The sequence below is a fragment of the Nomascus leucogenys genome, chromosome 15 (assembly GCF_006542625.1).
Source record: "Nomascus leucogenys isolate Asia chromosome 15, Asia_NLE_v1, whole genome shotgun sequence".
Taxonomy (NCBI): Eukaryota; Metazoa; Chordata; class Mammalia; order Primates; family Hylobatidae; genus Nomascus; species Nomascus leucogenys.
Genome location: NC_044395.1, coordinates 15,338,119 through 15,478,165, shown reverse-complemented (window position 1 = coordinate 15,478,165; position 140,047 = coordinate 15,338,119). Strand labels below are relative to the sequence as shown.

General features: G+C 48.7%; 5 protein-coding genes and 1 pseudogene across 8 annotated transcripts; 2 read left to right on the top strand and 4 right to left on the bottom strand.

Annotated features, from left to right (window-relative positions):
• Nucleotides 1–10,803: 10,803 nt before the first annotated feature.
• On the top strand, nt 10,804–13,603 carry RNF26 (ring finger protein 26). Its single transcript, XM_030828781.1, has one exon. It carries the CDS (start codon nt 11,404–11,406, stop codon nt 12,703–12,705), a length of 1,302 nt encoding a protein of 433 aa, XP_030684641.1. The 5' UTR covers nt 10,804–11,403; the 3' UTR covers nt 12,706–13,603.
• Nucleotides 13,604–15,228: 1,625 nt separating this feature from the next.
• C1QTNF5 (C1q and TNF related 5) lies at nt 15,229–17,784 on the bottom strand. 2 transcript variants are annotated; one of them, XM_030828780.1, is made up of 3 exons: nt 16,979–17,784; nt 16,468–16,724; nt 15,229–16,132 (listed from the first exon to the last, which is right to left on the bottom strand). In XM_030828780.1, the coding sequence occupies exons 2-3, from the start codon at nt 16,679–16,681 to the stop codon at nt 15,615–15,617; spliced, it is 732 nt and encodes a 243-aa protein (XP_030684640.1). In that variant the 5' UTR covers nt 16,682–16,724; nt 16,979–17,784; the 3' UTR covers nt 15,229–15,614. The 2 variants fall into 2 exon arrangements, with proteins under 2 accessions (XP_030684640.1, XP_030684639.1); XM_030828779.1 differs by lacking the exon at nt 16,979–17,784 and having other exon boundaries at nt 16,468–16,895.
• A 2-nt stretch (nt 17,785–17,786) lies between these two features.
• On the bottom strand, nt 17,787–22,992 carry MFRP (membrane frizzled-related protein). Its single transcript, XM_003253274.3, has 13 exons — nt 22,776–22,992; nt 22,590–22,692; nt 22,364–22,477; nt 22,091–22,246; nt 21,737–21,950; nt 21,191–21,321; nt 20,938–21,063; nt 20,619–20,695; nt 20,120–20,268; nt 19,179–19,309; nt 18,902–19,033; nt 18,163–18,290; nt 17,787–18,077 (listed from the first exon to the last, which is right to left on the bottom strand). The coding sequence occupies exons 1-13, from the start codon at nt 22,827–22,829 to the stop codon at nt 17,853–17,855; spliced, it is 1,740 nt and encodes a 579-aa protein (XP_003253322.1). The 5' UTR covers nt 22,830–22,992; the 3' UTR covers nt 17,787–17,852.
• Nucleotides 22,993–31,613: 8,621 nt separating this feature from the next.
• USP2 (ubiquitin specific peptidase 2) lies at nt 31,614–58,212 on the bottom strand. 2 transcript variants are annotated; one of them, XM_030828777.1, is made up of 13 exons: nt 57,989–58,212; nt 49,205–50,019; nt 36,619–36,669; nt 35,986–36,109; nt 35,684–35,795; nt 35,477–35,587; nt 35,226–35,290; nt 34,602–34,705; nt 34,434–34,514; nt 34,209–34,287; nt 33,935–34,042; nt 33,639–33,759; nt 31,614–33,330 (listed from the first exon to the last, which is right to left on the bottom strand). In XM_030828777.1, the coding sequence occupies exons 2-13, from the start codon at nt 49,976–49,978 to the stop codon at nt 33,243–33,245; spliced, it is 1,818 nt and encodes a 605-aa protein (XP_030684637.1). In that variant the 5' UTR covers nt 49,979–50,019; nt 57,989–58,212; the 3' UTR covers nt 31,614–33,242. The 2 variants fall into 2 exon arrangements, with proteins under 2 accessions (XP_030684637.1, XP_030684638.1); XM_030828778.1 differs by lacking the exons at nt 49,205–50,019; nt 57,989–58,212 and adding an exon at nt 40,299–40,718.
• Nucleotides 51,183–79,666, top strand: LOC115838647 (annotated as a pseudogene).
• A 14,263-nt stretch (nt 79,667–93,929) lies between these two features.
• On the bottom strand, nt 93,930–99,901 carry THY1 (Thy-1 cell surface antigen). 2 transcript variants are annotated; one of them, XM_030828675.1, is made up of 5 exons: nt 98,878–99,297; nt 96,945–97,039; nt 96,637–96,697; nt 95,819–96,154; nt 93,930–95,276 (listed from the first exon to the last, which is right to left on the bottom strand). In XM_030828675.1, exons 3-5 carry the CDS (start codon nt 96,671–96,673, stop codon nt 95,164–95,166), a joined length of 486 nt encoding a protein of 161 aa, XP_030684535.1. In that variant the 5' UTR covers nt 96,674–96,697; nt 96,945–97,039; nt 98,878–99,297; the 3' UTR covers nt 93,930–95,163. The 2 variants fall into 2 exon arrangements, with proteins under 2 accessions (XP_030684535.1, XP_003253323.1); XM_003253275.4 differs by lacking the exon at nt 96,945–97,039 and having other exon boundaries at nt 98,878–99,901.
• Nucleotides 99,902–140,047: the final 40,146 nt, after the last annotated feature.

Below are 140,047 nucleotides of genomic sequence, written 5' to 3'. Positions count from 1 at the left end.
TGCTGTCTGAAGTGTGACGGAGCTCGCTATGTGAAGGGGGCTGCTAGGAGTTGGTTAATATTCTGCAAGGGAAGGCTGAGGTTAGTGAAGGATGAGGCCAGATTACAAAGGATATGTAAGCCATGGTCAATTACTCAGAGCAACAGGCTGTGTATAAATGGTGTTAAGCAGGGGAGCAACCACGAGTGACTTTAAATCCATTAGAGCTCAGGCCCCAGAGGGACAGAACAAAAGGCCCCTCTTATTAAGTTTCCATTTCCCTTCTCAGATCCCTCTTTTCCCTTGGGTGATGAGGTTGAAAACAGCCAATCCCTTCTGGGGAGCCTGCCTCCTGCACACAGAGTGTGGCCTTATTTTACCTCCAACAAGCCAGTTCATTTTATCATAATAGTCTCATAGTAGAATGAGAGATAAGTGTGGGGAGAAGGGCTCTTCCCTTATGTCATCCACATGTGACTGAGATCCCCTTGGCAACCTCTTGGAGGTGGGATACAGCACTTCACCGAGTCCACTAAAAACAATCCTTGCACCAACTCCACACAGTGGAGTACTATGTAGCTGTTAAAAGAATGAGGACATAGGGACATGGATGAAACTGGAAACCATCATTCTCAGTAAACTATCGCAAGGACAAAAAACCAAACACCGCATGTTCTCACTCAGAGGTGGGAATTGAACAGTGAGAACTCATGGACACAGGAAGGGGAACATCACACTCCGGGGACTGTTGTGGGGTGGGGGAAGGGGGGAGGGACAGCATTAGGAGATATACCCAATGCTAAATGACGAGTTAATGGGTGCAGCAAACCAACATGGCACATGGATACATATGTAACAAACCTGCACATTGTGCACATGTACCCTAAAACCTGAAGTATAATTAAAAAAAAAAAAAAAAGAGAAAAGAATGAGGACAGGCCGGGCGCGGTGGCTCACGCCCAACACTTTGGGAGGCCGAGGTGGGCCCATCACTTGAGGCCAGGAGTTCGAGACTGGCCTAGCCAACATGGTGAAACCCCCTCTCTACTAAAAATACAAAAATTAGCCAGGCATGATGGTGCACGCCTGTGGTCCCAGCTACTCCGGAGACTGAGGCACAAGAATTGCTTGAACCTGGGAGGCAGAGGTTGCAGTGAGCCAAGATTGTGCCACTGCACTCTAGCCTGGGCAACAGAGCAAGACTGTGTCTCAAAAAAACAAAAACAGAAACAAAACCAAAACAAAAAACAAAGAGGACAATCTCTATATACCGGTGTGGACTGTAATGGAATAAAACCCATTGAATTTGAATAAAATAGGAATCCATGACTCCAAACTGATAATAAAAAGATATCCATAAACAAATAGATGAGAAGGGAAGGCTATTCTTTACAGTCTTTACCGAACATGATTTTAAATTAAAAAGGTAGGTATATGGCTGGGCAAGATGGCTCATACCTGTAATCCCAGCACTGTGGGAGGCCAAGGCAGGTGGATGGCTTGAGCCCAGGAGTTTGAGACCAGCCTGGGCAACATGACGAAATCCCATCTCTACCAAAAACAAAACAAAAAAAATCCAAAAATTAGCTGGGTGTGGTGGTGCATGCCTGCAATCCCAGCTATTCAGGAGGCCAAGGTGGGAGGATTGCTGGAGCCTGGGAAGTCAAGGCTGCAGTGAGACAAGATGGTTCCACTTTACTCTAGCTTGGATGACAGAGCAAGACCTGTCTCAAAAAATAAAAATAAAAAATAGAAAACATAAAAATAGCTACCTAAAGAGGGAATAAGAAGGAACAGCCCTCCACCCTCATAATATCTGTGGAGATAGGGCAGGGTATAAATGAAGGCTGACATATCATATGTCTAAATATTTGAAAGCTAACTAGCTGTTCGGTATGCTCTATCCTCCTACCTTGACAAATATGCCTTCTAATGACAAAATTTAAAAACATGTAAAGCTGGCCGGGTGCGGTGGTTCACACCTGTAATCCCAGCACTTTGGGAGGCCAAGGCAGGCAGATCACTTGAAATCAGGAGGACAAGACAAGCCTGACCAACATCAGGAGGACAAGACAAGCCTGTCTCTACTAAAAGTACAAAAATTAGCCAGGCGTGGTGGCGCCTGCCTGTAATCCCAGCTACTCGGGAGGCTGAGGCAGGAGAATCACTTGAAACTGGGAGGCAGGGGTTGCAGTGAGCTGAGATTGTGTCATTGCACTCCAGCCTGGGCGACAGAGAGATACTTTGTCTCAAAAAAAACAAAAAACAGAACAAAAAAGTAAAGGTATGGTTTTTGTATGATCCAAAGTCAACAAAATATCCAAGATAAGTTAACTTAGCTATTATTGCATATATTATTACATATATTATTGCCTGGGTATGCTTGTGATGGACTAGCAATATCTACATGTGTAATAAAGTGATACACAATTCATGATTATATATTTATTCCATAAATTAATTTTCCTTACCTTCACTTCAGGAAATTCCTTAATTATGTTGTTATAATAAAACATTTCTCATAATTCATGTTCTATTGCCAGTAATGCCAAATTAATTGGCCTTTCTTGAGTCATAGTTGTTCCGAGGTCTTCAAAAAAATAATTTTTTTTTGGAGACAGTCTCGCTCTGTTGCCCAGGCTGGACTGCAGTGGCGTGATCTCAGCTCACCGCACCCTCTGCCTCCCAGGTTCAAGTGATTCTCCTGCTTCAGCCTCCCAAGTAGCTGGGTTTACAGGCATGAGTCATCATGCCCAGCTAATTTTTTGTATTGTTAGTAAAGACAAGGTTTCACCATGTTGGCCAGGCTGGTCTCCAACTCCTGACCTCAAGTGATACACCTGCCTTGGCCTCCTAAACTGCTGGGATTACAGGCATGAGCCACCGCACCCTGGCCAATTTTTTTTTTTTTTTTTGAGACAGTGTCTCACTCTGTCACCCAGGCTGGAGTGCGGTGGTGCCATCTCAGCTCACTGCAACATCTGCACTGCAGTGCAACCTCTGCAACATGGGCTCAAGTGAGCCTCCCACCTCAGCCTCCCAAGTAGCTGGGATCACAGGCACGTGCCACCACGCTCGACTAATTTTTGTTTTTGTTTTTTTGGTACTGATGGGGTTTTGCCATGTTGCCCAGGCTGGTCACAAACTCCTGGGCTTAAGGGATTTGCCCACCTCTGCCTCCCAAAATGCTGGGATTACATGCGTGAGCCACCATGCCTGGCCTTAAAAAATTAATTATTTTTTTTTTTTTTTGGGACGGAGTCTCGCTCTGTCACCCAGGATAGAGGGCAATGGCGCTATCTCGGCTCACTGCAACCTCTGCCTCCTGGGTTCAAGCGATTCTCCCACCTCAGCCTCCTGAGTAGCTGGAATTACAGGTACCCACCATCATGCCCGGCTAATTTTTGTATTTTTGTAGAGACAGGGCTTCACCATGTTGGCCAGGCTGGTTTTGAACTCCTGACCTCAGGTGATCCACCCGCCTCGGCCTCCCAAAGTTCTGGGATTACAGGCGTGAGCCACCACGCCCGGCCAACAAATTAATTTTAATATGGAGAAACTGCTCTGCTGAGGACTTAGCAAATGAAATTATTACTAATATGCTCAAGCAAGACTTAGATTCAGAAAAGAATCATAAATTTTGTATGTTATGTTCAAATATTTTAAAGGGGTTACATATAACAAATATTTGATCCCAGAAAATATTTAAAATATATTTTTTTTCTTCTTCTTCTTATTTCTTTTGAAACAGAGTCTGGCTCTGTCACCCATGCTGGAGTGTAGTAGTGCAGTCTTAGCTCACTGCAGCCTTGAACTTCCAGGCTCAAAGTGTTCCTCCCACCTCAGCCTCCCAAGTAGCTGGGACTTACAGGCATGCATCATCACACTTGGCTAATTTATTTATTTATTTTTATAACATTTATAACAAAACTGCACATGTGTTTTATTTATGTATGTATGTATTTATTTAGTAGAGACACCATGTTGCCCAGTCTGGCCTTGAACTCCTGGCCTCAAGTAATGCACCCACCTCGGCCTCCCAAAGTTCTGGGATTACAAGTGTGAGCCACTGGGGTCTACAGTTAGCTTGTACCCCTCCCCTTTTTGTGTGGCTACATTATTCTATATGAAACACAGCTGGGTTTATTTTTTTCTATTTGCATTTTGGTTTTTTCTCATTTCTATTGATTTAATTTATTTTAATTTTCGAATATAAAGAACATTAGCATTCTTCTAAAAGTCAAAATTAGGCCAGATGTGGTGGTTCATGCCTGTAATCCCAGCACTTTGGGAGGCCGACACAGGTGGATCACAAGGTCAAGGAGTTCAAGACCAGCCTGGCCAAGATGGTGAAACCCTGTCTCTACTAAAACTACAAAAATTAGCCAGGTGCAGTGGCAGGTGCCTGTAATCCCAGCTACTCGGGAGGCTGAGGCAGGAGAATCACTTGAACCCGGGCGGCAGAGGTTGCAGTGGGCCAAGATCATGCCACTGCACTCCAGCCTGGGTGACAGAGTGAGACTCTGTCTCAAAAAAAAAAAAAAAAAGTCAATATTATACCAAAACGGTATACTTAAAGGAGTGTCACTTCCTCCTCATCCCTTCCATTCCATTCCTCCACCCCCCACCCCTTGTAGTAATTAATGTTATTTCTGGTTTAACCTTCCTGTGTTTTTATTTTTTCAAAATTAAGCAGCTATCAAGAGAATAAGAAGAGAAGCCACATACTGGGAGAAAATATTTGCAATAGACACATCTGATAAAGGACTGTTATCCAAAATATACAAAGGACTCTTTTTTTTTCGTTTCTTTTTAATACAGGTTCTCACTATGTTGCCCAGGCTGGAGTGCAGTGGCTATTCACAGGTACGAGCCACTACTGATCAGCACAGGATTTTTGATCTGCTCTATTTCTTTTTTCTTTTCTTTTCACTTTTTTTTTTTTTAATTTTTTTGAGGCAGAGTCTCATTCTGTCGCCAGGCTGGGGTGCAGTGGCATGATCTCGGTTCACTGCAACCTCCGCCTCCCAGGTTCAAGCGATTCTCCTGCCTCAGCCTCCTGAGTAGCTGGGACTACAAGCATGTGCCACCATGCCCAGCTAATTTTTGTATTTTTTTAGAGACGGAGTTTCACCATGTTGGCCAGGATGGTCTCTATCTCTTGACCTCGTGATCCGCCCACCTTGGCCTCCAAAAGTGCTGGGATTACAGGCATGAGACACCGCTCCCGGCCGATCGGCTCTATTTCTGACCTGGGCTGATTCACCCCTTCCTTAGGCAACCTGGTGGTCACCCACTCCTGGGAGGTTACCACATTGATGCCGAACTTAGTGCAGACACCTGAGTGGCATAGTGCACTGCAGCCCAGAACTCCTGGGCTGAAGTGGTCCTCCTGCCTTAGCCTTGTGAGTAGCTGGGACTGTAGGTCTGGCATAAAAGAAACTCTTAAAACTTAAAAATAAGAAAACAACCCAATCTAAAAGTGGGCCCAAAAACTTGACACCTTATTAAAGAAGATATACAGATAGAAAATAAGCATATGAAATGATGCTCCACACTATACACTGTCAGGGAAATGTAAACTAAAACAGCAGTGAGATACCATTACATACTCATTAGAATGGCCAAAATCCAAAACTGACACCACAAAATACTGAGGAGGATGTGCAGCAATAGGAATTATCATTCATTGCTGGTGGGAATGCAAGATGGTACAGCCACTTTAGAAGACAGTTTGGTGATTTCTTGCAAAACTAAAAATACTCATCCCATATTTATGATCCAGCAATTGTGTTCCTTGGTATTTACCCAAATGAGTTGAAGACTTATGTCCACCCGAATGCACATGAATGTTTATAGCAGACCTTATTCCTCATTCCCAAACCTGGAAGCAACCATGAGGTCATTCAATTGATGAATGGATAAATTAGCTAGTACATCCAAACAATGGAATACTGTTTAGTGCTAAAAAGAAATGGGCTATGAAAAGATATGGAGGAAACTTAAATCCATATTGCTAAGAGAAAGAAGCCAATCTGAAAAGGCTACATGCTGTACGATTTCAACTATATGACGTTCTACAACAGGTAAAACTATGGAAACAGTAAAAAGATCAGTGGTTGCCAGGAGTCTGGGGGGAAGGAGGGATGAATAGGCACAGCACAGAGAATTTTTAAGGCAATGAAACTATTCTCTATAACACTGTATGATGGATAAATGTCATTAAATATTTGTCAAAACCCATAGAATGTACAACACCAAGAGTGAACCCTAATGTAAACTATGGACTTCAGTTCATAATAAAGTATCAATAATGGTTCATCACTTGTTTAAAAAATATCCAAATGAGCAGTATTTTGGTTACACTTTTATCAATATTATTCATATTAAACAACCATCTCAAATATCTGTGGGTAGTGCACATGCAAGTGTAATTTGATTTTCCATTTGAGACCATAATTTGCTCTTTGTGAATCTTCTTAATTCTGCTCAGTCTTCTAGTTTCCCTTTCCTTCCTTCTTTCCTTCCTTCCTTCCCTCCTTCCCTCCCTTCCTTCCTTCTTTCTTTCCCTTCCTCCCCCTCCTCTCTCTTTCTCTTTCTGTCTCTTCCTCCCCCTCCTCTCTCTTTCTCTTTCTGTCTCTTCCTCCCCCTCCTCTCTCTTTCTCTTTCTGTCTCTTCTTTCTTTCTTTCTTTCTTTCTTTCTTTCTTTCTTTCTTTCTTTCTTTCTCTCTCTCTCTCTCTCTCTCTCTCTCTCCCCTTTTTCCTTCCTTCCTTCCTTTCTTCCTTCCTTTCTCTCCCCTTTTTCCTTCCTTCCTTCCTTCCTTCCTTCCTTCCTTCCTTCCTTCCCCTCTCTCTCTTTCTCTCTCTCTCCCTCCCTCCCTCTCTCTCTCTCTTTCTTTCTTTCCAGGGTATCAACCCTGTTGCCCAGGCTGGAGTAAAGTGCTGCAATCACAGCTCACTGCAGCCTTGACTTCCCAAATTCAGGTGATTCTCCCACCTCAGCTTCTGGAGTAGCTGAGATTATAGGCACATGCCACCACGCCCAGCTAATATTTTGTATTTTTAGTAGAGACAGGGTTTCGCCATGTTGCCCAGATTGGAATTGCACTCCTGGGCTCAAGCGATCCTCCCACCTTGGCCTCCCCAAGTGCTGGAATTTCAGGTGTGAGCCATAGTGCCCACCCCTTCTAGTTTCTTGTCTAAATTAAACGGACTTGTTTTAACAGCATTTAGCCAGCATTCCCATCATGTATCCAAGAGTAGTTGTAAGGTCAATTGTGATATAGTTTTTTCCAGGATATTTCATCTTTGGGCACATCCAGAATATTGCATATAATCTTTGTATTTTTCCAAAAATGCCATTATTATCAGCACAATTAGGTGTGTCTTCTAATAACAAGTTCAACTATGCCATATAGGGGACATGTCACCAAAAAATGCTTCTAGATTTTTGGCCAAAATCCTGGCTTGTTCATCTTTTTTATCTTTACTAACCACGTCATTGCTGTTATCATAGACTTGCCCTTGACAGTCTTTCAAATCAAAGACTAAAATTGCGAGTAGGTTTTTTCCTTAGTGCAAAACTAGAATATAACTAGTTAAATACACATGCATGTTTTCTCCATATTTACATATATGTAAATTTAAAGAGAAATAGGAATTAATATTGAAAAATGTTCCTCAGCCACATTGCACAAACCATGTTAATTTCTTTCCCTTCCTTCCTTCCTTCCTTCCTTCCTTCCTTCCTTCCTTCCTTCCTTCCTTCCTTCTTTCTTTCTTTCTTTTTTTTGTAAGATGTATAGGACAGAGCCGGCACGGTGGAGGCCTGTAATCCCAGCACTTTGAGAGGCTGAGGCGGGCACATCACTTGAGGCCAGGAGTTCAAGACCGGCCTGGCAAACATGGCGAAACCCCGTCTCTACTAAAAATACAAAAGTTAGCTGGGCGTGGTGGTGCACGCCTGTAGTCCCAGCTACTGAGGGAGACTGAGTCACAAGAAGCACTTGAGCCTGGGAGGTGGAGGTTGCAGTGAGCTGAGCTCATGCCACTGCACTCCAGCCTGGGTGACAGAGCGAGACTCTGTCTCAAAAAAAAAAAAAAAAAAAAAAAAAAAAGATATGCAGAAGAGCTGAAGAGCTTCTTTGGGCCTGAACCGTGTTGTTTGCAGAGCTGACGTTTGGGGTTATAGGCTTTTCCGTACCAGTAACGAGCACTGGATCCTGACTGATAGAGGACCCCAGGTGCTCCTTTATGGAGACATTTTTTGGCTATGTTTGTAATACTTGGGGTCCTCTCAAGCTTGGGTGGCACTGGGAGGGAACAAGGTGGAGGGTACAAGGATGAAAGCAAACCTTCTGTGACTGTACCTTTTTATAAAGTTTTGACTTTGGGACCGTGTAAATGATTTGCATTATTAAAAAACAAAATAAAAAAAGCCAACCTAAAACCATGGCAATAATATAGATTTTACTGAATGCTTGATGAGGAGACGATGGGGAGGGCCATAATACACACAATAGCACAAAACAAAACCCCTGAATTAGACATTCTTTTCTGGTTTTTCCAATCTCTTAATCCTTCATAGTCTCTAAAAATCCCTTCTATTGTCCCAGCTAGAATCTTACGCTGAGCAAAACAAAACAAAACAAAACAAAACAAAAAAACCCCTGAAGTTAGCACAACAGCAGAAACCAACTGCCACCAGAGCAGGCCTCCAGAGGGCTTTACACTACATCTTCCATTAGAAAATACTGCAAGGATAGGGCTTCTAGGTGTTCAGCTTTCTCAATATCTGGCTTATTTTCTTCTCAATCCCTGGGACTAACATTGTCAAACAATTTGAACTGCCTCCCCAAAGCCAGCTGGAGTCTTTGTTCCTGCCCAAAGCAGGATTACCTGCTAGGTTTCCTGGGAGTGAAGGGTTGTGGCTCATTAAAGAGGGCTTTGGATTAGTGAGTCTCAAATCACTCAAAGGGGAGGTCTTGGTCCTAAACGAATGGGAATACTCTCTTAGAGGATCCTGCCAACTCTGAGAAGGCCTTTACATGCTTCTCGGTGTGGAAAACTGGCCAGTTAACTGCACACAGTGCAGGCACAGCACGTTTGCCAAGTTTGACTTTGGACATATTGAATAGAAAGCACCAGTGGGATACCCATGAACTGTTCACGTCCAGGAAGCAGCTGGAGCCTGAACTTTGCAGGACAGGTTCAGGCTGAAGACACAAATTTAGAAATCATTGTGTATACAGGAGAGGAGGCTATGATGGAAACAGAAAGAATATAGGAAAGGGTAATGCTTCTGAGGCCAAGGGTGGAGGAAGTGGTCAGTGGCGTCAAGTGCTGCAGGAAGATTGATTAATAGCAACATAGTGTTCACTGGACAAGTAAGATCCCTGAAGAGGAGATGGTACGGGTGATGGGATCAAGTGTCTTGAAAGGGAGGTGGGCACATTCTCCAAGATTTGACACTGGTGGGAGGATGCAAGTAGGAAAATAAAAACATCAGCAACCCATCACAACACAACAAATCATAACCTGGGCAGGGCGTGAGAGCAGGGAAGAGAGAAAGGGTAGGAAGAAGCCAGAGGCGTTTCAGCGACTGCAGTCCTTCCTCTGCACTATAGCATAGCCCCTACCACGACCCCCAGGCCTCAGTAAAGGTTTGCTGCACACCTCAGCTTCTTATCAGTGATGCTTTGGAGAATGAAGGACTCCAAGGCAGTGTTCAGGGCAGAGTGAAGGGGGACGGACACTTTCAGGAGCCCAGGAGTGGAGATGGAGAATTCACCTCAAGTAGGAAATTCAGCAGAGGTGACCGGGGAAAGGTAAGTCCACTAGGAGTCCGCTAAGCATCCTTGGAGTTAGTAGAAAACACCAGGATTCCCAATATATTTGGGATGGGGTTTCAAATATATTTTGACTATTGTTTGAGTATTAAAGAAAAGGGCAGGGCTGGGCTTGGTGGCTCACGCCTGTAATCTCAGCACTTTGGGAGGCCGAGGCGGGTGGATCACGAGGTTCAGGAGTTCGAGGCCAACCTGGCCAACATGGTGAAACCTCGTCTCTACTAAAAATACAAAAATTAGCCGGGTGAGGTGGTGGGCGCCTGTACTACCCGGGAGGCTGAGTCAGGAGAATCGCTTGAAACCGGGAGGCAGAGGTTGCAGTGAGCCGAGATCGCGCCACTGCACTCTAGAGTAGGAAGGCCCAGGGCAGGAAGCTGAGCGGTTTCTAAATCTGTAGCCCCTTTTTCTCAATGACAATGAAGTAATCTTCCGAGATGTTGAAAAACCTGGTGAGGAAAGTTTGGAGTAGCAGTTTGGGAATCCCCTGTAATAATCTGCTTTCCCTTGTGAACCGCAGGCACTGTCTTAAAATTTTTTTGTATCCTCAATGCACTGTAGGAGCTCAATAAATGATATAATAGATGAATAAATAGAAGAGAATGAGGAGACGGATCTGAGCAGTCTGCGAAGGCGGTGCTATTTCAAAGCCCAGCCCAGATGCAGTGACCTCCGACCCAAGCCAAAAAAAAAAAAAAAGCTCGCGTTCAGAGGCCGGGAGAAAGAACAGCACCCAAATTGAGGGGAGTCTAAGGCCCTGCTCTTATAGAGGGCGGGGCTAGGAGAGCGTATTCCGTCGCTGCCCGTCAACGAACCAATCCCCGCCTCAAGGGGAAGGGGATTTAATCTGTCGCCGCTCCTTCCCTTTGGAAAGTAAATACGTTCGGGCGCCATTCAAACGGACCAATGAGTGATCGACGTTGTTGTGGATGGCCCTCACCGATTGGCTGAAGTTTGTCGTCCCTCCCTTCACGTCACGCCTCTGGCTCCACCCCTTTGCACACAAGATGGCGGCGCCCAGGGGAGTAGGGGCTGCGCTTGGGGTTTGCTGAAGCTGGCTGCCTCTCCCACTCCCTTTTTGGGTGCAAAGCGCCGCTAGCGGGAGGACGGGGGCCGGGCGGGGACAGGGGCACCTGCGTAGCTGGACTGCGAGCCCGCGCCCAGCTTGCGTCGACCCCACCCGGCCCCGGCCCGACCCGACGCGACCCGATCCTATCCGATCCCATTCCATCCGTTCCCCGTCTCCTCCCGGCCGTGGTTTGCCACACCAGGCATCCAAAGCTGAGGTCGCTCCTACGGCCTGGACTCGCCTTCGCTTTAGAGATGTTTGGCCTCTTCCCTCCCAAACAGCCCATCTTCAAAACCTGGACTCTTGGACTGGCACCTGGCCCCCTTTCCCTCTACCAAGACTCCACTTCCCTCTTACCCACTTCTTCCTCAGATTCTGGGTACCCCCTGGGTTGGAGACTGCTCATTTTCCTTCCAAATTAATCCCAGACCCCCTAAAATATTGACAACCTTGACAACCCCCCAACGGAGGAGCCAGACTTTGTTTTGGACTAACCTCCACAGCCCTATCATGGAGGCAGTGTACCTGGTAGTGAATGGGGTGGGCCTGGTGCTGGACGTGCTGACCTTGGTGTTGGACCTCAACTTCCTGCTGGTGTCCTCCCTCCTGGCTTCCCTGGCCTGGCTCCTGGCCTTCGTCTACAACCTGCCGCACACGGTACTGACTAGTCTTCTGCACCTGGGCCGCGGAGTCTTGCTTTCATTGCTGGCCTTGATCGAAGCCGTGATCCGATTCACGTGTGGGGGCTTGCAGGCCTTGTGTACCCTGCTCTATAGCTGCTGCTCTGGCCTAGAGAGCCTAAAGCTCCTGGGGCACTTGGCCTCTCATGGAGCACTGCGGAGCAGGGAGATACTGCACCGGGGCATCCTCAATGTGGTCTCCAATGGCCATGCTTTGCTGCGCCAGGCCTGTGACATCTGTGCCATTGCCATGAGCCTGGTGGCTTATGTGATCAACAGCCTGGTCAACATCTGCCTCATCGGCACTCAGAACCTCTTTTCCCTGGTGCTGGCCCTGTGGGATGCCGTGACCGGGCCTCTGTGGAGGATGACGGACGTAGTGGCTGCCTTCCTAGCCCACATTTCCAGCAGTGCTGTGGCCATGGCCATCCTCCTTTGGACACCCTGCCAACTAGCCCTGGAGCTGCTGGCCTCAGCTGCCCGCCTCCTGGCCAGCTTTGTGCTTGTCAATCTCACTGGCCTGGTGTTGCTAGCTTTCGTGCTGGCAGTGACGGTGACTGTGTTGCATCCGGACTTCACCCTGAGGCTGGCTACCCAGGCACTCAGCCAGCTCCATGCCCGGCCATCCTACCACCGTCTTCGAGAGGATGTCATGCGGCTCTCTCGCCTAGCACTGGGCTCGGAGGCCTGGCGCCGAGTCTGGAGCCGCAGCCTGCAGCTGGCAAGTTGGCCAAACCGGGGAGGGGCACCTGGAGCCCCCCAGGGTGACCCTATGAGGGTGTTCTCAGTTAGGACCCGGAGACAGGACATTCTTCTTGAAGCGGGGCGCAGATCAGAGGCAGAAGAGGAGGAGGCCAGGACCATCAGAGCGACACCTGCCAGGGGCCGAGAGAGGCTCAACGAGGAGGAGCCTCCAGGTGGGCAAGACCCATGGAAGTTGCTGAAGGAGCAGGAGGAGCGGAAGAAGTGTGTCATCTGCCAGGACCAGAGCAAGACGGTATTGCTCCTGCCTTGCCGACATCTGTGCCTGTGCCAGGCCTGCACTGAAATCCTGATGCGCCACCCCGTCTACCACCGCAACTGTCCGCTCTGCCGCAGGGGCATCCTGCAGACCCTCAATGTCTACCTCTGAAGACTCCTTCCCTGCCTGCCCACCCCTCCATGCTCCACGCAGGCATTCACGCTAGGACAGCATTAACACCTCATCTCCGGGTCCTGATCTGAATTCCCTCCTACCCCTGTGGCCATTCCGCCAAGCCTCCAAGCCATACATCCAGGACATTGAGATGGAAGACTATGATCTGGGTGGGGGCAGGATAACATAGCTTCTTCTTACCCAGTGGGTCCCTTCGATGCTGAGGGTGGTGAGTATGTCACTATGCAAGGGCCCTGAGACTGCTGTGGGCTCTCCTCCAGCCTGCCCAGGGCCCACCCAGATGCCTCTGGGGTTACCCCTGTCTGCTTCTGGTTTTTCTGTTGGAGATCTGTAAGTCCTTTTCCTGCCTCCTTCACATTTCCTCCCCAGCTTTTGTGGCCACAACACATCAGTGTCATTTGGGTGTTTTGGCAACTCAGGGGCCTTTGGATGATCTTGAACCTTTGTGTTCAGCCAGAGCCCCTGTGCCCTGGTAGGCTTTGGGGTTAGTATCTCTCGGGTGCCCTCAGAGCCACCTCTGCCTGTCATTGTCTGATGAGGCTCCCTCCCAACCTGATGCAAAAGCCAGGCTCAGGAGTTTACCCCTGGGATGGGGGATGCATCTGCACCTGACTTTGGGGCCACGTGCCCTCTGGCACACCAGCTCACTGGGAGTCTCAGGAGGGATAACCGGATTTCTGCTCATTCCCCTTTCACTCCCACATCACACAGAAAAATGGCATTCCTCTCTGTCTCTCCCTGGCATTGGAGAGGGCAGACTGTGCACATTTCACTAGGGTCCAAATACAGAAGGGGCCAGGGCCCAGGGGCTTGCAGCTTCCTGAGGGGTCTCTGGCCCAGTTTCCAATGAATAAAGTTCTCTTGACAGCTCTGACAGTCTCTGTGTGCATCCCTGCAAGGGAGCAGTTGGTCAAGGCAACAGACCCTGCATCAGGGTCCTTCAGCCCTGCCAGAGTCAGAAGTGTGGGCTGTGGGAGTACCTGGGCTTTAGAGCGGGGGGCAGGGAAGGAGCCAAGATAGGCTGGGAAGACTATGTCATGGGGAGAGTGCATGCCAGGCATGGCTCTGTGAGCTCATCCCTTCTGATTTGTCCCCTCTTGCACACATGGCTTTCGGAAAGCCTTCTGTATTTTTTCTATTTTTTCCCAAATTAAGCCCTTGTAGAGAGGAATGTGAACCATCTCACCCCTTGAGTCAACCTTCCCAGCTCCTCCTTCGGGCCAGTCTTCCTGGGAGGGAGCATGGGGTTCCTGCTGCCTGGAGTCCAGTCTATCCTCGGATCCCAGGAGGAGCTGGTGTGTGTCTCTGTGTGTCTTGGCATGGGGGTCTGGTGCAGGGCTGGGCTGGAGTGTGGCTGCGGGACCTCCTGGTGGAGGCTGCCTAAGGCCTGTCTCTAGCTCGCATTTGGGGCTCAGTCCCCATTGGCCGTATCTGCCCTCACATGACCAGCAGAAGAACAGGGGCACTCCCCCATAATTGTATGTTCTGTCTGGGACCACAGTGCCTGGGACTGCCTTCAGGAAGGGGGTGCCGGTAGCTCAGAAAGAAACTCTGAGGAGAGGCCCCCCGCTTCTTTGGGTTGAGGCTGTGCAGATGGGGCTGGGCAGTCCTGGTTTGTTAGTCATTGGGTTGGGGGTGGGCCCCAGGAGTAGGGGGAGCCTTGAGGGGCTTTGTGGCTAGCCTCAGACACAGTGGCTCGGCCCACCCAGGCTATGCCCAGCACCGTAGGGGAGGGCTCCTCATCTCCACCTCAGAACTGAGAGGGCTTGGCACTTGCTCTTTCCTTCCCTCAATCTGGGACAGGCAGCTGAGCAAGGGGAGGCCTGGCTCCTTCCAGTCTCTGTTTAATGTGGAGATAAACATTTTATGATAGAAGATAAACTTCCTGAGTTGGGAGTAAAGGACCCCCCCTTTTCTTCCATCCGCATCTGGAATTCCTTTGGCCGACCTCAATACCCCTCCTCCCCCTCACCCCCCATAGTCAGGAGCTCAAGCTACCCAGGATCCTTGCGGCATTCTGGGGCCAGGGCACCTCCTTGTGGTCATCTCAGAAACTACTTATCTCTAGACGCCCGGGGACGCCACTCACTCGAGTTACAGAGCAATAGCTTTCCAGTCATCTGGGACAGGCAAGCAGCCAGAGCAGCCATGGACGAAAGTCCTCGGCTCTTTTTTGTTGGATCAGGGCAGGGGTATGTGTGGCGCAGGCAGCCCCTACGTGGTTCAGTTGGCATCTTTGAATTAGAAAAAGGTGCCCCCTTTCCCAAGGGTGGCTGGAGCCCCACATCAGGAGGGCATCCCGCTGTCAGACACTCCCATTCACAACCTGGGTGGCGGCTCTGTGGAGCAGCCTCTCATTCCCCTGGGCCGGCTTCCTGTATATCTGCCCCATATCTGTTTCATCCAAGAACCCTCCCTTCTGCCTGAGCACCCCCTCCACACCATGATCCCAGAAACAGGGAACCCCCACCACTAAAGAAGAAAGGCTGGAGCCTGTAGGAGGGTTCTTAGATTTATTGAGTGATCTCTGAGAAAAGGGCCGGCCCCAGGAGCAGGAGGGGGTGAGGAGGATCCAGAGAAGCAGAGGACCAGGAACAGAGCACCCCACCGTGGGATGCTGGACCAGAGCAACTGGGGGACTCACACTTGCCAGCACAGCACACTCCTCTGGTCTTGGGCAGAAATCCAGCCACTGCCCCATGCTGCCAGACCTGATCGCAGACAGCCACTGTCCCCATTCCTTGGCAGCAGCAGGACGGAGAGGCCCCTACCCCACCTCCCTAGTCATTCACAATATTCCAGGGGGGCCAGCCCTCCTGGATGACCTGGTTGGCAGCGTCACACCCTCCTAGGAGTGAGAGCATGAGCTCACTTTGCAGTGGGCACTAAGCGAAGACTGGGGAGCTGTGCCAGTCAGAGTACACCAGAAATCCGGAGAAGGTGCTGTCTGTCTTGATGCTGGCATAGATGCCAATGTAGTCACCCACACCCACCTGCACCCACACTTGGTCCTCAGGCTCCAGCCTCACCATGGCGCCCCCCGAGAGCGAGGCTGGCTTGGGCCACCCCCCAAAAAACTGGAAGAAAGAGGCAATGGATTCGCCATTCTTCACCAGATCAAACTGCAGGCTGGCCCGGTAGACGGTGGCATGGACGGCGAAGTAGTAGACCCCAGGTACCTGGCAGGTGAACTTGCCGGTGACGGCGTCGTAATGTCCCTGCTCGTTCACCAGCACGCGGTCGAAGGGCAAGGGTGCGTCAGACGGCGGAGGCACCCGGCTCTCGGAGCGCTTGGCGCTGAAGGCGGATCGCGGAGGCACCGAGCACTCCCCGGCAGGCCCGGTGGGCCCCACGGGTCCCGCCTCTCCTCGCGGCCCGGGCTCCCCTCGAGGTCCCGGCAGTCCTGCGGGGTAAGAGGGGCGGCAGGGTGAGAGTAGCCGCGGCTCAGCCCGCAGCGGGGCGGCGACTCTAAGGTCACCGTACCCCTCCCCGCCCCTGCCTGAGCTTCGGCCAGCGCCTCCTCCCGCACGGGTACCTCCTCCACCCCTTCCCGCAGGGCAGATCTGGGGGGCTGGCCAAGGGGGCTCCCGCCGCCTGGGCCCCTCCCCCGCTCAGGGCTGCAAAGCGCGGGGAGTGGCGCCCCCTGGCGGGAGCCCGGAGTCCCGGGCACCGGGAGCTGGAGCTGCGGCCCCGCCTGCTCGGACATCGCCACCGACAGCCGCGGCGGTGCCTTCTTACCCGGCCTCCCGCCCTCGCCTTTCTCTCCCGGAGCCCCGGGCGCGCCGTCGCGGCCGTCGCGGCCATCGCGGCCCGGCAAGCCCTGGCTGCCATGGTGGCCCGGCGTGCCTGGAAGGCCGGGGTGCCCCGGGCACAGGCTGGGAATCTTGTTGTCGTCCAGTGGGGGCGAGCCGGCCGCCAGGCCCAGGAGCAGAAGGACGAGGAGCCGCCTCATAGCGCTGGCACCGGGAGCCCGGACGCCGGGGTCCTCTCGCAGTCTGTGGACCAGGCAGGACTGGAGTCGGGACCCAGAATCCTGGGACCTGCGTCGCTCCCCACCCCGGCGCGGCCCAGTCGGTCCCCACCCCACTGCCGTGCCCTGAGGCTGAGCGCTCGCAGGGCCGAGCACCCGGAGAGCGCAGGCAGGCGAGAGAGGGTGGGAGCGGCCAGCCCTCCCTCTCACCGCTGGCCCGCGCCAGCCTTTCCCACAGTCCCCTCCCCAGCCCCTTTCCCCTCCTCCGCCAGCCTCACCCCCCACTCCCGGCTCCCCGATGGCCTCCTTCAGGGCGCTCTCTACTCCGGACCCTCCAGTTGGTGGTGCTCCAGACCCCGCGCTTCTCCCCGGCCAGGCGCCCCCTGCCCTGCCGTCACCCCAGCCCTGGTTCGCTCCCTGCCGGCTCCGCTTTCCTCCTCCCAGACTCCAAGAGGAAACCAGTTGTTCAGGGGCCAAGAGCTCCCGGACCGGGAAATAGCTGGGAAATAACTCGTGGTGTCGCCCGGCGGCCGGCCAAAGTTTGGGGGGAGAAAGGAGGGGGAGACAGACTTGAGCCGGGCACAGAGAGGCAGAACTTCGAGAGACGGACACACAGGGCACCTCCTGTTCCCAGGGCCAGAGGAGAGGCGGGGCAGTGGCAGAGACCAAGGACCAGACCCCATTTCAGGGAGAAATACGCAGAGAGATGAGGGTGGAGAGTTCTAGAGGCAGACAGCCAGTTGGATCCCTAGGGCCTAGGACAGGGCCTGCCACATGAGTAGATGCTCGGTACGTTTTTGTGGAATCAAGGAAAAGGTCAGAAGGCAGGCGATGGAGAAGCTGAAAAAGCAGAAAGGGGAAGAGGCAGAAGGCGGGAAGTCTGGGTCAGAGGCCTGGATGGGAAGCGGTCTCGATTGTCCAGTGGCACAGCGTGGGGCCAGTCAGCAGCCTGGGACCAGTAAAGGGACAGAAGGAGCAGGGAGGGTGGTAGGGTCCCATGAGCCCCAGCTGAGGACTTCTCTTCCCCCTCCCTGGGAGCCCCAGAGAAGGATGGGTAGAGACCCTGCTGGTTCCCCTTCCTTTGCTCCCCTGCGTGCCAGCCCTGACCGGCAAAAGAGGATGGGCAGGAAGAGGGCAGGGGCCGGCTTCAGGGTCAGGGCTGAGCACAAGCTTCCAGGCCAGCTGCCTCTGGCAGCCTGTTGCAGTTGAAGGGCCAGGGGGTGCCCAGTAGTGCCAGGCCAGACTGGCACTGGTGCTCTGCTTCCTGGCAGACAGAGCGGCAAGGGGGCAGAACACTGCCTAGTGGGGTGCAATGGGGCACAAGCAGCCCACACAGGAGCCTCCGGAAATTCTGGTAGCAGGGCAGGCTTGTCAGGCTCTGTGGAGGGAGAGCGGCCTTCAGGCACCTGCTCCCAGGCTCTCTCCCCTCCCAGGCCCACCCTCCTTCCCTCCACCCAGAAGACCTTGTAACCGCTGAGGACCTCTACCACCTCCTCCTGGGTGGTCATGCCCACCCAGATGTTAGGGAAGGCCGTGGTGTTGTAGCTCAGACCGAGGCACATCTCCACCTGGACAGGCTCACAGGCCAGCTCTGCAGGGGTGGAGGGGAGGGCCACTGTGGGGACTGCTCACTGGCTGTGTGGCCTGTGGCAAGTCACCGAATCGCTCGGTCCTGTGTGTACATGGGTCCAATGGGGGTGGTTGTGAGGAAGCAAGAGGATAACAAGGAGAGAGGCTGTACACACTCTGAGGATCCCTGCCATCCCTGAGAGCCTGCTCCAGCATCACTTGCCAGCCCTGGGCATCACGCAGGCACGTCTTTGATCTCAGGGAACATGGGGCACCCCCATTTGCAGGGACCACTTGGGCATCTGGAAGAAACCCCCTGCTCTGTTTAAGAGGATGCCTTCATCTTTGGTGTGGGCTGTGGAAAGGGGCTCTGGGTGACAGAAGGGACTGGTTCTTGAAGCCCCACCACTGATTCCCAGATTCCCATTTCCCTTGGGGTGACACTCAGTACCATTGCCACCACCAACCGAGTGTCTTCCAGGACTCTTCGAAGTGGTCCCAGAGTCAGGATGGTGAGGCCAGCTGGCCCCGCCCCCTCAGGGAGGATGGGATGGGATGCTATGCAGTACGGCAGCAGGGTTCTGTGAGGTGGGCACCCAGCCTGCTCAGGGTCCCCAGGGGCAGGCTTCTCACCTGGGGGTGGGAACAAGGGGCCGCTGCAGTTGTCATCGCTGCCATCGGTGCAGTCTCTCCACATGTCACACATCCACTGCACACCCTTACACCCTCCTGCCTGGCAGGAGAGCTCACTGGGCCCACAGGGGTCTGCAGGCACAAGGGGCATGGCAGTGCTTGGGGACATACCTACACCCCCAGTACCCCCAGAGTGTCCCGACCAGGGTCCAGAGCCCTTCTCTGTCCCCCTGGAGGTGCCTCTACTGCCCACACCCACTTGCCCAGGGGCACCTACTCTCCGTGGCATTGAAGGCCAGGTAGGTGGCTGAGAAGCCTCCACTGCTGATGCCATGATCTGTCCTAAAGAGCACAGCCAGCTCATGATGCGAGGAGACGAGGTTGGGGGGTGGCTCTGCTCCACAGAACCTGCCCAAAGCAGACAGCTATTCTGGGCACCAGCCCTGGCTGACTGAGGGGGCACCGCAGCCTCCCACAGGCCTGGCTCTGAGCTGGGAGCCCTGGATGATGCCAAAGGTAATGGGAGACACAGGGTTAGGGTCTGGTGAGGAAGACACACATATTCAGCAGGCAAAGCATTAAACAAACTGCTTGAACTTGAGCCACTTCGAGATGGGGAAAAATCAGCGAAGTAGCCTGGCATTGTGGCTCACACCTGTAATCCCAGCATTTTGGGAGGCTGAGACGGGAGGATCACTTGAGCCCGGGAGTTTGAAACCAGCCTGGGTGATATAGTGAGACCTTGTCTTTGCAAAAAAATTAAAAAAATAAATTATCTGGGCTTGGTGGCATGTGCCTGTGATTCCAGCTACTTAGGAGGCTGAGGTGGAAGGAGCGCTCGAACCTGGGAGGTCGAGGCAGCAGTGAGCGATGATGGCGCTACTGCACTCCCGCCTGGGCGACAAAGTGAGACCCTGCCTCAAAAAAAGAAGAAAAAGAAAAATCAATGAGGGTTTGTAGGGGAGGTGGAAGTGGCCCCTGCCAGTGGGGAGGAACTGGGGCAGGGAGAGGTTTGGGGAAGGACCTCCTGGGGACAGACAGAGTGCGGGGTGAAGGTTTTGAGGTGAGAGCTGTCTTTAGGGTGATGGTGAAGAGACCCGCCCGGCCTGGAGTAGCAGAAGAAAATGAAGCTGGGGAAATGTGCTGGGCCCAAATGGAAGCCGGGGGTGGCAGACAGTGAGGATGGAGTTATCTGTGGCTCTTCCCTGGCTCCTGTACCTGCCCAGGAGGCTGAAGGCGCCTGAGCTGCTGGCCTCATACACCTCCACGTAGTCAAACTTGCACTCGTCCTGAGCCTCCAGGCTGAAGTTGTGGAACTGTAGTTCTATGCTGTGTCCGGCAGGCACCGAGATATGCCAGGTGCAGAGCTGGGGGAGGGCACAGGTGGAGCAACTAATGGCCCCTTCTCCTGTCTCATCCTGGGCACCCAGAAGGGACTTCTTCCCCCACTGCTGGCTGGGGGGTGGGGTGGCGCTTTCATCATTGGTGGCTCTTAAGGGCCTTTAACGTACCTGGTTTCAGAGGTGAGTTGACCCAGTGTGGGAACATCTGGGTACACATCAGGCACTTAATAATATTCCCCCATCCCCCGTCTGCTTGATCTCTGACCTTCCCAAGTAGAAGGTAGTATCTACCATGCCGTTCCCATTACACTGACTTGGGGGCTCAGGTGCTTCCGTGTGTGCCCCTCGCCCTCTGCATGGAGCACTGCGCTTACCTGTTGGTGAGGGTACTGCTGCAGGTAGTTGGGAGTAGAGAAAGTGCCCTGGAGCCCAGTCAGATTCCCCCCACACCCTGTAGAGAGGTGGAAGGGCTCATGAGTTTGTGAGGATCTGTGCCTCCATCCAATAGGGTTGGCAGTGATTGCAGAGCAAGAGTTTTGGCCATGCCCATGGGAAACATGTTCTGGGCCAAAGAATGACTGAGCAGGAAACGCCGGCGGAGGCCCTCGTTTGAGGCTGGACCAGAGCTGGGGAGCCCAACTTGAACCCAGATCCGACATCTGAAGAGAGGACCCCCCCATGCCTGGCCCGTACCCGAGAACTTGGCACTGCAATTGGTCTCATCACTGCCGTCAGCACAGTTGGCAAAACCATCACACACTGAGTCAGGTAGCAGACAGATGAGCTGGTCACAGCGGAACTCATCATGGGCACAGCTCCCTGGATGTGGGCACCAGGAGTCAGGGAGGCCCAGAGTCTCCACCCCTTTGACAGGGCTGGGAGTGGGTGGAGGGGAAGAAAGTGGACACTCAACAGGCAGCTGGGGACATGGTGGGAACATACTCACCATGCCCAGGGGCCACAGCCTGGTACCAGGCATGGAAACCAAATCCTTCCACACTGCTGTCTGAGATGAAGACCACCAGGAGGTGGCTGGCATTAGTGTTGAGTGTGGGGGGAGGCACCCTTCCACAAACCCTGCAAGAATCCAGGTTGGGGGTGACAGAGGCTCTAAGAGCAGGGCCAGCCGGAGAGGAGCTTGCCTGGGCCTTGCAGTCCTATTTTCTCAACCCCCAAACTGGTGGCCATGTGGTCAAAAAGGCTCCTCTGATGTCCCAGGGAGCTCTGACCTTCCTAGCACCTGCACGTTTATCCTTGTAGCATTTACTCATGGGGAGATAGGCAGGAGATCCATGTTACAGACTAGGAAACAGGTCAGAGAGGGGAAGTGATCTTCCTCACGGCACACAGGAAGGTAGTGGCAGAGCTGGGCCCAGATGTCTAGTCTCTCAGGTTCTTCTTTGGTTAGCCCTTCCACCTGCCACTCCCTGATTCCGCTCTTTAGATAGTGGTTCAGGACACGGTGGGATGTCATGGGGACAGAGGGACCTACCTGAGGAGGGGGCCTTCAGGCTCAGGGGAGATTTCCAAGCGATCAAAAAGGCAAGAGGCCACACTCTCTATGCTGAGGGCTTCGATCTTGAGCTGTATTGCATGGTCTGTGGCCACCTGGATATGCCACACGCAGTGGGCATTGGGGGGGTAAGGGTCTGGGTAGTTAGGGCTGCTGAAGAAGCCCCTTGGGCCAGAGAGGAGGCCTCCACAGGCTGCAGAGATGAAGGTTAGAGTTCAGAGGTCAAAAGGAGCGAGGTCCTTTATTCTCCAAGGTGCCTCTTCCTCACCCTCCCCTCAACCCCACCCCATCACCTTGGGCCCTTCTCCTGGAAGATCTGCCCCGAGTACTCACTGGACTGTGGGGAGGGGCTCACGCTTGACTCCTGTTGCCCTTTAGGGGTCCCAGCTGCCTGAGAGGTGGTGATGGTGGGGGTGGTGGTGGTCGTGGTAAGGCCTCCGGCAGGCAGTGGGCTATGGGAGGCCCCAGATGGGGGTGCAGCCTGCAGCTCTGGAGGCGAGAAGATGGAGGGTGGCGTTCAGAGGAGCGGGGTCCTGGGAGGCTGGGAGAGCGGCTCATGGAGTTTCATTCCAAAGCCCTCCTTTCAAGCTGTCCCTGGGTACTTACGGGCCAGGATGATGGCCACCAGCAGCCCAAGCAGCAGGAGCAGCAGGCTGGAGAGCAGGAGGACACAGAGCCAGGAGAAGCGGCAGTCTGGCCGTAGCCCTCTAGGACGCCGACCTGTGGGTTGGCAGGTGGGGTTTTGAAAGCCCCTTCTGTTGGGCATTCCTCATGCTGTCCTTGGCTCCTGGGCCTCTCTGTCCTCCCCCAGGTCACCCCCTGGGATGGTTACCGTGCCAGGGAGCTGGGACGCTGTAGCTGGCATCCTCTGGGAAAACTGGGGGAAGGCAGGGTGGCCCAGACTCAGGCTCGAAGGCAGGATTGCAGAACTCGGTCTGGAAGGAAGAGACTTGAGGGCTGACAGCAGCGGTGACCACTGGTGCTGGGTCTTAGGAGCACGATTCTATGTGGCCCTTACCTTGCTCAATTCTGTTGCCTCCACGCAGAGGATGACATCTGAGTAGTCCTTCATGGCCCAAGGCTCTGCATGGCTTTCTGGAGTCCCTGTGACAGTCCAAAACCCCCAAGGGCCCACTCTCTGACCACAAACTCCCTATCAAAGGGGCAGCCTCTACTACCCGAGGGAAAAGCCTGCCAGGCTAGACCAGCTCTTGGGCTGTCCTTGGTAGAGTGGTTTGGCCTATGGGCTACTCTGTCTCTGTGTGGGAGAAGGGAGGGCAGCCAGGAGGAATTCACAAAGGCACGAAATGGTCCCTTAATCCAACTCAGCTGAGGATGCTGAGGTCAAGCCCCTGGCACAGGGTGGCAGTTCTTAAAGGCACAGGCGGTGGCTGAGAACACCCAGCAGAGGAAACTAAGTGACGAGGGGAGCTCTCCATCCCCATCACCCGAGGCACTGAGTGAGCACCTGGGGGATCGCTGGGAGGGGAGAGAAGTTGCAGGCAGAAGGGAGCCTTGGGTGGTCTGAGAAAGAAGCAGGATGGAGGGGGTGGACAAAGCCAGCTGCCCACCTTTCCTCCCCACCAGGGTGACAGGGGTATTGGCCAGGCCGGGTCTTTGGAAGCGCCCTGGTAGATCACCGGTGTGACTAGGACAAGGAGAGAAGAACATGGTGTGAGCGGGGGGACTGGCTGCTCATTCCTGGGAACCCTAAGCCCGCAGGAGAAAGGACAGGGAAGGGGGAGAAGGTGCCCAGGTCTTGGGGAGGGTTGGGGTGTGGAGTCTAGCCATCGGGGCTGTTGCACAGTAGGAAACCTACACCCTGTAAACAAGATTACTTCATGCCTGTTTCTCCATGGGCGAAGTCCTCTTGGAAAATCCCAGCCTAGCCCTGCTGTCCTCAGGGAGAAAGGAAAGAGATTGGTAATCTGTTTTGTGTTAGCCATGCTTATGCTGAGAGTTTGGTAGGGAGGGAAGTGAGGAGAGAGCCTCATATTTCTGGCTACTATTTGTAGAATGTCTGGGCAAGAGGGCTACATGCAGTTTCTCTCCTTTCATAACTATGAGGTAGCGTCACCGTTTTACAGATGCTGGTGCTGGGCTCTGAGAGGTTATGTCACTTTCCCAGGGTCACACAGCTGGTAAGATACAGAGATGAGAGTTGAGCCTAGGACTGGATTGATCTTAGGCTCACGTTTTCTATGATGTACCTCTTTCACCCAACATTGGGGCTGAGGCATGCTGTGGGAGCAGAGGGATCAGAGTGACACGGGGGCAGAGTGAGGAACCCCTTGGGGATGGAAGCAAAGAGGATGGGCTGCCCTCCTTGCACTCAGGAAAGGAGATGCCTCCACCCACAAGTTTTTCTCCATTCGTCCCTGGAGGGCCTTAGTTTGCTTTTGTCTAGGGGGTCAAGCTGTTTCCTGGACGCTTGGAAGTCTAATGGTACTTGGTCTTTAGGGAAGAGATTTTTGGGAGCTGTAGGGACAGGTGCTCTTGGAGAGGATCAGACAGTCCCTGACCACAAAGTACTTCTCATTCTGGCTGGATCAAGACAGAGCAGGATCCCTGCCACGCCGTATGTTAAGAGCCTGGCCACAGGGGCAGCTTCATGGACAGAGTGGCCCTGCGCTGAGCTTTGAGGATGATGAGCTGGGAGAGCCACGCCCTTGGGTCTGCTCCTCTGAAGCTGCTCGTTCGCTGTGATCATTGAGAGAGAGGCTGCTGTGCCGGGGTCTGGCTGGGCACTGGGCTCATGGAGCCGACTGAGACAAGGTGCCCTCGTCTCAAGGAGCCCCTGCTCTGCTGTAACAGTTCTCAAAGTGGGGCCCGGGGCCTTTTATTAGAGGGCTTGAGAGCTTAGAACTAGGCTCATAATAACACTAAGACATGATATGCCTTTTTCACACTCATTCATGTTTTCCAGACGCTCCGTGACGTGTGATATGACATCGGGTTGAATGCTGAAGGAGACGTGAGTCCAGCTGCCTTCTATTAAGCCAGATGCTAAAGAGATTTGCACAAATGTAAAACCACGCTGCCATTCTTACTAATTTTTTTTTTTTTTTGAGATGGAGTTTCGCTCTTGTTGCCCAGGCTGGAGTGCAATGGCGAGATCTCAGCTCACCACAACCTCCGCCCCCCGGGTTCAAGCGATTCTCCCACCTCAGCCTCCTGAGCAGCTGGGATTACAGGCGTGTGCCACCACGCCCAGCTAATTTTGTATTTTTAGTAGAGACAGGGTTTCTCCACGTTGGTCAGGCTGGTCTCGAACTCCTGACATCAGGTGATCTGCCTGCCTCGGCCTCCCAAAGTGCCAGGATTACAGGTGTGAGCCACCGCACCCGGCCCATTCTTACTAATTTTTTCTTTTGTTTCAGAAAATATAGGAGGTTTTTAAAAAAATTTTTAAAAATTTTTTTTAATTTACAGTTTTAGTAGAGATGGGGTCTCACTATGTTGGCCAGGCTGGTCTCAAACTCCTGGACTCAAGTAATCCTCCTACCTCAGCCTCCCAAAGTGCTGGGATTATATGGTTTAAAAAAATTATTGGCCAAGCACGGTGGCTCACGCCTGTAATCCCAGCACTTTGGGAGGCCGAGGTGGGCGGATCACGAGGTCAGGAGATCGAGACCATCCTGGCTAACATGGTGAAACCCTGTCTCTACTAAAAGTACAAAACAAATTAGCCAGGTGTGGTGGTGGGTGCCTGTAGTCCTAGCTCCTCAGGAGGCTAAGGCCTGAGAATGGCGTGAACTCGGGAGGCGGAACTTGCAGTGAGCCGAGGTCATGCCACTGCACTCCAGCCTGGGCGACAGAGCAAGACTCCATCTTATTTTAGCTTGTAAAGGGTTTATTATGTTAAAATTTATTGTTTAAAAATTAGTAAGAAAATACTTAAATTTCTCTCGGCTTTAATATTAATTTGGTAAATATTAATAGAACCCACATAAAGCAAAGGTCTTTGGGGTTCTCCATAATTTTTAAGAATGTAAGGGAGGTCGGGCATGGTGGCTCACGCCTGTAATCCCAGCACTTTGGGAGGCCAAGGCGGGTGGATCACGAGGTCAGGAGATCGAGACCATCCTGGCTAACACCGTGAAAACCCATCTCTACTAAAAATACAAAAAAGTTAGCCAGGGGTGGTGGTGGGCACCTGTAGTCTCAGCTACTTGGGAGGCTGAGGCAGGAGAATCGCACGAACCTGGGAGGTGGAGTTTGCAGTGAGCCGAGATCGTGTCACTGCACTCCAGCCTGGGTGACAGAGCAAGACTCCATCTCAAAAAAAAAAAAAAAGAAAAAGAAAAAAGAATGTAAGGGGGTCAGCCGGGTGCGGTGGCTCACGCCCGTAATCCCAGCACTTTGGGAGGCTGAGGTGGGTGGATCACCTGAGGTCAGAAGTTCAAGACCAGCCTGGCCAACATGGCGAAACCCCATCTCTACTAAAAATACAAAAATTAGCTGGGCATGGTGGTGAACGCCTGTAGTCCTGGCTACTTGGGAGGCTGAGACAGGAGAATTGCTTGAACCCAGGAGGCGGAGGTTGCAGTGAGCCGAGATTGCACCACTGCACTCTAGCATGGGCAACACAGCGAGATTCCGTCTCAAAAAAAAAAAAAAAGAAAAGAAAGAAAGAATGTAAGGGAGTCTTTTGAGAAGTGTGGTTCACTGGACAGAGATGAAGACAGTTTATTGGGCCGTAAGTCCAGAGATTAAATGCTGTGTAAACCGAAGAAACAATGACTTCCTCTGATGGGGCCAGCAGGAGGACTTCCTGGAAGAGATGAGCCTTTAGTCTAAAGTTTGAGGGTTGAAAAGGATTTGAATAGGCAGAACTTGGGGGTTGGTTAGGGAATTCCAGGAAGGAGGAGAGGCTTAGCACTGTGGCCTGAGGAGCTTGGTCACAACTGGGTCTCAGAACTGTTCCTGTGAGTGGGGAGACAACAGAAGGGAGGCCAAGGCGAGGCCTGGAAGACCAGGAAGCTTCTCTCTGCTTTGCAGTTACCCACGGCCATCCTCGACTACACCCAGGACTCTGTCGGCACAGGCACTCTTGCACCTGGCTGTGTTATGAAGGGGTTTCTGGAGGAAAGGAGGGGAGCCAGGGCCAGCTCAGGGTTGGGGAGTGGCATACCTAAAACACACTGAGAGTGAAATCCACTGCAGACCCCTCAGCTCATCACCTCATGTCACCCTTATTCCAGCCCTGGCGGCAAGAGGAGGGAGGTAGATGTTTTCTTCTCATTTTCTGGATGCCACCGAGGCTCCTGGAAGTTAAGTGCCTTTGCCCAAAGTTGTACAGCTGCCCAGGGGCAGGGCTGGGTTGCAGAGCTGGGGCTGTTGGAGTCCTGGTTTCTACTTTTTTTTGTTTTTGTTTTTTTGAGACAGGGTCTTGCTCTGTCACCCAGGCTGGAGTGTGATCACAACTCACTGCAGCCTCCACCTCCCAGGCTCAAGCAATCCTCCTACCTAAGCCTCCCAAGTAGCTGAGACTACATGTGCACACCACCATGCTTGACTAATTTTGAAGAGAAGGGATCCCCCTACGTTGCCAGGTCTCGAACTCCTGGGCTCAAGCAATTCTCCTGCCTCAGCCATAGGCTTCCCTAGTCTTTAGAAGCATGGGAGATAGCATCTCAATCCCATTACTACCTCCAAGAGGCAGATGCCCCCAAATATCAGGAAATTGGAAAAGCCAATTCCTTGATTTTGGAATCCCTATTTAATGGGCATTCTGTTTAGTTTGGGCAATGCTATACTTACACACATCAAGTGCATTGTTCAGGAAAAGAAGATAGAAGCATCCAGACAGATGAGAGGAATTAAATATTTGCTAAATAGGGACAGTGTTGGTTTTAAAAAAAAATTTGCTGAGGATCACCTACCATGAGAATCTCAATGGAGCTTTGATGGTGTAGTCCTGGAAATGGGAGTTGAGTGGGGGAAATGGACGTTTGTTGAGTTGTTGAGTACCAACTATGTGCTAGACACCCACTGATCCCATCCCCTCCCCTCTCCTGCCCTCCTCTCTCCTTCCCTCCCCTCCTCTCGCCTCCCCTGCCCTCCTCTCTCCTCTCCTCTTTCCTTTTTCGCTTTCCTTTCTCCCTTTCCTTTCCTCTCTCTCTCTCTCTCGCCCCCCTTCCTTCGTGTGTGTGTGTGTGTGTGTGTGTGTGTGTGTGTGTGTGACAGGGTCTTGTTCTGTCGCTTAGGCTAGACTGCACTGGTGTTACCACGGTTCACTACAGCCTCAACCTCCTGGTCAATTGATCCTTCCACCTCAGCCTCCCAAGTAGCTGGGACTACAGGTGCATGGCGCTATGTCTGGCTAATTTTTGTACTTTTTGTAGAGACAGGGTTTCACCATGTTACCCAGGTTGGTTTCAAACTCCTGGGCTAAAGTTATCTGCCCATCTTGGCCTCCCAAAGTGTTGGAATTACAGGCATGAGCCACCGTGCCTGGCCAGACACTTTTTCTTAACTGGCACTCACAACTCTGAATAGGTAATGTTATGCTCAGATTACAGATGAGGAAATTGAGGCTCAGAGATTAAGTAACTTGCTTGGGCTGTGAATGCTAGTCTCTTTCTGCTGCCTCTTGCATCCTGCACAGGTGCTTGTTTCTGCTCATAGAGCAATGAAGGATGGGGACCCTCAGAGGTGTCCAGCTCAGGCAGACCTACTAGGATCCAGGGAGGAGGCAGATCATGGTGGTTTTGCTGTTGGGTATGTGTGAATGTCACACTGCTGTTTGGCTCCGTTCCTAACAGATGCAGGGTTGGAAAATTTGCTGCAGAAAGTCCTGCAAAATGCTGGCAATTATTCAAACTAAAGGCAGAGTACCAGATGCAAAGAGAACTTGGTAGGGAGTCAAGATACCCAGGTTCCATCCTGTCTCTGCTCCTGACATGCTATGTGGCCTTGAGCAAGCCTTCTCTAGGGCTCAGTATCCTCACTGCCAAATCGAGATCATGGACAAGGTGATCTCTATGATCTAACTCTAAAGCTTTATAGAGGCCGGGCATGGTGGCTTACGTCTGTAATCCCAGCAGTTTGGGAGGTCAAGGCGGGTGGATCACCTGAGGTCAGGAGTTCGAGACCAGCCTGGCCAACATGGAGAAACCCTGTCTCTACTAAAAATACAAAATTAGTTGGGCATGGTGGTGCATACCTGTAATCCCAGCCACTCGGGAGGCTGAGGCATGAGAATCGCTTGAACCCGGGAAGTGGAGGTTGCAGTGAGCCGAGATCCCGCGACTGTACTCTCACCCTGGGTGACACAGTGAGACTCCGTCTCAAAAAAAAAAAAAAAAAAAAAAAAAAAAAAAAAAAATATATATATATATATATATATATATATATATATATATATATATATAATATAGCTTTATAGAAAGAAAGAAGCATTCTGAGCATTGGTCACTTAAAAAAATTCTATAAACTGGAACCAGGGAACTAGAGTTAAGTTCCGTATCTTGGGACTTGAGCATGTGTTTAGAGGAAAAGTGACTTAGAATGATTGATAACATGGGAGTGGAGACCTTCAAGATCCACAAGTCCTATCTCAGTAATTTGCAGATGAGGCAGGGAGGCCAAGAAAGAGGGAGGTTCCTGTTCAAGGTCACACAAGAGCAGTTGCAGGGGAAGCCCCTCCCCTAGGGAGAGGCCTGCTGGATCAAGAACAAACAATGAGGGAAGAGAGCCAAGTTGCTAGGAGGCAAAGCTTGATGGACAAAAAAACGTGGGGACAGACCTGCGTGTGTTTGTGGTCTGTGTAACACTAGGACCTGTTGCCATAGGGATGAGAAAGCACCACAGATTAATTACTGAAGAGCTGAGAGCAAGGGTGGCGGGCCTGAGTGGAGCCCCTGCCCTCAATGTCTCCTAGAGTCCATCTGTTCCCCAGTGGAAGACAACAAAAATTACAGGGCTGCTTCTACCTCCAGTGAAGAACTAGTCAGAGTACAGCCATTCACTTTGCTACAAGCCTAATGTTTTTATTTTGTGGGGATCCTGTTTGCCTGTGGCTTGGGGGCAATCATCAGGGTAAGATTTCCAATCACACCCTGGGTCAGGCCACCCTCAGGGCAGGCCAGGGAAGTTTGGGTCCCTCAGGGAGAAATTCCAAGTTTTAAGTCACTGTTATTTTCAATCCCTCTTCTTCACTCTTGGGAAATGCTTAGAAAAATGCCCCCACAACTGTCCCCCTCCATGAGGTGGGTTTGATAGCAGCACACAGGCCTTAAGTGACAGCAGGTGCTTCTGTCTCAGCAAGCATGGACTAGTCAGGCCTTTATTTTTCAGTGTCTGGAGCAGTGAAGGCAGTGAGGAAGAATCCTGATGAAACACTCCAGGCTCACCTGCTGGAGCCTTCAGCTTCCCTAGTTCTAAGACCAGCAGCAGAAATGGAAAAGCTGAACAGTGCTAATGAAGAGGTGAGACCAAAGGAGACGTGGGTCACCGAGTGCACCAAAGCCATCACCTCTTTTAGGGGTTAAATCTGAAGGTTTGATAAAAAGCACTTTAGGGAACAAAGCCTGTAACATAAAGGTAACTGTTTCTAAGTATTAGGTGGTAAAGCTGAGATCTTTGATTTATCAAAGACTAAGCCCTGGCTGGGCGTGGTGGCTGAAGCCTATAATCTCAGCACTTTAGGAGGCCGAGGCAGGCAGATCACCTGAGGTCAGGAGTTCGAGACCAGCCTGACCAACATGGAGAAACCCCGTCTCTACTAAAAATACAAAAATAGCTGGTCGTGGTGGTGTATGCCTGTAATCCCAGCTACTTGGGAGGCTGAGGCAGGAGAATCGCTTGAACCCAGGAGACAGAGGATGCAGTGAGCTGAAATCACACCATTGCACTCCAGCCTGGGCAACAAGAGCGAAACTCTGTCTCAAAAAAAAAAACAAAAAAAAAAAAAAAAGAAAAAAGAAAAAAGACTAAGCCCTGGTCACCCCACATCCAGGTAATGATACTCTGCTCTAAGAGCAAGTTTTGCTATATTTGACATCTGCTGGAGAGATATATTTTATCTCATCATAGGTCTGTGAAGACACCCAAGCGTTTCTTTTTTCATAGAGGCAGGGTCTCACTATGTTGCCCAGGCTGGTCTCAAACTCCCAGCCTTAAGCCATCCTCTCACTTCAACCTCTTGAATTACTGGTGTGAGCCACCATGCTCAGCCCCAAGAGTTTCAACAAAGAATTAAGAGAGTAGCCCATACCAGCATTAAAAAGTAGACAGTTCATTAAAAAAAAAATGGATATGTGAAAACCGTGTCACACAGGAGAATGTCCTGATTCTTAGGAGATGTATGCTCAAGTATTTAGAAGTGGTGATATAACACCTCACCCGAAAATGTTTCGGCAGACGAATAAAGTACGGTTGACCTTTGAACAATGCGGGCTTGAACTGTGTGGGTCCACTTTCACGTGGATTTTTTCAACCAAATAAGGAAAGAAAATACTGCATTTGTGAGATGCAAACCCCATGTATATAGAAGGCTGATTTTCATATATGCAGGTTCTGCAGGGGTGACCTTGGGACTTGAGTATGGTGCAGATTTTGGTATGTGTGTATCTTGGAACCAATCTCCCTGTGTATACTGGGGGATGGCTGTATATTTAAATGTGTTTGTAAACAATTGGTGAATCCAGATGAAGAATATAGTGTCCAAAATATGTATTGTTTCAGTTTTTAAAAAATTAAACTTAAATGTTCAAACTAAAAAGTGGGTAACTTTTTCCAGAAACTTGGAATTTACAAACTGGTTGAAGCAATGAAATAGATGGCCCCTAATATACTAGGAGCCCTTCCTAGGTTCAAACACTCCCAAATCAAGATTCTAACATCTTCCAACTGATTTCTCAAAGCTATTATTTATTCTGTACAAGGTTCCACTGTACATTAGACATTCTTCTACTCTTGCTTACACAGTAAACAAGTGTACACTTGCCCTTGGGCTCAGGTTCACAGGTCTTCTCTGGAGAAGGGTGTCAGGCCAGTAAAACTCAGGGTGTCTTTCTCTGATGCCTCCTCCTAGGAGCCTGGAACGTGCCAGGCTCCGCGGGGCACAAGCCAGGCCCAGCTGTGTGGGTGAACAGCTTTACTCTCTAGGATAGCACAGAGTTTTATCCAACTATATAGGGCAAAATTGAGCCCACAGGAAAGAACCATACAACTGAGGCAAGATGTCCCCAAATACCCAGGCTCCACTCCCAGGGCAGGACTGGAGACCAACGCCAAGAAGAGCTGAGGGGTTGCCTGGGCATCCCTGAGAAACTCGGTCCAAAGGGCCTATTGTCTAGGAGGCTCTGAGAAGGGGGCGGGGGCAGGGAAGGCCAGGGGGAAAGGGATGTTAAGAGAATAAATAAAAGGGAGAGAAGCTCTAGGGAGGAGGGGCTTGTGCTATCCTTCAAACAGCTGGGAAGCAGACCAGGGGTGGGTTAGAGGACGTGGGTGGGAAGAACTTGATGCCCTGTCGGAAGGAATCTACCTGCTTTCTTCTTCGCCTCACTGCAATGCACAACGAGCCAGGGCTAAGGGCAGGATCCCTTTCCCGGGCGGGTTTGAACACAGCACTGGGGAAAAGGGAAGAGGCTGAGGGGTATTTCAGGAGGGGCAGTTACCCCCTGGTCCCCAAATGCTATAAGGCACAATTCTTGGAGGCAACTAAATTCCATTCAAAACATTAAAAAAAAAAAAAAAAGAAGAAACCCAAACCCCCAAAAAGAAACTTGTTTTAGATCCCAGGTCTACTGTGGCTGTGCTTGGGGCCTGGCCAACGCCCACCTAGCACCACGGGGGGCTAGCATTAGAAAAGTTGTACTTGGAAAAACAATAAAAGGACCAGTGCAATGTCCCAGCTATGAAGAGGCCTGAAGGAGAGCACTCCAGTCTGAACACTTTCGTTATGGAAATTAAAAAAAAAAAGTTGGGCTTTTTAAAAACCAAAACCAGCGTTTTCCAAAGATGTCCCTTCGTCTGTCCCCCGGAGTTAGCAGCGTGAAGAGGGCTCTTGGCTCATGGCTCTGGACCTGGACGGGCGAGCGGTGCGGGTGGAGATGGGCGCCTGCTCCTCCGCGGCGCGGGCGTCCAGGCGGCGATGCTCCCAGCGAGCTCCAGAGGGCGCTGTCCCCTCGGAGGCGCGGGCGCTGCGGCGCGAAGCGGCGCAGCGAGGGTCTTCTCCCCACAGACGCGGTTGTTTCTGACACATAGGAAGACCACAAGTTTACAAATGCAAACGGAGACGCCGAGGGCACGGGGCGACGCTGGCTCCACGTCCAGGCGATCTTCCCTGCCGGGCCACAGCTCAGGAACGCCCGGCTCCTTGCTCCAGACCCTGACCAGGCTGCATCCACTCCTGCTCAGCAGCTTCAGGTTTGTTTTTCTCTTGTCAGGTTTGTGTGGTGGTGGTGTTGTTGTCTTTTTAAAAAACTTAGGGAGCCAGGCCACCACGGGGAAGGGAGAAGGAACGTGGCTCCTGGCGCTACATTCGGGAGGGCGGGCTGGCCAGTTCGTAGAAGAGCAGGTAGGCGTCGCTGGTGCGCACTTGGCTGGAGGACATGGGAGTGACGCTGCGGAGAGAGCGGGGAGTCAGCCCGGAGAGGGGGCAGGACCCGGAGACCCCGCGCCGGCCTCTTTCCGTGCCCCCGAAGCCAGCCGGCCTTTCAGGGAGCCTCCCCACGGGCAGCGGCTTCGTGGCCCTAAACTTTCCCATCCATTCTCGGTGTAAGCCGTGCCGGGGTGGGAGGGGAGTTGGGGGTTGGGGGGAGGGGGGTGAGGGAAGGGTGGGGGATAGGGGGAGGGTGGGGGAGTGGGGGAGGGTGGGGGGTGGGGAGAGGGTAGCTACAGCCAGGGGCTCCGGCCCTGCCCTGGCTCTCACCTGGAGTCGTTGAAAGTGTGCCACTCTCCTGTCCCTGGACTGCGACAGTAGGCTGTATAGTGGCCACCCATGGTGGTTCCGGAGTGATTGGACACAGCGTACAGGTTGTAAACAGCATGGTCTGAGGAGGAGGCAGCTGTCAAGCCCCCGCGGCCCCCCTGCCCCGACTTCCTCCCTCCAGCCTCTCCTTCTGGGTCTCTCAGCAGCTGGTGCTGGCAGCTCCCCTTCCTCCTGCCCTCCCTCCGGCCTTGCACACCTGCGTCTTCATTCTGCCCTGCCTACTCAAAGATACTCACTGGTGTTTTCTGAGGCAAATTCTCTTAAGTCCAGGTCTCTTAGGGGGAAGTTCACAAATGTTGTGAGCTTGCTGGTTCGGATCCTGGATTCTGAGAACCGCTTCAGATCTGGCATTGACGTGAGTCAAGGATAGTCAAACCAATGCAGAAGGGCAGACAACAAAAGGAAAGCCTACACGGTCCGTTTCTTCCGACTGTTCCCCTCACCTATGGGCCCCTTGTCATCAGTTACCCTTGAAAGTCATGTCCCAGCCCTGATGGATCTTAAGGATACGGAGCACCAAGATCTTTGGGAACCTCTGGATGGAGAACTTCTTTATACACCGTTTTCTGCCTCGGCAGCGACAGCATGTCTGAGAGACAAGACAAACAGAAAGAACTTGTGGGGGAAGTCAGTGGGCCCCAATCCAGTCACTCCTCAGCTGGATCTGCTGGTATCAGCCGCTTCCCAATAGGTCCCATGGAAATTTGTTCTTGCTATTACCGAAGGGTGACTTACTGGCTTTTCATCTCCATCAAGCACATCCTCTTTGGTGAAGAGCCTCATGCAGTCCATTAATGTCACCTCAGGATAACCTCGCTGGGAAGGGGAAAAAAGCAAAGGTCAGAGGTCAACATGAAAGGACAGGAGAGGGAGTTCAACAAGGTGGGCAACTGGGGTGCATACCTTAGCAATGGGCAGTGAGAGGTCCCAGAAGGGGTCGAAGACTGTAGAACAGTAACCACAATCTGTACACGTCAGGGAGCTCTTTAGCTGCCCAACAAAGAGATCTGGGGGAAGAGAAGGCCATGAGATGCTGAAATACAGGAAGTAGAGCATGGTCTTCTGCACAGCATCTTTTATTTTTTTTTGAGATGGAGTTTTGCTCTGTCCCCCAGGCGGGAGTGCAGTGGTGCAATCTCAGCTCACAACAACCTCTGCCTCCTGGGTTCAGCGATTCTCCTGCCTCGGCCTCCCAAGTAGCTGAGATTACAGGTGCCCACCACCACGCCTGGCTAATTTTTGTATTTTTAGTAGAGATGGGGTTTTGCCATGTTGGCCAAGGCTGGTCTTGAACTCCTGACCTCAGGTGATCTACCTGCCTTGGCCTCCCAAAGTGTTGGGTTTACAGGCATGAGCCACCACGCCCAGCCTGCACAGCATCTTCTTTCTTGCTGTTTCTGCTTTGCTTTGTTGGACACCGGGCAGAAACAGGCTTCCCCAGGAGAGTGATTCTTAGGGCTTTTCATGCTCCACTCAGGCAAGAGCAGGCAACAGTGAAAACAGGCATCTTCCCTTTCATGCGCTTACCCCCGATCCTACTGTCTTCCCGTTCTAGATATTTTCTCCACATCTGTCGGCCTTTCTCGTCATCACTGGGAACCAGAGAGAGACAACAATTGGGTCAAAGCTGGAAACTTAAGTTTAAGGGTCTGTCAATCTAGATCCTTCATCTTCAAAAGTAAATCAGATTATTCCCAAATCATTAACCCCAAAGTGGTAGGTAAAAGTCTCGAGTTCACAAAAGTTTTGCTTCCCCACAGCATTCTCCTCTTACTTACGGAAGATGATCGAGGTTCTCAGGGTTGGACTTAGGTCTCAGTGTCACTCGGTTCACCTCGTTATGGAGCCCATCCAGAAGAAAGCGAAGAAACTCCTGAGCATCCTGCTGACTGAACCCAAAGGAAGGAGGGTGAGCAACACCTCTTGTCCTAAGAACCTGCTCCTACTGCCACCCACCTGAGAGGACATGTCTGCAAGGCCCTTACTTATAGCCAACAAAGCGCGGTGCGTATCTCTGGATCTGGGTCTTGAACTCAGATGGGCTCACCACATCATTGGGAGATGAAGTCCATATGGTCTGAATTAGTTTTGCAAACTCTATTGGAAGGAGAGAGTGTACAGGACAGCTGAGATATTTTCTGTAAGAAACTCTGAAACTAGAATCCCAACAAAAAGCAAGCAGAGAAAGACAGGATAGGAGTGTCTAAGACAAAACACCTAGAACAGCCCCAGTGGAGTGGAGGAGCATCCGGGGGTAGGCAGGGGCACATGACAGAGGGCCCCTCACCTTCCATGAGGGCTGTGTGTGCATTGCTGCCATGGTGCAGGTCCCGCATGTAGAGCCTCTGGAGGCAGTAATCTCTCAACTCCCTAGTGTTGCTCAGGCACTGCAGAATTGAGTTCATGAAGCACTGCAAGAGATGACCAGGTAATCAGTGGGGAGACGAGAGTCCCATCTTCACCTGTGTTACTTACTACCAGAGGCTCTCTGGTTCATCTACCTAGAATCCTTTCACAGGAGGCTATCCTTTCATAGCCTCAAGTTCCTCTTTTCATAAGTGAAAGGGGTGAAGTGAGGCAAACCCCCACTCCAGGCATAGGTGACATAATTGGCTATTTACTATAGAGGTGCACAAAAGGGACAGAAGTGTGTGGGAAGTGATGGGCATCCTTTAGGGGAATGATCCAGGAGAGGAGCAGGCTGATGGGTAAAAGGGCAACTCCCTTTTAGCAGTGCTTCCTGCTGGGGGTGGGTAAAGCACAGCCCAGCAATTCTGTGAAACACAGCCAGGAAGGGCAAGTGCCAACTGGCTGAACGGGTAGGGAGTCAGCCACAACCAGGAGGGGATTCTGGTTATATGGCTCCAGTCAGGATAGTAGGGGGTGGGCCTGGGGAAGAAGCAGGCCAGGAAGAACTCACCGTGTTCCCAAGATTTCGAAGACCAGCCAGACCCTGGGCACTCTTAGAATTCTGTAAGCAAAGAACATATGGCAATAAGGTGGAAGCAAAGATGCTAGGCCTGTGCTGGGCTCTCTCGTGCAATTTTCTAACCAGCTGGAGCCACAGGCAGCAGGCCACACATATTCTTTCTTCAACTTTACCCATCTATGTACTTTGTAGGAAAGAGGATTGAGGAATGCCTGTTATTTTCTTTTCTTTTCTTTTTTCTTTCTTTTTTTTTTTTTTTGAGACAGAATCTCACGCTGTCACCCAGGCTGGAGTGCAGTGGTACGATCTTAGCTCACTGCAACCTCCACCTCGTGGGTTCAAAGTGATTTTCCTGCCTCAGCCTTCCGAGTAGCTGGGACTACAGGTGTGTGCCACGATGCCCAGCTAATTTTTTGTATTTTTAATAGAAACAGGGTTTCGTCATGTTGGCCAGTCTGGTCTTGAACTCCTGACCTCAGGTGATCCACCTGCCTCGGCTTCCCAAAGTGCTGGGATTACAGGCGTGAGCCACTGCGCCCTGCCTAAATGCCTGTTATTTTCAACAACCAACAAAAATATTCTTCAGGGCTTTACTTTACTGAGTGTGTATTGACTATGTATCTCCTTGCCCCCCATATTTATGTTATTCTCCATTCTCTGCTACAGTGGAGACTAGGAATTCGTATATTTGGTACATATTGACTCCTTACTATAAGAAATTTCGAGTCCCAAATCCAGGTGCTATCTCAAATGACCTATATTTGTACTCCTAGAAGTCCAATATATAAAGTAGCTCTCATAATAGACACTTTGAGGAGGTTTTGAAAAGTTAAACAACAGAACACCTTGAGTTTCGATCTTCAGTTGGGAAAAACTCAAGTAAGCCTGCCATTCTGAATTGCCAGAGACAGGTGGAATTCCTTCCAGCTGAGCTCAGCTCCGAAGGGCTGATTAAAGGCTGGGAGAATCCTCCCTGCCTGGCTCAGGTTTCAACATCCTGACTGGCCACTGGCTGGGAATCCTGGAGATGGCAGATTGGGCCTGCAGAGGCAAGGGCCTGGCTGAAATTGCCACTCTTGCTGTTGGCCCTATAGCGGAGGCGGGTGAGGGGGTTGGAGAGAGAACAGGTGCTGGATCGAGGACTCTGAGCTTATTTGTCAAGGTCTCTTGGCTAATCCTGGGCATATCTCCAAGGAGTCAGAAAACCTTCAGGCTCAAAGGGTTAAAGAAACAGTTTGCAGATGAGTCTGCCACCCCCTCTCTCAGGGAGGGGACTGGGAGCAGGCAACTCTGGAGCAACACTGGGGCATGCGTGGGGCCAGCTCAGCCCTGATCAGAACAGGAGCCTGAAATAACTCAGCTAAAATTACTCATGCCGTGTGCTGACAGCCTATGAGGCTGTCAGCAGCTCAAAGCCCATGAGGTTGTCAGCTAGGGGGGAGGGGGGTAGGTGGGGGAGGAGCAGGCTGAAGGAGGGCTTTTCTCAAGAACTGCCTTACCGATCCCACAAGTAAGAGGATCCCTTCCTGGCCAGCTGTCAGGGCTAGCACTAACAGGTAGGGAAGAAAAATATACCCAGAAAAGAGACCCAGTTTAAACCTGCAGCTAGAGAGAAAGGCCAATTGGCAGCAGGTGGGATATAAGCATCCTTAGAGAACTTGGCTAGGGCTGGCAGTATATGACCCCATACAACATCTGAATCTGACTTACTGACAGTCAGCAAGAGGGCCGCAACAGAGATAATTCCCTGGGACAAAGACCTTCTCAGCATTTTCCAGAATTGGTGGAACGCTGCAAAAGTCTCCATGTTGCCCACTCGGAACTAAATGTTAAAGCTTGCCCACAACAGAATGCCCACCCTTACGTCTATTTTTGGCAGTGCTTTATTAGTTCTTAGCCCCTGTGCCTCAGATGACATCTGTCTAAACAGGCTGTAGGGGAAAGCATTCTACCACTGGTGACCGTGTCAATGTTCACCAAAGCAGGCCCTCAGCTGAGACAACAGTCACTCAGCGCTAATGGGGGTGGGGAAATGGGAAAACGGAGTCATCTGTCTACAGAAGCACTCCTGTGGTGTTTTAAGATGTTGACACTTAATTCTGACCCAGCAGTGAGGGGCACGAAGGACACTTCGTCACCCACGATTACTATTCTTGAGGATCTAACCCCTCTATTGGCCTGGGGGGTGGGGAGATGGGAGAAGCTCCTTTAAGGCATCGTTAGGACCCTTGGTTGTTATGTTTTAGGGTGGGGGTTGATGCCTTTGTCTAAAATTTCCTCAGCTCAAAACCACATGCCAATTTCTAGGTGCTCTGTGTAGAAGGCGGGTGGATAACAGGAGTGGGGGCGACAGAGGAGGGGGAGCAGGGCTGCTCTATGCCCAGCCAGATATTCTTCTGCCAAGAATAGGAAATCAGGAGCTCCAGGGAAAGTCAGCACTTTTCATTTCAGAGGGGAACAAAATGTCTCCAGAGTGACCTTTCTTACAGGACAAACAATCCTACCTCAGGGTCGACAGGGAGAAAGGGGCTAGAACTGCAGAAAGTGGGAGACCCTGCACAGCCAACCTCTTTCGGCGAAAGCCAGAGGAGGAAATGACCCCAGGTGTTATGCTGGGACACATGTGCAAAGAGTTGAGAAAGTTTGGACCCAGTCTTCCTTCCACTCAGCCATCAGCAAACCTAGTTTTGACTCAGTAGCAAGCACTGTTGCAGGGAGCAGATGGCATCTCCACCATCAGCAAATAGACAGCTTTCACCTCTAGAGGAGAGGAGCGGGTGTTCAGGAGAGCCCTGCCTGGGTTAATGCAGAGGTAGCATCTGGGCACCCTTCGGTAGGAGAGGCCGAGGTTTGTGTCTTCACACTTGAGACCCCAATCAAGGGCTTTCCCACCTACCTCACCTGTGTGGTGAGGGTCGCCCCAAGTCCTGCCTGCAGCTAGGAAGCCTGGTGTGGCCCTGGCACGGGGCAGGGCACGCACTGCCAGCACGGGAGCTGGTGCCTGTTACATAAGACCTGTCAAGCTCGGGCCCCTTCTCCCTTCCCCAGGCGGGCAGCGCCCAGCCTCGGCCCCGGCATTCCCCTGGGGGCTGCTTCCGCGGAGGGACCCGCTGCCCGCTGCATAAATGGAGAGGACGGAAAGAAGGGGAAGTTGCCCTCTGTCACCTGTCTGCACCTCCTCTGCCCTTTACAGGGTCAAAGGACCCCCGTCACCAACCCTTGGGAAAGAGCCCTTGGTGGACAGTGAAGGGGAGGCGGCCCCTTTCTGCCCAGACTTCCTCGCCGGGGTTTGGCCTCGGAGGAGTACCCTGGCAGGGTCCAGCGTGCTGCCCTCGCACACCGATCGAGACCCAGTCAAGGTTATGCTTCCCTGCACCTGTCCTGATAGGTGCCAGGAATTGAGAGGCCAAGAGCCACCACCTGGTGGCCGGGGCCACCGAGAGGGAGGGGGCAAGGGGGACTTCCTCGGACCTCCACCCGGGGAGGGGACCACGAGTAAGCGTGCGATCACCTGGGGAGGGGGCATTCCTTGCCAGGAGGCCCTGGGAAAGGAGGAGTGGGGGCTGGGAAGAATCCGTCCCCTCACCTAGGGGCGCGTGGCGGGCAGAGGCCAGGGAGAAGGCGGGACCCCAGGCCCTTGGCGCGGGGGTCCCGGAAAAGGGCCCGCGTACCTTGGCTTTGTTGAGCAGGAGCCCCACGAAGGTGGAGAGCAGCAGGGACGGGGAGAGAGGGGAGCGCGGCCGCAGCTCCTTGGCGAGGGCGGGAAAGGGGGCGGCGGGGGGTTCCTCGGGCAGGGTCACGGTGTACGAGGTGCGCATGCTGGGGGGCAGGCGGCGGGCTTTGGCCCTCGCTTAACGTTGGCAGCGGGGGCGCGGGGGGAGTCCCCGCGCGGTGCCACAGTCCGGACGCCGAGGCCGGCGAGACCGCCACAGGACAGTGTCCGCGGCGCCCGGAGGTAACCGTTACCGCGGGGCCCGAACGCGCGCTCCTCCGCCTCAACCTCCCCGGCGTGCGCCGCCAACCGCCCGGGTCCCGGCTCTCGCGCTCCGGCCGACTGGCGGCCCCGCCGGCGCCTCGGGCCCCGCGACGTCAGCGCTGGGGCGGGGCCAGCCCATCAGCCCCGCCCCACCTCGCCTCCGCCCCGCCCCCGGCGCCGGCACGCGGACCCGAACGAGGCGGCAAGGTCGGTCCTCCCCCGCCCGGCCTTCCCCGCGCTCCTCGGCGCCCCCAGCCCGCTGACCCCCGGCCAGGCAGGCCCGCGGGGGAGGCAGGACCGGAGCCTGGAGGCCCCGGGCGGCCTCGGGGTTGAGGCTCAGCTCAGGATAAGTGATCTTTGGGGCCCGCAGAGGACGTCTCCCCAAGACCCAGTGTCAACCGGGTGAGCTTCCCCCAAGGCACCATTACACTTCCTAACTCTTGAGGGGGCTGCAAACCATTTTGAGAACGTGATGAAAGCTCTTCTCTCTTCAGGGCGAAATACGTATATGCACAAACTTTTGTCTAGAGTTCCGGCGGTACTCAGGCCCTCGTGAAGTCCCAAATTCATGCAGTGTGTGGAGGTCAATGGGCCCAGGTTAAGAAGATAGACCTTCACGGCCTAGGGGCTGAGCTGCCCTCCTCAAAACAGTCCTGTTTGACCTCTTTCAAGAGAGGCAGTGCTCATATTTTATAAGGTCCCATAGGTCACCTTCTCATTTGGCTCCTGAAAAGAACCTTTTCTGGTCTCTTCTAACCAATTATCCAGCTCCAGCTCTCCCATTATCAAATTTGACTTGTTTTGGGGAGCTGGGGAGAAAGCAATACAATAGTGGGGAAATAGGCGCTCAGCTGGCATGAGGCGAGTGTTCTACTCTGGCCTTAAGCATAGCCATGCTGGAAGATAAGGGGTCTTTAGGTTTCGTTTCTGATGCTCCACCCCTCCACCTAACAGGGAAGCTCACGAATCTGCCTAGAGAAAGTATCTTGTTTGGAGCTTGCTGGCTATTTTTAGCCAGTATTTTTAGCATTTAAAAATACTCCAAGAAGCAGCAGTGTATGCTGTTACTCATCTGTGGGCTCCTTCTGTTCCTTCTGCTGTGCTCATCCCCACATGTACACGCACACATGACCGCAGCTACATGGGGACTGTGTCCAGGACACACGTATGGCGGTACCCTAGGTCACCGACAAAGCAGCAATTTCATGCCAATGAGAGAGAGATGGGGACAGTTGTCCCCTCCCCTGTGTGCCAGCAGTGTGGTGGGAGGAGGGGGCAGGGGACAGGAACCACAGGCAGTCTGCTTGTGATCAGTGAGAGTGGGCATGTGAGGAGTGGTGATCTCTACAGTCACTGTCCTCACCCAGACTCTAACTGAACCTGGACCCCGGACAAACTGCAGCAGTCTTTCTCCAAGCCTCCTTTCCAGCCAAACGCTTTCAAGCCAGCCCTACACCATCTGAAGCAATGTTTGCATCTGATCTCATCACTCTTCTGTCCTGAAACAACTAGAGCACCTGCCCTTGCATCCAGCCCCAAAGCCTCAGGTAGCCTTTCTCTAAGGCTGTTTGTCCACAGGCCCACCACCCTCAGTCTTCTCTGACCACTGCTGTCAACCAGCCTGTGCTTATCCTCTGCCGAAAAACCAAAACTGCCACTCATTAAGTACTTATTAGATCCCAGGCGCTGGGTTGAGGGTTTTATATGTGTTATCCCAGTTAATTTCTATAACATCATGCTGTAGTAACTATTACCTCTATTTTATTTGTTTTGTTTTTTTTTTTGAGACGGGGTCTTGCTCTGTCGCCCAGGCTGGAGTGCAGTGGCACCATCTCGACTCACTGCAACCTCCGCCTCCCGGGTTCAAACAATTCTCCTGCCTCAGCTTCCCGAGTAGCTGGGATTACAGGTGCGCACCACCATGCCCAGCTAATTTTTGTATTTTTAGTAGAGATGGGGTTTCACCATGTTGGCCAAGCTGGTCATGAACTCCTGACCTCAAGTGATCCGCCCACCTCAGCCTCCCAAAGTGCTGGGATTACAGGTGTGAGCCACCACGCCCGGCCTATTACCTCTATTTTATAGGTGAAGGACCTTAAGCCTAGAGGGGTCAAATGACTTTCCAGAACTGCAGAATTAATAAATGACAATGTGGGGCTTTGTCTTACAGCAAAACCCACGCTTTTAACGGAAATTCTGGGATGTACTTCCTGCTCTCTGCCAATTACCTACTTGTAAATTCTGCCTAAAATTTGCATGTTCCAAAAGCCTTCCCTAATTAACTCCACCCATCTCTAAACTCTCCATTACTGCATATCCTCAGTCTATGTGCATTCAGTTTGCATGGTGTTAATTTATCTTAATATGTTTATCTTTGTTTTATAAGTGTTTCAAAGCGTCCTATAAATGGTCTTAGATTGTGTGTGGCTTGTCATGGTTTTGCCAGCACACTGAAACCTCCTCAAGGGCAGGGTTGTGGGTTCTCTTAGTGGGTTCTTAATAAATGGTGTTGATCTTGTCTCTAAAGAGGGCCAGACCAGGCTCTGCTAGGAATCCTGGGAGTCCCACTAAGCCTCAGAGGGTGAGGTGTGAGTCTGGTTTTGCATGTTGAACACATGTGCTGCTGGGCTTGGGGGGACCTGCCCAAGAGGTGCTCACCCACTATAGCATTTGGCCTGTTTCCCTATGACTTAGACACAGTGATGTAAGCACTCCCACCCAGGACATCTGGGTGTTCTGCCAGCTTGCTCTCCCTCTTCCCTGGGATTTAGGAGGTTAGAGGGGTTGCTAGGAGCAGGGAGGGCCAGATGCAGAAAGCTTTAGCGTGGGAGCACTTTGAGAAGTCTGGGGTGGGGGGAAAGAATTCACACAGGGTCCAGTCTAGTCAAGCAGGTCTGACTGCTGCAGGACACGGCCACAAAGGACCTTGGCTCATCTCTTGGCCAGCCAGGTCTCTGTGAGACCCTTTCTCTTCACTGCTGTTCTTGGAGTGGGATGGATACAAAGGATAGAGGCTTCTGGCATCTGAATCTGGCTCTGGTTCAGTGACTCTGTGCTTCAAATACACTAAGCTAATCTGAGCTGGGCTCATTTCTGCATCCTGACTGCCGTTCCTCAGAACCTGGGCTTGGCCTGCTTCCCCTATAGGATAAGTAATTTTTTTCACCTTAAATCCTTCCTGGCATGAGATGGAGTGATATAAATGAAAGTCAGGGCTAGCTCTATGAGGGCAGGGACTGAGAGTATCCTGCTTCTCTCAGATCTGCGTGGGCAGCTTAGGCCAGGGTTTGGTGACACTGCTGGGGCTAAGGCACATGTCTTAAAGCCTGGCTCCCAGCACGTGCCTGCGATTACCACCGCAAATGGATAGACCGGTGGCCTGATTGATTGATGGATGAAAAGGTAGGGGCTCTGAGTCCTTGTTAGGGGTTGGGCTTTTGCCCCACAGTGCACCTTGGGGAGAGAGGGTCAGCCCATCCTCCCCACTCTCTGTGGGAAGGTCTGCTTCCCTGCATGACGTGGACCCCAAGAGGCCAAAAGCTCTGCGCTCCTTTGAGCCCAGGCAGTCTGGCCTGAACCAGCTGGATTCCAGAGGCCCACACACCTCCTTCTTTTGCATATGTCTCTGTCTGGGGTACTAGTTTTATGTATGTATTGAGGTGAGAGAGTACAAGGGGCCACGTGTGCAGCTTTGGGCTCTGAACATGATGTTCATTTCTGCAGTTGGTGGTCAGTGGAGCGGCTCCCCCAGGGGCAAGGAACATTTTGCCAGGCTTGGATTAACTTCTGCATTGCTGAGCCCCACCCCAGCACCACATTAACTCATGAAGACATCCTGGAGTGGGGGTGGAGGAGGAGGCGGGAGGATGGTGCTGGGCACCGATTGAGAAATTGAGCCTGGATAAGGCAGCACCAAGGCTAACAGCCAGGATACAGCCCACAGCCGGTCTGCAAGGGATGGAGACATCAGTGTCTTGCTGATTCTAGTCACAAACCGCAAAGCCACTGCCCTTTCCTTCGCAGCAGCTAGTACAGCTCCTGGCCAAGGGGCCTCTCTGGCTTAAGGTCCTTTAGTGACCTTCTCATGCTGCCAACACAGATTCATGACCTCAGGAAGTTCAATCTCCTCAGGGTGGCTGAGTGATCCCAGGGTGGGAGTAGGTGAGGACAGACCCCAGGATCTCAGGCTGCCAAGCTGGACAAACAAGGCAGCAGGGATGCAGGCCAGTGTGGCTGTGTGAACGGAGCGAGAACACAAGGGACGAGAGGCGAGTTGTACTTCTCACCTAGGAGCTCCAGGACAGCCCCTGCTATCCGCAATTTGTTCTCTTTGGAGTAACCTCCGCTCACTGCAGGGCAGCATTCAAGTCCAAAGTCCCACCCGAGGGAAAAATCACATGACCTCAGCTTATATAATCTCCCTGTCACTGAACAGCTGGAACCCAAGGCTTCGGAAGATGAGTCAGCAGCCCCAGTGGCAAATAGGACCCAGGTATTCAGTTTCCCAGACCTTTTGCTCCTAGAAACAGGTCCTAGAGCAGAGGGCAAGGGTGTGGAAGAGACTGGGTGGGTGAGAATAGGCTGGGCCAGACTCTGAGCCTCGGCCCTGGCTCTACGTCCGAGTTGCAGGTGCCCAGCTTGCTGACTGTGCTCTGGAAGGCCCTGGGCCAACCCCTGGCCCTTCTTGGGGAGAGGAGAGGGTGGCCTGGGCAGGGCAGGGCAAGGGCTGGGCAGAGGCCAGCAGGCAGAATGCCAGGGCTAGGGAGGAGCAGCTGGAGGGGTGGAGCGGAGGGGGATTAGGAAGGATTGTAGGGGTTAAAGCGCAGCCCTGGCAGGGCTCAGTGGGAACAGCTTGTCCTTCCATAGACCCCGGGAACAGGAGAGGTGGGGCGGAGTGGGGAGATGACAGGGTTGGGACTGGGGCTCCTGGCTCTCTGCAGGGCTGAGCCACCTGAGCTGGCTTGGAGTCCCCACTGAGGGTAGTGAACGCTTTTTTTCCTCCATCACTGTTCCTCCTCTCTGTCTGCATTTTAAGCGGAAGGTGGAGTCTCAGGGGAGGCCTTCGTTATACAAGTGCTGAGCTGCGCCCCCCTGGCCTGGCATTTTGTTGGTGCTTACACAAGCATGGGGAGGGGATAATTCTGAATTTATGTGGTGCCCCCTGCCATCCCCCGCCAGCTCTGTACTCATGCTCAGCTGAGTCTGTGATATTCAAAGTTCGTGTTGCCTGTTACTGTTAATGAGGGAAAGAAGTCTGGCTAGAACTGTTCTCCCTGGTCACAGCCTGCTGTTGACCTCCCTTAATGAATGCCAGCTGTAGCTCCAGTCAGCTACCCTGAGAACCCCCTGGGACACAGGATGTACTTTTTTTTACCTCTGTTTCTCCCACGGGGTTGGTGGGGGGGGGGTTCCTACTCTAGTCAGCTGCCAAATGCCCCCTTTCTATGATCTCTTTTCCCCCCTTAAGTTTAAATGACCTCTTTTACAACATTTTATTGATTTCACATTCCTCCACCTTCATTATTTGCTTTGAGCCCTCATGGCATGCTTGTGAGGTGGGCAGGGCAGGCGTGATTGTTCCCTTTTATAGTCTAGGAAATACAGCCCAGCTGATAGGTGTCCAAGGTTAGAGAGGCCAACTGTTCCTTCCACTGGTCACGAGCAGCCCGTCCCAGCCTCAGATGACCTCTCCCTTTCCCTCCACCTGTGACACTCAAGAACACCCAGGGCTGCCTCCCGTTGTACCTATTTAAGAACTTATTTCTCGGCCAGGCGTGGTAATCTCAGCGCTTTGGGAGGCGGAGGCGGAGGCGGGTGGATCACCTGAGGTCAGTTAGAGACCAGCCTGGCCTACATGGTGAAACTCCATCTCTACTAAAAATACAAAATTAGCCTGGTGTGGTGGTGCATGCCTGTAGTCCTAGCTACTTGGGAGGCTGACACAGGAGAATCACTTGAACCCGGGAGGTGGAGGTTGCAGTGAACCGAGATCGCACCACTGCATTCCAGCCTGAGTGAGACAGAGTGAGACTCCATCTCCAAAAAAACAAAACAAACTTATTTCCCTAAGTGAATCGTGAAGGCACTGAGGGCAGGGACTGTTGCTCGCACACATCTCTTGCCTCCCAAAGCACCGGAAGGGTACAAGGAGGACTAACATTTACTAAGCAACATGCCAGTCACTTTCACATACATTATCTTTTCATTCCTCAAGTAATCTATGAAGTGGGAACTATGATCACTCATTTTACAGAGGAGGAAACAGGTTCAGAAGCTAAGGGACCTATCTGAGGTCACACTGCTAGTAAGCTGAGCACCACAAATGAGTGCCTCAGAAGGCAAGATCCCCAGATGGAGATCTAGAAAGAAATTGGACTCAGTTTTAGAAAGAAGTGGTCCAGGCCCCACGAGCAGGGTTGTTCTCACCTCAGCAAGACGCACTCTGCTCCAGGAAATGAGGATAAGAGGGGTGGAGAAATCAGGGTGAGGTTAAATAAAGGTCTTGTACTATTGACCCTGGAGAGGCCTCTGCTGGTTGGCAGTATCTTCTGGGGCATGAGCTCAGCATGAAACACTAGCTCAACTGCAGGGCATTCCCGGCTAAAGTGCCTTATGAGTTGCTTCTGGATGAGGGTGGCTGAGTTTCTCCCAGGGCAATCTGCCACTTCTTTGAGGTCCTCGCTCAAAATTCCCTTCACCTTGGCCCTGGAGCCGGGGGAGGAGCCAGGGTTGTCCCTTCTGGAGAGGTGGAGGGCGGCAGACTCCCAGGAGGGTTGGGCCATGCCTGTGTGGGGAGGAGGCAGATTCCCAGTGGAATCTGACCCCCAGTAAAGGGGAATACCGCTCTCATGGTTGGGGCTGAGGGTGGGTCTGTAGTTTAGTCTGCGGTGAAGTTTTCCATCTCAGCATGCCTAGAGATCACCCAAAGAGCTTGTGGAAAGAGCAGCTTCCCAGGCCCCATCCTGGGAGAGTTTGCTTCAGTGGGTTTGGATGAATCGTTAAGCCCTGCAGTGACTCTGACACAGGCAGTTTGCAGACCCCACTTTAAGGAGCACTGCTGACCGTGAAACAACCCTTCTCTTCTGAACAAGGGGAGGGAGCCCCGCAGAGGCTTCTAGGAACCAAGCCCCTCCAAGGAGTGCCATATTCTAATTGCCCCGGGGTTGAACAGCACCAGCTGAGTCCAAGTGAATCCTGCTCTACTCCAAGCCCAGCACGCGGCCCCCTGAGAGCTGATACTTCCCCGCCAGGCCAGCTCTGTCGTGACACATGTCTCTTTTCCACTCCTTTCTACAGTGGATCCAGCCCTGCCTTGTCAAGTTCTGAATGTTCTGGGAGGTACCAGCATTTCTATCTCCTGTGCCACTTCACAGATGGCACAACAAAGCCAAGACTCCCTAAGTCATATTACCAAAGTTGCTCTCTCAAGACCTTTAGTTATGCAAGCTTCAAGGTCCTGCCCCTATTCCTGAACCCCTGCTGCATTTGTCTGGATCAGCCCTCCAAGCAGCATTTCTTGCTGTGGCACACTGTTGTTTTCAAAATGTACTTGTCCTAGGAGTAGGGAGGGGTACATAAGGTAATGGAGGAGACACAGCACCCAGCCCTTCTGCCCATATGCTTGCCTGTCCATCTGTCCACCTTCCACCTACCCATGTATCCACCCACCCACCTATCCACCCACCCACCTATCCGCCCACCCACCACCCACCCATCCATCCATCCATTCATCCATGCAATCAGCAGGTCAGCCCCCATTGTGGGAGGCACGTGGCAGGGGATCTAGAGATAGGATTTCTTTTTCCTCCTCTGAGAGCTTGCCACCTAATGGGCACACTAATAACTAAAGAAAAGGCAGATGTCGTCAGTGCCCCAAGAGAGGCGTGTGCAGGGATTAGTTGTGAGCAAGGCCATGCCAGCCCTTGGTCAGTCTCCAGCAGAGCCTCTTCCCTCATTCCAGCCGAGGCAGGGCTGGAATAGAGGTATTGGATTGTCTCAAGCCCTAGATAAAAATTTCTCCCCTACTTTGTCCAAAGCCAGATGATAAGCATTGCTGTCTGATACCCTGGTCCTGAGTATGCCAGTGTCACTCAGAGGAGAGTCTTCTTCCCCTGATGTCTTATGTCCAAATGTAAGGCCAGGCCTTGGGGCTAGGGAATAAAGCCTGCACAAGAGGGAAGACGCAACCACAGCAAGGAGGCCCTCCTGCCACAGGGTGCACTGGTGGTCTGGGGCCCCCCGCATCCAGCCCAGGTTGGGGCAAGGCCTGAAGGAGACACTGGCATGTCACATAGAAAAGGAGAAGGTGAGAAGAGTGGTTCATTGGGCACAGCAGAGCATTCCTGAGAACACTACTGGACTATCCTCGAGTGCACAGGCCCTGAGTGGGCTTTCTAGGCAGAGTGGGAAGGCCCCTCCCCTTGGCACGGAGCCCCAGGGGCACCAGACGTGCCAGGATGACTTCTCTTGTTTGTCTCCACCAGGAGCAGCCACCAGCTGCTGTCAATCATCAGTCAGGTTGGGAGTCGAGCCCTCAGCCTGGCTGTTCTCCATCAGTGGCTGCCTCCCCAGCCCATCCCCGGTCCCCAAGGGTAAACTCACCATGCCATCTCTTCCCGGGGAGCTGGAGCGGCTGGGCCCAGGGGCCTGACCCTTTCCCTTCTCCCACAGCGTGTAGCGACCAATGGGTCGGTAGGTTGGGCTGAGGATTTCAGGGACTCGTGAGGGAGGGGCCTGGGAGGGCACGTGAGATGCACTGCTCTTGCGACCATAGTTCTCCAGGTAGTCGACCAGGTACTCAGGGCGGCTGGCTGCCTGGTAGAGCCCCTGCAGGGTGCAGAGCTCCTTGCGTGTCCGGGCCAGCATGGGGCTGCGGCCCAGGTTCTCGGGGTCTATCCGGTAGCTATCTGAGGTCCGGAGGCTGGAGAAATCCCGGGCCAGGTCTGATTGGCTGTCCGACTTCTGGGTTAGGGTCACCCCCTGGTCATAGGCATTCATGGGCAGGTAGCTGAGGCAGTTGTTGGTCACTCCATAAGGGAATCCGCTGCCCCCGCTGAGGCCACTGCCTGAAGGCCGCTCAGTAACCCGGGTCTGGCTCTCTGCCCGCTTACCACCCCCAGTGATGTCGGGTCTCAGCAGGGGGCGGCCCCGGTCATAGTCCAGGAGGGAGGAGGGGCCATAGGTACGGGGACGGGTGAAGAAGCTGCTGGTGGGGACCGACTTGAAACCAAGTTTCTCCTTCTCCAGTAAGGAGGCGGCCAGGTTGGCCCCATAGGAGGAGGGGGTGTAGGCGCCATAGCCTGACTTGGCATAGTGGGCATCTGTGTAGCGGGCCGATTCTGTGTAGCGCTTCAGGGTGGAGGAGAGCTGGGACATCCTTCAGGGCGGCACTTAGTGGGGACTGGGAGCCTCATGGGCTGAAAGACAAGGAGAGTAGTTGTCAGAGGGCCCTGCCAGGTGTCGGGCTCCCACAGACCCGCTCCCCATCCCCAGCTGGGCCAGAACCTCAGAGCTCCCAGTCCATTTCCACAAGAGGCAGGCTGGCTGCTGAGAAACACACATGCACGCAGGTGTGCACAGGGGCTTGCTTGCACCTGTGTGTTCACACCTCGGTGAGAGTGCGAGGGATGAGGTGGCTTTTATATGCCACACAGAGAGTCAGTGTATCCTGGCCATTCAAAGACTCAAACACACAAGCAGGGGCTACCCGACCTCCACAGCTCACCAAGCCGTGCAGTCTTCCAGCTCAAATCCCATTGCCTCAGCATCTGCAGAAACTCTTGAGCTGGGGGGATGCCACCAACCCCTGGGTTGAGAATGCTGGATATTTCAGGAGTTAAGACCACTTCTGTCCCTTCTGACTTATGTGATGAGCAGGTGTCTTTTTGGAATCCTAGACTGTCTGTGCTGGAATGACCTGAAGATCATTTGGTCAGATCCCCTGTGAGGCCAAGGAGGCTCAGGGGAGGAAGTAATGGGATGTGGGTGGGCAGGGGAGGCCATGAGTGAGCATGCAACAACGAGGGGCCAGAACGTGGTCTCCAGACCCTTTCCCCAGACACTAGTACCTGCTGCATGGTCCCACAGTGAGGCACACTCACTTCACTGAGCTAAGCTTCTGTTGTAAGTGGAGTTAGGGTCCTGTGGCCTCCCAAGAGTTCCTCTACCAACACAGGGTTCCTCTACCAACACGGATCTCAAATTGGTCCTGGTGATGCTTGTGCAAAGGGGGCCCCCTACAGTCCCAAATCTTGCACTGCAGGTGGCATTCCCAGTCCTTCCCTGCTCCAGTCCTGCAGCTGGGGAGGGTCTAGTGAAGGAACACAGACACTGCTGAATGTGGAGCTTTGAGAGCCCCAGAGCATCATGAATTTTAATCTATCTGTTATACAGATGGGAAAAGTGATGCTTATTTGCCCCCGGCCACACACCAGCAGAGCCAGGACTGGAATCCAGGTCTTTAAAATCCTGGCCAGTGTTCTTTCCATTTAACCTTGAGTTACCACCCCTGCATCAGATTTAGGGTCAGTTGGGGACCCCCAGAGGCCTTCTATCACTGTAAACGTGCAGCCTGTATCCAATGGAGCTGGAGTGGCAGAGGAGCAAGTAGGGTCAGACGCCTTTCCCCGAGGGCATCAGGGGCTCTTGGGGGGCTTTCTAGGGGGACGGAAGCAGAGCCATCCAGGACTCTCAGAGTCATGGGACTTGCACTGTGATGGACTAGCTGGGTGATTTTGCACTAGTCATGTAACCTCTCTGAGCCCCAACTTCCTCATCTGTAAATGAGTAAAACCATCATCCTCATAATTCCTACCTCACAGGGCTGTTGTGAGGAATAAATGAGAACAACATGTGAAGGGCTCCACAATGACAGTGGTTACCATCTCCTCCCCCAGCTACTGCGAGGCAGCATGGCTCCACCCTCTGAAGGTCTATGATAATATCAGGGCTGGCTGTCTCCCAGCCTGGCCAGCCTCTGGCCTCAGCTTGGGATGCCAGGCCTCCCCCTGCAGCCCCCAGCGAGAGAAGCAGCAGTGGGCAGACATCTGGCCACTCAGCAGACACTGGCTCGGCAACCCAGCCCATTAGGGCAGAGAGGAGCTGGTGCCAAACCCCAAATGCGAGGACTTGGCAGAAAGCTCTAGAATCCCAGTCCACACGAGGCTTTGGGGTAGGTACAGGGGTGAGAGATAAGCAGGTGGCTTCCATATAGGCCCGGAAAAGCATTCCTTGACCCTGCCTCAGAACTCCAGCAGTTTTCAGTCTAGGCTGACATGAGAAAGGCCTGGTCCATCTTACTGTCTACCCTTTTGCCACCTGGCACCCAGGGGGCCCCTGGCCCTTCATGTACACTCCTTTGCCCACTGTGCCCAGCACAACTTTCACCCCTTTCTAGGAAAAGGCAACTGGGGGATGATGTCACACAGCGTTAGAGGGAAACCATAGGGGGAGAGACAGACAGAGGCACAGGGTGGGGGTGGGGGCCCAGTCCTGCTCTATTTTGCTTTGGAGAACTCCATCAATAATGCAAAGTCAAAGAGACTCCAGGTCTCAGGAGCTGGGCTCTGGGACACCAGGCAGCCAATCAGATACAACCCCCCCAACAAGGGTATGAGCTCATGGCTCCTCCCCACAGCTCTCCCTCCCCCTCCCCCACAGTAAGGCTCTCAGGGAATTGGTATTCTGCGGGCAGCGCCCCAAGCCTGTGACATCCCTTGGCCCTGCTGATGACGCAGAAGTGCTGGGGCCAAACAAGGTCCAGAGGACAGGGACAGACAGCTCTGAAAGGCTTTGGAGCCGGAGGTGGGGCCACACCTCTGGCCCACAGATTCCCAGGAGGGCTCCCAAATCCCCACTCTCCCTCCCATCTGGCAGGTGATTGCCAGACCCCTCCACCTCCTCCCAGCAGCCCTGGGGGTCATGCCATCACTAATACTCCATGAAAGCTGCCTCTCAGCTCTGACATCTAGCTACAGTTCCCATGTCTGGGGAGAGGGTTCCTACTGGGGCCAGGGCCTTCCACCTGTCTCTCCCCTCCCACAACCCCCAGTTTCACTCTCAAAGGTCCTAGCACCTTCCAGGTGAAAGCACAGTCTGGGTTGGTGCCCCTTGGCATTACCTGCACAGCTGTCCCTGGAGGCCACAGAATGCACTATGGGCAGGAGAGCGGGCTGGGGCCCTGGCCGGAGACTCGCTGCGCAAGACAGGGACAGGACGGGCACTCACATGGCTGCGAGTCTCCCTGTTGCCACAGGAACAGCCTGAACTGAATGGCCCTTTCATGGGGCAGTGGGAGGCAAGCCGATTGGCTGGGATCCCCCATACCCCTCCCTGCCCAGTACGGGGGGCCCCTGCTGCCCAGCTCCTTTCACTGTTTACCCAGAGCTGGCAAGTACAGGCACGCAGCTCCAGGCAGCACTTCCCCAGGTGTCCGCCACGTTGGACAATGGGGGCAGTCCCCTGCCCAGCTCCTCCTCCTGGCCATCTTCACTGAGGTGTCCTGACCCTTCCTTCTCTGTCAGAGATTCCTGTCGCTTTGCTCAGTTTCCCTCTCCTGGGAGGTGCAGCAGTGTTCCTCTGCACAGAGGCACTGGGCTTCCTGTCAGGACATCTGAGCCAAGCAGCTGTCACCCCAGCCAGCTGGTGCTGATCACCTCTGAACCAGGCCCCAGCCATGTTGAGTACTTCACATGCAGCTTCTGAGTCCATCTTCTCTGCAGCCTCACATCAGCTCTCATCGGCCCTTGCCATGTGACACATTCTTCTAGGTGTGCTTCATACACAGAGCACCCCAAAAAGTCTTAGTGCGGGTTTAAGCTGGGATTCTTTCAGACATAAATGTCTCCAAGTTACACACCTCTTTGGACAGATTAAATTATTTAAATTAAATTAAAATTAAACATTCACAATTAAAAAATAAATATACAAGAAATTTAAATATGGAAACTTTCAAATGAAGTTTTTAGCATTTGTATTTCTGAAGTTATTAAAGCTTAAAACTGCACTAAGGCTTGGGACACAGTGTATTAACTCACTGAATCCTCCCGACTCCTTTAAGCGGTAGGTGCTGTTATCATGTCCATTTGCAGATGAGGAAATTGGCAATGCTGGGAGTGATGTGGATTTCCCAAAGTCACACTGGGAGCAGTGGCAGAGATGGGCTGGACTCGTGCTCTGTCTGCGATAGCTGGCCTGAAGCCCAGACCCCTGCTTCACTCTTCCCTGGCTCTCCATGGGATGGGTCAGGACTGGGACCTGTGGGTGGGGTTTGAGGGAAGGGCCACCACAGGATCCAGGTGTCCACCATCCAGCAACAGCATGGGGTGTACAGACTCCGGCAGGGGCAGCCCTCTGGATTTTCCATTGCAGGTGAATGAAAGCGAAGCCAGGCGCAACTCGAGCCCCAGAACAATACTGATTGGCCGTGAGACGGTCCAGGAAGCCTCCATTTCACCCACTGTGCCAAGCCCCTGCGTGTCCCCTGGCACCAGCATCTACCCCAGCTCGGGGCCTTGGGTCCCTGGCCTGGTTATGAGCAAGTCCCTAGCCTCCTACCCTGGCTGCAGCTTGGCCCACTCTTCAAGGTACCCATGCTGGGTGAGTCGGGGTTAAAATGAACCCCATCCCCCGGGGGCAGCCAACCCCTTTGCTTCAGCCACTGTCATTTCCTGTTGCTCACGTGAAGGGCTCCCTAACCTGCCCAGCCAGGGGAGGGACTTGCTCCCCAGGAATTCCAGGCGCTCCTGGCCCTGGGGGCAGGGGATGGGTGATGCCCCACATCCCAGTAACCTTCATGGCGTCTCTCTGCCCAGATCTGCTTGGCTTTTTGGAGTGAAAGCCTGCTTTGCTACTGGGGCCTGGATAGAGAACCTCTGGCTGAGTTTCAGAAGCATGCCTAAACAGGGTTAAGTCTCTTCCCTCCTACTCAGGTGCCCAGAAAAGGTGAGTGGGGAGTCCCAGCCAGTCCTGACAGGTGGTTGGGAGCCTCCACAGTGGTGACCTCAGAGCTTCCTAAAGCCACTTGCTAACAGCATCAGAATGTGCTGACCTTGAAGGACAAGGCGGGTGAGAGGGGGCCCTGTCTCCTTCCATCTGCACTCTGGCCCTGCCTCCCAGCTGCTTGGGTCACCTGCTGTACTATCTGGGCACAAGTGTCTGGTCCTGGAGGATGGGATGAGGGAATCCTGGCAGGTGTAGAGGACATGGGTAGAGTAGGGGATGGGGGGGCGAGGGCATATTTATGCTCAAACAGTCCTTGAACTCTGCCTACTCCTCTCAGGCCCCAGGGCCTGGGCTGGCCGTTTCCCCTCCAGCCTGTCACTAGGCTCTGTCTATCGGGGCTAGCACCCGCTGATCCACCAGCCTAATCCTCTTGCCTGCCCTGGCAGGGGGTCATCCAAGGGAATCTGGGTCCATTTCTCTTTCTTGTGCTCCCAGTAGTTACCCAAGAGCTGGGGGAGGGAAGGAGGTAAGATAAAGAGACTGGAGATTAAGGCAAGAATCCTGACTGCTGGAGAAGAAGTGGACGGGCCCAGGGCAGTTTCTATAGGGTGCTCCTTGATTTGGGGTTGTGAGTGGGTGGGGATCTCTACACTTCCAAGACAAGGCAAAGAAATGGGCCTCCAGGCAGTATTGGGATCCTTAAATTCTCTTTTCCAAGCACCTCTGCCCAGGTACTCTCCGGGTGCCCCCTCCCCAGGGGAGATCCCCGGTCTCCTTGCTTCTCCTCTAGGGCCTCATCTTTCCTCTGTTCTCAGCCTCCAGAGGAGCCTTTGGTCTTGCCCCTGACACCCACCAGGCCCAGTGGGGTAGCCTCTCACATGCTCTCCCAGATTCACTGATGTCTTTCCTCTAGGTGGAGTCCCAGAGAAGCTCAGATACCAAAGGGGAAGCTACTGACCTGTGTCCAGGGGCACTGGATGGGAGCTGGGGGCTTCTCCTTCCCCAGCAGGGCAGGGAATGCAGTGGAAAGCCCAGAAGCTGGAGCCTGACTCTGGGCTGGGTAATCCGGAGCTCAGGTTACTGACTCCGATATATATAGTATCTTATCTGACCTCGCAGACTCGCAGAGATGGCGAGTGCAACTCACTTGCATTCCAAGCCCCGGGAGAATTAAAGGGGCAGTGGCGTGCCCACCTTGAGGGGCTGCCCTTTCGGGCCAGTGCTAGCCAAGGAGGTCTGTGAGGACTCTTGGAAGGGGGGGCATTTTGAAGGGGAACAATCAGGAGATTCAAGAGGAAAGAGGACTGAGAAGAGCACAGAGGGGTGGAGGTGGAACTTGAGACAAAAATACAGAGAAAGTAGATTTTCCGGAGCAGTCAGTCACAGAATTAGAGAACAGGAAGAAGCCATACCTTTAGCCCCACTCTTAATTTTGAGATAGAGTAGACCTAGAGAAAGAAAGCAGCTTGCTTAAGGGCATATCCAGATAGAAGCAGAAAGGGGACTAGTACTCAGGTTTCAGTCCAATATTCTTTTCTAATGGACTTCTAGGCCTGGGCTTGGAGGCTAATTCTTAGCCTTATTGGCTCTGGAATAGTGGATAAGTCACAAGTTCTCTGAACCTTAGCTATTTAATCTGCAAAACAGGAATAATAATAATAATGGTCTATCTCAGTTGTGAGGATTAAATAAAATAATATTTGTAAATTTCATGGCCCATAGTAAGAGTTCAATAAACAATGATGATTATATTGAATACTTCCACTTATTATTATAATTAGTGGTATTATTAGTAATAGCGCCTTACCAGGTGAACCTTCCTAGGGAGAAAAGGAAGGTTACTCCTGGGGAAGTGTTCCTTTTTTTTTTTTTGAGACGGAGTCTCCCTCTGTCGCCCAGGAGTCAGTGCAGTGGTGTGATCTCGGCTCACTGCAAGCTCTGCATCCTGGGTTCATGCCATTCTCCTGCCTCAGCCTCCCGAGGAGCTGGGACTACAGGCGCCCACCACCACGCCCAGCTAATTTTTTTGTAATTTTAGTAGAGACAGGGTTTCACCGTGTTAGCCAGGATGGTCTCGATCTCCTGACCTCGTGATCCACCCGCCTAGGCCTCCCAAAGTGCTGGGATTACTGCACTTTGAGCCACTGCTCCCGGCCGGAAGTATGCCTTTCTAATGCCAGAGAACAGTCCCATGGTTTTCTGAACTGACCATGTCCCATAACTGGGAAGGGCAAACAAGGCTTGCCATCTTCCTAGATGTCCAGTCCACCAAGCAGAGAAAGGCCAAGCCCATCTGGGCTCCTTCCCCCTTTGTCTAGAAAAATACAGCAAGCACAGCTTCCCCCAGGCCACCAGGAGAATGCTTGGCCCCTCTGGGGTGGTTCCACTCTACCTGTGGGAGGGCTCAGGATTCCAGGGCCACAGAGCCGGGCTGGGCAGGGTCACAAGAGGAAGGAACGGAGTTCTTAGCCTCTCTGGCCTTGGTGCACTTGTCTGCTCCCAGGACGTTTCTTGATGGCTCTCCCTGAGGACTGGGAGTACCCAGCCTGGTGCCTCCACCCTGTCTTAGCACAGGCTACTGACTCAGCCCAGGTCCTGATGATGCACTTCAGAGGACGCCCTCATTCCAGTCCTCATTCTGTCTCCAGTCTGACATGCATCTACAGCATCAGAGGAGGGGGCCTGCCTCGACCTTAGCCCAATCAGCTCTCCTTTCCTCTGCTTTACGGGGGTCCATCTGGGGGATGTTCTTATGCCCATTCCAGGGCAGGTGAGCAGCCCCTACCATTACCTCCAGCTCAGTCCCATTCTAAAGGCAGCCAGGTCAGGAGGTAGGATGTTCACTCTTCAGGGAAGGGCTAAAATGGGTTGGCTAGGGCTTCCCTTGACTGTTGAGAAGTTGCTCTCTTCGGAGCACCGCGTGCCTGCTTCTGGTTTGGGACTGGTGAGAATTTCAAAGCTGCCTCTTTCTGGTCTGAGATTGGTGGAAAATCTCCCCTTCCGCTTAATTGTTGCCCACCCCCCGCTCCTAACCCCCTTTAGCAAACTGACCAGATACAGCCCGGCGAGCTTTAAGAGCAGCGAGTGAGCTGCACGCACACGTGAGGAGGGGGTTTGTCAGTGTCGCTCTCGGGCCACATACCACCGATGTACACGGGGCACAGCGAAGAGGACCCGCCAAAGCAGCATTTCCTTAGAATACACTGATCAGCACACAGATGGCTCTTCCTGGCACCCTGGGCTGTCAGCAGGCAGCCCTCACACAACTGGCAGACACAGCCGGTTCTCTCCCTATATTTCTAGTGCCCACTGCACAGCCGGCTCTCTCCCTATATTTCTAGTGCCCACTCTGCCCAGGCTGTCGTGGACACCTTACTTTCTGAGCTCCAAACCGGCACCGATCCCCGAATCCCCCCTCCCCGATCCCCGACAGATGGCACGTACCTGCCTCTTCTTGGAGGATGGACGAGTCGAACCGGGCACAAGCATGGAGCTGCGGGTGAGTCCCGGCTAGCGCTGGCGCTGGCGCGGCGCAGTGAGCACCGGCTGACGCAGAGGGCTCCCCGACCTCGGCTCATGTCTGCCTCTCCCCCAGCTCTGCCAGGGGCCCATAAGGGACCTCCCCGGGAAATCGGCGCCACCCAGCGGGCAGCCGCCTCATTGCGCCTGGGCAGGCAGAGCCACACCCCTCGTCTTGCGTCACTGAGTCGCGTCACGGCTATTGGCTTGTTCCTATTGTGGCGTCATTAGAGCCCGGCCCAGCTGGGGTCTCCCAGGCAACCGATATACACAGAGAACCACGTGGAGGAAAAGCACGCGAGTTTGGAGGGGGTGGAGCAGGAACAGAGGTGGACTGGAATGTCACACGACGGGGCAGCTGGAAGGTATTGGGAAAGAAGAGGGGTCATGGGAGAAGGCTAGGAACTTGAGCCCTGGGGCGTATCAACTTTCAGTTTTTAGGGAAGGCTAAACGTCCCCCGCTCACCTTTTCACCGGGCTGGGGGAGGTCCTGTTTCTTAGCCTCTTCTCTTTTTCTCTACTGTCAAAGACACTCTCCGCTCATTTTACTTCCATGGGACCAGTGATTAGTGATCAGTGCCTGAGTGGGTAAACAGAGGCACTGTGTCAAGTGAAGGAATTCTCTTTGGCTTTTTCAAGAAAAAGCCGAGACAAAACTTGAATTTTTGCTGCTCCCATTCCTTTTATGTAACCTTCTCCCGACTCCCCCGATGTTGATGAAGAAAACCGCACAACCAGGTAGCTGGGTACCAAGGCAAAGCCAGGTTTTGAACTTCAGCTGTTCCATCAACCCTTGCAGCTGCCCTTAACTCCTCCCATCTTCACCATAGGTCTCTCTCTCCATCGCTACTCTCCTCAAGTCCTTCGTTCTCTTCTATTTCCTAGAGAAATCAGACGCAATCAAGAGGGGAATACTTAAATTTCTACCTACAAACATGTCTGAATCCATTCTTATCAGGAGCAGTGAAAGAGGCACCCCTGTTCTTGTCCAAGGCACGATTCCCTTCTTGATTTCAACTCTTGTTTTTTGTTGTTATTGTTGTTGTTGTTTTGTTTTTTTGAGACGGAGTGTCACTCTTGTTGCCAAGGCTAGAGTGCAATGGCGCGATCTCAGCTCACTGCAACCTCTGGGTTCAAGCAATTCTCCTGCCTCAGCCTCCCAAGTAGCTGGGATTACAGGCGTGCGACACCACGCCAGGCTGTTTTGTTTTTGTTTTTGTTTTAAGACAGAGTCTTGCTCTCTCATCCAGGCTGGAGTGCAATGGCACAATCTCGGCTCACTGCAACCTCCTCCTGCCGGGTTCAAGTGATTCTTGTGCCTCAGCCTCCCGAGTAGCTGGGATTACAGGAGCCTGCCACCACGCCTGGCTAATTTTTGTATTTTTAGTAGAGACAGGGTTTCACCGTGTTGGTCAGGCTAGTCTTGAACTCCTGACCTCAGGTGATCCATCAGCCTCAGACCCCCAAAGTGCTGGGATTACAGATGTGAGCCACTGCGCCAGGCCCCAGCTAATTTTTTGTATTTAGTAGAGATGGGGTTTCACCATGTTATATTTCCTTAGGGCCCTCATTCCATCATTTCATTTTACAGATGGATATTGGACATGCCAGTCACTCTTCTAGAAACTGGGGATATAGCAGGGAACAAAACAGGCACAATCCCTGTCCTCAGGGAGCTTACATTCTAGTAGAAGCAGGACTAAATAAATAGAATATGTAACATGTTAGATGGTGCCAAGAGCTATGGGGCACATCAAGCAAGGAGGAGGTGTGTTCGGAGAAGGTAGCATTCAAGTGACCTGAGGGAGGCTAGGCATGAACTACACATAAATGTGGGGAAAGAATGTTCTAGGCAGAGGGAAGAGTAAAAACAAAGGTCCTGAGGTGGGAGTGACCTGCCACTTTCGAGGAAGAACAAAGTCAATGTGGCTGGAGTGAAGAGAGAGAAAGATAGGGAAAGAGTGGGAGATGCAATCAGAGAGGTCAGGGAAGGACCCAGCCTGTAGGTCCCCAAGGCCATTCTGAGGACTTTGGCTTTTATGAAGCTGCTGGAAGATTTTGAAACAGGGGTGTCCAATCTTTTGGCTTCCCTGGGTTATGGTAGAAGAAGAATTATTGTCTTGGGCCACACATAAAATACACTAACACTAAAGATAGCTGATGAGCTTTAAAAAAAATAACACAAAAAAACCTCATAATGTTTTAAGAAAGTTTAGGAATTTGTGGGGGGCCACGTTCAAAGCCATCCTGGGCCACATGTGGCCTGCATACTGTGGGTTGGACAAGTTTGTTTTGAGCAGAGGAGGGACATGGATCTGATTTTTGTTTTAACAAAATACCTTTCGCTACTGTGTAGAGAACAGATCTGAAGAGAGCAGAAGCGGGAGACCATTTAGGAGGTCATTGTGAGCATCTGGTTAGTGTGGTAGCAGGACAGGTGATGCAAAGTGGTGGATTTTGGAAGTATTTTGAATGTGGACTAACAGGATTTTCTGATGAATTAGGCAGTGTGGGGAGGAGGGAGGAATTTTTCACCTGAACTTTAACTGAGAAGGGGAAGGCTGTGGTAGGAGAATCGCTTGAACCTGGGAGGCAGAGGTTTCGGTGAGCTGAGATGGTGCCACTGTACTCCAGCCTGGGCGACAGAGAGAGACACAGTTTCAAAACAAAAAACAAAAAACATATGTCTACTAGGCATCCAAATGGAGATGTCAGGAAAGCAGCTGCATGTGCAAGTTTGGCGTGGTCTGGGCTGGCGATAAAAGATTGAGAGTCATCAGCATATGGAAGTTATTTAAAGCCAGGAGATGAGAAGAATTACCAAGGGAGCAAGTGTAGCTAGAAAAGATGTGCAAGGACTTAATTCTGGAGCTCTCCAATATGAGCTTGAGATCAGTTGGAACCATCAGAGAGATGGAGGCATAGGACCAGTGTAGTGAGGAAAAAAACCCCAGGAGATGGTGGTATGCTAAAGGCCAAGAGAAGGAAACTTACCAAGGAGGAGGGAAAGGTCAATTGTGTCAAATGTGGCCCATAAATTAAGTAAGATGAGTTTGAGAATTGATTGATTGATTTTTTTTTAATTTTATGTTTTGTCCCTCCCTTGCCCCCCGCCCCCCGCCCCCACTGGAAAGTATATAGAGCAAAGATAATTGATTGAAGGTCATTGGTAATTTTGACAAGAACAGTTTTGGTGGAGTGATGGGGGTAAAAGTCTGATTGCAGATGAGTTTAAGAAAGAATGGGAGGAGAGGAATGGAAACAGTATAGGCAACTCTTTGGAGGAGTTTTGTTGTAAAGGAAGGAGAGAAATTGGATGGGAGCTAAAAGGAGAAGTGACGTCAAGAAAATTTATTAAGTGGGAAAAAATAGTTATAGGTTACATGCTGATGGGGAAGAGCCAGTAGAGAGTGAAGGTTGACAATGCAGTGGGGAGTGAGGAGAATGTCTGGAGAAATATCCCTGATGAGGGGAGAAGGGATTGGACAGAGTCCAGAAGCAGAGGGGCTGGTTTTGGTTACAGGACTGATGGCTCATGCAAAGTAAAAAGAGAGAAGGCACGATATTTGGGCATAGATGTGGGAAGGTGAATTGATGTGGGGGAGACTGGTGGATATTATCTCTTTGTGGCCTTTTTTTTTTTCCTCTTAGTGAATTCGGAAGCAGGGTCAGCTGACTGTGAGGATGAAGGGGAAAGGCTTAGAAGTTTGAACCTAGAGGTGGAGTTCTAAAAAAGTCACTGAGAGCAGTGATTCTCAAACTTTAGTGTGTATCAAAACCACCTAGAGAGCCTATTAAAGCCCTCCCACAGCCTGGGCAACATAGAGAGACCCCGTCTCTACAAAAAATAAAAAAATCAGCCGGGTGTGGTGGTGTGCGCTTGTAGTTCAGCTACTTAGGAGGCTGAGATGGGAGGATTGCTTGAGCCTGGGAGGTTAAGGCTGCAGTGAGCTGTGATCGTGCCACTGCACTCCAGCCTGAGCTACAGGGTGAGATGCTATCTCAAAAGAAAAAAAAAGCCCTCCCTTCCCTCAGACATTCTGATTCAGTAGGTCTAGGATGGGCCCAGGAATCTGCATTTCTAACAAGTTCCGGGTGATGCTGCAGTCGCCTGTATGGGGATTACCCTTTGAGAACTACTGTGTGAGAGAGAGGGGCAGTGACTGGACTCAAATTCCCACAAATGCAGTGTGGTTGTCAGGCAGCATCAGGGGCCCAGCTGAGGTTAGAAATCATGACTTGAAAGTGTCTCCAATCACATCCCACTCACAATTGCTTGCACGTGTTTGGAGTCCTATCTCTTTAAAACTTCCATTTTCTACTGAATTTTCCTTTGACATATAAAAAGCTCCACACTCTTCCTCTTTAAAAAATGAAAATCTTTAACTTAGGTTCTAGCTCTCCCCTCTTCACAATTCTCTTGGCAGAGTTGTGCATGCTGTATTTCCCCACCTCCTAGTCTATGCAGCATCCACAACACATCTGCTCTCCCTCCAACCTCAGGACACTTCTGTTAGGCATCATTACTGATCTAGATGCTAAATCCAATGGGCACTTTTTAATTGTAATCAGTCACTTGACCACCTACAAATCTGATACCTCCAACCATTTCCTCCCTCAGCTGTCTCCTCCTTTAGGTTTTGTGGACACACTGCTTTTCTGGTTTTCCTCCTGACAGCTGTCACCTCCTCATCCTCCTTTTAGGGCAGCATATAGCACAGTGGTTGTTATATGTTCAGGTTGTAGATTTACCGGAATAACTTCTGATTTCTCTGGCTCCTAGCTGTGAGACATGAAACATTTATATCTATTTCTTCATATATTTACAAAAGTGAGGTTGGGCATGGTAACATATGCCTGTGGTCCCAGCTGCCTGGGAGGCTGAGGTGGGAGGATGGCTTGAGCTCAGGAGTTTGAGTCCAGCTTGGGCAACACGGGGAGACATTGCCACTTAAAAAAAAAAAAAAGATAGGCCGGGTGCAGTGGCTCACACCTGTAATCCCAGCACTTCGGGAGGCCGAGGCGGGTGGATCACGAGGTCAGGAGATCGAGACCATCCTGGCTAACACAGTGAAACCCCGTCTCTACTGAAAATACAAAAAATTAGCCGGGTGTGGTGGCAGGCGCCTGTAGTCCCAGCTACTCAGGAGGCTGGGGCAGGAGAATGGCGTGAACTCGGGAGGCGGAGCTTGCAGTGAGCCGAGATTGTGCCACTGCACCCCAGCCTGGGCGACAGAGCGAGACTCCGTCTCAAAAAAAAAAAAAGATAGTAGTAGTACCTGCTTCACAGGGTTCTCATTTGAGGATCCAATGAGTCAGTATGCATAAAAAGCTTACAACAATGCCCGGCACACAGTGAGTATGTAAGGTCATCACTCCGAGCTACTACTCATCTGTCAGGTGCTACTTGTATAGGCTGATGATGCAAAAAACCTGTATTCTCAAGCAGGCCTCATTCCTGAGCAGCAGTCATAATTATCCACCTGCCTCCTGACATCCCTAGATGCCTCGTCAGCATCTCAGCCTTGACATGCCCAAACCTTCAACTCAGCATTTTTCACTCAGTTTGCCCCCTTTCTTTATTCCCCACATCCACGAATGGCCCCACCAGTTCCATGGTCAGAAATTTGGTAGTTTCTAGCTTCTCTCAGTCCCTTGATTCTTTTTTTTTTTTTTTTTTGAGACGCAGTCTCGCTCTGTCGCCCAGGCTGGAGTGCAGTGATGTGATCTCGGCTCACTGCAAACTTCACCTTCTGGATTCAAGCGATTCTCCTGCCTCAGCCTCCCGAGTAGCTGGGATTACTGGAGCCTGCCACCATGCCTGGCTAATTTTTGTATTTTTGTAGAGATGGGGTTTCGCCATGTTGGCCAGCCTGGTCTCGAACTCCTGACCTCAGGTGATCCACCTGCCTCGGCCTCCCAAAGTGCTGGGATTAAAGATGTGAGCCATTGTGCCTGGCCACAGTCCCTTGATTCTTATAGTGGTATTATGTTATTCTACAGACTCAGATATGCAGGAGCATACATATAACATTGTTTTTCTGTGATATAACTACATTTATATTATTTTTTACACATGTTTTATTCTTCTGAGACTGTCTTGCTATGTTGTGCATGCTAGTCTCTAACTCCAGGGCTTAAGGTATCCTCTGGCCTCAGCCTCCAAGTAGCTGGGATTACAGATGTATGCCACAGTGCCTGGCTCTTATGTTTCTATTCTGAGCCAGCTTCTATTCTCCTGGAATGTTGGATGCTTAATTTTAATCCATTGGTGGAATCTCCCCTCCTCTCTCCAGGGATTGCCTTAATTCTGGGAGGGTGTCTCTTATGTATATATTTTGCCAAAGCACTGGCGGAAGTGGGTCCTGTTATTAAGTGGCCACCCAGTGTCCTCTGAGGTATCCTCTGCCTGGCTCCTGCTTGTATGACCTCTTTAGGTCTGGTGTCTCTGTGCTACCTCTCAGTTGCTCTTGGACACAGGGTTTATTCTACTGCTCCTATGCCCTGGAGTAGCATAAGAAAGTTTGGCACTGTCCATGGTTCAAGCTGCCTCCACAATAGGCTACACTCTGCAGCCATATCTTCTTTTGGGGGGTCTTGTCTCCTTCCTATGGCTCTACCTTGGATATAGGTCTGGGGCTCCACTGCCATCAGGTCTCAAAAACCTACTTGGGGGTTTTGCTGTCTCTCTGCACTCAGGTGCCTGAGGACGGAACCCACCACTGTCTGTGCTGTCACTGCGTTCCCGCTGGCTCTTGCCTGCGAGTTGTTCTCATGCCATGGAACTGGGGTGAAATCAATGCAAGGCCTTGCTTTATCCAGAATATTTCCTGCACATCTTCTATCCAGACTGGGAGTCCTTTCTGTTTTCCTAAGGGCCTGCCTAGGCAACTGAAATTCAAAAGTCAGAAGTGGCTTTCCGTTTCCCCTCATTTTTGTTGTTGCATCTTTTCACTGAGGCATTAGCGCAAAGGCTGGGCTGCTCAAGCTGAGGCTATAGGAGAGAAGGGGAAGAAACCACAAATAATATTGGAAGATGTCATCATATCTCCTATATCCAGTGGGGGCCATGGATTCTACGTCTTTAGCCCCCCTAAAATTTCCCCCTTTTCACCCATGTTGCTTCTGTCGTAGTTTGGGGTTTTATTGTTGTATTTCTTCTGGTTTGAGTGTATTCCCTTCCTAATCACAGAGTTAGGTTGCTGAAACAGTGGGAGGTTTTGCAGATGAAGATCCTTGATAAAAGATAAGATTCAGAAAACTGAATCACCTATGAAATGCCTGATAAATACTGTATCTTCACTAAAATCACAACTAAAATTTAGCACACTAAATAAATTATCAACAACAGATCTGAAATTAGCAGTAGTGTGTATTGTGTAATTTCCACGTATCCCTGGGTGATTTAATGTTTTTAGGATTTCCCTGCAGTTCCAACAGGAGAGTGGTAAATCCAGTTTGTTTTGATGCAGATGATGTATTGTTAGATATTCTCTTTGGGTCAAGTTGTTAATCCAGACATCCAATACCTTCTGATTTGAGGATTTCCAGTTATTGCCCTCACTGGCCCTATTGTGGTCTTCAAAACAGCTTTGGGGGACCTGGCTTGAGATTAGATCCTATGATGTTTGAAACCTTGGTCAAGGGAAGCAGGAAAAACTACTTAAAAGTCACAGGCTGGGCACAGTGGCTCACGCCTGTAATCCCAGCACTTTGGGAGGCCAAGGCGGGTGGATCACAAGGTCAAGAGATCGAGACCATCCTGGCCAACATGGTGAAACCACGTCTCTACTAAAAATACAAAAAATTAGCCGGGTGTGGTGGCGGGCGCCTGTAGTCCCAGCTATTCGGGAGGCTGAGGCAGGAGAATCACTTGAACCCGGAAGGCAGAGGTTGCAGTGAGCCGAGATTGTGCCACTGCACTCCAGCCTGGTGACAGAATGAGACTCCATCTCAAAAAAAAAAAAAAAAAAAAAAAAAAAAAGTTGCAGCCAGGCGTGGTGACTCACGCCTATAATCCCAGCACTTTGGGAGGCCGAGGTGGGTGGATTGCTTGAGCCCAGTAGTTTGAGGCCAACCTGGGCAACATGGAGAAACCCTGTCTTTACAAAAAATTAGCCAGGAGTGGTGGCACAGGCCTGTAGCCTCAGCTACTTCGGAGGCTGAGGTGGGAGGATCACTTGAGCCCAGGGGGAAGGGGTTGCAGTGAGCCATGATCATGCCACTGCACTCCAGCCTGGATGACAGAGCGAGGCCCTGTCCCCCCCCGCCAAAAAAAATTGCAAGCACTTTTCACTTTCTAGAGAAGGAGACTTCAGTTTTTCAGTTCTTTGGGCTGACTGTTCTTTGCTTTGGGAAAATCACTACAAATGGCTTTATTTCCTAAGGACAAAGCCATATCCACCAGTGACCTGAGCGGGGAACGTTAAATGTGTGTGAGTGGGAATTGTGTTTTTATGGCTTCTTGCTTTGTAGGGGGTGACGGGGGAGAGAGGCGTTTCTTCTCCCCGAGTGTCCAGTGCACTGTGTGGAACACTGTTGCTGGGGCTTGGTCTAGCAGGTGTTCACAGGAACTGAGGAGCAAGACAGAGGGCTAGGGAGGGCTAGGGAGGGCTCTTCTTTCTGTCTCCTGTTTCCCTGTGTCCAACTTTCCCTTGTTTTATAAGGACACTAGTCATTAGATTAGGGCCCACCTCATCTTAACTTGATTACACTTGCAGAGCCTGTTTCCAGGTGCAGTCACATTGACAGGTGTTGGGGATAAGTGTCTTGCTTACCTCTCTTCCGGTAAGCAGCCCTGCTCTCTGGAGCTCCTGGTGTCTGGTTTTGGTATCGCCATCTTTTGTTTCTGGCAGTTGTCCAGTAGAACTTTCTGTGATGACAGAAAATGATGAAACATTTTCTAACTAGTCAGCTACTAGTCTCATGTGGCCACTGAGCGCTTGAAATGTGGCCGGTGTGACTGAGGAACTGAATTTTAAATTTATGTAAATTTAATTGGTTTAAGTTTAGTCTCATCACAGTAAATTCCTCATCACAGTAAATTCTTTTCCCTATCTAGAAGAATAAGAAACATCGCTGAGTTCTAATTCCAGTTTTGCTACTAAGGACATGGCATTGATCAAGTCTATCTTTCCTGTAAGCCTTTAGGTCTTCTCTGAACTGAGGTTACCGATTTATTGCAAAAACACACTGATATTAATTACCAAGCACTTGACCTCAGGTGAAATTTAATATGAATGCTTTGGAAACAGAGGGCCAGAGGTGAGAAGGAACTGGGTGGGCTCTAGACGTAGGGGGCCCGATGGACATTTCCGGGTGTTCTGACTTGACATGTGCTGTGAGCACGTGAGTGGTTTGCTGGGGCTGGGGGCGCTGTGGGTGTGCGATGTCTGTGTTCCTCTGTAGGAAGTGGACTTCTGCTGTCAGCTGTGCTGGGGCAGGAACTAAGGAATGGGGGAGTGGTGGGCCTTGGACTAGCTGTAAAGAGAAACCTCCCCCTCTTTGGGCCTCATGGCGCTATGTCCTGGACTCTGAGGTTGGGGTGTGCTCAGAGCATTCCTGGGCTGAAGGTAAGCTGACTTTTGCCTCAGGGAGCCAGGCAGAGAGGTTCCTTTAAGGGCCCTTCCTCTTGTTCCACCTCCCTACACGAGTGCAGTAACTACGGAGCAGCTCCGCCTTGAGAGAGGCAAGATCCTTCCTTGCCTCTTCCAGCTTCTGGAGCCTCAGGTGTTTGTTGACTTGTGACTGCATCACTCCAATCTCTGCCTCCGTCTTCACATGGCCTTCTTCTCTCTGTCTCCTGTTTCCCTGTGTCCAACTTTCCCTTGTTTTATAAGGACACTAGTCATTAGATTAGGGCCCACCTCATCTTAACTGATTACACCTGCAGAGCCCGTTTCCGGGTGCGGTCACATTGACAGGTGTTGGGGATAAGTGTCTTGCTTACCTCTCTTCCGGTAAGCAGCCCTGCTCTCTGGAGCTCTTGGTGTCTGGTTTCGCCATCTTTTGTTTCTGGCAGCTGCTGGCTTCAGGGGACTTCAGCTCCTTTACAACTGGCTCCTGGCCCATTGTCTTCCTCTCTGCCCTTCTCCTCCATCATCTTGGGATGTCAGCAGCCATGTGGACGATCCTTCCAGCTCTCCGGCCTGTCACTTTGGAACTCTTGAGTCCCTTTCTCATTGTGGGTCATCTGCCCACCCGCCAGCGTCTTCACGTCCTTACACAGTAGATTCTACAATGCCTCATTAGACTCTCTCCTTTGCCAACTTCCTTCACTTTTTTTTGCGCCTCCTTTTTTCTGCTGCTTTTGCCTGGAATCACCTGGATCTTTGCTGAAGCCATCTTCTGCACCTCCCTGTGCCTGCACTCACGCAGTTGGAAGATACGGATCACCTGCTTAGGTCCACTTTACGTTCAGGACCACAGACCTCAGATGGACATATTCAGCACTGCCCAGCATTTCTATTATGTTTCCCTGGTATGTTTATTTTCCTGCCATATTTTCCATTGCTGTATAACACATGTCCCAAAATCTAGTGGCTAAAAAAATACCCATTTATTTTATTATTATTTTTTTAAAAATGGTAGACATGAGGTCTCATATGTTGCCCAGGCTGGTTTCAAACTCCTGAGTTCAAGCAATTCTCCTGCCTCAGCCTCCCAAAATGCTAGGATTACAGGCATGAGCCACTGCACCTGGACAATATCCATTTCTTATCTTACAGCCTATAGGTCAGAAGTCCTGGTGGGCTCAGCTGGTTCTCTGGTCAGGGTTCCACAAGACCAAAATCAAGGTGTCAGCTGGGCTGGACTCATGTCTGGAGGCTTGGGGCAAGGATCCACTTCCAGGTTCATTCAGGTTGTTGGTAGACTCCAATTCCTCATGGCTGCAGGTGTGTGGCCCCTATTTCCTTGCGTTAAAGAAAAATCTGAGGCACAATAATATTTTTGAGTTTATTTGAGTAAGAAGCAATTGATGAATTGGGAAACACCAAACTGAAGAGGTCTGTTCTGGCGGCAAGCCATCTGGGGCAAGTATTTATGGGGTAAATACAGAAGCAAAATCAATAAATTATTTGGTTGGTTGCAATTATACAATTGCCTTATTTGGCCTATCCTGTTGGAAAGTCCTTGGTTATATAGTATAACTGTGTTGGGTATTTCTGACTGGTTGAGCCTGTGATTTGTTTTTCCTTAATATAGGCATTTATAAGAAAAAAGTCAAGTTTCACTTATGTTTGCAAATCAAGCAAGGTTTAGGTCTCGTTATGAAGCCTCACTGGTTTTGTCTGCTCAGGGATTCTTCAGGCCTAGTATCCCTTTAAATTTACTTTAACAGTTCCCCGCTTTTGGTCATTCTTCTAGCAAGCTGAGAGTGTGACCAAACAGTATAGCATTACTCTCGGTAACCAGGTTACCATTATTGACTAGTTACTGGAACAAAGAATCGTGTAGATGTTGTCATTCTCAACAGTTGCACTGGAATGTAAGGTCAGGTAGTCATCATTATCTGCGGTTGCAGAGTCATCATAGGCTTGAGTGGTGGGGTTGTTGAGTTCTTCTAGTTGTCTAATCCTGATGGCAATTATTTGATGTGTGAGTGGTTAGGGTCTCACACCTGAATGCTGCTGGAAAGCATTCAAATCCCTTGAGAGGATACAATGGACTACAGAGATGAAAACCATGATTATAAGGAGAATAATAGCAAGAATTGAAAATTCTCTGGAGCAGACATTGAGCTCAGGAGTTCAAGACCAGCCTGGCCAACATGGTGAAACCCTGTCTCTACTAAAAATTCAAAAAGCCAATAATTAACCCATTAAATAAATCAGTAGATCAGGTAGATCACACCTATCTGATGAGGAAGTTACATTTGTTTAAGATCTTTTGAATTGGAGGCAATAATTTTTTTAAAATTATTTCCATAGGTTTTTAGGGGAACAGGTGGTATTTGGTTACATGAGTAAGTTCCTTAGTGGAGATCTGTGAGATTTTGCTGCATCCATCACCTGAGCAGTATACACTGAACCCAATTTGTGGTCTTTTATCCCTCACCTTCCTCCCACCCTTTTCCCTGAGTCCCCAAAGTCCATCGTATCATTCTTATGCCTTTACATCCTCACAGCTTAGCTCCCACTTATGAGTGAGAACATATGATGTTTGGTTTTCCATTCCTGAGTTACTTCACTTAGAATAATAGTCTCCAGTTCCATCCAGGTTGCTATAAATCCATTAACTCCTTTTTTATGGCTGAGTAGTATTCATATATATATATATATATATCACAGTTTCTTTATCCACTCATTGATTGATGGGCATTTGGGTTGGTTCCATATTTCTGCAGTTGTGAATTGTGCTGCTATAAACATGCATGTGCAAGTATCTTTTTCGTAAAATGACTTGTTTTCTGGGTAGATACTCAATAGTGGTAGTTCTACTTTTAGCTCCTTAAGGAATTTCCACTCTGTTTTCCATAGTGGTTGTACTAGTTTACATTCCCACCAGCAATGTAGAAGTGTTCCCTGATCACTGCATCCACACCAACATCTATTATTATTATTATTACTATTTCTTTTTTTTTTTTTTTTTTTTGAGATGTCCCTCTGTCTCCCAGGCTGGAGTGCAGTGGTGTGATCTCAGCTCACTGCAAGCTCTGCCTCCTGGGTTCACACCATTCTCCTGCCTCAGCCTCCCGAGTAGCTGGGACTACAGGCACCCACCACCATACCCGGCTAAATTTTGTATTTTTAGTAGAGACGGGTTTCACTGTGTTAGCCAGGATGGTCTCGATCTCTTGACCTTGTGATCCGACCCACCCGCCTTGGCCTCCCAAAGCGCTGGGAATACAGGTGTGAGCCACCACACCCAGCCCGCATTATTTTTTGATTATGGCCATTCTTGCAAGAATAAGGATGTATCACATTGTGGTTTTAATTTGCATTTCCCTGATCGTTAGTGACGTCGAGCATTTTTTCATATGTTTGTTGGCCATTTGTATATCTTCTTTTGAGAATTGTGTATTCATGTCCGTAGCCCACTTTTTGATGGGATAGTTTGTTTTTTTCTTGCTAATTTGTTTGAGTTCCCTGTAGATTCTGGGTATTAGTCCCTTTTTGGATGTATAGATTGTGAAGATTTTCTCCCACTCTGTAGGTTGTCTGTTTACTCTGCTGACTGTTCCTTTTGCTGTACAGGAGCTTTTTAGTGTAAGTAAGTCCCACCTATTTATCTTTGTTTTTGTTGCATTTGCTTTTGGGTTCTTAGTAATGAAGTCTTTGCTTAAGCCAATGTCTAGAAGAGTTTTTTTTTCCAATGTTGTCTTCTAGAATTTTTATAGTCTGAGGTCTTAGATTTAAGTCGCTGATCCATCTTGAGTTGATTTTTGTATAAGGTGAGAGATGAGGATCCAGTTTCATTCTCGTATATGTGGCTTTCCAGTTATCCCATGGGGCAATAATTTCTAATTTATTGACATAGAAACAACATTTTTTTTTGAGACAGGGTCTCACTCTGTCACCCAGGCTAGAGTGCAGTGGTGCAATCGGGGCTCACTGCAGCCTTGACCTCCCAGCCACAAGGGATCCTCCCTCCTCAGCCTCCCAAGTAGCTAGGACTACAGGCATATGCCACCACACCTGGCTAATTTTTGTATTTTTTTTGGAGATGGGGTTTCGCCACAGTGCCCAGGCTGGTCTCAAAACCCTAGGCTCGAGTGTTATCTGCCCACCTTGGCCTTCCAAAGTGCTGGGATTGTAAGTGTGAGCCACCATCCCTGGTAAAACACTTTTTTAATTAATAAAAGCACAAGCTCTTCTTTGTTAAACTGTGTGGTATCAAGCATTTCTGTTTTGGAGTACTTTTGAGGCTAAATTGTTCATTTCAGATTATATTGCTTGAAAAGTATTCAAGTTATCATTCTATGAAAACAAAAGAAAAACAAAGATTAATTTTGGAGCAAATTATGATCTTAGTCTTTGTGTCTGGAGGGTCAAGATTTGTAGATTTGAGTTTGAAGTATCTTTAGATGGTGGAATGAAGATGGCATTTGAGAGCTGGTTGTATCATCAGGTGGTGTTCTGGTGAACTCACATAGCAGCAGGCATAAAGGTTGTCTATTCATGGTCTGTTGCAGTGATTTTTTCTGAAGTTTGAAGTCATTCAGTTTCAGCTTTTAGGATTTGAGAAAAGGGCAGTTTTAGTTTTTAATGAAACTAGAAAACTTCAGGATTCAATCCAGTTTATAGATGGATAACAAATCTCAAAGAAAATAAACAGGACTAGAATTTGGTAATTGGTGCTCTACAGTTTTCTACTGAAACGTAATCTTTTTAATAGTCACTCTCATTTTTATAAAAAATAGTCACAGTTAGATTTTTTTAACAAAATAAGTCTAGTTTCAATAAGGTAGATCTGATTATATAAATGCAACACAGATATTAATTCTATGTAAGTTTTAAAATATGATATTTTAGTCAGAGCTTTGGTAATATCCAAGGGGCTTTACTGACTTTGTATCTGTCAAGTTTAGTTTTTTAAAACTGTCTGGTATCAGCACTCCCTTAGCCACCCCGGCTGATGTCTCAGTAAGTTGTGTGCCTCTACAGTCCACTGGCTTTGGGCTCAGTTCAGTACTAGGACTCGCCTAGGAGTTGCAGTCCTTGTGGCCTAGACTGCCTTTCAAGTTTCTTTAGAGCCCCAGAGCACTTTAGCCCATGGTGGTGAGGCTTGCGGGGACTCAAGTTCACACTGCTGGGATTGGCAATTCCCCTCTGGCTAGGGCTGCTTTAAATGCCCCCATTATGGGTGGGCGTTAACTGAGTTTGGTTTTGTTTTGTTTTCTGCTATAACAGGGCACCACTGAGTTCAGTACTTCAAAATTGCTGTGCTCTCCCTCTCCCCAGTGCACAGAAACACTCTCCACACCATGCTGCTGCTGCTGGGGAATGGAGGATGGCGTCAGCGATTCAAGACTGTTTTTCCTACCTGTTCAGCACTTCTTTCAGCGATATGAGGTTAAATCCAGGTACTATGAGTGCTCATCTGATTTTTGGTTCTTATGAACCAAAACCAAGCACTTTGGTGCTTTTTGTGTGTGTGTGCATGTGTGTGTGTAGATGTTAAATTGGTGTCCTTGCCAGGGAGGAGGGGACAATTAGTGGAGTCTCTTATTCTGCCATCTTGCTCTTCCTCAATATGCCCTTTCTTGCAGATCTTTTATAACTCTCTATATTTGTTCAGTTTGCGTCTTACTTGTTTTCTTCTTTATTATTCTGGAACAATCGTCTTGTTTTTAAGATAACATCATTCTCTTTCTCCTTTAAAGGAAACACATTCCTTATATAATTTTTCTTGCTAAAAACACACCTACTTCTAAAGTACAGTTTTTATATACAGTTGTTTTCTTTCTTTCTTTTTCTTTTTTCTTTTTGGAGTCTTCCTTTGTCACCCAGGCTGGAATGCAGTGGTTCAATCTCAGCAGCTCACTGCAGCCTCTGCCTCTCAGGTTCAAATGATTCTTGTGCCTCAGCCTCCCAAGTAGCTAGGATTATAGGCGTGTGCCGCCACACCCAGCCATTTTTTTTTTCTGTTTTTAGTAGAGATAGGGTTTTGCCATGTTAGCAAGGCTGGTCTTGAACTCCTGGCCTTAAGTGATTCACCTGCCTTGGCCTCCCAAAGTGCTAGAATTACAGGCTTGAGCCCTGCGCCCAGCTGAGTTATTTTCCTTCATCTTTACTACTTCTAGTAGTCTTCATTACATATATTAATTAGAATTATTTTTTATTTTTTCTTTTTTGAGATGAGGTCTCTGTCACCTGGACTGGGAGTGCAGTGGTGTGATCTTGCCTCACTGTAACCTCTGCCTTCTGGGCTCAAGTAATCCTCTTACTTCAGCCTCCTGAGTAGCTGGGACCAGAGATGTATGCCACCATGCTGGGCTAATTTTTTATTTTTTAATTTTTGGTAGAAAGGGGGTTTTACCATGGTGCCTAGGTTTTTTTTTTTTTTTCCCCTTTGAGACGGGGTCTCACTTTGTTGCCCAGGCTGGAGTGCAGTGGCATGATCTCGGCACACTGAACCTCTGCCCTGGGGCTCAAGCCATCTTCCCACCTCAGTCTCCCAAGTAGCTGGGACTACAGGCATGTGCCACCAAGCCTGGCTAATTTTTAAAATTTTTTGTAGAGATGGGGTCTCACTATGTTGCCCAGGCTGGTCTCAAACTCTTGGGCTGAAGTGAGTCTTGGCCTCCCAAAGTGGGAATGTAAATGGACCAAATTTCCCATTTAAAAGATGTAGATTGAAACTGGCTCTGGTGGCTCACACCTGTAATCCCAACACTTTGGGAGGCCAAGACAGGAAGATTGCTTGAGGCCAAGAGTTCGAGACCAGCCTGGACAACATATTGAGACCTCTTATTTAAAAAAAATTAAAGAATTAGCTGGGTGTGGTGGCACATGCCTGTAGTCCCAGCTACTTGGGAGGCTTAGGCAGGAGGATCACTTGAGCCCAGGAGTTTGAGGCTGCAGTGAGCTATGATCATGTCACTGCACTCCTGCTTGGGCAGCAGAGCAATCCCCTGCCTCTAAATAGATTGGATAGATAGATAGATAGATAGATAGATGAGATTAGCTTAATGGATTAAAAAAGAAGACCCAACTATATGCTGCCAATGAGAAAATCACCTCACCTATAAAGATACACATAGACTGAAAATGAAGGGATGGCAAAAGATATTTCATGCGAATGGAAACTAAAAGTGAGCAGGCATAACTATACTTAGACAAAATAGGCTTTGAGTTAGAACCTATAAAAAGAGAAAAAGAAGGATATTATATAATAGGGGATCAATTCAGCAAGAAAAATGTAACAATTGTAAATACATATACACCCAACACTGGAGCACCCACATATATTAAGGAAGCATCATTAGATCTAAAAGGAAGATAGACCCTCAATACAACAATAGTTGGGGACTTCAGCACCCCACTCTCAGCATTGGACACATCATCTAGATAGAAAATCAACAATGAAACATCAGATTTAAACCGCATCATAGACTAAATGGATCTAACAACAGATATTTACAGAATATTTCACTGAACAGCTGCAGAATATACATTCTTTTCATTAGCACATGGAATATTTTCCATGATTGACCATATGTTAGGAGAGAAACAAGTTTCACAAAATTTGTTAAACAATTGAAATCATATTAAGTATTTTATCTGACTGTAATGGAATAAAACTAGACATCAAGAACAAGAGAAACATTTGATACTATACAAATACATGGGAATTAAACAACATGATCCTGAATGACTAAGTAAAGGAAGAAATTAGGAATGAAATTTAAAAATTTATTGAAACAAATGAAAATAGAGACACAACATAGCAAAACCTATGGGAGATAGCAAAAGCAGTAGCAAGAGGTAAGTTTATAGCAATAAATGCCTACACCAAAAAACTAGAAAATGGCTGGATGTCACAGCTCACATCTGCAATCCCAGCACTTTGAGGGGGCCAAGACAGGAGGATCATCTGAGGCCAGGAGTTTGAGACCAGCCTAGGCAACAGGTAGAGACCGTCTCTACCAAAAATAAAAAACTTAGCCAATTGTAGTGGTGCAAATTTGTAGTCCTAGCTACTTGGGAGGCTGAGGCAGGAGGGTCACTTAAGCCCAGGAGTTCAAGGCTGCAGTGAGATATACTTGCATCACTGTACTCCAGCTTGGGTGACAGAGTGAGACTCTATATCTTAAAAATAATAAAAAAAAACCCTAGAAATATTTCAGATGAACAACCTAACAATGCACCTCAAGAAACTGTAAAAGCAAAACCAAGTAAAGCCTAAAATTAGTAGAAGAAAATAAATAATAAAGACCAGAGCAGAAATAAATGAAGTTGAGACTAAAAAGCCAATACAAATGTCAACAAAACAACAAATTGTTTTTTTGAGAAGATAAACAAAATTGACAGACTATTAGACTAAGAAAAAAGAGAGAACACCTGAATAAAATCAGAATTGAAAAAGGAGATGTAGCAATGGATGCTTCAGAAATAGAAAGAATCATTAGAGACTACTCTGAACAACTATTCACTAATAAATTTGACAACCTAGAGGAATTGAGCAAATTCTTGGACACATACAATGTACCAAGATTGAACCAAGAAGAAATAGAAATCCTGAAAGACCAAAAACAAGTAATGAAACTAAATCAGTTGTAAAAAGTCTTCTAACGAAGAAAAGTCCAGGACAGGGTGGCTTCAGCGTTCAATTCTACTGGACCTTTAAGGAAGAATTAATGCCAATTCTTCTCAAACTTTTCCAAAAATTTGAAGCTGAGGGAATTATTTCTAACTCATTCTATGAGACCAACATAATCCTGATATGAAAACCAGACAAGGACAAAACAGCAACAACAAAACTACAGGTCAATATCCCTGATGAATATAGATGCAGAAATCCTCAACAAAATGCTAGCAAGCCAAATCCAACAACACATCAAAAGGATAATACACCATGATCCAGTGGGATTTATTCCAGGAATGCAAGGATGGTTCAATATATGCAAATCAATAAACGTCATACATCATATCAATAGAATGAAGGACAAAAGTCATATGGTTCTCTCAATAGATGCAAAAAAAGCTTTTGATAAAATTCATCACTTTATGCTAAATACTCTTAATAAATTAGGTATAGAAGGAAAGTATCTCAACATAATAAAGGACATATATGACAAACCCACAGCTAACATTTTACTGAATGGGGAAAAGCTGAAAGTTTTTCCTGAAGAACTGGAACACGACAAGGATGCTCACTCTCACCACCTCTATTCAATATAGTCCTGGAAGTCCTAGCCAGAGCAATTAGGCAAGGAAAAGGAAATAAAGGGCATCCATGTTGGAAAGGAGGAAGTCAAATTGTCCCTCTTTGCAGATGACATGATCTTCTGTACAGAAAAACCTTAAAACTCTAGCAAAAACTTCTTAGAACTGATAAAAGAATTCAGTAAAGTTGCAGGATACAAAATTAATATAAAAAACCAGTAGCATTTTTATACACCAATGACAAATTAGCTGAAAAAGAAATCAAGAAGGCAATCACATTTACAACTACAAAATACTGATGAAAGAAATTGAAGAAGTTACAAATGAAAAGATATGTTCATGGATCAGGAGAATTAATATTGTTGAAATGACAATACTACCCAAAGCAATCTGCAGTTTCAATGCAATCCCTATCAAAATACCAATGACATTCTGCACAGAAATAGAAAAAAAATCCCAAAATTTGTATGGAATCACAAAATATCTTGAATAGCCAAATCAATCTGGAACAAAAGATCAAAACCGGAGGGATCACACTTCCAGACCTCAAGATATACTACAAAGCTGCAGCAACTCAGCATAGTACTGGCCTACAAAACAGACACATAGACCAATCAAACAGAATAGAGCACCCAGAAATTAATCCACATATCTACAGCCAACTGATTTTTGACAAAGTTACCAAGAACACTCACTGGTGAAAGGACAGTCCCTTCAATGAATGGTGCTGGGAAAACTAGACATCCATATGCAGAAGAATGAAACAAGACCCCCACCTCTCACCATATACAAAAACCAACACAAAAAGGATCAGAGAACTAAATGTAAGACTGGAAATGATAAAACTACTAGAAGAACACATAGGGGAAACCCTTCAGGATATTGGCCTGGGAAAATTATGAATAAGACCCCAAACAGACAGGCAACAAAAGCAAAAATAAACAAATGGGATTATCTCAAACTAAAAACCTTCTGCACGGCAAAGGAAACAACAAATTGAAAAGACAGCCTACAGAATGATAGGAAATATTTGCAAACTATCTATCTGACAGGGGATTAATGTTCAGAATATACAAAGACCTGACATATCTCAATAGCAAAAAACCAGATGATACAATTAAAAAATTGGCAAATGATCTGAACAGACATTTCTCAAAAGACATACAGAGCCCAGAGAGAGCCTGGATGGGTGCGCTCAGTGCAGCAGCTCCTAGAGCTTCCTCCTTGGCTTCAGCCTTGCTGCTCAGGAAGGTGCAGGCCCTGCCACCACCTGCGTGGTGTCGTGGTGGTCCCCAAGTACCCCCAGCTGGCATGGGCCTAGCCGTCGCGTGAGCATGGAGCCCCCGGGAGCCCCAGGCAGGAGTCTGGTGGGCCAGTAGCTCCAAGACCACATGGACACCATGCTGCCACTGCCATCTGCCTTCCTTCCTGGGGCCTGCTGACGGCTCCAGTGTTGGCTGTTCTGCATGAAACAATTCCTTAACACGTTCCTTAGGCATGGTCTCCTTCGAGGTGTAAAGGGCCTGTTCTCTTCCCAGTTCCCCGCTCACATGTGCCCTAGCCAACGTGTGGCGCAAGAAACAATTTCTCCTCTGCACTGTCTTCTTTCCCTGCTCCCCAGTCCCACTAATGAGTATCAGCCCATGGTGGTATTTTGTGATGATTTCTGTGTCTGGTGTCTTCTCAGTCCTGTTCTCTGTGATGCTTACTTGTGTAGCTGATGTCACTCAGGAGCAGAGCAAAGTACTGCTCATGGCTGGGCTTCAGCCACCTTTATAACTCTTCTGGGCAACAGCCCGGCCATCGGAACACACCTTTCTGCCAGCTGTGGAGACAGCCTCATGCTGGTTGCTGCAAGGCTTGCTCTCTGGACAGCTGCTTCATTTTAGTGGCTGTTCTGGAATCTCTGTCTGAGAAAATGAGACAGTTCCCTGGGGAGTTCAGATTTCTTGGAAACAAGCTGTCTCTTTTGCGTCATCGAAGAAAGTTGGAAAAAAATTCTACTGTCTTACTAACCTGCATCACTGTGTTTCTTGCATGCCTTCCTGAAGCAGGACAGTGTTTAAGTTTTTTTTTTTTTTTTCATCTCAGGCAGGTCATAGATTTTGGATCTGTTGAAATTGCAGCATTCATAGCTATGGTACAAATTCTGTTTGTTATGGCTCAGACAGTCTTTCTTACCATCTTGATGAGATCATATGAGAATAAGAATATTATCTTCCTTTGCATGGGCTTCCAGAGACTCCAGTTAGTGCAGGTGTGATTTTGGATCTCAAGCCTGGATGATGTGGTCAGTGGGGACTGTGGCCACCATGTTCACCATCACATTTCCAGTAATCAGTGCCTTTGTCTCTCCTAATGCAGAGTCAGATCGGCAAGGAGTTGCCTAGGAGATCGTAACTGGGATAAGAGGACTATGCAATGGTCTGGGGCCAGCACTGTATGGCTTCATGTTCTACATGTTCCATGTGGAACTGACCAGGTTGGGCCCAAAATTGAATACTAACGGTGTTACCCTGCAGGGAGCTGTCATCCCAGGCCTGCCATTTTTATCTGGGCATGTACAGTTCCTATGTCTTTTCTGGTTTTCTTATTTGTCCCTGAATACAGGAAAGCCAGGGGAGTTCAAAAATATAGCAGCAGTGGCAGTGGCAGCCTGACCAACATCCCAGAATGGGGCAGTGATGAGGACAGTGAGCCACTGCTGCAAGACAGCAACATCTGGGAGCTCTCTTTGTTCAAGGAGCCTGAGAATCAGTGCACTGAAATGTAACTTGGCAGAAAAGGGGACTCTGCAGACACCACCATCTCTGAGAGCCAGGTGGGAACCACACCACATGGAGACTTTGTGGTGCTGGATGGGAGGGCCAAGCTTTGTAAATACCCACTCTATCCTTCTCCCCTTCCTCCTCTCCCTCCTCTTATTCTTTTTCTTTCTGTTCATACATTAGAATAAGGTAAGGTTTGGAATACTCCCCTGCAAATAATGTGCAACTCTGAAGGTAAAACTCAAATAGAAAAGTCATATCTCTGGGAGAAAGGATGGCTTTTCTGTAATGACTCTGAAGTAAGAGTGACAACAGTCTTTCCATGCGCTTTCCAGCAGAAGGTGCAGGATTGGAGGGGGACTGTCATATTTGGCAAGATTTCAGGTAAAGAATCCCTTCTTATTTTCTTCCTTCTTGTTTCTCTTAATTAGTCCATAGGTGCTGAGTGGCCACTCTTAAGAGTCACTCAGGAATATATTGCCTTTGTTCAAAGATCAAATGAAAACCTAGTTTTACTCTCCTTTTATTTTCTCTACTTCCTCTTCTTGGCTAGAATGAAATTCAACATATATACATCTCTGGACATTAATAATATTGAATAGTGATTACCTTTATTATGTGAAGGGGCTTTTTCTTGTAAATTTAAATCATGTAAAACTTTCAACTCATATTTATGAACTTAGTAACCTGATACGATCCAAGGTGATTTTACAGAAGGAAAAAAACCCCTCAAGCATTCTGGTGGCAATATAGAAAGTGGAGGGTGCCTCCAAGAAAGTTTTTAAAATTTTGAAATTCCTAAGCGAGAATGAGAGTTAGTAAGTGGATACTAGTAGAGTTTATATCCAAGTTCAGACTCACAATGCATTATTATGATTTGCTCCTTCCCGTGTCTCCCATGTCATGCTTCTCAAGCAATTTTTCTCATCCATCACACTCCTGCCTTAACTGCTCTGCAGTATGTATTTGTTTTCAATTAATCTTTATTTCAATCTGCTTATCTGACTTTTGAATCTCATAGGATGCTGCACATCAAATTCCTTTCCGAAATATTGTGGTTTTATGAAGCTCAGTTTCACAATGAATGTCTTGATAATTTCTTGAGATATTTTATGGACAAAGAAAACTACAAATTTGTATGTATTTTGCTGCACCAGTAAATGGACTGCTAGCTAGGGCCCACCTTTAACAGAGCACTCCTTTGAAAGTTTTATGGATATAAAATATATATAGATATTTGTAAGGGGTTTTAATTTTTTTTTTTTTTTTAGATAGAGTTTCGCTGTTGTTGCCCAGGCTGGAGTGCAATGGCGCGATCTCAGCTCACTGCAACCTCTGCCTCCCAGGTTCAAGTGATTCTCCTGCCTCAGCCTCCCCGGTAGCTAGGATTACAGACATGTGCTACCATGCCTGGCTACTTTTGTATTTTTTTTAGTAGAGGTGAGATTTCACCATGTTGGTCAGGCAGGCCTTGAACTCCTGACAAGTGATCCACCTGCCTCGGCCTCCTGAAGTGCTGGGATTACAGGCATGAGCCACTGTGCCTGGCCAGGGGTTTTAATTTTTGATAGGGTGCTGTGTAAATCTTGTTTTTACAAATGTAATGAAGGTATTTTTAAATTTTTGAGATAGGCTCTCACTCTGTCATTCAGGCTGAGTGCAGTGGCACAGTCTCTGCTCACTGCAACCTCTGTCTCCTGGGCTTAAGCTATCCTCCCACCTCAGCCTCCCAAGCAGCTGGGGCTACAGGCATGTGCCAACACTCCCGGCTAATTTTTGTATTTTTTGTAGAGATAGGGTTTCACCATGTTGCCCAGGCTTGTCTAGAACTCCTGGGCTTAAGCAATCCACCTGTCTTGGCCTCCCAAAGTGCTGAGATTATAGGCATGAGCCATTGCACTTGGCATAACGAAGGTATTAACAGAAAAAAAAAAACAAAAAACTAGTTTTATAATAAAAAAAGAAGACATACAAATGGCTGACAAAAACAAAAAATGCTGACTATCACTAATCACTAGGGAAATGCAAATCAAAACCACAATGAGGTATCATCTCGCCCAGTTAGGATGGCTATTATCAAGTAGACGAAAAATAAAAAATGCTGGCAAGGATGTAGGGAAAAGGGAACTCATATGCTGTTGGTGGGAATGCAAATTAGTATAACCATTATGCTGTGGAGAGTGTGGAGGTTCCTTAGAAAACTACAAATAGAACTACCATATGATCTGGCAGTCCAACTACTGGGAATTTATCCAAAGGAAAAAAAATAATTATATTGGAGAGACACCTTGCACCCCCAGGTTTATTGCAGCACTATTTATGATAGCTAAGATATGGGCTCAACCTAGGTGTCCAACAACAGATGAATGGATAAAGAAAATGTGGTATATAAACACCAAGGAATACTATTCAACCATAAAAAGAATGAAATCCTGTCATTCATGGCAATGTGGATGGAACTGGAGGATATTATGTTAAGTGAAATAGGCCAGGAACAGAAAGTTAAACACTGCGTGTTCTCATTCATATGTGGAAGCTAAAAAAAGTTGATCTCCACTTTGGGAGGCTGAGGCGGGCGGATCACGAGGTCAGGAGATTGAAACCATCCTGGCTAACACGGTGAAACCCCATCTCTACTAAAAATACAAAAAATTAGCTGGGCGTGGTGGCGGGTGCCTGTAGTCCCAGCTACTCGGGAGGCTGAGGCAGGAGAGTGGTGTGAACCCGGGAGATGGAGCGTGCAGTGAGCTGAGATCGTGCCACTGCACTCCAGCCTGGGCGACAGAGCGAGACTTTGTCTCAGAAAAAAAAAAAAAAAAAGTTGATCTCGTAGAAGCAAAAAGTAGATAACAGAGGATATTAGAGGCTGGGAAGGGTAGAGGGAAGGTGGGGATAGAGAGACTTCTTAAAGGATACAAAATTACAAGCCAGACAGGAGGAATAAGTTATAGTGTTCTATAGCAGCTGTCCCCAACCTTTTTGGCACCAGGGACCAGTTTCATGGAAGACAGTTTTTCCATGGACTGGGTGAGGGGCTGTGGGGGATGGTTTCAGGATGAAACTGTTTCACTTCAGATCATCAGGCATTAGTTAGATTCTCATAAGGAGCGTGCAAGCTAGATCCCTCAAATGCACATTTCACAATAGGGTTCACGCTCCCATGAGAATCTAATGCCACCACTGATCTGACGGGAGGTGGGGCTCAGGTGGTAATGCTCGCTGTCCTGCTGCTCACCTCCTGCTGTGTTGTTGGGTTCCTAACAGGCCACAGACTGGTACAGGTCCATGGCCCGGGGGCTGGGGAACCCTGTTCTATAGCACTGCGGGATAACTATAGTTAGCAACAATATACTCTATAGTTTCAAATAGCTAGAAGGAGGATATTGAATGTTCCCCATTCAAATAAATGATTAATGTTTGAGATGGATATGCTAATTATCCTGATCTTATCAGCATACATTATCTGTATCAAAATATCACTATGTACTCTATGAATGTATGCAATAATCATAATAAATATTATTATTCGAGACAGGGTATTGCTGTGTTGCCCAGGCTGGAGTGCCCAGGCTGGAGCCATCATAGCTCACTGGAGCTTCGAACTCAGGCTCAAGCTATCCTCCTGCCTTGGCCTCCCAAAGTGCCAGGATTACAGGCATGAGCCACCATGCCCAGCCTCTATAATTATTATTTGTCAATTAAAAATTAAAATAAATTGAAAAATTTTAAAAAGAGCGAGAGATCACAGAGGTTAGTGAGTTCAGAATAATTTTTCATTAGCAGACAGTAGAGATTCCTTTAGAGGGCCTACTTTAAAAAAAAGTCATTCTGTCTTTTAGAAACCTCTGTATACTAATAAAAACGTATCTCATTGTTTCTGAGGCCTTCAAGATTCCCCCCTTTTTTTCTAATGCACACATAAATGAATAATTTCTTCTTTCTTTTTTGTTTTTTTGAGACAGGGTCTTGCTCTTTGCCCAGGCTGGAGTACAGTGGCACAAACACAGCTCACTGCAGCCTCGACCTCCTGGGCTCAAGTGATCCTCTCATCTCAGCCTCCTAAGTAGCTGGGACTACAGGTGCACACCAGCACACCCAGCTAATTTTTGTACTTTTTGTAGAGACAGGGTTTCGCCATGTTGCCCAGGCTGGTCTCAAACTCCTGAGCTCAAGTGATCTACCTGCCTCGGCCTCCCAAAGTGCTGGGATTACAGGCATGAGTCACTGCACTCAGCCCAAATAATATTTCATCTAGAATAAAACTTCCCCATTGTGGTTGCTATCATTCTGCTAATCTTTCTGAGGTACACCTGTTTCTCTAGAAAGGCACGGGTTCTGGGCCCATAATTTCTGAACATAAAATTAGCTGGAGTTCTAGGTGGAGGAGTCCTAGACTCCTTAGATTCTGACAAATTCATAATACCCTGTCCTAAAATTGTGCTTTCCTGAGGTCTCCAACTAGATCCAGTTCAGTTCCTGTTGAACACCCAGTTTGATTTCTGGATTCCAGTCTGGATTCCAGATGTAGACTCGATACAATCCAGTTCCTGTCAAGCATCCAGGTCAACCCTGGATCCAATCATAAATAAAATCACTGGAATTCAGAGAGCTCAGGATGCAAATTGCAGAGGTAGAAATCTGAGAGGGACTTATCTGGGACCTCCAGAAGCTGTGAGAAAGCAGGGAGCTCAAGGGGCTCCGTGGGTACCTTTTGCCTGGTTCCTTGATGTTCCCGGAGGCCCTCTGCTGCCACTAGCCAGAGAAGTTTCTCTGCTTTTAAGGCCTCATGTGATTCAATTATGAGTACCCAGATCATCTTATCTCTCTCTTTGAGGATCAGCTATGCCATATAACGAAACACAGTCATGGAAGTAAAATCTCATCACATTCAGTTTCCATGCATTGGATGTGGAATCTCAGGAGGCTATTTTTAGAATTCTGCTACCACTCCCACTTTCTGATATGACTATTTTATATTATCTCCTTTTACCAAACCTTTGCCCACCTACCCTCCGTATTCCCACCATCTCATTCGGCTGATGACTTTGCCATATACTTCCTTGAGAAAGGAGAGACCACTTATATGAAAAGCCAAGAAACTTCAACTTCACAAAATTTCCACTTCCTTACCCATCTTCTTTAACTTTTTTTTAAATAACTTTTTTTTTTGGTAGAGATGGGGTCCTGCTATGTTGCCCAGGCTGGTCTCAAACTTCTGGCCTCAAGTGATCATCCCATCTCAACTTCCCAAAGTGCTGGGATTACAGGTGTGAGCTGCTGCGCCCACCTTTCTTTGCCTTCATTTCTAGCTCTTGCCTTTCCAAAGACTCTAATTCTTCCCTTTCTTCTCCCTCTTCTTCATCAGTCTTTCCCTGTCTCCAGGCATCATCACCATCAACATACAGCCATACTCCAGTATTGCCCATCTTCAACATAAATGGACTCTCCTGTACTCCACTTCCCACATCAGTCACAGCCACACTTCCTGAGAAAGAAGTCTACACTCTTCATTCACTTTCATTCACCCACTTCCAACCTGGCTTCTGTTACCACTGGGCTGTCAAAAGTGACTCTTGTCAAAGTCACTATTCTGGCTACCTATTGCTGTGTAATAAACCTCCTCAATATTTAGTATCTTTAAACAACAATTTATTATGTCTCATACTTCTGTGGTTGACTGGGCTCAGCTGGGAAATTCTTCTTGGGGTCTGTTTCTCATGAGGTTGCAGTCAACAGCTGGGACTGGAGTCGTCTGAAGCCTCAGCTGAGCTGGACATCCAAGATGGTTCACTCACATGGCTGGCAGTGGATGGTGGCTGTTGGGTGGGAGCTTAGCTTGTGCTGGCAACTTGAGTGCCTATATGTGGCCACTCTGTGTGACTTGGGCTTCTCAGAATGGCAGCTGGGTTCCAGGAGGGAGTGTCCCAGGAGTGAGCATTCCAGGAGAACCAGGTGGAAGCTGCAAGAATTCTTATGAGCCAGGCTTGGAAGTCATGCCATGTGACTTCTACTATATACTGTTGGTCATAAACAAGACAAGGCCATGCCAGATTCAAAAGAAGGGATTACCCAAGGGCGCCCAGTTTACACAGGAGGCCATCTTTGGAGACTAGCTACCATAGTCACCAGCGTATTGGTCCTCATCTTACTTGACTTCATAGCAGTTGACCCAGTTGATCACTGCTTTTCAAAACTCTCCCCTTCTCTGGCTCCACAGACCCCTGGATTTCCTCTTTCTTCACTGACTGCTCTTTAATCTCTTTTGTACCCTCAAAAGCCTAAATATTGGACTGTCTCAGATTCCAGTCTGAGCCTAGAATTATAGAATTATTCCTCTGTCATGTCTCCCTGCATGATCTTACTCGTCCCATGGTCTATGTCTACCATCCAAATAATAATTTCCAGCATACTTATATTTCTAGCCTGGACCTCTTACCTCTTGCTCAGGACTGGGATATCCAGCTGTTTTCTTGATGCTTCCATTTGGATGTCTAATGGGCATCACAGATTTAATATATCTGCTTTCCCAACTCAGTGCTCCCTCAGCCTTTTCTTTCTCAACAGATGTCATCATCATCCACTTGTTCAAGCAAGAGCCCAAGGATCATCCTAGATTCCTTCTCACTTCCTCTCAAACCATCTCTGAAACATTCAAACCACCAGTAAGCAAGTCCTGTGGGTTTTTTTTTTTGCCAAACATTTAATGTATTTCTTTAGATATATTTGATTTATATTGTTTAGCAAACCAATACATTTATAGGGACAAAAAAGTATTACTAGTTTTATAATATAAAAGCAGTCTGTTACCCCATCCTAAATTCTTACTCCCCAAAGCAACCCTCTTAACTCTATTTCTTCTGCTATTTACTTCTATGTTTAAAAATTTCTCTCATATATATGTATATATATAAAGTATATATATAAAGTATGTAACATATAAAAGTATATAAAGTATATTTTATATATATAGAACTATTTCTTGATTTTTTCAGTGTTAAGTATGATCTATTGACATTTTTTTTTTTTTTTGAGATGGAGTTTCGCTCTTGTTGTCCAGGCTGGAGTGCATGGCACAGTCTCGGCTCACTGCAACCTACAGCTCCCAGGTTCAAGTGATTCTCCTGCCTCAGCCTCCTGAGTACTGGGATTACAGGCATGTGCCACCACACCTAGCTAATTTTTGTATTTTTAGTAGAGACGGGGTTTCACCATGTTGGCCAGGCTGGTCTTGAACACCTGACCTCAAGTGATCCACCTGCCTTAGCCTCTCAAAGTGCTGGGATTACAGGTGTGAACCACCGTGCCTGGCCTCTATTGACGTTCAACTATGGAAAATGTGGTTTTAGCTTTCTTATACGCCCATTTTCTCCTTCACCAAATACATACACTTAACCTTTTCCCATCCTCCAATATGTTGTCATCATAATTTTTGGTTAAAATCTCTATTTAGTGTTACCTTAGTCCATTCATACTGCTATGACAAAATACCACAGACTGGGCAGCTTATAAACAACAGAAATTTATTTCTCAGAGTTCTAGAGGCTGGGAAGTCTAAGCTCTAGGTGCTGCAGACTTAGTATCTGTTGAGGGCCCACTTTCTGATTTATAGACAGCATCTTCTTGCTGTGGCCTCATGTAGTGGAAGGAGTATGGGATCTCTGTGGGGCCTCTTTTATAAGAAGACTAATCTCATTCATTAGGGGTTCATCCTGATGACCTAATCACCTCCCAAAGAGCCCACCTCCAAATATCATCACCTTGGGGTTTAGGATTTCAAAAGATAAATTTTGAATTTTGGGTGACACAAACATTCAGACCAAAGCGAATGTTTATATCAGTATAACTACGTAAATATTATTATTATTATTATTTTTTTGAGACAGAGTCTCGCTCTGTCACCCAGGCTGGAGTGCAGTGGCGCAATCTCGGCTCACTGCAAGCTCTGCCTCCCAGGTTCACGCCATTCTCCTGCCTCAGCCTCTCCAAGTAGCTGAGACTACAGGCACCCACCACCATGCCCGGCTAATTTTTTGTATTGTTAGTAGAGACGGGGTTTCACGGTGGTCTCGATCTCCTGACCTCGTGATCCGCCCACCTCGGCCTCCCAAAGTGCTGGGATTACAAGCATGAGCCACCGCGCCTGGCCAACTACGTAAATATTATTCACAGTAAATCCATCTAACCTGTTATGAGCATTCTTTTTTCCTCCCTCTGGAGTTAAATATTTGCCATCTTTTTTTTTTGGGGGGGTTGTGTTGAAAATTTAAAATATTTAAAAATATTTAAAGTAAATTATAGATTTGCAAGAAATTGCATAAATAGCACAGAGAGGTCCGGGCGCGGTGGCTCATGCCTGTAATCCCAGCACTTTGGGAGGCCGAGGCGGGCGGATCATGAGGTCAGGAGATCGAGACCATCCTGGCTAACACGGTGAAACCCCGTCTCTACTAAAAATACAAAAAATTAGCCGGGCGTGGTGGCAGGTGCCTGTAGTCCCAGCTACTCGGGAGGCTGAGGCAGGAGAATGGCGTGAACCCGGGGAGCGGAGCCTGCAGTGAGCCAAGATCGCACCATTGCACTCCAGCCCGGGCGACAGAGCGAGACTCCATCTCCAAAAAAAAAAAAAAAAAAATAGTACAGAGAGGTCTCGTCTGTACCCTTGGGGTGCAGAGGTTAGAGGTCTCATGTACCCTTCACCCAGTTTCCCCCAATGGCAACATTTTGTATAATTGGAGTACAGTATCAAAACTGGAAATTGATATTGGTAAAATCCACAGACCTTATTTAGATTTCCCCAGCTCTCTGTTTAAACTCTAAATGTATCTTGAAGTCACCACTTCTGTCTATCTTAACCACTACAACTTTTGTCAAAGTTGCTGTCATCTATTTTAGGACCACGGCAATATCCTCCTGATTTCTTGTTCTACTGTTATTCTCCTTTATGTTTCTACAGAGTAGCAAGAGGGATCTTATAAAAATATGACCAGATCACATCCTTGAACACTTCCCTGTTACCCTTACAATCAAATTCAAACTCTTCACCATGACCTCCAAGGCTCCTGTTGAATCTGGCTCTTGTCTGCCTCTTCAGTAACATCATGGACCACTCCTTACCATTCCCTCCATCTGGCTGTGCTTCCTGCAGCTCTTCCAATGGCTGGCTTGTTCTCACCTTTGAAGTCTCAGCTCAAAGGACACTCCCTTGGGCTCTCCCTCATCACCCTAACTAATAGGTCACTTAATATTGTTATTATTTTTTAGAGACAAAGTCTCACTATGTCACCCAGGCTTGCCTCAAACTCCTGAGCTCAAGCAATTCTCCCACCTTGGCCTCTCAAAGTTCTAGGATTACAGGCGTGAGCCACTGTGCCTGGCCATGTCACTTATTATTCTTTATTGTCTTCTATATATAAACGATCCCAATCTATAATTATTTGATTTATTGATTGGTTTACTTGCTTAATATCCAACTCCCATACTAGAATATAAATGTTATAGAACAAGAGATTGTCTGTACCATCTACTGTTCTATTCTCATTACCCGACACAAGGCCTGGCATGGAGTGTGCACCTAATAAATGTTTGAATAAATATTGACTGGATCAGGGATTCTTCGGATGGGCCTGTGTGCTCTAAGAGCTGTTATATCCACCAGCAGTTGTGTATTAACCTAGAGAGGGGCTAAGTCCTGTCCTCAGACTGAACCCACGATGGCTTCCTCTCCCTTTGCCCTAGTTTTGCAGAGTATAGAAGAAATGACATAAAATTTCTTTTTTTGCAATTAGTTTGCAAAATAGTAGAGGCTGCTTTTTGCACTCTTACTCATGACTCCTCCTCTGGGAAGCCACTTTCGCCTGGCAAAAGGGCCCTACATATGTGTTCCCATAGCACTTTGATAAGGTATAATTTATATTCAGTGAAATTCACCTATTTTGGCTGGGCGCGGTGGCTCACGCTTGTAATCCCAGCACTTTGGGAGGCCGAGGCGGGCGGATCATGAGGTCAGGAGATTGAGACCACGGTGAAACCCCATCTCTACTAAAAATACAAAAAATTAGCCGGGCGTGGTGGTGGGGGCCTGTAGTCCCAGCTACTCGGAGAGGCTGAGGCAGGAGAATGGCGTGAACCCGGGAGGCGGAGCTTGCAGTGAGCCGAGATTGCGCCACTGCACTCCAGCCTGGGTGACAGAGCGAGACTCCATCTCAAAAAAAAAAAAAAAGAAAGAAATTCACCTATTTTAAATGCACGGTTTGATGAGTTTTGATAAAGGTAACCACCCCAAAGAGTTTCGTGGTGCCTTGGCTTCTTCTATTTCTTTAATATTGTGATAAAATACACTGAATATAAAATTTACCATCTCAGCCACCTTTAAGTGTACGATTCAGGCTGGGTGTGGTGGCTCACACCTGCAATCCCAGCACTTTGGGAGGCTGAGGGGGAGGATCACTTCAGCCCAGGAGTTTGAAACCAGCCTGGGCAACATAGTGAAACCCTATCTCTATTTTTAAAAAAGTGTACGGTTCAGTGGCATTTTGTACATTCTCACTGTTGTGCTACCATCGCCACCACCCATCCATGGAACTGTTTTCATCTTGCAAAACCAAAACTCTGTGCCCATTAAACAATAACTCCCCATTCCCTCTCCCCACAGCCCCTGGCGACCACCATTCTATTTTCTATCTGTATTAATTTGACCTTTGGCTTCTTTTAAAAAGTTGTGGTTAAAAAGTCATAAATTACAGTCTTAACCATTTTTAAGTGTATGATTCAGCAGTGTTAAGTAGCAGCTTCTCTTTTTTTTTTTTTTTTTTTTTTTGAAGACAGGGTCTCATTCTGTTACCCTGGAGTGTGGTGGTGTGATCTTGGCTCACTGAAGCCTCAAAACTCCCAGGCTCAATCGATCCTCCCACCGCAGCTACCCGAGTAGCTGGGACTACAGGCGTGTGCCATCATGCCCAGCTAATTTTTGTATTTTTTGTAGAGATGGGGTTTTGCCACCTTGCCCAGGCTGGTCTTGAACTCCTGGGCTCAAGCAATCCTCCCGCCTCAGCCTCTCAAAGTGCTGAGATTACAGGCATCAGCCACCGTGCCTGGCCTGCAGTTTCTTTTTAAGGTAGTTTTAGGTTTAGTTAGCGATGAATGCAGAAAAGCCCAAATAACAGTCACTTAAATAAGGTTGTCCATGGCTGCCCTGACAGCTCTACCATCACCAAGGACTCAGGCTCCTATCTTGTGCTTTGTCATTTGTAACACACAACTTCCATCTATCTCATAGTACAAAATAGCTGCTCCAGTTCCAGCCATCAACTCCACATTCCAGCTAGCATAAGGTGAAAGTGGGGAGAAAGGCACACTTTCTCTCTTTTAGAGCCCTTCATAGAAATTACACATACTATTTTGTGCTTATATCCCATTGGACAGAACTTAATCACATAGGCCCATCTCACTGCAATGGAACTGGGAAATAGAGTCTTTCTTCTGGATCACACATTTCAGTTCTAGTTTATGGGTCCCATTGCTGAGAAGGAAGAGGATAATGCATGTTGGGGAATCCGCACTGGTGTCTTCCACAACTTCCCTTCCTCATAGTGCTGATCACTGCACTGAAATTGATTCCTCCCTCTTATTGGACTGTGGACCCCTTCAGTTAGGGGCTTGTGTCTTTTATAGCTTAGCACAGAGCCAGGTGCATTTAGGTGCTTAATGTTTGTTGTAGAAATACATGATTTCAGCCCAATCAGCTTATTTTAAGAATTATTGTTTTTATTATTTTTTTGAGACAAGGTCTCACAGTGTTGCTTAGGCTGGCCTCAAACTTCTGGGCTCAAGGGGGGCCTCCCATCTCAGCTTCTCAAGAAGTTGGGATTACAGGTGCCTGCCACTGCACCAAGCTCTAAGACTTTTTTTTTTTGGAGATGGAATCTCACTCTGCCACCCAGGCTGGAGTGCAGTGGCATGATCTCGGCCCACGACCTCTGCCTCCTGGGTTCAAGCAATTCTCCTGCCTCAGCCTCCCAAGTAGCTGGGATTACAGGCGTGCACCACCACACCTGGCTAATATTTATTTATTTATTTATTTATTTAGTAGAGACAGGGTTTCTCCACGTTGGCCAGGATGGTCTCAAACTCTTGGTTGGCCCATGAAAGTCCTCACATCTCACGGAGTTCCCCATGCCCTTCCCAAGGAAGCCTCTAGATGTCAGAGATGCAGACATTGTGCGTCTCAGTGGACAATCCAATCCAGAAATGGGGGTGCAGAGAGGGGCTTCTGTTGCTCTTGAGTGGGAATTCCATGGCCCTAGGTATGGACTTAGGTGCTGAAGGGGGGACCCAAGAGAGAGGTTAGGACTGGCGAGGGAGTGGATGGGGAGGGGGTTGGGGCATGTGTACAGGAACTAGGGCTGGGGCCAGCCCTCTATAATTACCTGAGTCACCACAGACACTCCACAGCCTCCACAAGGCCTGCTGATTTGACCAGAGAGGGACCTACGGCTGTCACGGCCTGTGGCTGAAAGTCTGCGGGCTCCCAGCCCTCAGCATGGTCATTCCGGGTAGGTTTATTTTATTTTTTATTTTTTTGAGACAGAGTCTCACTCTGTCTCCCAGGCTGGAGTGCAGTGGTGCAATCTTGGCTCACTGCAACCTCCGCCTCCTGGGTTCAAGTGATTCTCCTGCCTCAGCCTCGTGAGTAGATGGGATTACAGGCACAGGCCACCATGCCTGGCTAATTTTTGTATTTTTAGTAGAGATGGGGTTTTGAGGCTAGTCTCGAACTCCTGACCTTAAGCGATCCGCCTCTTCCCAAAGTGCTGGGATTACAGGCATGAGCCACTGCGCCCAGCTCTGGGTAGGTTTGTGTTGTGAGGCCTGATGCCCTGTTCTTCTCTTCTCCTTTCCTGAAGTCTGTGGCCCTCTGGTGGCCTCTGTGGCTTCTTGAGCTAACCTCACCCACTGTGGGCCTCAGGTTCTGCTCCCCTAAACATGGCTGCAGAGGGCAACACCATCTCCCAGCATCCTTCTAAGAGTGTGGCTGCTAAACTCTTCAGGGACACAGTACTAGAGTGTGACAAAGACCCCACAGGAGGTGTCACACAGGTGCGAGGCTTCACACAGTGCCGCTCATTTCCTTCCAGAAATACCTTCATACTCTCTTACTACCCTGAGGGTGAGGCACCCCACATTTCTCTGGCATTTGATCTCCCTTCCACCACAGCAGCTCTTCTCACCAAGACAGACGCCTTTCCTTGGCACGGCACTTGCAGCCCAAGCAGGGCTGAAGGAGAGGGGCCTGAGTCTCAGGGGTGTTCCTCCCTTTGGAGAGCTCTGGGCTGGCAGCATCTTGCTAAGGGGTCGTCAGCCTCTCAGTCTGGGACACGGGCAGCTCCTCCTCCTCTCTTTGTGCATGGTAACTACAGGGGTGGAAGGCAAGGCAGAGAGGTTGACGGGAGGTAGCAAGAGTGGGAGCCGGTGGCATAATTTAGATCTGAGTCCTTTAAGAAAAATGCTCAGAAACAATCATCCTACCCACTGCTAAATATCAGATGAGTCAGCCTCTGGGCAGCTGTCACCTTCCTCCCCCAAATTCCCTGGCAAAGCAGGGAGGCTGGCTTGGGACTGCCTCTAACTCTGACAGCAATTGGAACCCACAGCTACCCTGCGGTCCCCCTCTCACCCCCAATCCCAGGATGCTCGCTTCCATTTTACTCTACTTTTAGGGAAGGAGCCAGGGATGGGGCTCAGTGTTCCCTCCCTACTCCCAAAGGGACAGTATTTGTCCCCAGTCCTTTCTCCTGCTGATGCTTTTGGATTTAGGAAGTGATGCCTTGAGGGCGTGGGCGTCTCCCACCCTTCCTGCTCACCCTCGCAATAGTGGATGTGCCTGGAGGGGACATTTCTGAAGAACTACCAGAGCTGAGAAGAAAAGGCAGACTGCATAGCTTAGCGCAGATTCACGCAAAGCCGCTTGTGCATTCCAGAGCCAGGGCCACGTGGTTCGGCCCATGTGTTGGCAGTAAGCATGTCGTTCCAGCCAGGTGAGTCAGCAGACATGGGATGTTCGTTTATTTGGGCAAATGTGTCTCGTTAGGGTCATTCTGAAAAGAAGCCCAGTGTGCAGTCATTAGCCCCTGGGGCAGTGTCGCTACTAAGTGGTTGGGGAGAAGTCAGGGAATAGGAAGAGGTGGCATCCCCCAGCCTCACCTGTGGAGACCCCAGCGAAGCGGGGCAGGCAGGCACCGCTGGAGGAGCGAAGGCCAGGTGGACACGAGGACAGATTCCAGAGGCTTGGTTTTATTGTGCAGTTTTCTTTTTCCTCAATGAGATGCCATAAGCTGTGGTGGCACTATACACAGTCACAGAACAGGAAGAACCACCGGGTGGGGGCTGGGGGTTGGGAAAAGCCATTTCCCGAGAAGTGTCCGGCTCCTGGGTCTCACTCCATGGCCTGCCTCAGGTCCCGCAGAGGTCCCTGAGAAGGCAGGCCTGCGGGGCAGGGGGCTGTCTGAGGGGCTCAGGCACCAGCCAGCAGGGGCTGGCACTGATGGGCGAGGGGAGGAAGTGCCTCCCTTAGAAACTTGGGCCAAACCCTGTGCAGCTCTGGGACTCCACCCCACCTGACTTGGAGGCTGTGGGTCAGAGCTCTGGAAGCTCTTGGGAGCTTGGGACAGCCTGAGAGGGTCTTGTCCTCCTCTGTAGCCCTCTCCACTGTGCGTGGAGGCAGGGAGGGGCAGCAGGGCTATGCTTTTAGCTTCCTTAGGCAGGGAGGGATAATGAACCCTCATCCTTTACCTCCTCCTCCAACCCTCCACTAGCACTGCTTTCCTGGTCAAACCTGCATCTTCGCCGGGTCATGCCCCAAGGCCTCTGGGGTACTTCCACAGTGGTAAGGAGGGCTGCCCTTTTTTTTTTTTTTCTCGGTTGTGGCTGAGAATGCTGGAGATGCTCAGTTCTCTCCCTCACAAGGTAGGCCACAAATTCTTGGTGGTGCCCTCACATATGGGGTCTTCAGGCACCAGCCATGCCTGCCGAGGAGTGCTCTCAGGACAGACCCTGTCCGTGCTAGGCCCAGGCACAGCCCAACCACTCCTCATCCAAGTCTCTCCCAGGTCTCTGGTCCCGATGGGCAAGGATGACCCCTCCAGTGGATGGTACCCCACCATCCCACTACCCCTCACATGCTCTCACTCTCCATCAGGTCCCCAATCCTGGCTTCCCTCTTCACGAACTCTCAAAGGAAAGGAAGGATAAAACCTAAATAAACCAGACAGAAGCAGCTCTGGAACAAAGAGTACAAAAAGACAGCCAGAGGTGTGCGGAGAGGGTGAGGTGGCCGCGTGGATGTGGATAGATAATCGCATGCAGCACTGAAACTCCTGATGAGGGGTGGGGTCCCCACTTCTCCTCAAGGTTTGAGGGATTGGGGGGAGGGGGTCAGCTGACTCAGAGAAGTAGGATCTCTGCACTGGAACTTGAGGCTTCCTGTCTCCTCCATGGGCCCCACCAGTCACAGGGACATGAAATCCGTGGCCTGGAGGAGGGAGAGGGAGAGCAGGAGCAGCAGCAGCCACGAGGTGTTCTGAGCCAGCAGGCTGATGCCCTCACACTTGACCAGTTTGTCTGCAGAAAGAGAAGGGGGCCGGGGGCAGGGTAGGAAGGAAGACGGATCAGGACTCAGGCAGACACAGGCCCAAAGCAAGGGTGTACTCCCTTTGGGAGATGGGTACTGCAACGTCTTAGCTGGGACCAGGAGCAGCCGGGTCTCACAGAACCAGTCATCTTTCCCATTTGCAGATTACTGATCTCTTGCACACATATCATCTTATGAAAACCTTACTAAACATCATCACAAGAGAACTGGCTGAGGGACGTGGTGTCATCCCTGTTTTCCCAGTGGGGAGAAGGAAGATTAGGGAGGCGATGGGCCTTGCCCACAGTTCTGGTGGAAGCATCTACCACACTACTTTGCCTGTCTGACTGGCCCTGAGCTCTTCACCCCATTCACACTGAAGGCAATGGTTCCCCAGTTGACCAGGCAGCAGTTGGGAGAGGGTGAGAGCGTTATGGGGCTATTCTCCTCTCCAGCCCAGCCAAGGGAACTGCCTGCTGTCCCCGAGCCTGGCTCTCCCAGCTCACTTGACCTTGTTAGGGGCTTGCCTCACCTCTGAGCACAGTGACGTTCTGGGAGGAGATGGGTGGGGAATGGCCAGAGTGGTGGAGTGCGCACGTGTAGGTCCCCTCGTCCTTGCTAGTGAAGGCTGATAAGTAGAGGACCTTCATGTTGTATTTGCTGGTGAAGTTGGTTCGGGAGCGGTATGTGTGCTCAGGCACCCCCACAGTGCCAAAGAGCACGTGCTTCTTTGTCTCACGGGTCAGGCTGAACTCGTACTGGATGGGTGAGCTGGTGGTATTCTCATGGCGGCAGTCCAGACGAAGGCTCTGGTCCACTAGGCAGGCCGTTAGGCTGGTCACCTTCTGCCCTCGGGAGACCTGCAAGACTGGCACCAGCAGTGCCTCCTTCAAATTGGAGGGGCCTACGGTGCAGGGGCCTCCCACCCACCTGAAGTGGAGAGGTGGGCCTGGCTAGGGAGGGGACCTGGGTCTGCTCTCTGAGTGCCTTTCCCCACCCCAGGGATCCCACTTCTTCTTTGCAGACCCCAGCCTCCCTCCCCAGTCTGCTTGAGCCTTGGATCCTATCAATGTGTTTCAAGGACAGGAGATCTTGGGGAGTTGATGCAGGTTCCGGGTTCTCGGTTGGGGATTCTAGTTCAATAGTGCGAGGGAGGGCTCAGCAAACTGTGTTTCCAAAAACCACCTCAGGCCATCAGAATATCAGCGAGGTGGATTGGCTGACTTCGGGATGAAAAAGAGCCCTCTCTTCGTCACCTGCGCTTTTCTGAGACTGTGAGGGAGAAGCTGCTTCTCTGGAGGGAAGGAAGCCAGGGTGCCTGGAGCCCCAGTCCTGCCCTGTGCCGGGTACCTGTTAGCAGGAGAGCGATGCTGATGGCCGGGTTCATGGTTCTGGGATCTCAGTCCTGGATCTGGGGTGGGAACAGGATGGGAATCAGCCAAGCTGTGCCACACTTACCGCCAGGGCTGGGAGTCCCTGGGAACATGACATAATGGCTATGGCAGACATCTAAGTCCCTCTCTCCATTCCCCCTCTCATCCCTACTTCTCACTGAACGTGATACTGCCACTGGCTCTTTCCTGCTCAGGGAAAGCAAGGAAGGAGGGAGAACAAGCCCAGTCATGGTGTGTTTCTGCGCTTGGCCATGGAGCACTTACTTGCTGGGTGACTTTAAGTGACTTTACCACTCTTTCTCCTCTTCTTACATTAACATAGTGTATGGTAATGTAAGACCTATGAGGGCTGAGGCTTCCTATTTAAAAAAAAATTTAATCGTGGTAAAATACAAAAAGCGTAATAATTACTATTTTAACCATTTAAATTCAGTACTTAAATTCAGCATATTCAGCAGTGCTGAATACATTCACGTTGCTGTGCAGCCCATCTCAGGAACTCTTTTTTTCTTTCAAAGTAAAACTCTGTATCTGTTAAACAAAGACTCCCCATTTAGGGACTTCCCATTTCCTGTTCAGAAGAAAATCCCCAATGCTCAAAACAGTTTCCATTTGCAGATTACTGGCATATAGCATACACTCCAAAGATATTTATTGTGAATGAATGAATGAATCTCTCTGAATCTTACATACCCACCGGCTTATGATGGGGGTTAAGAAAAACAACCAACATCTGGCGATGACTGCTTCATATACGTGAGACACAAATCCCTAAGTCATTCGCCATCCGCAGTGGATGGCTAGAGACCATTCAAGGTAGCTAAGGATGCTCCCAGATAGGGAGCATCTATTCCTATCTGGATAGGGCACAAGCTAATCGTCGTGTTTCTGGAGGAGAGAAAGCCATATGATCTCCGATTGTATGTGAGCCAAGGATGCTTCCCAATGTCCAGCTCTCTGGAGTTCCTGGGACTGCAGTTTTCCAGCCCAGTTTCAATAGCCACCCTGGATAGGCTGTCTGCCTGGTCTTTTTTTTTTTTTTGCAGCCTCGGCTGAACCAACCCTTGGCAAGGCGACGCGGAGCCGGTAGCCTAGCCTATCCGCAGAGCAGTGCTCGCCCAGGAGAGGCCACAGAAGGGGCGTGCACCCGCGAGAGCGCGCAGGGCATTGCCTCGGTTGAGTGCGCCCGGGTGCGCAGGGCGCGCCACTAGATAAGTTCAGGGTCCCTGGTGCTCAGCCCCTTGACGGGTGAGGCTAGGATCCCGCGGCGGCTGCAGCTACAATCAATGCTCTCTCTGTCCCGGGGTGGAGCTCCTGCCCTGAGCCAGATCCAGGAGGAAGGGGGGTCGGCATCTGGCTTTTGATTCGAGGACTCTTGTTTGAGATGTTGTGCGGGCTTGGGATCTAGGAGGGGAAGGGGGAGCAGTGGCCAGAGCAAGAAAGGGAAGAAAAGGGTCTGGGGCTGGAGAGGGTAGAAGAGCCAGGGGAAGGGTGGAGAGCGGCTGGGGAGGTGCAGTCTGTATTCATTTCCTCTGATCTGTGTCCTCAGGCGGCTCCAGACCCAGAGAAGGTCTGCTCTTCTTCTCAAGCCCCCGGCGGGCCTCACCCTTATTCCATTTCCGTATTCCAATCCTCTCCTTTCCCAAATGAGTCCCCCTTCCCCTTCTCTCATCCTTTTCCAGTTCTCCCCTCCCCCGTCCGCCCGCCTTCCACCCAGTCCCCGCCTGCGGCACTGCGGCTTCCTTCTCCTCCGGTGCCCCGCACCCAGCCCGCCGCGAGGTCACCCGGCAGATTCCCTCCAGCTCGCCATCCTCCGTCCTCTCCCCGCAGTTTCATCCGTCCTCCTCCCCGCCTCTGCAAGCTGGGTTTGGGGACGTCTGGGTGGAACGTAGACCCACAGGCTATCCTTGGTGCCCTTCCTCCCTGTTCTCCAGCGCCCCAGCCCCAGACACCAGTCCCCCAGCGGGCGAAAGCCCGGGAGCTCCTTCCCCGAAAGACATCGGGGTGCCACGCGGCCCCTGCCCTGCAGTAGCATCCCACTCCCGCCCCTGCCTGGAAAGCAGGCCCCTCCCTAAGCTCTGCGCCCTCCTTCCCTGGGCGCCCTCGGACCGTGGCCCGAAGCCTAGTGTTGGGAAGGCTTGCGTGGGCGCCTCACGGCAGCCCTCGAACCCCAGGTCCCGCCGGCTCCAGTTCCCACCTGGACTGGGGTCTTCCGCTGCCGTAGCCTCCTCCAGACGCGCCGCCGCCTCCGGTTGCTGCACCCAGCTCGGAGCCCGCAGTTTTCACCAGGGATGGAGGAGAGGGGGAGCGGGGAGCCGGGGGCTCAGCCAATCAGAGGCGGAGACTGGGGGAGAAAGGATGGCAGGGTGGGGTGGGGGGTGGGGAAGGAAGAGAAGGCGGTCCTGCATTGGTGTGAGAGTGGCAGGTTGCGGCGGAAGGGGACCCCTCACCCTGTGGCTGGCACGCCTGGCCGGGGACGGGAGGGTTCGGGACCCCGAGGACCAGGGTGCGGCAGCCCAAAGAACATTATACTCCTCCCTGAGCCCCGCAATGGTTGTTCCCCTTTTAAGGCTTTAACCCTTTCTTCTGACCTATTCTTCAGAAGTCTGTGGGAAAACCAAAGTGTAAGAGGTGCAGGATGCAGGCCGGGAGCGTCCACGCCTCCGCATTTCCTTTTCAGCTGGAGCCCACCTCCTCCGGAGCCTCCAGTGAGAAGTTTTGGAATATTCCAGTCTTTCTGAAAGGAAGCTGGCTGGGTATTTTTCAATGTTGGAACAGCCCTTCGGAAGTAAGGCAGGTCCTGGACCCACCCTGTCCGTCCCTGGTCCCATTTCACCCCCTCGTCTATTCCAGAGCACCAAGCCCTTCGGGGGAGGGGGGCGGGGGGCTGCAGGCGCTTTTTGCTCTGGGCATTAACGTCTCCTTCTGCCCCTGGGCTGGCACCTTCTGGTCCAGACAGCTGGAAGGTTCTTCTGGCTTTCCTGAGTACAGTCTGTTTGTTTGGTCCTCAGACCAGGAAGGGAGTGTTGCCTTTTAGCAGGCACTGTGCTGGGCACATTACATTCACGGCGACCTTTAACCCATGGGCGCCTGCTGGGTTCATCCCATCTCAATCCTCACCTCCTGTCTTGGCCGGTAAGCGGGAGAGCTGGAGAACTGACCTGGGCTATGGACCCCAGCTCTCAAGGGTGAGCCATTCCTCTCGCTCATCCCTGCCCAGTGGGAGAGGAGAGAGAGGAACTCTGGGAAAGAGGAGACAGCACAGAAAGGAACTGAGTCGAGGCCAGTTCCTGATCACCTGGGGCACTCCCAATAACCCACCGATTGGATGTCACCAGAAGCCCTAGGCTCATTTTTAGGGACGGTGCTGATGACTTGTCTCTCACTCACAAGTGTGGTTAATTTTTTTGAACTAACGTTTATTTGATTGATTTGTATCCTGCCGGCCTCTTTATGAATTCTGGTCGCGACATTCTGTGGGCTGGCCCTGCCTCCCCAATGTCTGCCTGCCCATTCTCCTATTTCTTCATGGAAGTCAGCCCTGGCACCTTCCCTGCAGTTTCTGATATTGCAGTGGCACTGTTGGAAGCCGCTGTTGGAAGCTTGCAAGTGGGAGGAGATTCGCTTGGTTTCCCAGCATTTAGGGTGATGGAACGTTCTAACTGGAATGAGCCTTGCAGATGGTGAAGTCCAAAGGAGCTATTCACTTTGGTAAACCGCAGAGGTTTCTAGGGCATTTTATGAAAAATGCAGCTGGCCTTGCCCACCTAGGACCTCCTTAATCTAGTACTAGAGCCAGCTGAGTCTGCACTTTTCTGACGCTCCCCAGGATCTGGTAAGACTGTCCCTCTTCATAGGTGAGCTAACCTGGCTTCTTGTTTGTAGGGTACTTTTTAAGGCCATGAATGTCCTGGCCCCTGGCTGCTGACTTCCCTCCTCACTCCAACTCCATCCCAGCCATCTTCCCATTCGTCTACCTGATGCATTCCAGACACGCTGGCTCTGGCTTCTGTCTGTCTCTTCATGGCAGCGTGCTCCTTCCTGCTTAACAGCTTTCTGATTCTGAGTCTAGGGATCTTAACTGCAGAAGGCATCTGGGCTCTGCTGGCTGAGACCCTGGATGCTCCGTTTCTTACTCTTTGGCCCTGTCTCTGAGTGTTGCTGGGTGGAAGGCCTAGCAGTGCTATTTTGATAAGGTTATGAGGACCTGGCCTAATTTCTGGGTCCCCAGGCACCTTGCTTTTAGGAAGGGGAGGGGAATATAGACTGTAGAAAGTGTGGCAATTCTGTGTCTGCCAAGCAAGATCTCTGATTGGATGGAATTAATGGTTCAGATGAGACATCTGAGGTCAGGGGATAGAGCACAAGGTGGTGGAGGGAGGAGATTTTAAAACTCCATTTACTGTGGACAGGATCGGAGTGCTGAAAGCAGCAAGGCTTTAGAGGAATCCAGCTAAGGCAAGACTTCCTACCAGAAGACTGTGGCTGCCCTGTTGGTCTCTTAGATCTCTCTTTTCCCACCATCTCCTGTTGTCCCACCCAGAAACACATGGGGATAAAAACTCTTCTAAAAACATACAGTCCTTTAGCATGACCTAGGGACTGCCAGCCATTCACTCGTTTCATCAGATTGTCTTTGTAGAATCACAGAGGTGACTACAGCAGTTCCATCTTTTAAATTTTATTTTATTTTATTTTTGAGACAGGGTCTCACTCTGTTGCCCAGGCTAGAGTGCAGTGGTGCAATCACTGCTCACTGAAGCCTTGACCTCCTGGGCTCAAGCGATCCTCCTACCTCAGCCTCCCAAGTAGCTGGGACAATAGGCACTTGACACTATGCCCAGCTAATTAATTAATTTTTTTTTTTTTTTGTAGAGATGGGATCTCACCATGTTGCCCAGGCTGATCTTGAACTCCTGGGCTCAAGTAATCCTCCCGCCTGGCCTCTCAAAATGCTGAGATTACAGGCGGGAGCCACTGCACCTGGCTTGCCCCACCATTTTATAGCTGGGACTTGAGGCCCGAGAAAAGTAATGATTTGTCAAGGACAGACAAATATTTTGAAGCATGGTCTGGACTATTAGATCTTAGGTCTCCTGACTCCATGTTCCCACTGTGCTCTCCAGTGCTCCCAGACCCTCAGATCTCTGCTAGACTCATTTCCCTGGTTCATAGTGAAATAAGTAAAACGAGGACAGTCCGAGGTACTCTGAACATAGCTGTCAGGTTATCACCTTGTTTTGATTTTATGTTCTTCACCTTATTGATGAGGGAGAGATTCCCACCCCCTAAAGTTAGGGGGATCACGACATGACCTCAACACTGGACGAATGAGAGCAATAGCAGTTTATTAGTCACATATGCTCGTACCCGGGAGGATAACACTGCATGCCATGAACTGCTACATGGGAGTTGCACTCAGAAACAGGGATTACCAGGAGCTGTGGGAGGCAGGCTTTGTAATGTCAAAACGGTGGAATGCCCCCGTTTCCTGTAAGAGAATGTGATTGGCTGTTTGTGTAATTCTGTGGGCTGGCAGGATGCTGAAGCCCACTACTCAGGGATAAGCAGAAATTGTGCCTGGCCCCCACAATAAGGAGGGTGGTTTGGCTGGGGGACCTCATCAGCAAAGTAGGGAGGGGTTCTTGTAATTAGGCCATTTGAGGTCTCCCTGATATCAAGGCAACCATAACGTTGAGATCTAATCTTTGACTAATTGAGACTATACACCTGCCTTTCCTATACTTTCATTCTAAGATTATACCTTTCCACTTTTCTGAAGAGGTGGTGGTATTGATATGTGTGTATGTGTGTTTTTAATGTCCTACTTTATATAAAAAAAAAAGAAATTTGGCAACTTTCTGTTAACCCTCACACTTCTTTGGAAATGTGACTAAGTTTATGAAATTAAAAAATCTTGGAACCGCTGCTCTACACTCTGCTACCTTTCCTAACCTGTAGTCGAGGTCAACTTCCTGAGCGAGGTCAGGAAGAAGAACTGCATGTTTGGTTGGAGAATGTGACAAATACAAAGTAAACATTATTTCTTGGAATGCAGGGCAGATGTTGAGAGAAAGCACCAATGGAGATAATTTAATCTTTGATGGTTATTTTAAAAACTTTATTCATAGATGGTTTAATTGATCAAATAATTAAGACATTATTGGTACCAATAATGTTCCAAGGCACGGGGCTAGATGCTAGGTATACAAAGATCAATAGAACACAATCTCAAAGGCTTGTTCCAATGGGGGAAACAGAAATGATACATAGATAATTAGAAAAAAGAGGGTAGACACAGAGGTAGAGACGTGTAAAGGGTACTGTGGGAGTCCAGAGGAGGGACAGGTGATGACCCAGTCTGTCAGAGAGGGCTTCTTGGAGGCCAGGCATGAACTGAGCTTTTAAAGATAAATGGGAGTTGCCCAGGTATTGTAGACTGTCACATCAATGGCCTCCAGTGAGTCATGCCCCCTCGGTGTCCATGCTTTTGTGTGATCCCTTCCGCACTGATTCTGGGCTTGGCCATGTGCCTTGCTTTGGCCAATGGGCCATCAGCAAATGTGATGAAAGCAGAAGCTTGTGAAATGTTTGCACGTTGGAGCTTGCTTTTTTGGAGTTCAGTTGCCACTTGAGGAAGTCTGAACTATCTCAGTTTACATCAATCACCATTTGGGATCTGCCGGACCCCAGTTGACCTGCCACGGGACCACACAGGCATGTGTAATTCCAAGTGATGCCACACAGAAGAAAAATGAGCCACCCAGATAAGGCTACTGTGGTGATTCTGAAATGTGGACACAAATTCTTTGACATTCCTTCATCAAGAGGTGACATCTAGGCCGGGCACGGTGGCTCATGCCTATAATCCCAGCACTTTGGGAGGCCGAGGCAGGTGGATCATGAGGTCAGGAGATTGAGACCATCCTGGTTAACACAGTGAAACCCCGTCTCTACTACAAATATAAAAAATTAGCCAGGCGTGGTGGTGGGCGCCTGTAGTCCCAGCTACTCGGGAGGCTGAGGCAGGAGAATGGCGTGAACCTGGGAGGCAGAGGTTGCAGTGAGCCGAGATGGCAGCCACTGCACTCCAGCCTGGGTGACACAGCGAGACTCCGTCTCAAAATAAAAGGTGACATCTATGTCCCCTTGTCTTAAATCTCAATGGGCTTGTGACTGCTTCAGCTAATAGAGTAGGACAGATGTGATGCTAAGAGACTTCTGTGCTGAGGCCTTAGAAGGCCACATAGCTTCTATCCTTTTTGCCAGAACACTCTTGGAGCCAACATGGAAAACGTCTGGCTATCCACCTGCAGCCACCATGCCTGGCTCCAGGCAATTTCAAGTAAGGAGAGACTCTGGCGGCTGGAACAAGGGTGACTCAGGTAATGGTGAAACAATTGGCAAAAACAAAATTTCTCAGGGTAACTTAGACAACAGAAGAAGTACTTAATGAATTTGTAGATTTGGCTAAAGGGATCTGGAGACAGAATGCTCAAAGTGTCATTTGGATGCTTCTAGTTGGCATGATAAATTATTAGAAGAGAGCTGAGCTACAAAAGGACCTGCACAGTTTGTTAGGTGGAAAAGAAAACCAGCTCTCATTGCCAGTCTCAGTATCAGGCAATGGGCTCTCAAAATTAGAACTGGCCTAAAGGTAAAGATTAAATCAAGGGTATGATTTTACAACCTTTGTTAAGAAGGTCATGAGACCTTCTTGAAGAGACAGAAGGGTTTCTAAGAATGTTAAGGACATTGTCCTTGCCAGGCACAGTGGCTCATGCCTGTAATCTCAGCACTTTGAGAGGCCGAGGCAGGAAGATAACTTGAACCCAGGAGTTTGAGATCAGCCTGGGCAACATAATGAGACCTCATCTCTACAAAACATAAAAAACTAGCTGGGTGTGGTGTCACGTGCCTGTGGTCCCAGATACTTGGGAGGCTGAGGAGGGAGGATCTCTTGAGCCTGAGAGGTTGAGGCTTCAGTGAGTCACCCCAGCCTGGGCAACAGAGCAAGGCCCTGTCTAAAAAAAAAAAAAATGCATTGTTCTATAGCTGAAATGGAGTCTTTTTGAAATTAATTATGTATGTGGCTTTTGGTGCATGGAGTAGACCCCAGTAATATTCACAGAAAACCCATAAAGTTTTAAGGAGTATTGTATTGGCAAAAGCTCCACCAGTTTGGAGTAAAAGGAACTGAAACAGTTCAAAATGAAAAGAAGCCTCTGGGGCCTCCAACTTTCTATGGGCAGGAAGCTGGCCCCTATATGCAGGTCCTTCTCTTAGGGAAAAGAAGGATCTCTTGGAAGGCAAAACCAACAGCCCAGAGAGTGTAACTAAGAGCCAGGGAGAACTGGGTCCTGTTCAAGTAACATTCCCTGCCTCTAGCATAGGGATCCCGATGACATGTGCCTGCCTGGATTCCAGAATTACTTTGAACTAGTGATTGCTATGTGCCTCTCATTTCTCCCCTTTTGATGGGAGTATCTATTGAGCTTATCCTGTCCCGGTGTCACCATTGTACATTGGGCATGTGGTCTTGTCTTTTTAGCTCACAGGTCCCTGAGTGACGAGGAGCCACCCCTGAGAAGTTGTACCCAAAGAGATTCAGCCACAGCCAGACCTACTGCACATTTTGAGATCATGGTCTTGGAGCCTGATGTCGTGATTGGGTGCTTTGGGAAGGGTGGGTGTATTTCACAAGTGGGAGGACAGCGCATCTTTAGGAGTAGAGAGCAGACTGTGGTAGAGTGCCCTAATGAATGCCCTCAATCATGCCTCTTTCACACTGACTCTGGGCTTGGCCATAAGACATGTTTTGGCCAACAGGAGTTCAGCAAACGTGGTGCAAGCGATTTCCTGAGTGCTTGCCATCTTAGGCAAGGACCCTGGGGCCCTATGAGGAAGCTAGAGCTGGTCACAATGGAGAGACCCGAACAGAAGTGCTGTGGCTACCATCCCCCGCCCCAATCTGGGAGTTACCCGTCACTGAGTGAGCCTTTCCAGGATCACCCAGTGTCCAGCCCACTTGTCACCTGGCCACACATGCAGGAGTGAGCCCAGCAAATCCCGTATGGAGCTGTTCCCTGACCAAACTGCTGACCCACAGAAAAGCTGCCTTTGGTTACTAGGTGGGGTGATTTGTTACAGAGCAATAGCTAACTAAGAAACCAGGTGAGGAGAGGGGAGAGGATCAAAGACAGAGGAGGCAGCATGAGCAAAGGAACAGAAATACAGCAAAGCAAAGCAGAGGCAGGAAAAAACAGGCAGTTTTGTGTCTCGTGGCAGTGAAGGCTGAGAGAGGATGATGGAGAAATGGGGAAGAGGCAGTCGAGGAAGTCCTTGTCTGTCTGGACTTGGATAATGAGGCATCATGACAGGTTTACAGGAAGAGTGTGAAATGGCTGGATAGGTGTATTCTTTAGAAAGATTACTCTGGGAGGTCGGGTGCAGTGGCTCACGCCTGTAATCTCAGCACTTCGAGAGGCCGAGGTGGGCAGATCACCTGAGGTCAGGAGTTCGAGACCAGCCTGGCCAATGTGGTGAAACCCCATCTCTCCTAAAAATACAAACATTAGCCAGTTGAGGTGACAGGTGCCTGTAGTCCCAGCTACTCGGGAGGCTGAGACACAAGAATCACTTGAACCTGGGAGGCGGAGGTTGTAGTTAGCTGAGATCGCAGCACTGCGCTCCAGCCTGGGCAACAGAGTGAGACTCTGTCTCAAAAGAAAAAAAAAAAAGAAAGATTACTGTGGGGGCAGTGTGGCAAATGACTGGAGGGCCCCATAAATCCTCTCCTGCCTGTGGTTCTTTGCCCTGCAGTGCACTCAGCGCGGAGGTAGGGAGGAGAAGGTGGCTTCTGGGGAAGAGGGTGGTGTGATGCACACTTCCTTGGGGTCAAGACCCATATCTGTCTTATTTGCTGCTGTAGCTCTGAGGCTTCCAGGTCCTGGCACAAAGTAGAGTCACACAATAAATGTTTTTGGATAAACCTAAGGAGTAAGGGCATTCAAGTATCACAGGTGCTGCCCATGAGGCAAGAAGGAGGGAATTCAAAGGAGGGTTTGGGAGAAAGCAGCGGTTGTTTTCTGGAAAGGGGAAGAAAGGCATTCCTGACAGAGGGAGCCCCAGAAACAAGGGTGGAGGTGTGAAGTGCACCTGGGAGCTGCATCAGTGAGGGGGATGAGGGTCTGAGATGGGGCAGGAGAAGTGGAGGTGGAGAAGGTGGGGCAGATGAGAGAGACCCAAGTCAGGGGTTGTTCAGTGCCTTCCTGGATGTCTTTGGGAGGCATCACAAGGACTCCCAGATTTTGGGGGTGGCTACTCTGAAGGATCGGAGAGAGGAAGCAGCTTCAGTGCAAAAGATCATGTATTCAGTGCTGGCCACGTTGAGCTTGAGAGCCTGTGGGATGTGCACCTGGAGAGGTTCAGGCTGGAGCTAAGGAGCGAGGTCGGAGGAGAGGAGAGGTTAACTGCTGGTTATTGGCAAGTAGGTGGTAATAAGCACCCCAGGAGCACGTGTAGACCTAGAAGAAAACAGAACCCAGGACAGGACCCTGAAGAGTGCTGACACTTACGGGAGTGGTTGCCGCTGAGGAGTCTGAGGAGGTGGCCACAAGGATGGAGAATGAGGAGAGGGCGAAGGAAGCCACAGGAACAGGCGAGTTCAGTGAGGGTGTGGTCAGTGGTGTGAAGTACAGACGAAAACGTATCCTATCCATTAGATTTGGCAACAGGAGGTCACCTGGTGAGGACAGTTTCAGAACAGTGGGAACTGAGGTCTGAAGTCATTGTTTCAAAATACAGTTTTTATTATTAGGTACGGCAAGGGCCGCAGAGCAGGAAGCGGCCTCCGTTGAAAAGATGATTTGTTAAACTCATAGATCCCAAGTAGGGGGCACGCCACACAGTGGGGGCCACTGGGAAGCACTGGGTCGGTCAGGAGGCACAGGGGGAGGGGAAAGTCATGGGCGGGAGCCTTCATTGTGGTTTTCAATGGAACGAATGGGCAAGGCAGGGTGAGCAGGCTTAGGATTGGCTATGTTGAATAATTGCAGTGTGCTCTGGGCATAGGGGCTGTCCTAATTGTGTGGAACTTGGCCTTGGGCAATCAGGGCAGGTGGCTGGTGGCTCTGAGTGTGAGAGCCAATAAAGGAGGTGTTTGGAGCGTGCACTCTGGACTGGTTGGGTGGGAGAGTTATCTCCGATCTCTACAAATTGCCTAGCCGTGGGAGGGACAGTCACCTCAGATGTTAAAACATCATAATAGAGAAAATAAAAGACATGGTTAATATAGTCATGGGTTGAGGAGCAAGTGGGGAGACAAGATGGAGGCTGTAAAGCAAAGAGGAGCTTTGTAAATGAGCAGCGGCTGCTTGAGGCCCACAGGGTCCCTTCTTTTCCTGAGGGGCTGGCCTGGGAGGTGGGTTGCAGGGTGGCTGAGAGACAGCCAGCGTCTTCTGTGAAAGCCGGGACCTGCCTCCTGGTGAGATCCTCCTTGTGCCTGCCGGCTGGGCAGCAGCGTCTGGCATGGACACTCCAGGCATGAGGTGTGGGGGCTGCTTGGACTGTCAGCTTCAACCTTGTGGTTTCAGCTTGGCTAAGCTCAGCTGTTCTCAGTGTGCACCAAGCCAAGGGAGAGCCAGACAGGGCTGTCTGAGAGGTGAGGATAGCCCCCCAAGACTGATTCAGTCTCTCCAGCAAAGAGAAAATCAATTAGCTTTTTTTTTTTTTTTTGGCGGGGACAGCTATGCCTAGGGAATAAGCAAGACTCATCCTTGTGGAATGTGAGGAGTTAGCTTTTTTTTTTTTTTAATGTCTTTTGAAGAAAAAATATACAAGCAGAGATCCCATAGTTGTCCGAGGCCACTGCCACCTCAACTGTCCAGGACCCATCACCAGCAAAAGTGCTTTGTAAGCAAGCCGCTGCTCCCTGATATACAAGCTGTAGCATCCCCACTGCCTTCCAAAGAAGCTGATAATTCCCCCAAACGTCCCTTGCCAGCTGGCTTCAGTTAGTAGTAGTTGCAGAATGCAAATGAAGCATGCTGCATCTACTCTGGGTCAGGCTGCTCCAAAGTGAGGCGAAATTCAACTCCCAGATAGGGAAGAGGAAGAAAGTCAGAAATACTTTCTTTATGATAGAGGCATTTCTGCTGCTCCTTGGCAGGAAGGAAAGGAGAATGTCGTGGGTGTTCATTTTTCCAAAGTGCACTGTGTAGGAAAGCATGTGAGTTTCAACTTCTCTGGGTGAGAGCATGGGGAGCAGCCTGAGAGTCCACGTGCTGGTGTGCGTGTGTGTGTGTGTGGGAGTTGGCAGCAGTTGGAGCTCTCTGCTCACCTAGGTACAACCTCAGCCTTGGCTACTCCTGTCTTCAGCTCACCCAGGCAGATCTCTGTCCTTTGAGCCTCCCAGAAGGTATTGGAGGAAGGAGCAGACCTGAGGCAAGTGACTTCAAGCCTGAAATCTTTCTCAGCCAAATCCTGTGAGTCATCCTTTCTCATCTTCACCCCCTATATCCAGTCATTCATCCAAGTTTGTATTCTATCTGCAGAATGCTCCTTGGAGCCAGGTCTTTCTCTCCATCCTCACTGACACAGCCTTAGCCCTAGTCTTCCTCTCTCTTGCTTAGACCATTGCAGTAGCCTGCTAGCTGGTATCCTGTCTCCAGTCTCTTCCTCCCTGCTGCTACTAGAGTAATTCACCATTCCCCCAGCCATGTTTATTTGTTTTTTTAAAGAAATTGTGTACTTAAAACAATTCTAATACATGTATGTGTTTCCAAATACAATGGAAGAAAGAATATAGAGTAAAAAGTAAATCTTTCATCAACTCCTGTCCTCTAGCTATTGCTACAGTTGTTAGCAATTGTGTAACTTCCAGAAATCTTCCATGCATGTAACAATATCAGCAAATCTGTTTTACTGGTGGGTGTGGGGAGCCCACAAATGTAGTCTATTATACACTTTATTTTGCCTCTTGCTTTTTTTTCACTGAACAATGTCTCTTGGGGGTCATTCTGTATGAGGACATATGAAGTTGACTTATTTTTATCAGTTGTATAATATTCCATTTTATGGACATATTACTATATATTTGATCAGTCCTGTATCAATGGCTATTTAGGTGATTTACAAACTATACTATTACAAACAATGCTCTAATGAATGATTTATGCAAATGTAATTTCATGTGTTTGATCTATCTGTAGGACAAATTCTTTAGAATTTGAGTGCTATTACTATTATTATTATTATTAGATAGGCTCTGTCACCCACACTTGTGTGTCATTGCACAATCATAGCTTACTGCAGCCTTGAACTCCTGGGCTCAAGTGATCCTCTACCTCAGCCTCCCAAGTAGCTGGGACTACAGGTGTGTGCCACGACGCCCAGTAATAATTTTTCTTTTTTGAAGAGATGGGGTCTCAGTGTATGGCCCATGCTGGTTTCAAACTCCCGGCCTCAAGCAATCTTCCAGCCTCAGCCTCCCAAGGTGATGGAATTACAAGTGTGAGCCACCATGCCCAGCTCCTTTGACTATTATTACTAAATATTTAATTCAAATTAAATTATTTAAATGTTTTCTTTGTAAAAGATGAAGAGCAGTCCTCTATCTTCAGTCCAGAACTCTTCCCTGAGCTCTGACCCATCAATTAGCCATGACTTAATATATCCACATGGGTATATCAAATCGTTTACTATGTCCTAAATTGACCTCCAATCTTTCCCATCACATAAATGGCACCCCCCATGCATGCAGTTGCTTATGCCAAGCCCCTGAAGTTGTCTGTTATGTCTTCATCTGCACCTGCTTGTCTAGCCCATTGTGGTTCCTGTGTGCTTCACCTCCTATTAGCTTTCTTTTTTGCCTACTTCTCTCCATGCTCTTGCACCATCAGTAACCGTTTTAACTCCATAGTCCCTTCAGCTGTAGCCCTCCGCAGGAGTGATTTCACTGCCCCACTCAGAGCCTGCATCATCTCCTTCTGAACTAGTGCAGTCATAATAAGAGCATGGCGTCCAAAGTGCTTGTGGTGTGTCAGCACTGTGCTGGGTGTATTGCCCACACCAGCTGCTTTTCACTCTCACAGCCACCCTCAGGGTAGCTGTACTATCACCATCCCCCTTTCACAAATGAGGAAGCTGAGGCACTGAGAAGTTCATCAACTGGTAAGGAGCTGAGCTCTTCAACACTAATGAGTGTTCTTTGAACCTCCTAAATGATCCTCTGCCTCCATTCACACCCCTTACAGGCCATTCCCCAGCATTCAGCAGATCATGGCCTGCCCAACTTTAAAACCTTCAGTGGCTCAGCCTCCCATTTCTCTTAGAAGGAAACTCAAATTCTCACAAGGAGCTGCATGTGGAGACCTCACGCCCCTCTCCGCCTCGCCACCATCTTCCTCATCAGCATCACACCTGACAGCCTTTCTTTTGGTCCCTAGAGGTTTCAGCCATTTCCCACCTCAGGGCCCTTGAACACACTCTGTTTTTAGGGAACAGTGCTTCTCTACTTGGGTTATTCTCCCACCCTCTGCTCCCCTGCCTTCCTCTGGGGATATTTGGCCATGTCTGGAGACATTTTTGGTTGTTGCAATTGGGGTGAGTTGGGGATGGTATTGGCCTTTAGTGGGCAGAGGCCAGGGATGCTGCTAAACATCCCACAATGTGCAGGACAGTCCCCAGCAAAGAGTTACCTGGCCTAAAATAACAACCAATAGTTGGTAAACCCTGGTCTGGAAGCCACTGCATCTTTGCATGCTTCATTCATTTCCATGTGGCAGATGTTGGCTAAAAATATCACCTCCCCAGAAATGTCTCCCTGACTGTTCTATTTAGAAGAGAGCCAGCCTCAAGCCCTGTGCAAGTTATCACTATCATTTTCCTAATGATTAGTACTTTTGCTTCGTTTTTTTCTTTTTTCTAGTTTTCTGGGTTCAGTGCTGAGGCACTGTTTCTACTCTTCATTAAAAGAACAAAACAAAACAAAAAAACAAAAAAACTCCTTAGTGAGCTATTCTAGGTATCCTTAGTTGGAAACATATTTTTACTGTACCTTTTCTATGTTTAGATATGTTTAGATGCACACATAATTACCATGGTGTTACAGTTGCCTGCAGTGTTCGGTACAGTCACAGCCTGTACAGGTTTATAGACTAGGAGTAAAAGGCTCTATCAAACAGCCCGGGTGAGTAGTAGACAGTAACTTCTAGGTTTGTATGAGTACATTCTACGATGTTCCTACAATGATGAAATTGCCTAATGATGCATTTCTCAGAATGTATCCCCATTGTTAAGTGATGCACGACTATATACTTACTTAAACAGTTTCTATTTCATCCAAGGGAAAGTGACACAGTCTTAAAACTTCCCTTCATAATGAGACGATCTAATTCCATAAATGAATCCTCCAGGAGTACAAGAAAGAGAGCAGGTGCTGAAGAAGTACCGCTACATCCTCCATTTCGCCTTCTTCTGAAATGCTCACTCAGGATGCTTGCCCTTATCTTTGTCCACTCAGAAAACAAAAGACCCTTGCAGAAATGAATGTTGCTAAGGATTATGGAAATGGGATGTGCCCATCTATTTGGGCCCTCCCTAGAGCCCCCATTCCAAGCTCTGGCTACTACTTTGTATCCAGCTCCTTTGCAGGTAATGTGGGGCCCTGAGCCCCTGCTACTGAGTGATGCATCCTCACTCAGGGGGCCAGGAGACTGCTGGGTTTTGGAGACTGAGTGGAGTATCAGGGAGAAGGGCTAGGCCTGGGTTTGTGCTGTCTAAGGCTGAGGTTGGCACTTCAGGAAGCCCCTTACTCTGCAGGAAGCACCCTCACGTGTTTGTGTTTCTCAGTCTGCTCTGGGGTTGGAGCCAATGAGAGGAAGATGAGGGCAGGCTCCCGCTTGATGGCTAATCAGGCCGCATTTGTGATGGTTTCCCAATGTCGCCGTGTTGAAATTTAGAGCCAGGACTAGGGGGAGGTGAGTGAGACAGTTGCCTGTGGTGCAAAATTGAAGGGTTTCTTAGTTTGGGCTGCTGTAACAAAATACCTTGGACCGTGTAATTGATAAATAACAGAAATTTATTGCTCACAGGCCTGGAGGCTGGAAAGTCCAAGATCAAGGCATCAGCAGATTCAGTGCCTAGTGAGGGGTCCGTTCCTCATTGATGCTGTCTCCTTGCTGTGTCTTCACATGATGGAAGAAGCAAATAAGCTCCCCGAGGCCTCTTTTATTTTTCTATGTAATTTTTTCATTTTTATTTTTCATTTTTTTTAATTTTACTTTAAGTTCTGGGAACATGCAGGTTTGTTACATAGGTATACATGTGCCATGGTGGTTTGCTGCACCTATCAACCCATCATCTAGGTTTTAAGCCCGTTATGTATTAGGTATTTGTCCTAATGCTCTCCCTCCCCTTGGTCCCCACCCCCGAACAGGCCCCAGTGTGTGATGTTCCCCTCCCTCTGTCCATGTGTTCTCATTGTTCAACTCCCACTTATGAGTGAGAATATGTGGTGTTTGGTCTTCTGTTCCTGTGTTAGTTTGCTGAGAATGATGGTTTCCAGCTTCATCCATGTCCCTGCAAAGGACATGAACTCATCCTTTTTTATGGCTGCATAGTATTCCCATGGTATATATATGCCACATTTTCTTTATCCAGTCTGTCACTGATGGGCATTTGCATTGGTTCCAAGTCTTTGCTATTGTAAATAATGCTGCAGTAAACATACGTGTGCATGTGTCTTTTTTTTTTGAGATGGAGTTTCATTATTCTTGCCCAGGCTGGAGTGCAATGGTGCGATCTTGGCCAACCTCAACCTCTGCCTCCTGGGTTCAAATGATTCTCCTGCCTCAGCCTCCAGAGTAGCTGGGATTATAGGCACGTGCCACCATGCCTGGCTAATTTTGTATTTTTAGTAGAGACAGGGTTTCTCTATGTTGGTCAGGCTGGTATGGAACTCCTGACCTCAGGTGATCCACCTGCCTTGGCCTCCCAAAGTGCTGAGATTACAGGTGTGAGCCACTGCACACAGCCATGCATGTGTCTTTATAGTAGAATGATCTATAATCCTTTGGGTATATACCCAGTAATGGGATTGCTGGGTCAAATGGTATTTATGGTTCTAGATCCTTGAGGAATCCCCACACTGTCTTCCACAATGGTTGAACTAGTTTACACTCCCACTAACAGTGTAAAAGCTTGCCTAATTCTCCACAACCGAGGCCTCTTTTATAAGGGCAGTAATCCCATTTACGAGGGCAGAGCCGTTAGGACCTAATTGCCTCCCAAAGACCCTGCCTCTTAATGCCATCACCTTGGGAGTTAAGTTTCAACATGAATTTTGGGGTGACACAAACATTCAGACTATATATAGCAAAGGGGATGCCAAAAACCTCAATAACCGATATAAATACTATTATGAAAGCCTGGGGAATAAAATATCAATATTCTTTTTTTTTTTTTTTTTTTTGAGACAGTCTTGCTGTGTCGCCCAGGCTGGAGTGCAGTGGTGCAATCTTGGCTCACTGCAACCTCCACCTCCCTGGTTCAAGCGATTCTCATGCCTCAGCCTTCCAAGTAGCTGGGACTATAGGCACACTCCACCATACCCAGCTAATTTGTGTGTGTGTGTGTTTCAGTAGAGACAGGATTTCACCATGTTGCCCAGGCTGGTCTTGAATCCCTGAGCTTGGGCAATCCGCCTGCCTCAGCCTCCTGGAGTGCTGGGATTACAGGCGAGAGCCACTGCGCCTTGGCCAAAATATCAAGATTCTAAACAAAGACAGGATCTGACCCTGCACTTGTGTGAATCATTTCATGTTACCTTCACCCTGGCCCTGTCACTGGATAAAAGCTACTGTTACCATCTTAAATGCAGCAGGAAGAACTTCCTTTTTATAAAAAGACAAAACAAAACTTCCTTTTGTTGGAGTTTAAAACACATAGACAGCATGTGCAGATCACTGGTATGTGGCTTGACGACTTTTTGCAAATTCACACATAAGTGCAACCAGAACCCAGCCCAAGAACCTGAGTTGACCAGCACCCCCAGGAGCTACCCTCATGCCCCATTCCAGGCACTAACCCCACTGCAAGGTGAGCTAATCCTTAACCTGGCTTTTTTTCTTCATTTTTTTCATTGAAGTGAAATTCACATAACATATAACCTATTTAAAATGTACAATTCAGTGGCATTTCGTATACTCACAATGACCACCTCTGTCATGTTCCAAAACATTTTTATCTCAAAGAAAACTTTTAACATTTTTTTTTTTTATTGTTTCTTTGGAATGACTCTTACAAAAGGAAAACTTTTATCACAATTTTTTTTTGAGATGGGGTCTTGCTCTATCACTCAGGCTGGAATGCAATGGCACGATCTCAGCTCACTGCAACCTCCTCCTCTGAGGCTCAAGAGATTCTCCTGCCTCAGCCTCCCAAGTAGCTGGGATTACAGGAGGCTAACACCATGCCTCACTAATTTTTGTGTTTTTAGTAGAGATGGAGTTTCAACATGTTGGCCAGGCTGGTCTCGAACTCCTGGCTTCAGGTGATCCACCCACCTCAGCCTCCCAAAGTGCTGGGATTACAGGCGTGAACCACTGCGCCCGGCCTTATCACAAAGAAAACTTTGTGTTCATTAAGCAGTACTGTTTATTCCCCCTACTCCCAGCCCCTGGTAATCACCAGCCTCCATCTATCTGTAGGAATTTGCCTATTTTGGATATTTCTTGTAGGTGAAATTACAGTATGTAAACTTTTATGTCTAATTCTTTTACTTAACATAATGTTTTCAAGGTTTACCCATGAAACCAGTTTCCCGGTTTATCCATATTGTAGCATGTATCAGTATCAGCACCTCATTCCTTTTTATTACTGAATTATAGTTCACTGTATGTCTACAGCACATTTTCATTTATCCATTCATCTGTTGATAGACATTTGAGTTATTTCCACTTTTTGGCTATTGTGAATAGTGCTGCTAAGAGCATTCGTGTACAAGTGTTTGTTTAAATAGCTGTTTTGGCCAGGTGTGGTGGCTCATGCCTGTAATCCCAGCGCTTTGAGAGGTCAAGGCGGGTGGATCACTTGAGATCAGGAGTTCAAGACCAGCCTAGCCAACATGGCGAAACAACGTCTGTACTAAAAATACAAAAATTAGCTGGGTGCAGTGGCATGCGCCTATAGTCCCTATAGCTACTTGGGAGGCTGAGGCAGGAGAAGCGCTTGAACCCAGGAGGTGGAAGTTGCAGTGAGCCGAGATTGCACCACTGCACTCCAGCCTCGGTGACAGAGTGACTCTGTCTCAAAAAAAAAAAAAAAAAGGCCGGGCGCGGTGGCTCACGCCTGTAATCCCAGCACTTTGGGAGGCCGAGGCGGGTGGATCACGAGGTCAGGAGATCGAGACCATCCTGGTTAACACAGTGAAACCCCATCTCTACTAAAAATACAAAAAATTAGCCAGGCATGGTGGCGGGTGCCTGTAGTCCCAGCTACTCGGGAGGCTGAGGCAGGAGAATGGCATGAACCTGGGAGGTGGAGCTTGCAGTGAGCCGAGATGGTGCACTCCAGCCTGGGCGACAGAGCGAGACTCTGTCAAAAAAATAAATAAATAAATAAAAAGTAAATAAATAAATAGCTGTTTTAAATTCTTTTGGGTATATACCTAGAAGCAGAATTGCTCAGTCACATGAAGATTTGATGTTTAATTTTTTGAGGAAATGCCACTTTTGTACAGAGGTGGCACCATTTCATATTCCACCCTCAATGCACAAAACTTCCAGTGTCTCCATATTTTCACCAACAGTTACTCCTTCTTCTTCTTTTTTTTTTTTGACGGAGTCTTGCTCTGTTGCCCAGGCTGGAGTGCAGTGGCACCATCTCGGCTCCCTGCCAGCTCCGCCTCCCGGGTTCACGCCACTCTCCTGCCTCAGCCTCCTGAGTAGCTAGGACTACAGGCGCCCGCCACCACACCTGGCTAATTTTTTATTTTTAGTAGAGACGGGGTTTCACTGTGTTAGTAGCCAGGATGGTCTTAATCTCCTGACCTCGTGATCCGCCCGACTTGGCCTCCCAAAGTGCTGGGATTACAGGCGTGAGCCACTGCGCCCGGCCTCCTTCTTCTGTTTTTTAAAAATTACAGTTATTCTAGTGGTTGTGAAGTGGTTTCTCACTGTGGTTTTGATTTGCATTTTCCTAATGACTAATGATGTTGAGCATCTTTCCATATGCTTATTGGCTATTTGTATATCATCTTTGGAGAAATGTCTATTCAAGATTTTTGCCCTTTCTTTTTCTTTTTTCACCTCCATCCTCTCAGATTGTGAACCCCTTCCCCTTTTTATTGGGTTGGTAGTCTTTTCGTTGTTGAGTTGTAAGAATGCTTTATGTATTCTGGATACTAGACACTTAAAATACAGGATTTACAAATATTTTCTCACATTTTGTAAGTTGCTGTCTTAGTCTGCTCAGGCTGCCATAATGAAATACCACAGGCTAAGTGGTTTAAACATCAGAAATTTTATTTTTTCACAGTTCTGCAAGCCATAAGTCCATGATCAAGGTTTCAGACAGTTTGGTTTCTGGCAAGGGCTTACTTTCTGGCTTGTAGACTCTTATCTTCTCCCTGTGTCCTCATGCAGCCTTTCCTCACTGGGGGTGGGGTAAGGAGAAAGAGAGCTCTCTGGTGTCTCATATCTCTTTGTACTAGTGTTTCATGTAGCTGTAAAGGAATACCTCAGGCTGGCTATTTTATAAAGAAAAGAGGGCTGGGTGCGGTGGCTCACGCCTGTAATCCCAGCACTTGGGAGGCCGAGGCGGGTGGATCACTTGTGGTCAGTAGTTCAAGACCAGCCTGGCCAACATGGTAAAACCCCGTCTCTACTAAAAATACAAAATTAGCCGGGCGTGGTGGCACATGCCTGTAAACCCAGTTACTTGGGAGGCTAAGACAGGAGAATCGCTTGAACCCAGGAGGCAGAGGTTGCAATGAGCCGAGATTATGCTCCAGTCTGGGCGTCTCAAAAAAATAAATAAAAGAGGCTCACAGTTCTGCAAGCTGTACAAGCATGGCACCAGCATTTGTTTAGCGTCTGCGGAGGCCTCAGGAAGCTTTTACTCATGGAGGAAGGTGAAGGGGGAGGAGGTGCATCACGTTGGGAGAGCGGGAGCAAGACAGGAAGGGAGGAGGTGTCAGGCTCTTTTAAACAACCGGCTCTCACATCAACTAATAGAGCAAGAACTCACTCATTACCACGGGGGAGGGCACCAAGCCATTCGTGAGGGATCCACCCCCATGACCCAAACACCTCCCACCAGGCCCCACCTCCAACACTGGGAATCACGTTTTAACATGCGATTTGGAGGGGGACAAACATCCAAACTGTATCACTCCATAAGGACACTATCCTATCAGATTAGGACCCTACCCTTGTGACCTCATCCAGCCTCTGTTACTTCCTTAGAGGCCCCTTCTGCAAATATAGCTGTACTGGGGGTTAGGGATTCAACAGATGAATTTGGGGGGGACACAAACATTCAGTCCATAACAATTGTCTTTTCACTTAAAATTTTTTTCTTTTGTTTTTAATTTAAAATTTTTGTGGCTAGGTGTATATATTGTAGCAGGTGTATATATTTATGGGATATATGAGATATTTTGATATAGGCATACAATATGTAATAATTTCATCGGGGCAAATGAGATACCTGTCACCACAAGCATCTATCCTTTGAGTTACAAACAATCCAGTTATACCCTTTTGGTTATTTAAAAATGTACAATTAATTTATTATTGAATAATAATCTGTTTGCTTTTTTTTTTTTTTTTGGTTACTATTGACATCCACCCTTCTTCCCCACCCCCACACTATCCTTCCCAGCCTCTGGTAACCATCCTTCTACTCTCTATCTCCATGAGTCAATTGTTTGAATTTTTAGCTCCCACAAATAAATGAGAACATGTGAAGTTTGTGTTTCCATGCCTGGCTTATTTCACTTAACATAATGGCCTCCAGTTCCATCCATATTGTTGCAAATGACAGGATCTCATTCTTTTTATGGCTGAATAGTACTCCATTGTGTACATGGACTACATTTTCTTTATCCATTCGTCTCTTGATAGACCCTTGGATTGTTTCCAAATTTTGGCTATTGTGAACAGTGCTGCAATAAACATGGGACTACAGATACCTCTTTAATATATTGATTTCTTTTCTTTTGGTTATCTACCTAATAGTGGGATTGCTGTATAATATGGTAGCTCTATTTTTAGCTTTTTGAGGAACCTCCAAACTGTTTTTTATAGTGGTTGTACTAACTTACATTCCCATCAGTAGTGTACGAGGGTCCGCTTTTCTCTACGTCCTCTCCAGCATTTATCATTTCCTGTCTTTTGAATAAAAGCCATTTTTAACTGGGGTGAGATAATATCTCATTGTAGTTTTGATTTGCATTTCTCTGATGATCAATGTTGAGCACCTTTTCATATACCTGTTTGCCATTTGTATTTCTTCTTTTGAGAAATTTCTGTTTTTTTTAACATGATACCCTTTGATGCACAGAAGTTTTTAATTTTGGTGAAGTCCAACTTGCCTGTTTTTTCTTTGGGTGCTTATCCTTTTGGTGTCATATCTATGAATCCATTGCCAAATCCAAGGTCATGAAGATTTACCCTTATGTTTTCTTCTAAAAGTTTTACAGTTTTAACACTTACACAGGTTGTTGATTCATTTTGAGTGAATTTCTGTGTGTGGTATGACATAGCTTCATTCTTTTGCATGTGGATATCCAGTTTTCCCCCCACTGTTTGTTGATGGTTACTTTTCCTCACTGAATAGTCTTGGCACACTTGTTGAAAAATTAATTGGGTATAGGTGTATGGGATTATTTCTGGACTCTCCGTTCTGTTCCATTGGTCTGTATATCTCCATGTCTATCTTTATGGCAGTACCTCACTGTTTTGATTACTGCAGCTTTGGAGTAAGTTTTGAAATCAGGATGCGTGAGTCTCGTAGCTTGGCCTTTATCACCAGGAATTAATTTTGCCTAGTTTAGCAATTTATATAAATGGAATTCTATAACATGTACTCTTTGTGTCTTCTTCTTCCACTTTATATTATGTTTGAGAACTACATTTTCAAAAATCACTTTAACACATTTAAATTATTTTAAACATTTAAATAGGATGAAAAGATTAAAGTGAAAAGCAATGCTGAGTACCCAGTGTGGGCAGTTTCTTGAGCATTTCTGGAGGGAAATGGTAGGCATGAACAGGCCTCTGACTGTGTACCTCCCCACAACAAAGAGATGGCAACGCATACTATATCTGGAAGAGAGCACTTCGTTAGACTTGCTTTCTAAATCTTTCCTCTGTTAACTTACTTTCTCTCCATTCCTATTGCCATTTTCGGTCCGTTTTTTAAAGAGTGCAGGGCTATTACTTTGTAGCCTGTCACTCAATTTTGGGGTGTCTGGCATTTCCTCATAATTATGTTCAGTTTATGCATTTGGGCAGTGTGAACCACAGAAGTGACTGTTTGTGTTCTTCTCAGTCTGTCATATCACAGGCACCTCATGTCAGTTGCTGCTGTTATAGGTGAAATGAATTTTAATCACTTGGTTAAGGGGGAGTCTACCAGGTTTCTCCACTGCAAAATTACCAATTTTTCTTTTGCAATTAATAAGTAATCTGTGGGAAGACTTTTTGAGGTAATGTATTTCTTGTTCCTCATCAGACATTCACTTAAAGGTTTTAACCTCCACTGAGGATTTTTGCCTGAAACAGTGATTACCCTGATGATGGCAAAATGGTTTGTATTAATTACATTTGCATGGTCTTTGAGCTCTTCTGAACTCTACAGCCAGACCGGGTCAGCAGCTCTGTGAGGTGCCTCTTGAAATGCTTCTACATGTCTCTGGTTCCTAAAACCTGGCCTACCATCACCAGAAGGCTCAGCTTCTAGGCCCAGGGGGGATTTGAAGACCCAGAAAGAGTGAAAGAGAGATCTGGAGCCCAGGGCGACACCGTCAAATACGCTGAACTTGCCTCCATGCTCCCACTCCTGGCTCCAGAGAAATCTGATGGCCGAGGGACAGAAGCTACACAAAATGGTGTATCTCGAACCGTCTTATCTCAGAGGTCGTGTCTCTTATTTTTGTTCTAAGGCCTGATCAGGGTCTCTTTTTCTCTGAGCTAGGAATTTAAATCTTTGATTTTGAAACCAAATTTGGCCTCTTGGCTGTAGAACCCCAATTTCCAGAGCAAGTTGCCCTCGGGAATCAATCCTAGAGTAAGGGTTGTTCTCACACACCTTGATTAGGGTATTAGGAGAAGGTGTGTTTGGAACAACACCATCTGGCTTCTTTACCTAGAATCCTGTCTTCGTCTTGTCCATGGTCTTGGCTTGGTTCTAAGGCCTCTGTAGGCCCTGGTCTTTTCTGGAGTAGGTACCCATATCTTCAATTCTGAAACCAGATTTGGGTTCTGGACTCTTCAGTGTTGCTTTCTGAAGTGAGTTTTTGTTTAGAAGCATAACCTGGGTAAGGTTTGGTTGAATATGTCGATGTGGATTTTCAGTGGATCCTCCGTGACTTTGGTGCGACTGCGCCTACCACGTGTAGCTGCGTTCTTGTTTGCGGAGTTGTCCTGGGGCATGTGGGAAGAGCGTCCTGGCATCCGTCCTAGGATATAACTAGCCAGAGCGATCTTTTAAAAGTGAAAACCTGACCAGTCCTGTGCGTGACTGAAGATCCTTAGACAGCTGCATCCCTAACTTTAGGCTGCCAGCCCCTCGGATCTGTGAATTCATGTGCAGCATCAAGCACTGTCATGTTGGCCTTTTTTTGGCCCCAAAGATATGAGATGTGAATCTGAAGGTAACTATATCAATAACACACGCAGCATGGCAGGGTTCATTGTTGTTTTTGTTGTTATGCATTTCAATCTGTAGATTCTAAAAATGTGATTGTTATATCAGGGGGATACCCAAATTATTTCAACATTAAAAAGGGGATTCTTATTCAGGCAGTGGAATGTTACTCAGAATAGAAAGAAATGAGCTCTCAAACCATGAAAAGACACGGAGGAATTTTGAATGCACATTATTTAGTTAAAGAAGCCAATCTGAAAAGCCCAAACACTCTATGATTCCAACTGCATGACATTCTGGAAAATGCAAAACTATGAAGACAGTAAAACATTGGTGGTTGCCAGAAGTTGGGGGGAGGGAAGAATGAACAGACAGAGCACAGAGGATTTTTACAGCAGTGAGGCGACTCCGTCTGACACTGTCATGGTGGATGCATGTCAGTACATATTTTTCGAAACCCATAAAATGTACACACCAATAGTGAACCCTAATGTAAACTATAGACTTCGGGCGATAATGATGTGTTAATGTAGGTTCATCAGCTGCCATAAATGAACCCCTCTGATGGGGGATGTTGATGGTGGGGGAGGCTGTGTGTGTGGGTGAGGAGGGGAGTACGTGGGAACTGTCTGTACTTTCTGCTCAATTCTGCTGAGAACCTAAAACTGCTCTACAAAATAAATGTATTAATTTTTTTAAAAAAAGGATTCTTGTGATCAAAAAATGTTTAGAAGCCCCAGCATTCTGGGTCAAGTCTAGACTCCTCCGTGTGCAGGGCTGTGATGGTTAGGCTCTGTGCCCACCCTGCCCCGCACCCAGTGGGACAGACTGTGCCCCGGCCACACTGGTTGCCTTGTTGTCGCATTCTTCCTTACATTGTGCTTCCATCGCTCCCTTTCCTTCAGGGCTCTGCCTAGTGGAATCCACAAGTTCCTAGGCTCAGCTCACATGCCTGGTCCACCGTAGAAGATTCCTTGGTGCATTCTGTTCTGGGCACCACTTTGCCCCCAAAGCCCTTTCATCAGCATGCTTTAGAGCAGCATCTTTTGGCAGACACAACTGTGCTTAGATTCCATTCTTGTTCCTTATCTATGATTTATGTTTCTTTCTCCCCAGCTAGATTGTCCTTTTATTTAAAGGGCGAGGGCCTGGAATGGGGTGGGGTCCATGGATGAGAAGGTCTGTGTGACATATGGCCAGGCAAGAATGAAGTCCCCCAAATTCCAAAGCCCAGGCTGCTCACGTCTCTGTCTCCCTTTCATACATGACTTGTCACCTGATCCTTTCAGCAGCTCTTCAAGCGGGTTATAGTATCCCCATTTTACAGATGAGGAAACTGAGACTCAGAGAGTTCAAGGGGCTTGCTCAGGTCATATAGAGGTGGGGCAGGGATATGAACCTGTGTCCTCTGACTGTTTCAGAGGGTTAGACCCAGGACCAGAGCACGCTGTTGACTTCGTGTAGTAGAAACACAGCTGAGATCTTCCCTGCTTTGAGAGCTGGGGACACGGTGGCACAGATGGTCGAGGCTTGCTTGCTGGCTCCTGGGCATGCCCAAGTTGAGGGGGGAGCTCCCGAAAATTATCTCCTGCCTGATTTTCTTCCATTTCACCCGGCAGGTGCTGCTTCCTTCTAGCTTGGGCCTAGATTTCCTTTCTCTTCACCTGGCAACCCCTCAGAGAGCTGGGTCAGAGGGTGGAGCTGGGGGTCTTGGGGCTTAGGCCACTACCACCTGTACGTGGCCCCAGACCGGAGGACAAATGCTTTCTTCCTGCTAGGACAGTTCTGTTCTTCTCTTTTCTCCTCTAGCAACTCTTGGCCTGTGTGAGCCTGGGTGAGGTCTGTCCTCCCTCTGGCCTTGGTGTTGTCCTCTGAGAAACGGGCTGATGTCTGCTCTGCCTGCATCGCAGGCCTCGGGTAAGCATCCAGCATCGTTCCGGGGCTGCATCTGGAGGCTGTGCTCTGGGTCCTCCCACACACTGGGTCCTCAGAGAATCAGCCTCCTGCCTAGGATATTTTCAGACACAGCTTAGTTGAATAAATCATGAGCAGGAAGAGAAGGGACTGTGACGGGCTCCTCTGAAGGCCGGAAGCTGGTTCCTGAGAGGCCTGGGGGTGTTGCCCAGCTCCTTCCCCACCCACCTTTCTCTGCTCCTCTGCTCCAAACCATATCTGCCTCCTCTCCCAGAGCCAGCCCCAGCTCCTTTAAAAGATTTTCCCCACCTGTCTCCACCTGCCTCCACCTCTGAGCAGCGTCAGCTCCATGTTTCTTCTTGTTTTTTTGTCTTGACCCAGGGCCCATTTCATTCAATTTTTAAAAAACACCAATTGAGTCCCTGCCTGGGGTGAAGGTGGGTTGGAGGCAGAGGGGTGAGTAAGGTGTAGTGTTTCACCTAGAATTGCTCATCCCCCATGGGGATTTCGAGGCAAGAACACACATGTGAGGAAAGTAACACATGTGTGGTCTTATCAACGCCAGATGCAGCTCAGAAGTGGGGAACATGGCACCGGTGGGGAAGGTGGTGAGGGGCTCAAGGAGGTGCTGGCCCAGGCTTTTCCAAGTCTGTCTTCTTTTGCTCCCATTTCCCTTTCCTGCATTTGTCTTTTTCAAATATGCTGTTCTGTATTAGAGTCTGTTAGGCATTGGGGATCCAAATGCACTGGTTTTAGTTAATTAGCTCAGATATACAAGAAATAATGCATTTCTTCATTTTCTTTAAGGCAACTTACTTTAGACTCCAAGCCACATTTCTGCTGGGCTGTGAGAAATGCATCTTTGTCCTCTTGGAGCCTCCCTGCCCCAGGTAGTGCAAAGGTCCCAGGTCACAGTAGAGCCAAGACTGGGGTTGCAGCCACCAGTTTGCTTTCTGTACTGCTGAGGCTCCCTCGGATCTGCTCTGCTGGGCTCTTCAGGTCTCAGGCTTAAGACATGGTAATCACAGGCTAGGCTGGGAAAGATGTAGCTGTGTCTCTGTGGAACTGGTTATCCACTGGGGAACTACTGGGGAGCAGGCCATGGTCCACACTGCTGGTGATACCTCCTTCTCTGCTGGGTGTGGTGGCTCATGCCTGTAATCCCAGGACTTTGGGAGGGCAAGGCAGGAGGAACACTTGAGCCCAGAAATTCGAGACCAGCCTAGACAACACAGTGAGACCCTGTCTCTACAAAAAATAGAAAAATTAGCCAGGCCTGTAGTCTCCACAAAAAAAAAAAAAAAAAAAAAAAAAAAAAAAAAAAAAAAAAAAAATTAGCAGGTGTGGTGGTGCATGACTGTAGTATGAGTTACTCGGAAGGCTAAGGTGGGAGGATTGTTTGAGCCCAGGAGATAGAGGCTGCAGTAAGTTGTGATCACATCACTGTACTCCAGCCTGAGCAACACAGCAAGATCCTGTCTCAAACAAAAACAAATCTTCCTCCTTGCCTCTCTTTTAAAAAATTTTTAATTAGTTAATTTTTTTTTTTTTTTTTTTTTTTGAGACGGAGTCTCACTCTGTCACCCAGGCTGGAGTGCAGTGGCGCAATCTTGGCTCACTGCAAGCTCCGCCTCCCGGGTTCACGCCATTCTCCCGCCTCAGCCTCTCCGAGCAGCTGGGACTACAGGCGCCCGCCACCACGCCTGGCTAATTTTTTTGTATTTTTAGTAGAGACGGGGTTTCACCGTGGTCTCGATCTCCTGACCTCGTGATCCGCCCGCCTCGGCCTCCCAAAGTGCTGGGATTACAAGTGTGAGCCACCGCGCTGGCCTTTTTTTTTTTTTTTTTTTTTTTTAGAGATAGGTCTGTTGCCCAGGCCAGAGTGCAGTGGTGTGTTCATAGTTCACTGCAGCCTCAAACTCCTAGGCTCAAGTGATCCTCCCACCTCAGCCTCCAGCACAGCTGGGACTACAGGTGTGCACCACCATGCTCAGCTAATTTTAAAAATATTTTGTAGAGATGGGGTCTTGCTCTGTTGCCCAGGTTGGTCTCGAACTCCTGGCTTCAAGCAATTCTCCCACTTCAGCTTCCTAAAATGCTGGGATTACAGGCAGGAACCACTATGCCCAGCAGGAGAATCTCTTTTTAGTTCAGAAAAATCTCTCTCTTCCCATGTTTACTAGCAAGTCTCCTCTCCCTCAAGGACACCTAGTGTGTTCACTCAGGGGAAAACAGAAGCCAGGAAGAAAAGTATATTAGTTGGTATTACGGTCTGGATTGTGTATTCCCCCACTGCCCCCCATAATTATATGGTGAAGTTCTACCTCCCAGTATCTCAGAATGTGAAGTATTTGGAGATAAGGGCTTTAAAGAGGTAATTAAGTTAAAATGAGCTCGTTAATGGGCCTTAATCCAATATGACTGGGTCCTTATAACAAGAGGAGATTTGGACACATATGTGTGTGTGCACAGAGAGAGGACCGTGTGAAGACAGCAGAAGAAGATGCTTTAGAAGAAATCAACGCTGCTGACATCTTGATCTCAGGCTTCCTGTCTCCAGAACTGTGAGAAAATAAATGTCTGCTATAGAAGCCATCCTGTGTGTGGTACTTTGTTATGGCAGCCCTGGTAAACTAAAACAGTCAGGGTTTGTGTTTGACTGCTGCAACAGAGGAATCCAAAACACAGTGGCTTAAACCAAAGAGAGGTTACTTTTTTTCTCATGAAGCAGTCTGAATATGGGCATCAGGGCTGACTTGGGGCTGGGGCTGGGGATTCACACTTCTGATGTGCTACTCTGCCATCCTCTGGGAGGATGTTTTTATCTTCCTGATCCCACAGAGCTCCCCGTCATGTTTCTTGGTCCATGTCTGACCAGCAGGAAGTGAAAGACGGAGAAGGAAAGGGAGTAACCCTTTTTTTAAGAGCAAGAACTGGAAGGTACACATGTCACTCTACTCAGATATTAATGAACCGAATTTAGTCCCTTAACCACATCTAACAACAAGGGAGGCTGGGAAATGGAGTCTTTGTTCGGGATGTCCATATGTCCAGCTAAAATGTGGGGGTTCAAACATTGTAACAAGAAGAAGATAATAACTACTAGGGGACAACCAGCAGTCTTTGCCCTCAAAGAAGCAAGGAAGAACAGGAACGGCCAATTCTCTCAAATAAAGAAAAGGGAAAATGGCAAGGAAAAATCAATATCTCAAAAACTTCTGCCTGAAGCTGAGGAACAGTAAGACCTGTGTGGACCCCACTCTCAAGTTGCTGCCAAGTTCTCCCATTTCTAAGGAGCACCACTTAAAAACAAACAATTGTAACACAATATGACAATATACAATGGAGTGAAAACTCTTATGTTTACAACTTTCACTGGAATTGCTCTTAGGAAGAAACCATGTCTGTTTGGAAAGATTTCTTGCTGAGTCACGTGGTGATGGATAGTAAGGGCTTGGAAACATGGATTAGCAAGATTCCGAGAAAGGAAAGCAATAGTCCAACCGAATCTGTGAAAGCAACATACAGGAATCAGACATGATGGAGGGCAGGAGGCAAGACCAAGTCATAGGTGGGAAGGCAGAAAGGAAACTGATGCAATTATTAGGACAAGATGCTTAAGTTCAATTTAAATTATTTGAGTTCTGTAGTGTAACTCTCCCCTAAAACCTTCAGTCAAATCTACTAAACTTGTAAAGATTTTTGTGTGTCATGATTTCACATCTGGGTCATTTCAGGGCAGAATGGGGCAGCATTATGAGATGCTGATGTAAATGTTCATTGAATAAATTAGGCAAAAGCAGGACTGAAGCGGAGGTAACTGGAGAACTATGAGCTAGTATCCCCTTTAGAACTCCAGAGAGACTGGGGTAGAGGTGGGAATGGGGAATGGGATTTTAGTCAATTTTTTTTTTTTCTTTTTTCGAGACAGAGTCTCACTCTGTCGCTCAGGCTGGAGTGCAGTGGTGTGATGTCGGCTCACTGCAACCTCCGCTTCCCGGGTTCAAGCAATTCTCGTGCCTCAGTCCCCAAGTAGATGGGACTACAGGTGTGTGCCACCACACCCAGCTAATTTTTGTATTTTTAGTAGAGATGGGGTTTCACCATGTTGGCCAGGCTTGTCTCGAACTCCGGACCTCAAGTGATCCGCCGGCCTCGGCCTCCCAAAGTGCTGGGATTACAGGTGACACCGCGCCTGGCCTAGTCAATTTCATCAACTCTCAAAGAGCGAAGTACTTCAGCCAATGCCTGGATTATAACTATCGTGGTAGAAACCAGGTATCCGAGCAGACTTCCCTCAGCCCAAGGGAGTCCCGGGAGATATTATAGAGGAAGTGACACTTAGGGCTACCTTGAAGAAGGAGTATGTTAGCCAGTGGAAGAGAGGATCTCTCAGAAAAGGGAAGAGGTTTTGTTATAAGGCATTGGAAGGTTTTAAATAGGGGCAACATGATTGGATCTGGGGTTTAAGAATGTGTTGAGGATTAAAGTTTTTCATGTGGATGTGAGTGTTCACATCTTCTCTCTTCTTCTGCTCACTAAGGACAATGCTGTCTTTTTCTCAAGATCTTCTCCCCTGTCCTGCCCTCTAGGGGATGGTTGTTTTCAATAGCTTGGCTCCTGGGTTTTTGTGAAGCAAAAATCTGTTGAGAGTGGCAGAAAGAAGGAGAGAAGCCAGGATGGAGACATGCATTGGAAAGGGCTGAGATCCACTCACGGGAGATGCTCAGGTGTACAAGGTGACTCTCTAAGTGGTGCCCCTCTTCCTTGCCTAAATCTTGGAACAACTGAAAATTAAGACCAAAGGCTGGGTGTGGTGGCTCATGCCTGTAGTCCCAGAACTTTGAGAAGCTAAGGCCAACAGATCGCTTGAGTCTAGGAGTTTAAGACCAGCCTGGGCAACATGGCAAAACCCCATCTCAAAAAAAAAAAAAAAAAAAGACAAGGTGTCAGGCTGGATGAAGATGAACTATTTACATTATGAAAGAACCATTGTTGGAGATCGTGACTTTTTTTTTCTCTTTTCTATTTTTTTAATTGAGAAGCAAAACAATCAAAAACAAAAACACAACAAGCCTAAGGCTGAAATAGCAATATGTCAAATTGCTGCAGCAGTTCATGGATGTACCTGGGGTACATGCTCCCTCACTGTGAGGCAGGATGTAGTTTCTTGTGTTAACCCATGGGGCATAGCCATTAAGTCTTTGATCAGCCAAGGGAGGTGTCTGTCCCCTCCCTGGGGAGTTGTTCTACAGTCTCGTTTATCTTTGCATTCTCAGCACCTAGCACAGTGCCTGACAAAATGGCAGGTACTCCGTGCAAATTTATTTTGACGGAAAGAAGAGAGGAAGGAAGGCAGACATTGCCTAAGAGAAGAAGAGGGATTAAGAGACAGCACCCTGTCATCCCTTGGCTCGGGGTTAAACTGTACTTTAACCCATATAGAGAGATGAGGGGAGAAGCACATGTCTCTCTGGGATCTTGAGGAACACAGACACGTCCCTCCCTTTGTTACTTCCCATGTTTTTCAAGGTGCCGATCAATTTAGTAGGTTATGACCATAATTTAAAATGAAATTGAAAATATGAAAGGGCATTATATGTAGTGAGGTAGGAATTGTTTTGTGAAAATTGCTTCATGTGTGTTTGTGTTTGTGTGTGTGTATTTGTACTGGGTTGCTGTGTAAATTGTATAGTTTACTATGAGTTGCAGTTAAAAATGTCAAAACAATGGACTTCTCCCATTCAGCAGGACTAAATGGCAACTTCTATCTCTTCTCCTATAAGGGAGTGAATTATAAATAGTGGCGTACAAGTAATCAAGGGATGAGGAAAGAAGAGGTCACTTTAAGCCGAAAATAACAAGTCCGTTAGTCAACCCTTCGGGGATTGTAGCTAAGGGCTTTGTCTGGTGGTGTTTTGTAGCAGTGCTTGTCCAAGGCTAGGAAATAAAATTACACTTGAGCAACTGGCTGCCATGAAGTCTCCACACTATTGCCAAAGCAGGAAACCCAGGAATTGTGCGAAGAGTTCAATTTTATATTTTTCCTGTGTCTGTGGAGCTGGTTCATGTAACCGGGGTGCTGGTTATTGTGGTTAATTTTAGTAACAGTATTGATATTAGCAGTACTGACATTGTTGCAGATTTGAGTTCTTTCCAGTTTTCGTAGGTCTTTTACATCTGTCTTCTCATTTAATTCTACAACAACCCTGGGCATAGCCAGGGCAGGATTACTTTAGAGGAAACAGGCTCGGAGAGGGTGGTCTGTGCTCATGCAGCCCCTGCTGTGTTTCCCAGTTCTCATCTGGGTCCTTTTGCCATTTGAGGGGGCCCAATGAATAATACCTCTTTCCATGCTGGAATTCAAAGCCTACTGAGGGACAGAAACACCAGTGAAGACAAAAATATCAGCTTAATTATGGACGAATGCTGAAATGGACCAGGATTATGACTACCAGGGGCTCTGGGAGACCCTCCTGCTCCACTGCATTTCAGTCCCAGATAGGACCCAATCTTTGAGGCATCACTGGTCTCACATAAAGAGAGGTCTTTAGGGATCCACTCTCTCAGACCAAACCAGCCAACCAATCAACCAACCAACAAATGTGAACTGGTTCTAGAGTGGCTAGGGGTGCCATTTGTGGCAGCTGGGAAGTGGGATTTGATGGCTAAGAGTTGTGGAAGGAGCTCCCTTACTTCCTTCAGGGAGGGCGGGTGGCTGGGAGCAGGAAGCTGGATGGGGCAGAGAGAAGCCAGAGTGGTGGGAGCTAGCCCAGATTAGCAGGCATGGGGAAAGAGAGCCTGAGCCTGGGTTCTACAGCAGCATTGTTATGTGTTTACTGACATGTGGAAAAGCTCTGAGGTGGAGATACTGAGCCTGGATCCATTTTATGAGCCAAACTCTCAGTGGGGACTAAGGTGGTCTTGATCAGAGATGCCTTTAGCAAACCCTCTCTGGAAGAAGGCATTCTGAAGTCAAAGGACCCTCCCCGGTTAAGATCAAACAATTAACTCATGAATAAAGATTACTAAACCCGTAAGAAGCCACATCACTGTGCCTGAGAGTCGGCAGAAACAATGGACAGCGATGAACAGCAGATTCAAGGACTGCAGATGGTGTTAAATATAGAATAGTTACATGTAAAATGCTTAAAGAGATTAAAATACCACTTTTTTTACTGTACCTTTTCTACATTTAGATATGTTTAGATGCACAAATACTTACCACTGTGTTGCAGTTGCCCACAGTATTCAGTACAGTAACACGCGGTACAGGTTTGTAGCCTAGGAGCAATAGTTCCTACAATACTGCCTAGGTTCATAGAAGGCTGTACCACCCAGGTTTGAGTAAGTACACTGTAGCATGGTGACACAATAACAAAATTTCTTAACAACACATTTCTCAAAACATATCCCTTTGTAAAGTGATGCATGACTTAACAAAGCATGACGTATTTGGAAAAAAAGAAAACACTTCTAGATGTTTCAGGCATCAAGAAGAAACATTATCATAAACTTAAAAGTACTTAAAACTGAACAATAATGGAAATACTATATATAAAAACTTGTTGAATGCAGCAAAAAATGTTTCAAGGGAAATTTATAGTCTTAAATTTTTATATTAGAAAAAATGAACATTAGTATTGTGTATCCAATCTGAGTGGCTGGGAAAGGAACAACAGAATAGGCCCAAAGAAAGCAGAAGGAAAGACATAGTAAAAATATAAGCAGTAATCATAAAATAGAAAACATCGATACTATAGAAAGACTCCAGAAAGCTAAAAATTGGTTTTTTAAAAAGAGTAATAAACAGACAAACGGGTCGGGTGCGGTGGCTCGTGCCTGTAATCCCAGCACTTTGGGAAGCCAAGGCAGGTGGATCACAAGGTCAGGAGTTTGACACCATCCTTGCCAACATGGTGAAACCCCGTCTCTACTAAAAATACAAAAATTAGCCAGGTGTGGTGGTGCATGCCTGTAATCCCAGCTACTCGAGAGGCTGAGGGAGGAGAATTGCTTAAGCCCGGGAGGCAGAGGTTGCAGTGAGCCGAGATCGCACCACTGCACTCCAGCCTAGGTGACACAGCAAGACTCTGTCTTGGGAAAAAAAAAAAAGAAGAAAGACAAACATCTGGTGGAACTAGGAGGAAGAAAGAGAGAGAGGGAGAGAGAGAACATTAACAGTATGAGTAAAGGGATGTAACTACAGATGTAACAGTGTTTATAACATACTGTCAACGAATAATACCATCAATAAATGTGATATTGGAAAAAATGGAAAAATTTCTAGAAAATGTGTAACTTACTAAAACTGTGTCAAAATAAAATAAAAATTTGGAATTTCCCTATAACATTAAAACATCAGTTCCGTATGTTTTTACGAGAGTTCTACCACATGTAAACAACAAAAAAATTGTATTTTATTTTAAGTTCCGGGATACACATGCAGGATGTGCAGGTTTGTTACATAGGTAAACATGTGCCATCATGGTTTGCTTCACCTATCAACCCATCACCTAGGTGTTAAGCCCCATATACATTAGCTATTTATCCCGATTCTCTCCCTCCCCCTACACCACCAACAGGCCTCAGTGTGAGTTGCCATTTCTGTGTCCATGGGTTCTCATTGTTCAGCTCCCGCTTATAAGTGAGAACATACGGTGTTTGTTTTTCTGCTCCTGTGTTAGTTTGCTGAGGATAATAGCTTCCAGTTCCATCTGTGTCCCTGCAAAGGACATGATCTCACTCCTTTTTATGGCTACATAGTATTTCATGTGTATATGTACCACATTTCCTTTATCCAGTCTATCACTGATGGGCATTTGGGTTGATTCCATGTCTTTGCTTGTGAATAGTGCTGCAGTGAACTTATGAGTGCATGTATCTTTATAATAGAATGATTTATATTCCTTTGGGTATATACCCAGTAATGGGATTGCTGGGTCAAATGGTATTTCTGTCTGTAGGTCTTTCAGGAATTGCCACACTGTCTTCCACAATGGTTCAACTAATTTACATTCCCACCAACAGTGTAAAAACGTTTCTATTTCTCCACAGCCTCGCCAGCATCTGTTGCTTCTTGACTTCTTAATAATCGCCATTCTGACTGGCATATCACACTTTTAAGGAAAAGGTTATAACTGCAATTTTATGCAACTCATCCAGATAGTAGAAAAAGAAGGCACATTCCCCACTTCATTCTATGAAGCTAGCATAACATGACACAAAAACTAGATAAGGACAGATGGTGTGAAATTTATACACCCATCTAAATAATAAACATACATGGAAAATTCTAAACCAAATGTTAGCAAATTGAGTAAAATAGTAATAAAAAGGTAAAATTCTACAACCAAGATGTTTCTTAAACGAATAAAGGAGAAAACGTTTTGATCTTCTCTGCAGAAAAAAGCATTTCATAAAATTAAACACCTATTGATAAAAACTCAGTAAATAGAAATAGACTAGAATTTCTAAACCTGGAAAGAAGGATTGAGAAAAACCCTACTGAGCTTTATTCCAAGTGGGAAAATGGGAGAAGCATTCCCTATAAAATCATAAAGACAAGGATACCTACTGTTACACTCCTTCCTTACATTATGTTAGCCATTCCTTCTAGCACATTATGTGCACACGTGTGCGCACACACACACACACACACACACACGATTAGAAAGGAGGAAACAAAATTGTTGTTACTCCCAAATGATATAGATTCTTTACAGGAAATCCAAAAGAATATACATGATAAATTACTTGAAATAACAGAAAATTTAGCAAGAATTTAAGATATAAAATCAATAATATATACAAGTCAACTGTGGGTCTAGATCCTAGCAACAAACAGGAAAAACAGTTAATCAATTAAAAAAGTATATTAACAACAACGAAAATCTTAAACTACCTAAGAATAGATCTCATGAAAGATATGTACGATCTGTAAGCTATGATTCCATTTATATGGCATTTTGTTAAAGACCATGGTATAGGAACAGAGGACAAATACCGATCGCCTGGCATTTGGCAGGGCTGGGGTGGAGAAGGCTGACTGCACAGGGGCCTGCGATGAAGGTTTTGGGGTGATAGAAACGCTCAGCCTTGATTGCAGCGGTGGTCACATGACTGCATATGTTTTCAGAATTTATAGACTGTTATACCTAAAGGGTGAATGTAAATTATGCCTCAATGAACCTGACTTAAAAAAATAAGATTATTTTGTTTGTTAAATGACAAAGTAGGCTGGGTGCAGTGGCTCACGCCTGTAATCCCAGCACTTTGGGAGTGGTAGGAAGGAAAGGTGGGAAGGAAAGCAGCGTGATAAGCACAGGAGAGGGATACCTGCACCCTCTAGCTGGCAGCCTGACAGGCCCCTGATTAGCATGGAAGGAATGAGTTAGTGAAGGAGGAAATGAATAACATACAGAGGTCTGGTGGTGAAGAGAAAGGAGCTGATGGAAAATACTAAAGATGGGGCAGCACTTTAGAGGTGGCCGAGGTAGAATTTTAGGAGAACTGTGGGGGTCACAATCTTGTCCAGTGTACAGTTCTCCATCAAGAGACCGAGCAGCCCCAGGGGAAATCGCCGTGGTGTGTGCAGCCCAGGGCTGGGAGGTCCTGGCTAGAACTGGCAGGAAAGCTGGCTGACAGGCGGCTGGAGACAGCAAGCCAGAGACTGAGTTGTCATCAAGGAGGGTGTGAGGTTTCAGTGTGGTTGAACAATAAACTGGGGGCTGAGGGCTGAAGATGGGGGCACTGGGGGCAAATCTGGAGTGGCAGGTGAGGTGAGAAAGTATGAGAGGCCCGATGTATGTGGGTGCCCATGGGTAGCTGGGTGCGGGTGTCGGGGAGCAGCATCTTTCCTCCCTGAGATGCCTCCGTAAGGGACTGTCCTGCTTCCTTGCTTAGACCCTCCTGTGGTTACAGAAGGTTTTGCTAAAACTGGGGATTGGGAGGCCCAGCACTTGGGCCATTAAGAAGGAGCTGGGGACCCAAATTACTTCACTCGCTCTCTTCCCCCACCAGTCATGGAGAAGGCAACTGCTTATTTTCTTAATCTGCATAGGCATCCTATGATTTATTGTCCAAGTTGGGACACTTTTGAGTGTGAAATGGGATGCTATTAATAATTATACCAGGAGAGCAGGCATAAACTGGGACTGGGACTGTCCCAGGAAAACTGGGGCATGTGATCTCCTACCTACAACCCCTAATATTAGATTTTCTGGCCAACAAATTCTGATAAATTTCAATTTTAACTTAGATCTAAGGCTAAGGTGTGGCCCCACCCTCCACCCAAAATCTAAACCTTGGAAGGCACATGCAGACCTGGACTGTCCCTCTCTTTGCAGTGAGCCAGGGGGACACCTGTGGGCCTGGGTGGCTGAGGTATAGAGAACAGTGGGTGTTCCCATGGGGTGTGGCTAGGGTGCTGCTCAGGTGTGTGACCCACATACAGATAAGAAATAGAGCTCTGGAAGTGAATGAGGAAGTGGGGAGTGGGCAGGAGGTTGACTACACCTCCTGCAGTGACCCTGCTCTCCAATAAAACCTTGCCCAATGATGTCACACTCCAATGCATTCTATTAGGCACAGAGGAGTGAGGCAGGAGGGTCTCCTGCTGCATTTACCTGCTTAAGGAAAGAGACTAGAAGTCCCAGTCTTGACGGGAGTGATGGAAACCTGTAAAGTTCTTTCTCCCAAACCATCCACTGTGTGGCCTGTTTCTGGCACCCACTGCGCATGCAGGCTACTGTTGAAGCCTCTTCTCCCACCACTTTGCAAAGTTGGCCTCAGAAAACAGGCATCCCCATCAGGCATCACAGGTTGAGGGAAGAGGCCGGGATCAGAATTTTTAAATAATTCCCAAACTAAAAATTATACAAAGAGAAAAAAGATGAAGGAAACACATAAAAGCTGCTAACAAATGATTTCAGTACTTTGATTTGTAGGCCTGTGGATGATTTTATTTATTTGTTTATTTTATTTTTACTTTTTAGAGATTAGGTCTTGCTATGTTGCCCAAGCTGGTCTCGAACACCTGGCCTCAAGTGATTCTCCTGCCTTCCAAAGTGCTGGAATTATAGTCATGAGCCATCACACCCAGCCTACTGTGGGTGATTTTTAACATTTATAAATTTCAGTGTTTTCTAGTTTATAAAAAAGAGTATTATTTTTATGTTGGAAAAACATTTAAAAAATCCCTCCCCGAGTTACTCTTTAACTACAATGAGCTCATTTAAATGGCTTACAGAGAGTGTCATTACCTGCTGAATCTTACCTACCTTTTCTGGAAGGAGATTCATGCCTGTTACTGTTACTCACTCCCCGTGATTCCTGCATGTCCTGGTCATACGTCACTTTCAACCCAGAGCCCAGACTAGTACACTTGCCATTCTATAAAGGAGAATATTTGGGGAAGTGCCCAGTCCCCAAAAGCTTTTTCTGTTGCAAATGATGGAAAACCTGTTTTAACTTGGTTTAGGCAAAAAACAGAATTTGTTGGCCTAGGGATTATGTCAGTTTCAGGTGAGGCTAGACCCAGGACTCTAATGATTTAATAGGAACCCAGTTTCTCTTTCTCACACTCAGCTCCTCTTTTTTGTGTTGGCTCCACCCTCAGAACAGCATTCTCATCATAGCCCCAATATGGTGGCCAGTAGCTTCCTATGTTCTCTGGAGGCTGCCTATGTCCCCCACTTCCCTTTATATCCCCTGACATCGCCCAGTCTCCATTCAGCTGAACCAGTCTTCGTCTATGTCAAAATGGTGGGGAGGTGTATCCAGAAGAGTGTATACTGTTGAGTAGAAAAAACCAGTAGTTCTCCCTCAGCTCATACCACACAATGACCAACCAGAAGACGTCCGTGACCAAATGTGTAGAGTTTCCTCCCTACAGCAAGCAAGCAATGAATTCTGCAGTGGATACTAGTTTGGTGTCCTCCAATTCAATTCTGACATTACCTGCTTGGAGATAGCGTAAGATCCCACACGTTGAGGGCTCAGTCCCATAAAACTGCTTCTACTTCAGACACCACTTGTAATTCTGGGCCTCCAGAACTTCTGACCTACCTATTTCAAGTTGGGGCTCTCACAGCCCCCGCTTTGAGTTCGATTAACTTGCTAGAGCAGCTCACAGAACATAGGGAAACTTACTTACACTTACTGGTTTATTACAAAGGGTACTTTAAAGGATGCAAATAAACAACCAGATTAAGGTAACGTCTAGGGAGGGCCTGGGAGGGTCCTGAGTGCAGGAACTTCTATTCCTGTGGAGTTAGATTGTGCCACCCTCCTGGCAAGTGGTGAGGTCTTGTTCACCTTCCTGTAAGTCCCCATGTGTTCAGCTGTCCTGAAGCTTCCTAGACCCTGTCCTTTTGGGCCTTTTGTGGAGACTTCACTGGATAGGCATGAATGACAACTGTGCAGAAATGTGATTGGACAAAGGGTATGATCTATTACTAATAGGCCCAGTAAGGCTCGTCTGTTCAGATTCTTCTTGGCCTCTCTGTGTAGCATTCCTTCCTCCAGGATATGGGGCAGGACCCCTTCTGAAATGGAGATCTTATGACCTACAATTAATAAGGTAGGTCAGGGAATTTCTTTATGGTCAGCTCCTTGACAGAAAGGTAGGGTGGAGGGTGGGGCCTGCCTTGGGGAGAAATAGGAGCAGGTCAAAGGATGGCAGGAAAAGATCAGAAAGATTGATTCTGTTTTCTGAGGCCTGCTTCTGAGGTCTAAAGTGCCCCAACATTATAACAAGGGCAATGGGCGCTATGAGCCAGGAATTGTGGATAAAAACGAGGCCCTTCTAGGTATAGTGCTGAAGGAAGGAACTCTCCAAAAGGGAAGCTATTTCATTTTCATGCATCCATCCATCCATGAATCCATCCATGCATCCATGTATCCATCCGTCCATCCACCATCCATGCATGCATGCACCTATCCAGCCATCCATGCATGCATGCATCCATCCATCCAGCAATGCATCCATCCATCCATCCATCCATGCATCCATCCATCCATCCATCCTTGCATGCATGCATGCATGCATGCATCCATCCATGTATGCATGCATGCATCCATCCATCCATGTATGCATGCATGCATGTATCCATCCATGTATGCATGCATGCATGTATCCATCCATCCATCCATGCATCCATCATCCATGGATCCACCATGCATCCATCTATGCATCCATGCATGAATGCATCCATGCATCCATCTATGCATCCATGCATGAATGCATCCATGCATCCATCATCCATGCATCCATGCATCCATCATCCATGCATCCATGCATCCATCCATCCATCCATCCATCCACCCATGCATCCATCCATCCATCCATCCATCCATCCATCCATCCATCCATCCATCTATCCATCCATCCAGCTATCAATCCAGCCAGCCAGCCACTGATTTATAAATTGTTGAATGTCAATTTATGTTTTATACTGCTAGGCACCAGGGATCCCACCAGCAACGGCCCTTTACTCAGAGCCCCCAAGCTCTTCACAGAATACAAATTCTTCTGCTAACTGGTTAAATCCTGAGGATAAAGACATTTTTGCAAATCGATACATCATCATAATTGTTTTGTTACTGGCCAGGATGTATTTCTCTCAAGCAGGAGCTGCAACTCTCAGGAACATTCAGAGCACCAGCTCCTTATCCAAACATTCAGTGACTTAGGGACCCTTCCAGCTTGCAATTCCTCCTTAATGTTTTGTGAAGGCAAATTTTCTACACTTTCAGGCCTTCCAGAAATGTCAGCAGATAGGTGTGGGGCCCATAGAGAATTTACACTACCTGGCAAATAGTAGTTCTTTGGAGGGCGATTTTAGGGTTCACAGCAGCTGCAAGAACCTAGTAGACTTATAACCCGTCTCTCCATTCATTCCATTAAGCAAGTCACTGAATAAGGTTTTGTCATGTCACCAAAGCAGCCTTTCTTGGGTGGGGAAAAACCCACCATCCTGCTCACAGATCATCTCTGGCTACCTGTCTCACTCCCAGGGAGGGAGTGCAGGGTGAGGTTTGAGGGATGGACCCCAGGGGTTGCCTTGGATATGACAACCTCAAGTCTAGCAAGGGGTACTCAGAGCTCTCACATTTTCTTTATGTGTGGTTCCCAGGGCCAGGAGACCCTAAGCTAGTGTCCTGTGGTGGGAATGGTGTCAAGCTATGGAGAGCCACATTCCTGTTTCAGTCCCGGCTGACCACGAGGCCTCACCAGGGCTCCATCCAACCTCGTTAGCACCAGCACCCATGTGAGTGCTAGGCAGCTGTGTCTGGCTTCTAGTGCTTGCTGGTAGCTCTTAGTAATCAGAGCTTCCCAAGTGGGGTGTCAGGAATGGGTTCCAGGTATGCAGAGGTATTGATCTTGGTGGAGCCCAGGGTGGTACAAGTTCTCAAGCCTTTCACTTATAGCTCTGACCAGCTTTGTCTGTTTACCCCAGAGTGTCCCAATAATGTTGTCTTCTATGCATGTTGGATATAAGAGTTTGGAGGATACTGTCCTGGTTATCTCTGATTAGAAGGTCAGAAGTTCTGGAGGCCTAGAATTACAACTGGTGTCTGAAGTAGAAGCAGTTTTATGGGACTGAGCCCTCAACGTGTGGGATCTTACACTATCTCCAGGCAGGTTCTATGCCATGGGGAAGGAGCCATCGGCTTTGAAGTGGGGAGGGGGAGAGGAGGGAGGCAAGAGGCAAAGGCTGAAGGTTTCGTGGGCGGGTCAGGCAGGGAGGTAGTGGGGGCTGCCTGGAGGGCCCCAGTTGTCTCTGAAGGAGGAAAGACTTGAGCTGGAGCTTGAAGGAGGGAAAGTATCAAACTGACAGGCCAAAGGACATCCTGGATTAGGATGAGGAGGAAAAGGAGGGACGAGGTGTGGAGGTGGAAAATTGGCTAGAAAGGGAGGGGATGAATTACAGAGATGGCCTGACAGCGCAGGATGAGCACGGTAGCGAGTGATGGAGGATAGCGTGTCGCTGGCCAGGTCTAGTCACTCCCGAAGGGCCGGGGCCTTGCAGGCCAGAAGGTGGCTCTGTGGGCCGGAAAGCCCTCCCAGTGCACTCAGGTGGGGTGGCTGCCACGGGAGATGGGCGGGGCCCCTCTTTGCAGACAGAAGGCAGGGGCCGAGTTGTTCAAACGGGCCCTGATAATTTGCTTTTCTGCTTTCTCTCTCCTCCTGGATTTGTGGTTTGTTTGTTTTGGTTTTCCCCCCACCACTTCCCCCCGCACCCCACAGTCTCTGGAGACTGAGCCAGGGTCTCCATGCTGCAGTTACATCTCGTGTATTTAATTTGGCCCCCTTAATAAACAGACAGTGGGGCAGAGGCTGTGAGAGAAGGATGGAATTAAAACCATATCCTGGAATAATGAGATCTCCGTTTGGCCTCCTTCCCTTCTTTTCCCACTCCCAGGCTCTGCTCCTCTACCCTCCTTTCTTGGAGAGAAACTCAGCTCTGCTTGCCTAATGGAAGTCAGTGGGAAAATTCCATTCACATTCCGTATATAGTCGTCACTCAGTATGTGTGGGGGATTAGCTCCAGTACCCCTTGCAGATACCAAAATCC

Bases quoted from the DNA above. Each gene is read 5' to 3' on its own strand.
- RNF26 (XM_030828781.1), top strand. From the start codon at position 11,404: ATGGAGGCAGTGTACCTGGTAGTGAATGGGGTGGGCCTGGTGCTGGAC.
- C1QTNF5 (XM_030828780.1), bottom strand. From the start codon at position 16,681: ATGAGGCGGCTCCTCGTCCTTCTGCTCCTGGGCCTGGCGGCCGGCTCG. The intron at 16,133-16,467 runs GTAAGAAGGCAC...CTTACCCCGCAG, and splicing joins AGGCGAGGGCGGGAGGCCGG to GACTGCCGGGACCTCGAGGG.
- MFRP (XM_003253274.3), bottom strand. From the start codon at position 22,829: ATGAAGGACTACTCAGATGTCATCCTCTGCGTGGAGGCAACAGAATTG. The intron at 21,064-21,190 runs GTGAGTATGTTC...GCCCACATCCAG, and splicing joins GGCTGTGGCCCCTGGGCATG to GGAGCTGTGCCCATGATGAG. The intron at 18,078-18,162 runs GTCTTCTGGGTG...CTCCCTCCACAG, and splicing joins AGGTCCTCAGCGGTTACAAG to AGCCTGACAAGCCTGCCCTG.
- USP2 (XM_030828777.1), bottom strand. From the start codon at position 49,978: ATGTCCCAGCTCTCCTCCACCCTGAAGCGCTACACAGAATCGGCCCGC. The intron at 36,110-36,618 runs GTGAGTTCTTCC...CATCTCTTGCAG, and splicing joins TTCGAAATCTTGGGAACACG to TGCTTCATGAACTCAATTCT. The intron at 34,043-34,208 runs GTATCCTTAAGA...CGTCAATGCCAG, and splicing joins CCCAAAGATCTTGGTGCTCC to ATCTGAAGCGGTTCTCAGAA.
- THY1 (XM_003253275.4), bottom strand. From the start codon at position 96,673: ATGAACCCGGCCATCAGCATCGCTCTCCTGCTAACAG. The intron at 96,155-96,636 runs GTACCCGGCACA...TGCTGGTGCCAG, and splicing joins CATCGCTCTCCTGCTAACAG to TCTTGCAGGTCTCCCGAGGG. The intron at 95,277-95,818 runs GTGAGGCAAGCC...CTCTTTCTGCAG, and splicing joins GAACGTCACTGTGCTCAGAG to ACAAACTGGTCAAGTGTGAG.